General features: G+C 33.5%; 5 protein-coding genes across 15 annotated transcripts; 2 read left to right on the plus strand and 3 right to left on the minus strand.

Annotated features, from left to right (window-relative positions):
• Nucleotides 1–28706: 28706 nt before the first annotated feature.
• On the minus strand, nucleotides 28707–35403 carry LOC110637834 (uncharacterized). Of its 2 annotated transcripts, none has more exons than XM_021788176.2 (15): nucleotides 35171–35403; nucleotides 34391–34699; nucleotides 34107–34186; nucleotides 33624–33724; nucleotides 33382–33504; nucleotides 33163–33232; nucleotides 32647–32733; nucleotides 32471–32536; nucleotides 32263–32355; nucleotides 32089–32145; nucleotides 31869–31997; nucleotides 31695–31785; nucleotides 31158–31246; nucleotides 30132–30325; nucleotides 28707–29162 (listed from the first exon to the last, which is right to left on the minus strand). In XM_021788176.2, the coding sequence occupies exons 2-15, from the start codon at nucleotides 34617–34619 to the stop codon at nucleotides 29057–29059; spliced, it is 1515 nt and encodes a 504-aa protein (XP_021643868.2). In that variant the 5' UTR covers nucleotides 34620–34699; nucleotides 35171–35403; the 3' UTR covers nucleotides 28707–29056. The 2 variants fall into 2 exon arrangements, with proteins under 2 accessions (XP_021643868.2, XP_021643869.2); XM_021788177.2 differs by having other exon boundaries at nucleotides 29140–29278.
• An 11276-nt stretch (nucleotides 35404–46679) lies between these two features.
• Nucleotides 46680–60539, plus strand: LOC110637825 (bystin). Of its 2 annotated transcripts, none has more exons than XM_021788160.2 (13): nucleotides 46680–46952; nucleotides 48828–48966; nucleotides 49049–49252; nucleotides 50389–50515; nucleotides 50654–50705; nucleotides 50906–51233; nucleotides 52445–52524; nucleotides 55169–55216; nucleotides 56236–56382; nucleotides 59280–59352; nucleotides 59440–59512; nucleotides 60009–60126; nucleotides 60304–60539. In XM_021788160.2, the coding sequence occupies exons 2-12, from the start codon at nucleotides 48847–48849 to the stop codon at nucleotides 60086–60088; spliced, it is 1332 nt and encodes a 443-aa protein (XP_021643852.2). In that variant the 5' UTR covers nucleotides 46680–46952; nucleotides 48828–48846; the 3' UTR covers nucleotides 60089–60126; nucleotides 60304–60539. The 2 variants fall into 2 exon arrangements, with proteins under 2 accessions (XP_021643852.2, XP_021643853.2); XM_021788161.2 differs by having other exon boundaries at nucleotides 46687–46952; nucleotides 48831–48966.
• A 3631-nt stretch (nucleotides 60540–64170) lies between these two features.
• On the minus strand, nucleotides 64171–68537 carry LOC110637819 (probable splicing factor 3A subunit 1). Of its 4 annotated transcripts, none has more exons than XM_021788150.2 (4): nucleotides 68349–68536; nucleotides 65344–67608; nucleotides 64967–65266; nucleotides 64171–64427 (listed from the first exon to the last, which is right to left on the minus strand). In XM_021788150.2, exons 2-3 carry the CDS (start codon nucleotides 67495–67497, stop codon nucleotides 64994–64996), a joined length of 2427 nt encoding a protein of 808 aa, XP_021643842.2. In that variant the 5' UTR covers nucleotides 67498–67608; nucleotides 68349–68536; the 3' UTR covers nucleotides 64171–64427; nucleotides 64967–64993. The 4 variants fall into 4 exon arrangements, with proteins under 4 accessions (XP_021643842.2, XP_021643841.2, XP_021643845.2 ...); XM_021788149.2 differs by having other exon boundaries at nucleotides 64171–64430; XM_021788153.2 differs by lacking the exon at nucleotides 64171–64427 and having other exon boundaries at nucleotides 64734–65263; nucleotides 68349–68537.
• Nucleotides 68538–70600: 2063 nt separating this feature from the next.
• Nucleotides 70601–86538, minus strand: LOC110637826 (serine--tRNA ligase). Its single transcript, XM_021788162.2, has 10 exons — nucleotides 86341–86538; nucleotides 85713–85873; nucleotides 85539–85609; nucleotides 85291–85452; nucleotides 85082–85187; nucleotides 84546–84739; nucleotides 84146–84249; nucleotides 83877–84060; nucleotides 83308–83487; nucleotides 70601–70974 (listed from the first exon to the last, which is right to left on the minus strand). The coding sequence occupies exons 2-10, from the start codon at nucleotides 85843–85845 to the stop codon at nucleotides 70765–70767; spliced, it is 1344 nt and encodes a 447-aa protein (XP_021643854.2). The 5' UTR covers nucleotides 85846–85873; nucleotides 86341–86538; the 3' UTR covers nucleotides 70601–70764.
• Nucleotides 86539–97859: 11321 nt separating this feature from the next.
• Nucleotides 97860–103555, plus strand: LOC110637829 (probable splicing factor 3A subunit 1). Of its 6 annotated transcripts, none has more exons than XM_021788169.2 (4): nucleotides 97860–98136; nucleotides 99759–102172; nucleotides 102253–102549; nucleotides 103058–103555. In XM_021788169.2, the coding sequence occupies exons 2-3, from the start codon at nucleotides 100028–100030 to the stop codon at nucleotides 102520–102522; spliced, it is 2415 nt and encodes an 804-aa protein (XP_021643861.2). In that variant the 5' UTR covers nucleotides 97860–98136; nucleotides 99759–100027; the 3' UTR covers nucleotides 102523–102549; nucleotides 103058–103555. The 6 variants fall into 6 exon arrangements, with proteins under 6 accessions (XP_021643861.2, XP_021643857.2, XP_021643860.2 ...); XM_021788165.2 differs by having other exon boundaries at nucleotides 97866–98136; nucleotides 102741–103555; XM_021788168.2 differs by having other exon boundaries at nucleotides 97866–98136; nucleotides 103055–103555.
• The last annotated feature ends 40624 nt before the right edge of the window (nucleotides 103556–144179 follow it).

Below are 144179 nucleotides of genomic sequence, written 5' to 3' on the forward strand. Positions count from 1 at the left end.
TATTATGAAATTTGTTGTTCAAATGCATGTTATTTTCATGCTTGCATATTATCTTTTTATGGATGAGTTTAGCACCACTAAGCATAAGCTTAGCGCGCTAGATTTCCCCCACGTGCAGGTAGCAGAGAGCAGCCAACAGTAGAGGGGCCATAGTAGTTTGCAACAGCTACGAAGCATATCAGACATCTTATAATTTTCTTTTGAATTGAACCTTGGAAAAAGTTATAAAATGTTGGCATGTACATTAGAAATAGTTGATGTAGTCAAGTAAATCATTTTGTATCAAACTTCTTATCTTTTATGTAATTTATAATGATTATTGCAAACTTTATCTTTTTAATGATTTTATCTTTATTATGGATGGATTTAAAATGATGTTAAATATGGTTTGTTCTATTATTTAAAAATGTTTTAAATAAAATATTATGCATTTCAACACAGTTTGTGGCATTCCCAACTCAGCTTATTATTGATTGGGTAGGGGGTGTTACATGTTGTGTTTTTTTTTTTTTTTAATAAAAATTTTATTCAACATCCAAGCACATTTATTATCGTTCACCAAAAACTTCAAATTCAAAAGGTAAGAAAGTGATTAAAGGGACAATCCCTTTCGAATCATAAAAATTCCAACAAAAAATAGATTTTAAATAGAAAAAAGTAATTAAAGAGATAGCTCCCTTCGAATCACCAGAATCATAAAGTGATTTTTAAAATTAGAAGTGATTAAAGGGGCCAACCTATTTTGAGCCACTAAAGTTATATAAAAAGTTGATATTTAATAGAATGGAATTCATTAAAGAGCCAAGGGCCTTTTAAATCACAGGAATTACAAAGTGATTTGTAAAAAGTATAAGTGATTAAGGGATAGCACCTTTTGAATCACGCAATTACAAAAATTATTTAAAAGATAGAAGTGATTAAAAGGACAACCCCTTCGAATCACTAAAATTTCATTTTTTTTTTTAAATAAATAGTTTTTAACATAAGGAAATGATTAAAGGGCAATCTCATTTGAATCACTAAGGATTACATTTAGAAAAATGATTTAAAGATAGAGGTGATTAAGGCAGCCCCCTTTATATCACAAAAATTGAACTTAAAATAAATAATAATAATAATAATAATAATAATAATAATAATAATAATAATAATAATAATAATAATATAAAAGAAATCAAAGTGATTAAAGGACAACATCTTTTAATTTTTTTTTTCTTTTTATTAAATGATTTTGGTGGCAAATATGGACAACCTTAGAATAATCCCTCAAGTTAAACCTAGCCATGGGTTGAAACTATTGGTCTGGTTAACCTCATAGTTCAAATCAAATCCGATTCAAAATGGTTCTGATTTGCAAAGGTTCTAGTTCAAAAGAGTTTTGGTTCAAAATGGTTTTGATTTAATATGGTTTTTGTAATAACCCTCACCTAAACTAACCAAAATCTGTGCCCAGAGACAGAACGTTCTCCGAAGTCTCAAAAGGAAAAAGGGATCTAAAGAAGCAGGGATGTTGAGAGAGAAAACAAGAAAAAAAGAGATTAAATTGTAAAAAGTCAGTTCAAGCATCTTTAGTTGTCAAAGATAACAACTTCAATCGCCAAAATTGCTCAGACCTAAGTATAAAACCCAAAGGTTAGAGGCTATAACGTCCTAAGAATTTCGAGCTCTGAATAGTACTATTTTCGATCCGTGAATAGTATTATTCAAAGCCAGCTCGAGGGCTAAAAATGAGATAAAAATTAATTAAGATAAGCAGAATAAAAATAGAAGTGACCATCGGGTTATAAACTTAATCGGTATTATTGAAAAAGATGGATTATAACCTGATGAATGGCATTTTGATCAATTCACTTAAAGAGTTGACTTTTGATCAAAATGTTAATTAAATTAAGTGATATTGATGTATCAGAATAGGATTTAATTAACGGAAAGGAATACGGAAAATTAATGAGGATTTAGATAGAATGGTTGTATTGTAATAAGTAGAATTAAAATTATAATTATAATTTATTTAGATATTCAGGTAACAAGTAAGACGAAACTATTAATTAAGGTAATCCCTCATTTAAACACCTCATCATCACCATCACCTCATCTTCATCATCTTCTTCTTCCATCTCTTTGCTGCCCTATTTCTCTCTCTATCCCTTCATTAAAGCTTCATTTCCAAGCTCTAAACACATAAATTCCTTCATAATTTTTATAGAAAATTAAGAGAAAACCTTGTATCAAGCTTTGATTTGAAGAAATCAAGCAAGGATTCTAAGAAATTTGAAAGATTAGTGAAGAAGAATTGTTGACAATTGAGGTAAGTTATGATTTAAGCTTAGTTAGTTGTGAATTAATGAAATTCAAGTTTGATTATGGAGATTTCTATGAATATTGATTGAAATTATAGATACTATTGAAGGAAGGGATTTCAATTTGGGGGAGAACAAAAAGGAGAGTCAAGGTTTTGGTGAATTGAAGGTTGATTGAGGTTAATAAGGACTTATAATCAAGGTTATTGCTAAGAAATTTTATGAATTTTGAAAGTTATTACTAATTATGTTAAGGTTTTATACAATAAGGACTTTCATTATATGAAACCTATTTAATGCTATTATGCTTGTACTATGATTATTTGATGTGTATTTATTGAGAAACATTAATGATATGGTGCAGAAATTAAATGAATTGGTATTGTGCATTAAGTGTGAAATCTGGACAACTTGAGTCCAGTGGGATTAAATGCTTATAACTTGAGCTACATAATTTCAATTGATGTGAAACCAAAAGCAAATTAAAGATAAGACAATATAATAAAATTTTCATAAGAATCCTTGACCTGAAATGACTAGAAGATACCTGAATTATGGCTGGAATCTGACAATGCAAAACTAAAATCCTGAAAAGTAACCAAATGAATAGTATACACTAAATTGAGCTAACTCACTCTATAAAACTCCAAATTAAGTAATTCTTAAACCTGTGTAATCTTGAGACATAGGGGAACAATTTATATAGAGACCATGATGTTAAATTATGACTGTAACCTATCCAAATTTACTTGATAAAGTGAGTCTAGAAATCTGCATGGATTCTGAAAGTGACCTGAAATTTTGAGATTTGGTCACTGGAATAGTTTTGGAAAAATGGCTATAACTCAAGCTACACAAATATAAATTGAATGATTCCAAAGCCAAAATAAACATAAGACATAGATCTACAATTCTCTTGAAGAAGGTATGGCCTAATTCCTGTTGTACCTTAGCCTAATTTATTAAGAAAGTTGAGGTACCAAATCTGGAATTTATGAAATATAAGCATAATTGTTTAAAATGTGAATTGTGATTCATGCCAATGGCATGTTAAGCATAAATGGCATGTGAAATTGTGTCTGAGACTTATGTTCTCGTGATGAATGAGATGATGACGGAATGATGAAAGAATGATAACGAAATGATGAAATAATGAGAATATTAAATTACTAATGATAATAAATTAGCCCAAGTATGCCTAGATAGTAGTGCAAGGGTTGGATAGATTAGCAAGCCAATAAGGGACTAGATTAGTAGTACTACCCATAGCTTCTATGCCTGGATACCATTGGCAGGCACCGAGTGTTCGATATGGTTATCCCTTATTCATGATTTCTTTGAATAATTATTGACAGGCACCGAGTGTCCGATATGATTATTTTCATGGCTTTTATGTCCAATTATATTGCATACCCTGTAGGCACCGTTGTGTCCAACAGTATGACATTATGTTTGGGAAAATAGATTCAAGCTTTAGGGCTTTGTTTTTCTCACCTCCATGCTCCAAGAAAATAGGTAAGATTCTTTTCTTCTTGATCTAATAGGTAGATCTAAGAAAGTTAATAAGGAATTAGGTTTCTATAACTTCAATTTCATGTAAAGTCGTTTTCAAGGTGAGTTTTAGGAAGTTTATGTGTGTTAGGGTTAGGATTTTGGGATTTATGTTGAAATTTCATGTTTTATTGTCAAATTAGTTATGTTTAAGGTTATGGGCCTTAAAATGGCTAGTTTCCCTTGATGGATTTGAAGAAATCCATAAATATGCTATGTTGAGTCTGAAAAAAACCTAGGATTTGAGTTTTTGATTTATGTATGTGGGTATTAAGTATGATTTCAAGTTGCTTTAGGCCCTAAAAATTTGCTTATATGGTTGGGTTGAGTTTTGAAACTTTGGAGTGAGTTTAGATGTTGATGGGAGAAGGATTCAGCAAGTTTTTGACTTGGGAATTCTAGAAATTCTCGGGTTTAGTTGTCGAAAACTAAAGATTCGACAGTCGAAGCATGCAATTTTTTGAAAAATATGGAAATTTTCTAGGTTTGGTAGCCGAAGTCCCAAACTTTAGTAGCCACAGTGGCTACTGCCCAAAATGGGTATCCGATGTTTCAAGGTTCGATAGCCGAAGCTTAAGACTCCAGCAGCCGAACTTGGTTCTGCCCATTTTATTTCTCTTTCGATTTCAAGGTTCCAAAACCTAATTTCACATAAAATGTTTATTATATGTATAAAGTTTTAGAGTCCGATTCTTATGAGCCTTTGCATAAGCCAAGCACATTGGATTTGAGGAGTTACTAGTGACAAGTGCATCCTATGTGAAATGAATGATATAATTAATGTTGGTTAATTTACTCGTTGAGCTTGTGTAAACGTATCCCTTTCCCCTAACCCCAGGTGTAGGCCTACAAAATTAGAAGAATGCTTTCGAGAGAGAGCAACAAGAGTAGCTTTAACGCTCTTTTTTATGTATGATGCATAGATAGATGGACATGTAAAATGTAAATGGATAGTACTGTACTAGTAATTATAAAAAAATGGAGTTATGTAACTTTTTAAGTATGGACAATAATGTTTATGATTATGTTAACTCTTTTGGGAGTGTATATATTAAACTATTATGCTTTAGTGTTTACATATGTTAATGTTCAATTTATGAACCGATTTAATTTATGAACTACTTTTATATTAAAATTGTTTATGCATGGATGAAAAAAACTAAAGTGTAATGGTTTGTTATATGTTTGAGTGTTGATAGTACAAATGTTAAAGGTATGTTCATAGGCTTTAGATTTGCTACAGGTTTCGGTAGCCTTAAACTGACCCAATCCCTAGCACTGGTAACGACCCCTAGCTTGGGTCGTTACAGAGCAGGGTCAATTTACCCCACTCAATTTTTAAAATAAAAAAGCTCATATATATATATATATATATATATATATATATATATATCATATAATCATTAAAATAATTTTATCCTATCAAAATATTTAAAATATTATTATATTTAATAAATTTAGACTCATTATCTTGACAATTATTGTACTTGTTATATAATAATTAGTATTTAAATTAATAATAATTATACTTATTGTTTTGATAATTGACATGTAATATATAAAAAATCTAGTATATTCATTAGTTTATTAGCTTGTGAAATTGGCGTTAATATTATTTATGCAACTGCAAGTGTTAAAGAGTACTTTTTGCAATGAGAATTATAAAGATTCAATTTCAAAATCAAGTGAAAGATCAATTATTGAATAATTATTTAATTACATATATTAAAAAAAACTTATTGAAGATTATTGTAAATTTAAAATTATAGCAAAATTTATTATTTTATGAAAATTTTTTTACTCGATCTTACATTATTATATTTTTTTTCCAATGGATAGTATATCATTGTATACAATATTTTCTTTCCTCTAAATTAGGCAAAAAAAAAAAATTTTTGACCCCATTGACTCAATTTGCTAGTTCTGCCCCTTGAATATATTATTTCATAGGATTGAATTATGACCCACTCAAAATGCCAATGTTATGATTTGAATAAAAAATTTTGTGAAGTATGTAGTTGTAGCAAAGAGTTGGAGAGCACGAGCCAAACCAATATTTAAGAGTGAATGTTAATAATTGAATTCACTAAATTTAAAATTGCATTAGCTAACTTATTTTTAATTTGAAAGCATTTAAAAGCTAATCATAATTGTTATTGTTGTGTTTTTTTTTTCTTTTCAAAATGTGAGAGTGAGGCTGCCACGATCGAAAATTCTGAACCGTGACCGGCCCATAATTTAAGTATTCTTAAATCATATAAGCCTTATTAGAGTATCTTGAATAAATATATTGTCACTTACTAATCCCAAAAATAAATAAAATCCAAATAAACAAAATACTGAATAAATATCATAAATATCCCATAAGTAAACTACGGAGTCTCTATAGATTTCAAATAAAAACTTATACTGTTCAATAAACTAAACTAATTATTAGCCCGAGGAAACATGAATTCAGGCATATCATGAGAACAAATCAAATATTATCCCTCTCCAGAAAATGGACTGAATACTTGAATCAGCTGCAGAATTCTACTGATCTAAAACAGATAACAGATAGAGAAAACGTAAATTGACTTAATGCTCAGTGAATGATAATTATAACATACAACGGAATAGGAACAGGCAGACGCTTGATTAATTTTATAATAAATTTTCTATTTAATAAAAACATGCTCATGCTATCAAAATCATTAATAAAATAATTTCATAAAACATATATGTAAAAGAAATTCACTCAATAAAAATTTTATGGTACAGTACATCAGAGTGATGATACCCCACATCACCAAATATCAGATGGTAAGCGCGCTACCAGATATTAGATACCTCCCACCTCCTTCACAGATATCAATACATATGATACTAATGCAAACCATAAATTGCAATGATGCATGACTCAATAATGCAACCTAATACGATGATAGTCCATACAGATACTAGGTATAGGTACCAATTTAAAACAAAAAATCAATTTCCAAAAATCAATCAAAATCAACCCAAAGATTTCAGATAATGAACAATAACTGACAGTGTAATTCCAACAGTTTATTTCAACAATTTTATGGAGTCAACAAGATCAAATCAATCTCAAATCAATTCCGCGTAACATATCTGTAAATTCCATAATTAGATATCAATCAATATAAAAGACATTAAAGGCCTGTTCCCGGAATCCTAATGGCTCTAATGCAGAGATAATTGACAAAACCAATAATTTAATTAAAATCGAAATAAAATTCAATAATAAAATAAAACTCTAGAAAATAACATGTAAAATAATTATTAAAATATTGATTTAAAATTTCATTTAATAACAATTTAAATACTAAGAAATTTTAAAAGGGATCAAAACGGTGTCATGTACTATAATTACCACTCACCTGGAACCTCTAAGATAATGGTTATTTTCAATGGAAGAGAGACAATTTTAACTGATAGATTGAATATTTGACTCTCCTACACACCCAAAATTTAAAAGAGAAATATCAAATAACAATAAAATAAAATAATTTTAATATATATATATATATATATATATGACGAAACCGGATTTCAATCCTAACAAAACCAGACGAAATTCTCTCTTATATAATCTAAATTCAATGTTATTATCTCACAGTAATCATGATCAACCCAATTCAATACCAATAATTAAAAAAAAATGAATTTCTAGAGTAGTTGTAATAAATCAATGAGAGAAAATAAAATCAAATTCACCTATTATTGAACAAAAAACGAGAATTTTTACCTTGAAAACAGAATCGAATGTGATAAATAGAGAAGTAAAAATTTAGGGATTCTCTGCGCACATTAGATTATAAATCATAAACTTATATATATATATATATATATATATATATATATATATATATATATATATATATATATATATATATATATATATAATAAATAAAAGATGATAAAAATATTGTTGAGAATATTTGATAGAAAAAAGAGGTGACAAACAGGTTTTGAGAGCAAAGTTTAGCAGAAGAGATAATTAGGGTATATATATTTCAAGAGTTCTATTAGGTGTAGAATGAGATAAAAGTTATTATTTAATTAGGTTGTTCAGATTACAAATATATATTTAATTTCGAAAATAATATATATATATATATATATATATATATATATATATATATATATATATATATATATATATATATATATATATATATAAATAGGCCATCCAATAAAATATTTTTTATTTTATTTTTTAATTTTTTTCTAGATAAATATTTTAAATTATTATTAGATAATTAAAATAATTAAATAGATAAATATTGGGTTTCCACATACTTCCCTCCTTAAAAGAAATTCGGTCCCCGAATTTAAACAGATAAAATTTTAACCTGAAGAATCAAATAAGTTGGGATATTTGGCTTGCATTTCAGATTATGCCTCCCATGTGGCCTCACTACTTGAGTGATTATGCCACAAGACTTTGACCAAAGCCACTTAATTAGACTAGAGTTTCCTAATTTTTCGATCTAAAATCTTTACTGATTGCTCCTCATATGACATATCATCCCTAAATTGTATGGTTTGATGTTGCAAAACATGAGATGGATCTGGTACATACTTTCTAAGCATAGAGATATGGAAAACTGGATCTACATGTGCAAAACCAGTTGGAAGGGCTAAACGGTAAGCAACTTCTCCAATTCTCTCCAAAATTTCAAATGGACTAATAAAACGAGAACTAAGCTTCCCTTTTTTCCCAAACCTCATGATTCCTTTCATAGGTGAAACTCTTAGAAATACATGATCAGCAACCATAAACTCTGTCTTTACGCTTAGGGTCAGCATAACTTCTCTGTCAACTTTGAGTAGTCAAAAGTTTATCACGAATTAGTCGAACCTTCTCTGAAGTTAATTGTATCAACTCTGGTCTAGTAAGCCTTCTTTCTCTAACTTCATCCCAACAAATCGGTGACCTACACTTTCGACCATATAATGCCTCATATGGAGCCATATCTGTACTTGCCTAATAATTGTTATTATAAGCAAACTCAACTAAAGGCAAATAATGATCCCAATAGCCACCAAAATCCATAATACATGCATGAAGCATGTCCTCCAATGTCTGCATGGTCCTTTCTGACTGTCCATCTGTCTGAGAGTGAAAAGCAGTACTAAAGTCTACTCGTGTTCCTAAAGCTTCTTGGAATTTCTTCCAAAATTGAGAAGTAAACTAAGTACCATTATCAAAGACAATGGAAATTGGAATACCATGAAGACTAACAATATTGTCTATAAGCAACTATGCAAGTTTAGCAAAGTCATATGTAGCCTTCACATGAAGAAAATGAGCAGATTTTGTCAATCTATCCACTATCACCCAGATTGCATTGTAACCACCTCATGTAGTAGGTAAACCCACAACAAAATTCATAGCAATGTGCTCCTACTTCCACTCGAGAATAGGCAACGGCTAAAGTAACACAAATGGTCTCTGATGTTCTACCTTAACCTATTGACAAGTCAAACATTTAGCAATAAGGTCTGCAACATCCCTCTTCATGCCACCCCACCAATAATGCTCCCTTAAATCACGACACATCTTAGTTGAACCTGGGTGTACTGTGTAAGCAAAATGGTGTGCCTCCACCATAATTTCTCTTCTCCACTCATCAACTTTGGGGACACAAAGTCTAGTGCCATAATGAAGAACTCCATCATCATTTAACATGAACCCTTGAGCTTGGCCTTGATGAATACTATTTATAATCTCACACAACTGAGAATTCCTCTTCTGAGCAGCCTTAATTCAATCAATCAAGATAGGCCTAACTCGAAAATGTGCTAAGAATGATCCAGCTATGATTTCAAACTCTACTCTCTAATCTAACAACTCATGTAATTCATCAATCAGAGGCCTCCTCTTGGTAGATATATGGGCTAAACTACCAGAAGACTTTCTGCTTAGAGCATCAGCCACCACATTAGCTTTTCCAGGGTGATACTGTATGGTGCAATCATAATCTTTTAGCAATTCTACCCATCTCCTTTGCCTAAGATTAAGATCGCGTTGGTCAAAGATGTATTTGAGACTTTTGTCGTCAGGGAAGAATTCACAAGTCTCACCATACAAATAGTGCCTCTAGATTTTCAAAGCAAAAATTACTGCAGCCATTTCCAAATCATGAGTTAGATAATTTTTCTCGTGCCTTTTCAACTGACAATAAGCATATGCAATAACCCGTCCATACTGCATCAAAACACATCGTAAACCAATCCTAGAAGCATCACAATACACTGCATAACCCCCTGATCCAAACGGAAGGGCTAACACTGGTGCTATAGTTAAATGAGTCTTAAGCTCCTGAGAACTTTTTCACAAGCCTCAGACTACTGAAATTTCACATTCTTCTATGTCAACTTAGTTAAAGGTGCTGCAATACGAGAGAAGTCTTGAACAAACCGTCTATAATACCCTGCTAAACTCAAGAAACTACGAATCTCTGACACAATTGTGGGTCTAGGCCAATGAAGCACTGCCTCAACTTTCTTCTTATCAATACACACCCCATCCTTAGATACTGTATGGCCAAGGAAAGCCACACTATCTAACCAGAACTCACATTTTGAGAACTTGGCATATAGCTTGTGTTCCCGTAAGGTCTCAAGGACAATTCTCAAATGCTGCTAATGCTCCTTTTTACTCTTTGAGTACACTAGAATGTCATCGATGAACACTATAAAAAATTGATCTAAGAAAGGCTTGAAAACTCTATTCATGAGATCCATAAAAGCGGCTGGAGCATTAGTAAGACCAAAAGACATTACAAGAAATTCATAATGTCCATACCTAGTCCTAAAGACCGTCTTGAGTATGTCTTCTTTCTTGACCCTCAATTGATGATACCCATATTGAAGATCAATCTTGAAAAAATACTTTGCATCTTGAAGTTGGTCAAACAGGTCATTTATTCGTGGAAGAGGATACTTATTATGCACAGTTACCTTATTTAATTGCCTATAATCAATGCACATTCTCAAAGACCCATTCTTTCTTCTGCATGAATAACACAGGAGCACCCCATGGAGAAACACTAGGGCGAATAAACCCCTTATCTAGTAGGTCCTGTAGCTACTCCTTCAACTCCTTAAGTTCTGGGGGTTCCATACGATAAGGTGGCATAAATATGGGCTCAGTTCCAGGAACTAAGTCTATACCAAACTCTACCTCTCGCTTCGAGGGTAAACCTGATAAATCTTCTGAAAACACATCAGAAAACTCCTTAACCACTGCAACATTCTCCAAACCTACACCTTCTACCTGAACATCTCTAACATAAGCTAGATACCCCTTACACCTCTTTCGCAATAATCGGCTAGCACTCACTACTGAGATAAGATTACTAGAGGCTATACTGCGATCTCCCTGAAATTGAAATTCTGCCTCCTTAGGAATTTTAAAGAGTACAACTTTATTATGACAATCCAATGAAACGTGATAAGTGGCTAACCAATCCATGCCTAAAATCACATCAAACTCAAACATATCCAAAGAAATAAGATCTGCAGCTAATTTCCTATCTCCAATGTGAACTATACATCCCCTATACACCATATCAGTGTCTATTGCGTTCCCCATAGGTGTTGATACAGATAAATGATACTCTAACAAAGTAGGTGGTGTATTAAATCTCATGGAAAAGTATGGAGAAATAAAGAAATGAGTGGAACTGGGATCAAACAGTACTCTAGCATCAAATGAACAAATAGAAAGTGTACCTATCACTATTGCATTAGATGCCTGAGCATCCTGCTAAGTCAAAGAAAAAACCCTAGCTTGACCTCTACCACCAGATGTTTGTCCCTAAGTTTGAGCAGATCCTCTACCACCCTGACCACGACCACCAGAACCCTAACTTCTACCACTATACTGTGAAATTGGCTGAACCTGAGAGGGAGTAGAATGTGCTGTCTGACCAGCACCCTAAGTTGTCCCACTAGTAGGACAGTCCTGTCTACGGTGTCCCAGTTGTCCACAACCAAAGCATGCTCCAGTGACCCAATGACAAGTGCTCTTATGTTACTTACCACAATGCTGACAAGGAGTTGAAACAAGCCCAGTGCTAATCTGACTATACCGAGCATTTCCTGCATAAGTCCTCTACTCACGTCCCTGACCAACTCTAAATTGATGTGCCCTATTACCAACTATAGAATAAGAACCCTGCTTATTACCTTAATAAGAGCCCTGATGACTCTGTCCTCTGTTAAACTAATTACCCTGACCATCTTTCTTAAACCGCTTATGCTGCTCACGAGCCCAACGTTCATCATCATACATCTCCATCTGTCTATCCCGATCAACCACCTCCTCATATTTAGGTAGTCGTAAAGGAGCTACACGATCAATTAGCTTGTCTCATAAGCCCCTTTCAAACCTACGAGCCTTCTTCTCCTCATTTGGAATCAAGTGTCTACCAAAGTGAGATAATTTGATAAACTTCATCTCATACTATGTAACTATCATGTTACCTTGCTTCAAGGTTTCAAACTCCAAAGCCTTAGCCTCTTGAACACTAGGAGGGAGAAATTGCTCTAAGAAGAGAGAGTGAAACTCAGGCCAGAGGATAGAACCTTCGAGTCGCCCATTCTTTTTAGAGATATACCACTCACAAGCAACTCCCTTAAGCTGATTTCCTGCCAACATCACCATCCTACCACTACTGTAACCCATAGTGTCATAACACCTCTCCATGTCATCTAGAAAATCTAAAGGATCAGCTAATACATCCTCTCTAGTGAACTCCTTTGGTTTTAGCTTGAGAAAGTCTGTAGAGTCAAGAAATCGAGCTCTATCCTGAGCTGGTGCTGAAATAAGGCCAACCACTGGTTGCTGTGGTTGAGTTGTAAGGTACTCAGTTATAGTATTAACAGTACGATTCACTGCATGCAATCCCACTGCCAGATCTGCCACAGTAACCTGACCAGCTCTAGGTGCTTGAGTTGCAGTAGCTAATTGGAATGGTTGTGCCCCAATCTTAGCCATAGGCGTCTGTTCAGATGTCTAATTAATAGTTTGAGGTGGTATCTCCCCTATTGGATTAAGGTTTGCACTATTAAAACCCTTGGCCCTAGTTCTCCTCTTACATCTAACAGACCCAGGCACCTATTCATTTTAATAAACAAGCATTAAATCTGAAAATGTGAGCTAAATTAAGATAAGTGAAAAAGTACGAAGGACGCAGATATCTAAAGCAATTATAAACTGAAAAGACGTTAAAGGATCCTATGCTCCGCAAGTTTACTAGACCTCAACCGGGCTCTAATACCAACTTTGTCACGACCGAAAATTCTGAGTCGTGACTGACACATAATTTAAGTATTCTTAAATCATGCAAGCTTTATCAGAATATCTTGAATAAATATATTGTCACTTACTAATCCCAAAAATAGATAAAATCCAAATAAATAAAATATTGAATAAACATCATAAGTATCACATACGTAAACTGCGGAGTCTCTACAGATTTTAAATAAAAACTTATACTATTCAATAAACTAAAATAATTATTAACCCCAGGAAAAATGAATTTGGGCATACCATGAGAACAAATCAAAGATTGTCCCTCTCCAGAAAATAAACTGAATATTTGGATCAGCTACAGAATTCTACTGATCTGAAACAGATAACAGATAGAGAAAACGTGATTTGAGCTAATACTCAGTGAATGATAATTATAGCAAACAACGGAATAGGAACAGACAGACGCTTGATTAATTTCACAATAAATTTTCTATTCAATAAAATCATGCTCATGCTATCAAAATCATTAATAAAATAATTTTATAAAATATATATGAAAAAGAAATCCACTCAATAAAAATTTTATAGTACAGTACACTAGGATAATGATACCCCACATCACCAAAGGCCATATGGTAAGCGTGCTATCAGATATTAGATACCTTCATCCTCCTTCACAGATATCAATGCATATGGTACTAATGCAAACCATAAATTACAATGATGCATGACTCAACAATGCAACCTAATACCGTGATAGTCCACACGGTGGGGCCAGATAGCAGATACAGATACTGGGTACAAATACCAATTCAAAACAAAAAATCAATTTCCAAAAATCAATCAAAATCAACCTAAAGATTTCAGATAATGAACAATAACTGACAATGTAATTCCAACAGTTTATTTCAACAATTTCAGAGAGTAAACAAGATCAAATCAATCTCAAATCAATTATGCGTAACACATCTGTAAATTCCACAATTAGATATCAATCAATATAAAAGACATTAAAGGTCTATTCCTGGAATCCTAATGGCTCTAATACAAAGATAATTGATAAAACCAATTATTTAATTAAAATCAGAATAAAATTCAATAATAAAATAAAACTCAAGAAAATCACATGTAAAATAATTATTAAAATATTGATTTAAAATTTTATTTAATAACAATTTTAATGCTAATAAATTTTAAAAGGGATCAAAACGGTGTCATGTACTATAATTACCACTCACCTAAAACCTCCAAGATAATGATTATTTTCAATGGAAGAGAGACAATTTCAACTGATAGATTGAACATTTGAATCTCCTACACACTCAAAATATAAAAGAGAAATGTCAAATAATAATAAAATAAAATAATTTTAATATATATATACACAAAAGAGTATAAATATTAAAATTATTTTATTTTATTATTATTTGATATTTCTCTTTTATATTATTTTCAATGGAAGAGAGACAATTTCAACTGATAGATTGAACATTTGAATCTCCTACACACTCAAAATATAAAAGAGAAATGTCAAATAATAATAAAATAAAATAATTTTAATATATATATACACAAAAGAGTATATATTTTGAGTGTGTAGGAGATTCAAATTGTAACACTCTCCCTATAGCAATTCCGTATATTCTACTGTTCCGGTGACCAGTGTCGGTTCGGACAACTAGAACGTCCGGAAAAATATTTAAACTAAAGTGAGGAACCATAATTAACTCAAATATTAATAAGAAAAATTTAGGAAAAATTTTAGAAATAAAATACAACCAAGTTAAATGAGCTGGTGCCCTAGCGATGGGTAACCTAGTGAGAAGTTGCGGTTCTTGCAACTAGGAGCCCTAGACCCGGGGGAAAAATTATAAAATAATTTTTGGGACTCCAGAGAAGGGTAATTGAGGTTCCCATGGCATTAGAATGCTAAGAAAATACCTAGAAAAATTTTTCAATCGGTACAGACGATTTTGACCCGTTAAGCCAAACGGAGGGCATTTTAGTCATTTCGCCTTCCGAGGTGATTTTTGGCCGACTTGTCCAGTTGAGTAAATAATTAATATAACGTAAAATATGAATAAACATTACTAGAAATTAAATTGAAAATGAGTAGTGGAGGAAAGAAAAGAAAATGAGGAAAAAAGGTATTTATGACATCATGGTGATGTCATTAAGAAAACAATGACCAATCAAAATTAAACTATTATTTGACTAACTATTAAAAGAGATAAGAGAAGACCAAATTGGAAAAAATTGCAGCAGCCATCCTCCCCAAAACAAACCAGCCGAAACACACTAGAACCCTCCTCCATTGATGTTCACTTCAAACCTTCAATTCCCTCCTTCATTTCACCCTAAAACCCTAGTTTCCTTTCACTAAAATTTGTCCTAGCACCTTGCATAATCTTTTGGCAGCCAAGAAGAAGAAAGAAAGTGAAGCTTTCTCAAGCTTGGATTGGCATACAATAAGGTTAGTGCATATATACACTTAAAACTTTTAATTTCTATGTTAAGGACTTGAAACCAACAAGTATTTGTGAATGAAATAAACCAAACTCATGTGTATGTCCAATATAGAATTCGGCAGCCCTATTGAAGGTATAGGAATAAGTGTTTTGTTGGTCTTAAAGTGGACTAAAAATGATGTTGAGGATATATATATATATAGGTGATGAATTGATATGCTAACTAAGGCACCTTGTAGAAATTATATTGTGAAGCTAGGGTTTTGGGAAGTAAAAATTAGTTTGGCTTATGAAATTGTTAAAGTACATCCTAATGGTCAATTAGTGACCATTTGAAGGAATTTGACCTTAATTGGGACTGGAATAAAGCATGGCAAAGGGAAGGTGTGTGCTGCCTAGAGGGTGCAGAATGGTAACTGAAAATTCAGTCCAATTACACAGCCATAACTTTGGCTGTGTTAGTCCAATTGGTGTTTGGCCAATTGGACATGAAACTAGGTTTATAATGGCACATTTTTGCTGAAGAAACCATTCCCAAAGGACCAAAGCAAGGGGACCAAAACTTGGCCCCAATCCGGAACCCTGAAACTGATTCTGCAGAATTAGCCAAATGAACAGTAACTATTCATTTGGCCATAACTCACTGTAGATTTGGTCAATTGACCTAAAATTTTTATAGAAACAAGTTAAGACATAGACAAACAACTTTCATGAAGTAACCTACCCCAAATTATGGCCAGAACCCATCCAACCAAGTAACTCTAGTTACTGTTCATGCACTGTAAATATGGTAATTTTCTGCAGAATGCACATTCGGCCAGCTTGGGTCTTTGGACCATATCTAGAGCTACAAAAATCCAAATGGAGTGATTCAAAAAAGGAAATTCAACTAGACAAAATAAGGAACAACTTTCATGTTTTACATTTCTTCAAATTCCTACAGTAACAGTGTCCAATGGAACAGTGAAGTTGACTCACCAAAACTGAAAATTCTGCTTGTGTTGAGTTACACTTTGGAATGGTATTAACACTTAATGCCAACAAGTTTTAAACACCAAATGTGGTATGTTGGGAGTGCCAAAGTCAATGTACATATTTTTATTCTAAAAGTCAATATTTTTGTTGACTAATGATGAATAGTGACACCAAAAATTTGAAATTCACAAATTGAAGAATTTAAAAGCTTCAAATGCCCTAGTATACCTAACAAGATTGGTTTGGATAGTTTGGCATGCCAATAGGGTTCAGTTAGCAGTACTGCACATGGCAAAAATGCCATTCTGCAATTTCATGGCTTTTAGCCATTCTGACTTTGCATTGAGACTTGGCCTTGTGCCTGAGATTATTTACACCGTAGTGCTCTGCACACCGGTGATGCATATGCATCGATGGTGTGGCCGAGGTACTAGATACCCAGTGCTAGTTTACCCGTTATCCAGTCCAGTCGTCTAGTGTAGGTTACTTGGGCAACCAAATGAATGAAAATGAGCAATGTAGAAGAAATAAATGAATGGATATACAAATACATGACAAACAAAACATGTACATGCAATACACATTTATATCTGTTATTTCTTGTTATTTTATTATTGCACCACTAAGCATTATTGCTTAGCGCGTTGCTTTTGCCACGCGTACGTTCTGGAGATCCTGACCGAGAGCCCGGTAGACCACAGACTGGGTGAGACCTCCTGCAACTCTGCATAGTGTCCGTGTCACCTCACTACCTGCAGTGCATTGGTAGGGCACTAGGTGTCATTTTGTCATTTTGATATTTTGTAGCAGATTTTTACTTTTTCATATGTATTTGAACTCATGTAATATATTTTGATGTCCATGTAAATAATGAAAGTTATGACTATGAATGCAAAAATTTGAGCATGTATTTATCATATGAGAAATAGATGTTTGTGAAATGAAAAGATTATTGAGAATTTGCTATTGAGAAATATTGTTGAGATTTTGGATATTGGAGTTTGAGATGATGGAATAAAAATATTGGAAGTGTTTTTAACAGGTTCCGAAGAACGGTTTTCTCCATTTTTAGCCGGTACTCCGCCGGATTTTCTATAAAATTTTCAGAACCTCAAATAAATTATAATTTCAATAAATGACTTAAATGAATTATATTTCACAAGTTATATTCAAAACTATGATAAAAATTAATTAAGGAAGAATAAAAATAATTAAGATAAAATGGAGTGTTCCGGTACACCGTGTGACATAGCTTACTCAGATATACTGTAGACGGGTAAGGGGTGTCACATTTAGTGGTATCAGAGCACGGTTTAGGCGTTTCTGGGCCTAGATTGAGTCCAAACCATGCATTGCATTTGTAAGAGTCGAGGTGACACTAACGCAGATCTGCTTATCTTTTTTTATTTTGAATAGGATATGGATCCTTCATCTCAGAGAGCCGTTGAGGAGGAAGTGGAGAGTCATGCTCCACCTGCAGCAGCTGAGGCTGGGGGCATGAGAGAATCTGCTCCACCAGCTCAGGCAGAGCCTGCTCAGCCTCCACAGGCCATGTTCCAACAAATGGCCGACTTCTTCAGACAAATGGCCGGGGTAATGCCAGCACCACCACCACCACCACCTCCACAGCAGAAATCACACCTAGAAAGACTAAGAAAATTTGGAGCAGTGGACTTCTTTGGCAAGAGAGAAGATGATTCTGTTGCAGCCGAAAATTGGTTGAACAGAACAGGCAGAGTTTTAAAACAACTCCACTGCACTCCAGAGCAAAATCTAGAAGCTGCTGTATCTCTGTTGCAAGATGATGCATATGAATGGTGGGATACGGTGTCCAGTGAAGTACAGCCAGAAGTAATAACTTGGGACTTCTTCCTCTCCGAATTTAAGAAGAAATATGTGGGTAGTGTATACCTGGAAGAGAGAAGAAGAGAGTTCATTAATCTGAGGCAGAGACAGCTGTCAGTGGCCGAGTATGAAAAGGAATTCGTCAGATTGAGCCGCTACGGAAGGGAGATAGTCCCTAATGAGGCCGAAAGGTGTAAGAGATTTGAAGAGGGATTAAATGACAACATAAAGATCATGATCACTGCCTTGGGAATCACCGACTTCACCAAGTTAGTGGAAGCTGCAATAAAAGTTGAAAAAGTAAGAATAAGTGAGCAGACCAGAAGAGAGAGACAGCAGAAGAGGGGCCCGGGTCAGTTTAGTTTATCTCCTGCATCTGGGAAGAAGTTCAAGGGTCCACCTGCACAGAGTTTAGGTCAATCACAAGGTCAGGGTCAGTCTCAGGGGCCCAGGCCACAGTTTACTCCTAAGAGAGGTCAGTCCACACCATCAGTGGGCAGCTCTCCAGGGATGGGGTTCAGGGGACCAGCCCCAGCATCTTCTGCATGTCCACATTGTCTGAAATGGCATAAGGGGGAGTGTTGGAGAGTGACTAGTGCCTGCTTAAGGTGTGGGTCGACAGAGCATCAGCTAAGGAACTGTCCACGCAGAACTACTACAGCTGCTCCAACACAAGCGCATGCACTGCTCCCCGCACTACGTAGAGGTAGAAAATCGCAAGTCCGAGGTCATTGGACCATCACAGAGGCCTGCATCTGAGCCAGCAGAGAGGCCTGACAGTAGACCACCAGCAAGGGCTTATGCCATGAGAGCTCAGGAGGAGCAAGATGCCCCGGACGTCATCAGGGGTACGTTCTCCCTCTACAATACATCTGTGCATGCATTGGTGGATCCAGGATCCACTCATTCATACATTTGCATCAACCTACCCGTAGAAAAGGGGATACTAGTAGGGGAGAGTGACCAAAACATTCTGGTCACTAATCCATTGGGCCACAGTGTAGTGGTGAACAAAGTGTACAAGGGTTGCCCGTTAAGGATTCAGGGGTATGAATTCTCGGCAGATCTAATTGAGTTGCCCTTCCACGAGTTTGACGTGATTTTGGGAATAGACTGGTTATCACGTCATCAGGCAATGGTTGATTGTAAATTGAAGAGGATTTCTTTGAAAACTCCTGGGGGTAATGAGATCACAGTTGTGGGAGAAAGGACAGATTTCTTGTCCAATATCATCTCAGCTACAGTTGCAAGAAGAATGATGAGAAAAGGCTGTGAAGCCTACCTAGCACATGTGGTGGATACTAGGCAGGCTAAGCCAGATCTGTGTGACATATCCACAGTAAAGGACTTCTCAGATGTGTTTCCTGAAGAATTACCTGGTTTGCCACCAGAAAGGGAAGTTGAATTTGCTATTGAGACACTGCCGGGTACAGCACCCATTTCCATTGCTCCTTATAGGATGGCACCCACTGAATTGAGGGAGTTGAAAACTCAGTTGCAAGAGTTGCTTGATAAGGGGTTTATACGCCCCAGTGTGTCACCATGGGGAGCTCCAGTGCTGTTTGTGAAAAAGAAGGATGGGACTTTGAGGTTATGCATCGATTACCGGCAGTTGAATAAAGTGACTGTGAAGAACAAATATCCGTTGCCTAGAATTGATGATTTGTTTGATCAGTTGAAGGGAGCAGGAGTATTTTCTAAGATTAATCTCATATCAGGGTATCATCAGTTGAGGGTGAAGGATGTAGATATGCCAAAGACTGCATTCAGGACCCGGTATGGGCATTATGAGTTTCTGGTGATGCCCTTTGGCCTAACAAATGCACCAGCAGCATTCATGGACCTTATGAACCGTATCTTCCATCCATACTTAGATCGGTTCGTAGTGGTCTTTATTGATGATATTTTGGTGTATTCCAAGACCAGGGAAGAACATGATGAGCATTTGAGGATTGTTCTGCAAACCGTGAAAGAAAAGAAGCTGTATGCTAAGTTGTCCAAATGTGACTTTTGGCTGAATGAGATTGCATTCCTTGGACACATAGTGTCAGCTGATGGGATTAGGGTGGATCCCAAGAAAATAGAAGCAGTGATGGAATGGAAGCCTCCCAGAAACACAACTGAGGTCAGAAGCTTCTTGGGGCTAGCTGGGTATTACAGAAGATTTGTGAAGGGATTTTCCCTAATAGCTGCTCCAATGACCAAGTTGTTACACAAGAACTTCATATTTGACTGGAATGACAAGTGTCAGACCAGTTTTGAGAAGTTAAAGGCTATGTTGACAGAGGCACCAGTGTTAACACAGCCAGTGTCGGGAAAGGACTTTGTGGTCTACAGTGATACCTCTCATAATGGGTTAGGGTGTGTATTGATGCAAGAGGGGAAGGTGGTCGCTTATGCCTCCAGGCAGTTGAGGCCACATGAACAAAACTACCCTACCCATGATCTAGAGCTTGCAGCAATTATCTTCGCACTGAAGATATGGAGGCATTACTTGTATGGTGAAAAGTGCTACATTTACACAGACCACAAGAGTCTAAAATATTTGCCAACTCAGAGGGAGCTCAACCTTAGACAGAGGCGATGGATTGAGTTCCTAAAGGATTATGATTGTGTAATTGACTACCATCCTGGCAAGGCAAATGTAGTTGCTGATGCTTTGAGCAGAAAATCCATAACAGCTTTGAGATCATTGAATGCCCGTCTATCTTTGGTTCGAGATGGAGCTATTTTGGCTGAGTTGCAAGTGAGGCCAAACCTGCTACAATAGATTTTAGATGGGCAAAAGGTAGATGAAAAGTTAATGGCTATTATGAGCCAAATCTCAGGGGGAAAAATGGCGATTATGAGGTAAAAGCAGATGGGTGTCTGTACTACAAAGGAAGAGTATGTGTACCAGATAATGGGGAATTAAAAGCCAGTATTCTGAAAGAGGCACATGCCAGTGTTTATGCTATGCACCCAGGAAGTACAAAGATGTATCATGATCTGAAGCTTCAGTATTGGTGGCCTGGTATGAAAAAGGATATAGCTGACTATGTGACTAAATGCTTGACATGTCAGCAAGTCAAGGCAGAACATCAAGTTCCATCAGGTTTGCTACAGCCTATACGCATACCTGAATGGAAATGGGATCGGGTCACCATGGATTTTGTAAGTGGTCTACCTCTCACCCGGAAGAGACATGATGCAGTATGGGTGATAGTTGATAGATTGACAAAGTCAGCACACTTTCTCGCCGATTAGGACCGACTACTCATGGAGAAGTTAGCGGTGTATATCGATGAGATAGTTAGATGCATGGAATTCCACTTTCCATCATATCTGATCGAGACCCAAGGTTTACATCGAGATTTTGGAAGAAGTTGCATGAATCCTTGGGTACACAACTCCATTTCAGCACAGCTTTCCATCCTCAGACGGATGGGCAATCTGAAAGAGTAATCCAGGTAAATAATTGAAACCAATGAAATTGATACAAATATTAAACTGAAATGATAATAATAACATGAAATATATGTCAGGTCCTTGAGGATATGCTGAGGAGTTGTGTCATTGAGTTTGAGGGAAGTTGGGATAGATACCTCCCACTGGCAGAGTTTGCATACAACAATAGCTACCAAGCTAGCATTCAAATGGCCCCGTATGAAGCACTGTATGGGAGGAAATGTAGAACTCCAGTGTGCTGGACTGAATTGGGCGAAGATAAGCTGGTAGGGCCAGAATTGGTGAAACAGACTGAGGAGAAAGTGAAACTAATCAAAGCAAATCTGAAGGTTGCCTCGCATGCATGTAAATCTTATGCCGACCTGAAGAGAAAAGAAATAGAATATACGGTTGGCGACAAAGTGTTCCTCAAGGTGTCACCGTGGAAGAAGGTATTGAGGTTTGGAAGAAAAGGTAAGTTAAGCCCTAGGTTCATTGGCCCATATGAAGTCATTGAACGTGTGGGTCCAGTGGCCTATAGGCTAGCTTTACCACCAGAGCTGGACAAGATCCACAATGTGTTCCACGTGTCTATGCTAAGAAGATATCGCTCAGATCCTTCACATGTCATCTCCATGGGAGAAATTGAGGTACAACCGGATTTGACATATGAAGAAGAACCCATAAGGATCCTGGCTCGGGAAGTGAAAGAGTTGAGGAATAAGCAGATTTCACTAGTGAAAGTACTTTGGAGGCACCACAATACCGAAGAGGCAACATGGGAAAATGAAGAGATGATGAGGCAACAGTTCTCTCAACTGTTTGCATCAGGTAAATTTCGAGGAAGAAATTTAATTAGAGGGGAAGAGTTGTAACACCCTCCCTGTAGCAATTCCGTATATTCTACTGTTCCGATGACCAGTGTCGGTTCGGACAACTAGAACATCCAGAAAAATATTTAAACTAAAGTGAGGAACCATAATTAACTCAAATATTAATAAGAAAAATTTAGGAAAAATTTTAGAAATAAAATACAACCAAGTTAAATGAGCTGGTGCCCTAGCGATGGGTAACCTAGTGAGAAGTTGCGGTTCTCGCAACTAGGAGCCCTAGACCCGGGGAAAAATTATAAAATAATTATTGGGACTCCAGAGAAGGGTAATTGAGGTTCCCATGGCATTAGAATGCCAAGAAAATACCTAGAAAAATTTTTCAATCGGTACAGACGATTTTGACCCGTTAAGCCAAACGGAGGGCATTTTGGTCATTTCGCCTTCCGAGGTGATTTTTGGCCGACTTGTCCAGTTGAGTAAATAATTAATATAACGTAAAATATGAATAAACATTACTAGAAATTAAATTGAAAATGAGTAGTGGAGGAAAGAAAAGAAAATGAGGAAAAAAGGTATTTATGACATCATGGTGATGTCATTAAGAAAACAATGACCAATCAAAATTAAACTATTATTTGACTAACTATTAAAAGAGATAAGAGAAGACCAAATTGGCAAAAATTGCAGCAGCCATCCTCCCCAAAACAAACCAGCCGAAACACACTAGAACCCTCCTCCATTGATGTTCACTTCAAACCTTCAATTCCCTCCTTCATTTCACCCTAAAACCCTAGTTTCCTTTCACTAAAATTTATCCTAGCACCTTGCATAATCTTTTGGCAGCCAAGAAGAAGAAAGAAAGTGAAGCTTTCTCAAGCTTGGATTGGCATACAACAAGGTTAGTGTATATATACACTTAAAACTTTTAATTTCTATGTTAAGGACTTGAAACCAACAAGTATTTGTGAATGAAATGAACCAAACTCATGTGTATGTCCAATATAGAATTCGGCAGCCCTATTGAAGGTATAGGAATAAGTGTTTTGTTGGTCTTAAAGTGGACTAAAAATGATGTTGAGGATATATATATATATATATATATAGGTGATGAATTGATATGCTAACTAAGGCACCTTGTAGAAATTATATTGTGAAGCTAGGGTTTTGGGAAGTAAAAATTAGTTTGGCTTATGAAATTGTTAAAGTACATCCTAATGGTCAATTAGTGACCATTTGAAGGAATTTGACCTTAATTGGGACTGGAATAAAGCATGGCAAAGGGAAGGTGTGTGCTGCCTAGAGGGTGCAGAATGGTGACTGAAAATTCAGTCCAATTACACAGCCATAACTTTGGCTGTGTTAGTCCAATTGGTGTTTGGCCAATTGGACATGAAACTAGGTTTATAATGGCACATTTTTGCTGAAGAAACCATGCCCAAAGGACCAAAGCAAGGGGACCAAAACTTGGCCCCAATCCGGAACCCTGAAACTGATTCTGCATAACTCACTGTAGATTTGGTCAATTGACCTGAAATTTTTATAGAAACAAGTTAAGACATAGACAAACAACTTTCATGAAGTAACCTACCCCAAATTATGGCCAGAACCCATCCAACCAAGTGACTCTAGTTACTGTTCATGCACTGTAAATATGGTAATTTTCTGCAGAATGCACATTCGGCCAGCTTGGGTCTTTGGACCATATCTAGAGCTACAAAAATCCAAATGGAGTGATTCAAAAAAGGAAATTCAACTAGACAAAATAAGGAACAACTTTCATGTTTTACATTTCTTCAAATTCCTACAGTAACAGTGTCCAATGGAACAGTGAAGTTGACTCACCAAAACTGAAAATTCTGCTTGTGTTGAGTTACACTTTGGAATGGTATTAACACTTAATGCCAACAAGTTTTAAACACCAAATGTGGTATGTTGGGAGTGCCAAAGTCAATGTACATATTTTTATTCTAAAAGTCAATATTTTTGTTGACTAATGATGAATAATGACACCAAAAATTTGAAATTCACAAATTGAAGAATTTAAAAGCTTCAAATGCCCTAGTATACCTAACAAGATTGGTTTGGATAGTTTGGCATGCCAATAGGGTTCAGTTAGCAGTACTGCACATGGCAAAAATGCCATTCTGTAATTTCATGGCTTTTAGCCATTCTGACTTTGCATTGAGACTTGGCCTTGTGCACGAGATTATTCTGACACTGGTAGTTACTGCCGGGTGATGCATATGCGACCGATGGTGTGACGGCCCGAGGTACTAGATACCCAGTGCCAGTTTACCCGTTATCCAGTCCAGTCGTCTAGTGTAGGTTACTTGGGCAACCAAATGAATGAAAATGAGCAATGTAGAAGAAATAAATGAATGGATATACAAATACATGACAAACAAAACATGTACATGCAATACACATTTATATTTGTTATTTCTTGTTATTTTATTATTGCACCACTAAGCATTATTGCTTAGCGCGTTGCTTTTGCCACGCGTACGTTCTGGAGATCCTGACCGAGAGCCCGGTAAACCACAGACTGGGTGAGACCTCCTGCAACTCTGCATAGTGTCCGTGTCACCTCACTACCTGCAGTGCATTGGTAGGGCACTAGGTGTCATTTTGTCATTTTGATATTTTGTAGCAGATTTTTACTTTTTCATATGTATTTGAACTCATGTAATATATTTTGATGTCCATGTAAATAATGAAAGTTATGACTATGAATGCAAAAATTTGAGCATGTATTTATCATATGAGAAATGGATGTTTGTGAAATGAAAAGATTATTGAGAATTTGCTATTGAGAAATATTGTTGAGATTTTGGATATTGGAGTTTGAGATGATGGAATAAAAATATTGGAAGTGTTTTTAACAGGTTCCGAAGAACGGTTTTCTCCATTTTTAGCCGGTACTCCGCCGGATTTTCTATAAAATTTTCAGAACCTCAAATAAATTATAATTTCAATAAATGACTTAAATGAATTATATTTCACAAGTTATATTCAAAACTATGATAAAAATTAATTAAGGAAGAATAAAAATAATTAAGATAAAATGGAGTGTTCCGGTACACCGTGTGACATAGCTTACTCAGATATATTGTAGACGGGTAAGGGGTGTCACACAAATGTTCAATCTATCAATTGAAATTTTCTCTCTTCCATTAAAAATAACCATTATCTTGGAGGTTCCAGGTAGGGCTGAGCAGAATTCGGTTCAAACCAAAAAATCGAACCGAACCGAGTCGATTCGATTTAATCGATTCGGTTTTAAAATTAAATCAGTTCGGTTCGATTTTGAATTATAAAAATTTCGATTATTTCAGTTCGGTTTGGTTTTGAAGAGAAAAAAATCGGTTAAACCGAACCGAACCGAATAGTAATTTATATAGTCAAATCAAATTAAATCGAACCGAATCGATTTTTGAATTGATTTATTTTTAGGAAAAATTTATGAATTATATTTAATTTTATATATATTAATTATTTAATTTCATTAATTAATGATTATTAGGTTCAAATCAAAGTTAAAATTAGACCAAATAACTTAAAAATCAAATCTAAATTCAAAAAACCGATCGGTTTAAACCGAACCGAAATAGAACGGTTTGGTTCGATTCGATTTTTCACCCATTTTGGTTCGGTTCGATTTTTATAATTTAATTCGGTTCGGTTCGGTTCGGTTTGAACCGAATGCTCACCCCTAGTTTCAGGTTAGTGGTAATTATAGTACATGACACCGTTTTGATTTTCGGAGGACGCAGGGACGGACCCAAAATGAAATCTTCTCTTTTACATATATATATATATGACGAAACAGCTCGACGACCCAGACAAACCTCTTATATATATATATATATGACGAAACCGGATTTCAATCTTGACGAAACCAAACGAAATTCTCTCTTATATATAATCTAAATTCAATGTTATTATCTCACAGTAATCATGATCAACCCAATTCTATATATATATATATATATATATGACGAAACCGGATTTTAATCCTGACGAAACCAAACGAAATTCTCTCTTATATATAATCTAAATTCAATGTTATTATCTCACAGTAATCATGATCAACTCAATTCAATATCAATAAAAAAAAATTTCTAGAGTAGTTGTAACAAATCAATGAGAGAAAATAAAATCAAATTAACCTATCATTGAACAAAGAATGAGAATTTTTATCTTGAAAACAAAATCGAAGGTGATAAATAAAGAAGTAAAAATTTAGGAATTCTCTGCGCACATCAGATTATAAATCATAAACTTTCATATATATATATATATATATATATATATATAAAACAATAAATAAAAGATGATGAAAATATCTATTGAGTGTATTTGATAGAAAAAAGATGTGACAAACAGATTTTGAAAACAAAATTTAGCAGAAGAAATGATTATGGTATATATATTTCAAAACTTCTATTAGGTATAGAATGGGATAAGAGTTATTATTTAATTGCGTTATTCAGATTATAGATATATATTTAATTTTATATATATATATATAAACAGACCATCCAATAAAATATTCTTTATTTTATTTTATTATTTTTTAGATAAATATTTTAAATTATTATTAGATAATTAAAATAAATAAATAAATAAATAGATAAATATTGAGTTTCCACAGAGACTTTACTCTATGTTATGTTTATTTATTTGCTGTTATTTTATAATTTTGATGAAAATATTATGACTTATTATTCATATTTAGTGTTATATTATATTTTTATATAAGAATTATTAGTTTGATTTTAATATTTCTCTTGAATAAGTCATTATATCTATGTTTATTGATATTTTATTTTGATATTCATATTGTTTTAATATTACTATTATTATTTTTATTGATATTTTTACATTAGAAATATATAGTTATTTTTAATTTTTAAAAAGAATACAATAATGCCTATAATTTTAAATGTAGAAATTAAAAACTGAATTGAATCGAATCAGAACTAAGATAAGAATTGAAACTAAAACTGAACCACAGCCGATAACACATAGAACCGAATCAGAATCAAAATATAATTCTAATTGGTTCTATAAAATGAAAGAAACAAAATTTGATTCCTATTCTAATTCTTACAAATAACCGATCCGAAACTAAAACCGCTAGTACAATGCATAATCATACATATACCGTTTGAAGTTAGAATTTATTTATAATTTATAAATATTCTTAAAAATCACATTTTATATTAAATTTCAATTGAAATTAATTGTTTTAAAAAGTATATTATTGTCTATTTAATTTTCTTATAAAATATGTAATTATTTAAATATAAAATATATAGTTATTTAAATATAAAATTAAGATAAGGAAACTATTTTATTAATAAAATAAAATTGTAAGCACTAAATTATTTAAAATTGAAAAGCAATTAATGGTAGAAATTAATTTATTAATGAATTTAAATTTGGGATTCCCTTCAACTATTAAACCCCAAAACAAACTATTAGATTAAAGTTAAATATCAATTACAATTATTTTTATACTTTCATATAATTAATTAAAATTAAAAAAAAAAATTGAACAAAACACACGACATGAGTGAATGAGTTATGACAAATATTAAAATCATTATTGAGATTACTTTTCCCAATAATGATGTATTGATTAGTTCTTCATGTAATTAGTGAATGCTAACGCTACTGATGCAATAAATCTTGGAAACGAATGACACTAATCTGCCTTTTCTTCTCATTGAACAAAATGAGAATTTTTCGTCCAAGCCAAAGAAATTTATGTTTCCATTTCGAGCAAAAAAGTGGATAATTTTTTCTCTTTGACCAGAGGTGCATATGGTTATCTCATTATGGACCAAAAGCTTTTGCAAAGAATATGCCCAACAGAAAATAATTGCCACTTTGCCACCCTGGAACGAAAAGTGGGTTGGGGTGGGGACCCTCATGTCATCAATGAAAAATTTTACTAGACGTGATCTATCATGATCAAAGCATAAATATGAGAATTTCATTATAAATATTATATCTTAAATTCACGAGGGACTAATTTTAAGCAAAAATTTCCCTGTCATTAACTCCAGTAATCTGGTTACATAATTGTTACATTGGGGTAAAGTTCTGGTCTGTAATAATTGCTAACATTTAAATTGAACAGCATGACTGAGAAAAAGAAAGACCTATCTGACAGAGTATGATTTTGATTGCATTCAAGCTGGCTTTATATTTTAAAGATGATGAATTACATTTTATTCACTAGCTGACTTAAGATTTTAATGAAACCTATACTGAATTTGGCAGGAAAACTGTGATCAGGTTAGCGAACATAAAATGGCATAACCAGTGACCGCAGTTTATTGGGTTAAGATAATGATACTGGATACCTTCCATTCTGTCTCACACTAGCACAGCGTTTCCAATAACATCTTCCTGTAAGAGCTGTTTCTCAACTAACATGGCAGCATGGTGCTCTAAATATTCTTTGCTGTTCATCTCTGTCAATCTGCAGTGATTAGTAGGTTTCACAACCCACAGTTAGAATAGAAAGAAATATTTGCTCTTATAGGAGAAAAAGAAACTCTTCACAGCTGCCAAGAAAAACAAGTTTCTTTTCACAACCTATATAAGAAGAAGAAGAAAGATACCAAGATAAAGTCAATCTCAAATTGAAGAAAGAAAGAAACATGCCTCATAAAAACATAAAGGAGAAACAGAAAAAGTTTACCGTAAGAAACAACATCAAAAGTAGTAAAGCCATTTGAAGTTAACCTCAAATACAATTCTACTGCAAACTTGGGGAAATAGAATTTTTTTTTTTTTTATATACCTTCATTTACATTTTCCCCCTTTCTTCTCCTCCATTTTATAATCCATAAATTCGAATTGGGTTCTGTCCAATTCTATCAAATCCTTCAACCATATCAGCAAAGACAAAGGAGGATTGATGGTCCTGTTAAGATGCTACTTCGACTAAGTTATGACACCGGAATACAGTTACTATTTTTACGGGTAATTTTTGGAGCTAATTTTCATAACGCTAATATTTTAGGGAATGAAATGCACTGGCGTTTTCAATCACATTCAATTAAGTTCACCAACTTCATATAAAAAAATAATCATAAAAGAAACTGAAAAAATCTAAATGAGTAATAGTGAATACAAGCTGTTTTGTCATTTTTTTTTTTTTAGGATCACAGCAAAAGCATACATTATTTCATGCATCCAATTCCAAATTAAGTGAAGTAATTTAACTAAAATCTAGACAGTTTAACTCAGAGAAACTATTTTCTGATAAAATTATTGTTGATTGTGTCTCACATAAGTAATGTATGCATCCATCCATAGTGCGTAATGAAAGCAGCACAAGAAGTAGAAAATAGTTTTGAACATGGAATACCTTGATTGAAAACATTAATGTTCAGTCATAATGTGCATAATAGAAATAAAATTGCATCATAATAAGCAGATTTACCTGCTAATAGTACGGTCTTTTGCAAATCCCAGTTCATTGTCTACACAGATCTCAGAATCATCATTTCTCCTTGATCTCGTAGAGGTTCTAGGTGCCATTTGCTGGGCATCCGCCACTGTAACTACCCTTCTAAAAAGTTCTAGAGGACTCCCCTCTGCTGTACACAATAGCCTGGCCCTGTTCTCATACATCACCTGTAACCATAACAGCAAAAACATTTAGGGAAAAAAACTATATGAGATTCTTAAGAATACAAAGCACAAGGCTTATAAAACAAGTTTTTATATTTCATTGTCAGGTTATGGCCTTTCAAGTGCTAGATAATTTGGTGAAGAATTTATACAGTTCTCTACAGCATTTCTTCAGGAAAAATCAATTTCTTCATCCTTGTTAGACTGCAGGAAATCATAACGTAAAAACATTATCATATTGGTCATAAATATGTGTCAATATCTCCTAAATTTTATGTGGGATCATTATGCAGCGGCAGCAACAACAACTTCCAAATTAACATTACACATTTGAGATCCAAATAAACCTGCAACAATGTTCTGTAGAACCTTACTCTCTTCTAATTTGTGGATAGTTTTCACATGGGACATTTGGATTCATGCATCATGATACTCCTGGTACAAACTCAGTAAAAATAACTTCACAAACTGTTGGATCAATCTTTGATTGTCAGATGACCAAATCAACTTCTACTTTAGATTCATTTTTTAATTTTTTGTTGAACTGAGCAGAAGAATGATAGGTTTTACCCCTAATCATTAAGTCTCAAAATTATATGCGATAAGGAGACTATATTTGACTGGATCCAAAAGAAAAGGAGATTATTTTTTCAATCCAGAGGCAACAAGAAGCCAATTCCTAAAAGGCAAATCATTGTGAAATTTAGTGAGGACAAACCAAAGTGCAGCTTAAGGATGACCATGTAGATACAAGTTAATCTTGGCTCCAAATGTAAAACCAAAACTTAGCAGTTTATGTTCAAGACAGGAACCAATTGGGAATCAATGGACATACATCAACTAAAGTGACAAACCGATATGCTGCTGTCCTATTGTGAAGTCCAAAGATCGGGACACCATCCAGTGCCAGGCTATGGAAGTTCTCTGTACAGAATAAAACAAAAGAAAATATACTGCTGTAAGAATTCCCCCCAGATACAACTGCATGACAATTTGAGATATGTACCAAAGACAACATTTTAGACATGAGCCACTAGAGATGAAATAAACCCATCATTTGGGTAGTACTAATTATGACAGTAAAAAGAAAAATGAGATCTTCAAAGGGGAAAAGAAGATCAATGTGCAAGAGGAAAAAAAATCATTTATGTTCAAGAAAAAAAAAAGAAAAGAAAAGAATCATGTATGATCTATTGCTTCTTTTTAGCAGGAACACAGTCAACTCTACTGTCAAAATCATGTTCAATCCATTTTCCTTATCTGAATGTCAAACTCAACTCAATTAGACAATGCCATCCTCCAGCTATTGAATGCCTACATGAATAATGTGCATGTCAAAGTCCATTTAGCTGGGTATCACTAAGACACTCACTGAATAAGCCAAAATAATCTGCAGCTCCAAGTGGTTTGTCACACAATTCCTCAAAGGAAAAATATGCACACCCATTAGCACCCAGTGGAACCTAACGAAATTTAGAGTAAGAATTTTAAAACAAAATTAGTAGACTGTTTTACACACTTAAGCAGAATACAAAACAGCACACACCTGCAATGTCCTTCCCATTACTACTTCCACCTTTTGAGGAACAGCCGTTTGCTTCCCAATCAATTCTTGAAACTTTTGCTTAAGCAGGCCTGATAAATCTTTACCAACAAAGTAGAAACCTTGCTCAGCCTGCAGACCAAGTTTACTCATTGATGTCAAAGAAATTATGATACATGTAAGAGAACTTTTTGGTAATCTACACAGATTATCAAAACTTTACCGAAGTCATTTTCCGATAGTCGACTAATGAACCAATTTCATGAACCACACACCTTTCCTGCAACAATACAGTTCAAATATTAAATTTATTTGCCTATATCAGAAAAGCATACCAACTCTTACAACAGCATAATCCTGTCTAACAACCAAAGTAAGACTATATGTATACAACTACCTTCAAAGTTGCAATAAATGGTAGAAAAAGATCTCTCTGCAATCCACCTTCATACAGATTATCAGGAGCACGATTTGAGGTGGCCACAAGAATCTACACTTGCCTCCATCATGTGTATGTGAGTTACAAGTTCCTGGTTAATTTCTATCTGAAACCATAGATATGTAATCACAATGTGATAATTGTCTTGAACACCAAATAGACTTACAACGCCATTGCTGAATAGATGTCTGAATAAACGATTCAATATCAATGCATCAGCAACATCAGTCACCTGTAAAAGGTCAGTCAACATACATGAGCATGTTGCCACAAAAAATGTACAACACATTTGTTTTAAAAAAAAAAAAAAATCATAAGGATCTAGTGCTGTAACTAGTATACCATGAATTCATCTAGACATAATAATATTGCCTCATCAGATATTTCTCCTGCAACAACTTCCAGTGGATCTGCCACACCCTTGTGCTTCTGCAAGAATTCAATATTTAACACAAACTTAGTTTAGTTTCTGTATAAGACCAATTTTCAATTAAAAGCAACATTAACAGGATAATATTGTGCAACAATGAGAGTGAAATTCACAGCCTATTCCTAACAGACAGGCTTTTCTTTTCTTTTTTTTTCCTCTCGTGTGCTAATTCACAACATACATGTTGTGCATGTGAAACTATTGATGCAAGAAATGAAAGAAGACTGAATAGCTGAGAAGAAAACTTTGAACTCTAATCTGCAGCCTTACGTATATGAATATTTGCCAAGAACGCCTATGAATATTGTCTAGTGAAAAGAATAAGACCACAATTACTTTTCCAAAATCAAGCCTAACTTGAAAATAAACCTTTACTTCTTGACAATATAGTTTGAAGAAATACAAAGTAAGCTAGCAATATATGTTACCTGCAAGCGGCTATGGACATTCAACATGAAATCATGAAAATGAATCCTCTTTTTCCTCCAGTTCCACGGCCTGAGAAAAAAATGTCAGTTGATAAAACCAGCTGTATGTGATGAAACTATTCTATTCTTACCGTACTGATGTTCTATTTTATGTTTGCTTCTTTTGATTCTCAATAAAGCCAGAGTCTGTAACAAATGAAAACTACATGACAAGCTTACAATTGGTCAAAGAATAAGTCCATCAACATAGTCTTCCCAGTGCCTACTCCTCCATAAAGATATAGTCCTTCAACCGGCGAATGTGAAGATTGTGGCATGAAACGAGACCACAACCACCTACTCCTGAAGATGAAATTCAAAGACAAGTTTCGCAAGATAAGTAACAAGAGTTTGATCCCCCTTACAATAATGTAATTTGGAAATGGAAATACAAAAACATGTGGAAAAAACGGAATATTTACCTTCCAGATTTGTCAGAAGCAGAATAGCGATCCAACTTACAGGCATCAGCTGACTTAACAAGCTCATCATAGAGTCTTTGAAGTTCCCTTAAGGTGCCTACCTGCAGAAATCATGGTCAGTATACCCTAAAGCAAGGGAAGTTAATTGTCCTGAAAACTAAAGTACAGAAAACTCCCTTAAATAAGACACTAGTTTCCAAATTTTCTTCATCAAAATAATAGGCAACTTTCCATTCAGGTCACAACAAATACATGTTTAGTTCACATAATACAAATACCCATCTTATCACTCTATTAATATGCCGTTGTTTCACATTATTTTTGTTCCACAACAGAAAGGAAAATACTCAAAGAAGCTCTAGTTTCATTACATTTAAAAAATCCTTTCATTCACAATTTCCACAGAATAAAAAGGAATAAATAATCATCCAGAATAAATTTATATGAAACTATCAATATAGTTTTACATCTAGACTATCATACCTGACAGCTATCACCATCCACAAGCTCACTAGCAGCGATTCTTCTTTCATACTCTACAAGCGGACCTGCTCTGTTCGCATCTGCAATTGAACACCGATACCAGAAACAATCAGAAATGCTTCAAAACTTCTTCTCTACTAAAGTTTCACTAGTCCTCAGCACAAACATCTCTCTCTCTCTCTCTCTCTCTCTCTCTCGCTCTAACTTCCCCCCACCCCACACGCACACAAAATAAAAAAAATAAAAAAAAAAAGAGAGAGAAAAGGAAAGGAAAGGGATGCAACCTTGTTTAGAAAATTTAGCAGCTTCTGTTGACAGAGCTCTTGAGATGAGAAGTTTGGGGCATAGAAATCTCTCATTATCAGCAGAACTGATAGGTCTACAAACAGAAGTGGTGCAATTAGCATCTATCAAAAGGGGTTGTTGCCTTCTCACCAAATTAACAGAGCAATTGTTTTCTTGATACTGAAAAGCTGATAGAAGTTGGCATGCAGATATAACTCTTCTTCTCATTTTTGAATTCAGAAGCAGCTACTTCCACATAAAAGTCAGAGCCTTTACGAGCTCCTCAGGCTCTCACGAAAAGCAGAGTCCTAAAATTCACCCAAAAGAAGAATTAAAAAAAAAAAAATCGATACCATTTAATTAAAACTTAAAATAATTCAAACTGAAAAATTACTGAACGCATAATTAGCATTTTCACTATAATATTTTTAACTTTAGACGGAATCAGAATATTCAAAAATTAATCAAAATTTATATTAAAAAAGAACTTAAGCCAAGAAATAGAGTTCATCTTAACGGTGACAAGTCAAAGGTAGCAACATTAAATAAAATTCAAATTCCATTAATACAACCATTAATTACTTCTTTCAACACCCAACAATAACACAAATCCAATCCTAATTACAAAGAAAATACACATAATTTTCGCTGCCAATCCTCATTAAAAAAAATAATGGCATGAAAAGTTGTAAAAATATATTGATCAAATCTGAAAACATGCAAAACAAATAAGAGGAAATAATAAAAAAAATAGAAACTAGACTGGTTGAAGAAATCACCACTTGAGTTTCAAAGGGTGATGATGATGGTGATGGTGGTGAGAATTCTAATAGTTGAGAGATGATCGTGTGGAAGATGAATGTAAGTAGAATAAATTCTCTTATGGCAGTTGCATGGTAAACAAAAATGACGTCGGACTTTGAGGAGGAAGTCCTCGGGCTCAGAGAGAGAGAGAGAGAGAATGGCCTGTGAGACAGCTCCAATTTGTTTTGAGGTTGATCTTTGCGGTGGCTTTTCCACGTCGGTTGTGTGCTGTTTGTATTTTATTCGCAATTAAAAAACAGACAATTTGTGGGCCCACCACACCGGAACCTACCCTACAAACTGATCGCCACAAAAGTAATAGTATTTTTGGAGTAATTTTTAATATTAATCCCTCAACCTTATCTTATCTTATCTTATATTTTATTTTTATCTTTTAATTTTAATTTATTATTAAAAAATTTTTAAAACTTTAATTTTATTTTAAAAAATTCTTTTAATTTATAATAATAAATTTTCAAAAAATAAATTACTATAATAAAATTAATATGTTAGGCATTGATTTAAATAGTATTTAAAATAATTAATATTATTTTAATATAAGTGAAAAAAAAATAAAAAAATAATTTTATTATTCTTTTCACCTAGTAATTTATTATAATAAATTAAAGAAATTTTTATAAAATAAAATTAAAATTTAAAGATTTTATAAAAATAAATTAAAATTAAGGGAGGTAAATAAAATAATAGGCAAAGTTCAGGGACGTTACCCATCTTTTGTTTTTGTATGTGGACCCATTATAATTTACCCTGGGAGGTTTATTTCTCGTGTGGTCGACTTCAAGTGGTTGCACTGCCCACATTCAATAAAAATATTTGTCATAATGATTATTAAAGACTCAAAATTTTCAGTGATCTTCTTTAACAATAAAATTAAAATAAAGAACTTTTTAATATTAGAGTAAATTCCGAGGTACTGATACACATATAAGTTAGTTGTTGATTTGTTTTTAGTTCTATACATTTAAATTTATATTTAAAAATTATATATTTTATAAAATATTAAATATACTTTTATATTTATAATAAATTTATAAATATTTTTAAAAATTACATTTGAAATTAATTTTTCATTGAAATTAATTATTTGAAAAGCATATTATTATCTGTATATATTTTATAAAATATATATTTATTTAAACATAAAACAAATATTTACTTTAGATATAAAATTTAAGTATAGAAATTATTTTATTAATAAAATAAAATTTTAAAAATTAAATTATTTTAAATTAAAAAACAACCGATGCTAAGGATTAATTTATTAATAGAATTTAAATTTAAGAATCAAATTATTACTTAAAAACAAACCAAAAACTTATTTATAATAATTTTTTAAGCGATTTAATTATAATTTTTTAATATTATTTATTTGATTGAAATTTAAATTTGAGATTTTATTGGTTTGCACAAGATTTTAATATTATTAAACTAAATTTTATTAACAATATAAAGATTCTTTTATTAAATCATCATATTAATTTTCTAAAATTAAAAAATAGTTATTAAATATTTTTTTAGTAAACTACGAGTATCTCCTAATCCATTGAAGTAAGTCTAATCTTACTTGCTCTAGTAAAAAAGATTGTTAATAAAATTTAATTTAATAATATTAAAATCATTATATTAATTTTCTAAAATTAAAAAATAGTTATTAAATATTTTTTTAGTAAACTACAAGTATCTCTTAATCCATTGAAGTAAGTCTAATCTTACTTGCTCTGGTAAAAAAGATTCATTATGAGATAAAGCGTTTTCAACAGAGATTTTTTTTTATTCATAAAAATTAAATATTTGATCTTATTTAAAAAAATACAAAATCCTTTACCTCTGGTACTAACCCTCATTGGTCATAGACATTAACCCTTTTCTATAAAATTATAATTACTATTTTTAAGTTTCATTCAAATAATTTAATTTCAACAGTAAAATTTATGTTTAGATATAGAAATAATAAAGTATAAATAAAAATAATTAAATAAAGGAGAAAATATATTTTTATTATCACTTTAGATAATGTTAATTTTATTATCAAGTAATAATAGTCTTACTAATTTATAAATTGAAATTAAATAAATTTTTATCTCAAAAAATATAATTTAATAATTTTATTAATTTGAAATATAAGCAAAAGTTCTAATCACTATTCAATTAATTGGGTTGGTGGAGAGGGATTTACACGGTGAATGGACGCTGCAGGTGCAGGTGCAGGTGCCATACCATGCTGCAACATGCATGTGAACATTTGGCCAATTGCCGGGGTATTTTTTCCGCTCGCCTCCAAAAAGGCAAGCACTATTAAAGAGAGAGTGCTGTTTTCGATGTGAACCTGTGACCAAGCAAATTAGACCAGACCACTCTGTCACTGACCAATACATCAGCATTACCAAATGGTTAAATTAAGATCAACTACACGTAGTTTATTAAAATTAATTATTTGATGTCTTTTTTTTTTAATTAAATTAAAAACTCTAATATTCTTTCTATCATTTTTATTAGAATTCTATTTTATTATAATCCAATCATTATTGTTTTTTTTATTAATAAATAAATCTTTTTACTTATATAATTTAGATTTTTCATATTTCTTGAAAAAGTAATTAAATTGATGAAATTTGATATGATATTTATTATTTAAATTAACTATATATAATTTATCAAAATTAATTATTTAATGTCTTTTTTTAAATTAAATTAAAATACTCTTATATTCTTTCCATTATTTTAATTTATTATTTAATATTTTCACAACAATTAAAAAAATAATTAAGTTACTTAGATTATAATATAAAAACCTTATTAATTTAATTAAATTACACCTTATCTTACTTGATTAAGAGAAAAATGAGAAAGTGATAAAATGTGTTTTAAAAAATTATACAAATAATTATTGTTTTCAATAGATATAAAGGTATAATTGAAAAAGTTAATGCTATTTATTCTTCTCAAAACATAAATAATTATGGATAAAATAATTTGTAATAAACGATAGATAAAAATGGATAAAGGAAATATTTTATAAAAAACCAAAATTTTCAATCTTTTTATCAAATAAAATGTTAATAAACTTGTTTTAATCTTAAATATTTATATTATTTAATCGTTGTAATTTTAATTATTCATACTGTTTAATCCTTGTAATTTTAATCATTCATATTAATTAGTTCTTTCTGTTCAAAGTTAAAACAAATTAACTGACATTTTCTTTGACGTAAATCTAACAAAATGACTAAAGAGTTTAATTTTAAAAATAATTGATATTTTAATTGAGTTAAAAAAAAGACTAATTAATTAATTTTAAAATTTCATTTTAGTTTACCTTCTCTCTCTCACTCTCTCTCTCTCTATATATATATATATAATAACATTAGTAAAGGTAAAATAATAAATGTTAATTATAATTAAATAAAATTAATATTATAATTTTAAAACTACATAATTTTAATTAAACTACGTAGTATTGCATCGGAAGAACAAGTAGTTAAAAGTTCCAACTCTTTCGCTTTTAAAATCTCACTTAGGGACGATAGGTGGGTGGGTTTTTCGCAAGTATCAGACCCTAATGGGAGAATTCGAGTCCTTTTTATTTGGATTTGAATAGGTTTAGAAAAAAAAAATACCTGTCATGGATTCGAGCAACAAGTATAGGGTAAGACTGAGCATTCATTTCAAACTGAACTGAATCGAATCGAACCAAATTATTAAAATCGAATTACCATATTTTAAAAATCAAATCGAACCAAAATGAATAAAAAATCAAATCGAATCGACTTACACTATTTTAGTTCGATTCGATTTAAACAGATTGATTTTTGATTTTTAATATTTTTTTAATTTAGACTTAATTTTTAAGTTAATTGATCTGATTTTGACCTTGGTTTGAACCTAATAACCATTAATCAATGAAATTAAATAATTTATATATACAAAGTTACGTATAATTCATAAATTTCCTGTAAAAATAAATCAATTTAAAAATCAATAAAGTAATTCAGTTCGATTTAGTTCAATCGGTTTTTTTCTCCAAAACCAAACCAAACCAAACCAAATCGAAATAATCAAAATTTTTAAAATGCAAAATCGAATCGAATTATCTCAAAAACCAAATCGAATTATCGAATTAAGGCGATTCGATTTGGTTTATTCAGTTCAAACTAAATAATGCTCGCCCCTAGTATAGAGTACCTAATTTACTACTCGTGAAAAAGGAAAATCCTATGAGTGCTTTTAGTGGAACTTGAACCTTAGACCTCCAAAAGTGTAAAGAACATAGTCTATCACTAGGTTACATTTCACATTTGTTACTTTTATGTGTGTGTGTGTGTGTATAACTACATATTTTTTATATAAAAATTATATTGTACATATATTTTTTAAACTTGTAAATTTTATATCTTCAGAGTTTAATATAGAAAATTATATATTTTGTAACACCACAATTTTTGAAGAAATATTAAATATGATTATTATTTGAATGGAAATATAATTTATAAAGTTTTCGGGAGAAAATTTTAATTTAATTTTGGACCTAAAAGTAAAATTTTAGAAGTTTTGGGGTGAAAATATAATTTTTATAGAATTCAAGGACCAAAATGAAATTTATTTAAAAAGAGGTACAGCTGGCAGCCTCATCTTCAGAATTATAAAAAAAATAAAAAAATAAAAAAAGAAATGGAGAGTAGGAGAATCAGGAAAGAAAAAAGGAAAGGAAAATGAGAGAAAGAGAGAAGGAGAAGAAGAAGAAGAAGAAGGGAAAGAGGGAGATGGTGGTTGGATTTTTGAGATTGCTTCGGTAAAGATGGATGCCGATAAGGAAAAAGAGAGAGAGTGGTCTTAAAACTAAGAAATTAGAAATTGAAAGGAAGGAAAGATAATGAATAAGAGCAGAAACAGGGGTTGAGCAGGGGTAACAACTTTGTCTTCCGTCTAGGTGATCTAAATCAATAATTTTCTTCTTCTCAGCATAACCAATAAGTATTGAGTTACACTATAAGTTTGACATTGATTTTATTTGTAATTTCAATATTATTAATTTATATTCAAGGCATGCTCATACATTCACTTATATGTATATATATCATTAGTTAAATGCTAGGCACGCTCCTTTGCTACATATGTTATTAAATTTGTTTGTGGATGTCACCTTAAGATGACTTGAAGCTCTGTGTGTGTGTGTGTGTGTGTGTGTGTGTGTGTGTGTGTGTGTTGGTGTGAGTATGGTGTAGATATGGATATGAGTAGAACGGATAGTCGCTGTTAGAGCTTGACTTGCTGGGACGCGATCCTTATATATGGATAAGTCGGGATGAGTACGGCTTTAAATTGATATTGCTAGCTTCCGTACTTGGATTATTAAGCGAAAGTGGCTTGAGTTAATCTTGTTGATAGGTATTAGATTAAGAAAGTTATATAAGGGATCAGCTCCCATATATGTATTGATGTGACAGATGGGTGCATGCGTGCTCCAAGTTATCTTTGTGTGGATATTGGTTGAATTGTTTAAACTATGTGAATGTATTGTATTTCATATATAGGAATGCATTAGATTTAGATAGTTGTAGAAATTATATTTAAAATCAATATCTTACTCTCTGAGTTGAACGCTCACTCCTGGTCAACTATTTTTTCTCTAGTGACGGGTGGCTTTATTTGTGATTAACCTACTTTCTTTCCCTGCAGGTTTAAACAGAAAATATTTTAATTTGCTTTTATTGTCTTTTATTTAAATCTAGAACTCTACATAGATTAATAGTTGTATTTTTATTTGGGTTATAATAACTTAGTTCTGGAGTTACAAAACTAATTATGTGAGATTGCATGGATGTATGAGATGTTTATAATTGATGATGGAGAGAACTGAGCTCCCAAATATTGATATTATTTATTTACAGGTCAGCTGAGTTAATGCTCCCCATTGGATAGTCCAATTTATGGTCGGACTCTATCCGTTTGTTTTCTTGAAATTTGGCCACCTTAATGGGTTTTATGAATAAATTAGAAATAAGGCTTACTAAGGGCTTTGATGGCCTTATGCTGACTCAAGTCCTAATGTCGATTCGACCTAAAAATCGAGTTGTGACAATTATGGTATCAGAGCTTAAGCTTTAGATTCATGAGAAAGTGTGCACCTAGAGTTATCACATGTAGAGTATAGGATCTTGTTTTTAGATTTTGCGTTTTTTTTTTTCTTGGATAGTGTAAGAGTACTCCAATTTAGTGTTTCGATTTTCTAGAATACATGGTCATGTGAATTTGAGCTAGTAAACTAATTGCGATCTACCTTAAGGATACGTACTCTAAGAAATGTTTTATTTCTATTAGTATGGGGCTAAGTGGTGTGTCTATCTAGCACAAGATATGAGTACATAAAGGTGAGTTATAGCAATATAGTTGTCCCATATGAGACTAAGGATACCACTACTGGTAGTCATTAGCAGATAGCCCAATCAGTGTAAATTTATGGTATTAGTGGGTTAAAGAGAGATAAGAGATTGGAAAACCTGGTCTGTTGTGACGTACTGTAGTGACCTATGCAATGTTCTTAATATCTGTTCTGTAAGCTACAGATTACAGTACTGAGATGGGATTATTGTGTAACGTTGCATGCATCCCCATGGTGTTCCATGATGAGGGTGTTTGTAGACAGTCTCTATTTTGATACAGTTATGCCAGGACAAAGTTATATATCTATAAAGGAGTTTGGAAATCCTAGTTAGGGGTTTAAACGCTTGAGCTAAAATATCAAAGATCACAGTTGGATGGTAACTAGAGTCTGTGACTCTTTTAACCCTACATAAGCTAGAGTTATAGCATGAGTTGTCATGGGATTAGAGGTTTAGTATGGTTGTAGTGTAAGGATGACACCTGCTAAGTGAGATATATTGACCTTCGATATGGGATCTTGGACAGCTTTGGCATTACGATGGATGTTTTGCCTAAAGTTAAGTGAGAATGGTACATCCTTTGTGTGACAATGAGGTGCAGGGTACAACTTTTCTCCCTAAAACTGATAAGAGGCTATGAGCTGTGAAATGACATTTTAAGGAGATTGCAGTGGATAAGAGATAGATAGCCTTGCATAGTTGTGGCAATGTGGTAGATATAGTATCTCTCTTATAATCAGTTGTGTTATGGAGTATGACAATGCCTTTTTAGGAGAGATAGAAGAGTATTACCAATGTTGGTGACCTATTGAATGATGGGATTATAGGGTGACAGAGAGGTGTTGGCTTAGGTACACTAGGGAGCATACGAATTCCACTATAGGAGTCATAAGTGATTAATTCATAACAAGTGTGGTTCTTTTGAGTTAGTGACAAGATTAGGTGCCCAGTACCTTAAGTTTTGGATAATTGAGTGGCAATGAGAAAAGAAAATCTACTTAGATCCACTCTTCGAGAAGTAAAAAGCTATTTGTAGTCTAATAGATAGGAATAGAGATCATGCAATAAATGCATGGCTACTGTCTCTAAGTTCTTTCTCATTTTCTTATTGCCCAAGTTAAGAGTATACTCGAAGTAAAGAAAAGGATAAAGGTAGTAAGTCAATAGAGACAAGTCATAGAATATCAATAAATAGAAGAAGTATAGAAATAATAGTTAGGATAGTTAGGTCCAGATGCAATAAGAGAGATAAGTTGAGTGCCAATGGAAGTGCTAGCCATAGGGGTCTGAGGACCAATTCTAAGTAGCTCGGAGGTGTAGATGATTTGGTAGAGACGCAAAAAGATATAGTCCTTTGGTATAACTGTTAAGTTAGAAAGAAGAATATAGCTAAGGAATTAGAGTAATTAAAGTTTTGGTTATGGGTAAGCAAGATTAGAGAGCCATAATAGGACCACATTAGTGAGTACAGTTGTCAAGATATAAAACCCAGAAATACAAAACCTATAGCAGGTAATAGTACGGGCAGTGATAGGAGTTAAAACAAAGAGCTTCAAGTTATAGGATTGGATCAAACTCTATCTATTCCCTGTTCCTAAGGTGAAATGGGTAGCAATAGGACAATATTCCTTTAATCTATTGACAGTAAAAGTGGAGTTAGGTGAGGAATGCAACCTCAGCAAATAGTTGCTAGACATGTACAATGGTGTCGTGAACTATCTTATCAAATTGAGGAAATAAATTGTTAAATAGTAACTTGATTGAAGTCGATGTAATGGTTTAAATAGGTATGATGATGAAAAATAATAATTGATGATGTACAGAGACTTTAGGTTAAATAGTATAGATGGTGGAGTGGTAGTCTGGATTATTATAAGGAATCAGACAGATATGTTCAGTGTGACTAATAAAGTCATTTATGTGGAAGCTCAATGACAGAGTAACAGTAGAGGAAAAGAAATTCAAAAGAGATAGATATAGATAATACTCACAAGTTGCAAGTATAAGAATCAAAGTAATGGCAGTAGGCATGAATAGAGTTGGTTCTTGAAGAATCTATAAGTGAGAGGTATTTTCTAGAAAATAACAAAAGATAGGAATATCAAAAAAATGATAATAAGCATAGAGGACAAATGATGCATGAGAAAAGTTAATAAATTATAAGATGATTTGTCAGGTGAGACTGTGGTAGGTGTACTGTTGACTGTGGAAGAAGATTTCTCCTTCTTATCAAGTTTAGCATATGCTTTCGATTCTAGAAGGTTGTATTAGGAAGGGATACTATGTCGAGGTGATCCAATTATTTGAGATTTTGAAAGGCATAAGTTCGTATACAATCTTCTGAGGTAGAAATGACGATAAATGCACATCTAATGCTAATGATGAAGGAATGATCAAGGTAGAGACATGAGTTAGAATTAGTTTACAGTTTTAGGCGTTGGGTGAAATCAAATAGAGAAAGACATTAGGATTTATCTTGCTTTACTAGGTTCTAAAGTGAACTCTAGTAATAGGAGCATCAGGTTTTGTTTTGTTTTACTTGGTTCTGAAGTGATTAGTGTATGATAGTTGTTTTGATTATATGGAAAAAAAAAAGAGTTTAATTTCAGTGAAAGTATGATAGTTTTGAATTAGACTTTATGGTTCTTAAGTTATAGAATTTCGAGGACAAAATTTATTTTAGAGTGAGAGAATTGTAACACCCTAATTTTTGAAAAAATATTAAATATTGTTATTATTTGAATGGAAATAAAATTTATAAAGTTTTGGGAAGAAAAAGTTAAGTTAATTTTGGACCTAAAAGTAAAGTTTTAGAAGTTTTTGGGTGAAAAATATGATTTTTGTAGAATTCAATGACCAAATAAAATTTATTTTAAAAAAGGAACAACTGGTAGTCCCTTCTCCATAATTATAAAAAAAATAATAAAAAAAAATGGAGAGTAGAAAAATCGGGAAAAAAAAAGGAAAGGAAAAAGAGAGAAAGAGAAGAAGAAGAACAAGGGAAGGAAGGAGATGGTGGCTGGATTTTTAAGATTTCTCCAGCAAAGATGGATGCCGACAAGGGAAAAAGAGGGAGAGTGGTCTGCAAACCAATAAATTAGAGAGAGAAAGAGAGGAAGATGATGAATAAGAGCAGAAACAAAGGTTGAATAAGGGCAGCAACTTTGTCTTCCATATCAAAATCAATAATTTTCTTCTTTTCAATAGAACCAATAAGCATTGGGTTGCACTGTGAATTTGATATTAATTTTATTTGTAATTTAAATATTATTAATTTATATTCAAGGCATGCTCATGTATTTACTTATATGTATGTGTATAATTAATTAAATGCTAAGTACGCTTCTTTACTGCATATGTTATTGAATTTGTTTATGAATATCGCCTTAAGATAACTTGGAGCTCTGTTTGTGTGTGTTGGCGTGAGTGTGGTGTGAATATAGATATGAGTAGCACGGGCAGTCTCAGTTGGAGTTTGACTCGCTGGGACCCGATTTTTATATATGGATAAGTAGGGGTAAACACTGCTTTGAATTGATCTTGCTGGCCCCCGCACTTGGATTATTAAGCGAAAGTCCGGCTTGAGTTGACCTCGCTGATAGGTATTAGATTAAAAAAGTTGTACAGGGGATCAACTCCCATATATGTATTGATGTGACCCATGGGTGCATGCGTGCTCTAAGTTATCTTTTGTATGAATATTGGTTGAATTGTTTAAACTATGTAAATGTATTGCATTTTATACATAGGAATGCATTAGATTTAAATAGTTATGAAAATTATATTTAAAATTAATATTTTACTCTTTGAGTTGAATGCTCACTCTTGTTCAAATATTTTTCCTCTAGTGACAGGTGACTTTATTTGTAATTAACCTGCTTTCTTTTCTCATAAATTTAAATAGAAAATATTTTGATTTATTTTTATTGTCTTTTATTTAAATCTAAAACTCCGCATATAATAACTTAGTTCCAGAGTTATAAAATTAATTATGTGAGATTACATGGATGTTTGAGATGTTTATTATTAATGATGGAGGGAGCTGAGCTCTCAAATATTGATATTATTTATTTACAGATCGGGTGAGTTGATACTTCCCGTTAGATAATCTAATTTATGGTTAGACTCTATCCGTTTGTTTTATTGAAATTGGGCTATCTTAACGGGTTCTGTGAATAGATTAGAAATAGTTCGGCTTACTATGGATTTCAAAAGCCTTATACTGGCCTAAGTTCTAGTGTCGGTCTGGCTTAAAAATTGGGTCGTGACATATTTTTACATATTAATGATATTTTTTAATATAATTTGAACATTGATAAATTAAAGTGAATGAATAAAATTTTGTTGTTACTCTCCATATATCCCTCGTCTCTCTTTCTCTCTCTCTCATATTACTTATACTACCAGTCTCTTTACCTTAATATATAATTAATTTTTATATGCATTCTCTCTCGTTTTCCTCCTATTATTATATATTTATTTCATTACATGTATTATTAATCTCTATTTGTATAATCATCTCTCTCTCAATATATCATTACTTGATATGTGTATCTACCCTCCTATCATTATATATCTATTTCATTCCATATATTATCATTCCCTCTATTACTACATTTAAAACTCTCTTATAATTCTCCCTCTATCTCTCACTGCATAATTACTTTCTATATATATCTATCCCTCTGTTTTTATATATCAATTTCATTCCATATGTGCTATATTTAAAATTCTCTCATAATTATTCAAATCCTTTCAATGATATATTAAATTATTATAGATAAATAATATGTTAAATTATAATGTGATCTTTGTTAATAATTTTTGTTTAATTAAAAATAATTTAAAATTTAATTTTTTAAATAATTAAGATAAATTAAATATATTAATGTAGAAACTCTTTATATTATAAACCTAAGTTTTATAAGTTTTAATATTATGATTTAAAAATTTTTTTTCTTTTATTATGATTATCTTTACTAAATTTTAATATTGTGATTATCTTTACTAAATTTTAATATTGTGATTTTAGAAAGTTTTTTATTATAAAAATAGCTTTTAGTATCTATTTTACCTAAGCGTCGTTTAGAGAAGCTAGATCACAAATAAACGTAACCCATTGTCCGCTTTTTCTTTTTCCTTCGGCCCGTTGCCCTCGATTTGTCTGAACCAGCAACCTTTAAAGTCTCATCCTACGCCGCCGCCCAACCCACAAGCCCTCCCCCTCTGCCATCGCCAGCCTTGTCTCAATCTCATCTCGGTTTTTTAGTATCTCCTTCAACCTCTCTCTCATCTCAGTCTCGGCTTTCGCCTCTACACAAACGACCTTCAACCTCAAGCTCGCCGCTCTTCACTGGTTAGTTACCTTGGTGCTTTTATTATTTGGAATTCTGAGATTAGGGTGTTTGGTGTTTTTATTATTTGGAATTCTGAGATTAAGGTGTTTGGTGCTTTTACTGTAAATTTTAAATAAGACTATGAAATCCAATTACTCTATGATATTGTGATTTGGAGACTTTAGATCTCTTTATAATTAGTTTATTGTAAATTTTTTTAAATAACCTATCTAAAATACAGTAGCAATTGGTACAAGCATCTGCATGTGCATAGATTCATTGTCTGAGTTCTCAGATGCATTTTACGCTGAGTTAATTGGATTTGATAGTCATAAATTATGGTAATTTAGTTAGTGCATGCATTTTTGTGTATGGGTTCTCAGATTCTTTTTGCATCTAAAGTTATTAGATTTGATAATTTTCATGATATTGTAGTCTTTTTGTTTCAAGGGTGAGCAATAGATGTTCAATTTTATAATCTATATAAATACATTAAAGCTGAATCTCCTTATGAACAGCATAAACACTATTGATTTTGGATTGCAGCAATTACAATTTTGGGATAATTAAGGCCAATTAGCTTTCTTTATGTTTATAGTGTCTGAGAATCTGAGAGAATTAGATTTTGTGTTGATTTATATTATGATGATTGGCTTATTAGGAGACATTACTAGTTTTAATTTAGCTGTAGTCGTGTCTTGCGTCTTATGTGCCTGTACTTGTTCATTTATTTTGTTATTCATTGGGTGTTCAACCCTTGCAATTATACTATTCCTTGGAGATGTAATTGATGAAACAGTAGCCCTCAATGCAATTCATTTTGTCTATTTTAGTGCTTTGACCTTAACACTTCATTCAAAGTGGAAAGATCAAAGATGTAATCTTGCTTTGATATTTTATGTTTAGAAAGAAGTTAATCAGGGAAGTTGGAATATTAGTTTTAATAGTTGAAAGTGAAGTGTATTTATGATACCAAAGCAAACCAAAGTTAAACAGGGTGGGCTTAATTAATTTTACAAAGGTTACAGAATATGATTCATTTTGTTGGTGTACCTGAGTTAGTTGAAGGCATGTGCAATTGCATTAACTCCTCCTAAAAGGTTATTGTGATTTTATCATTTCATTTTTACATAATTAGTATGTGAAAATTTTCTAATGGGTTGTCAAACAACTCAAACTCAAATGCGATTGAATTAACTACTCCTATTGATCAAGCGCCTTCGTGTTCTTGCTGTGATATTTTATTTTGATATTTCTAGTATTGATGATTTGATGTGGTAAATCTTGAAGGTTGCATGGATGCAAAAATCCGGCTTGTTTTCCTCACTTCAAATTTCAAGCTTTAAGCAAGAGCTATCCAATAATTTTAGTGATTTAATCCTAGAATTTGTTATTGTATTGAACTATTCAACTTTATTTGAATTATGGTGTTGTTGTAATTTTTGTTATTTTAAAATTAGTTGTAATATGTTGTAAACTGCTTTTTTTTTTTCCTTGTTATTTTGTATTATTAATGATTATGGACTCATATGATAATGTATTCTGAAAATAACTGTGATTTAAAGCAAGTATTATAAAACTCGTGCTATAGTTTATTGAGCTCACTTTTGAGCTCGTTTTAATGAACTTATCGAGCTTGACACGATCCGAGCTTGAGGTTGGCTTGTTAATATACTAAATGGACATAAAATGAGCCGAGTTTGAATCGAACTTGAATTTAACATATTTCAAATGAGCTTGAGCTCGAGCTTGAAACATTACGTACAAGCTGAGCCTAAGCAAGCCAAAGCTCGGCTCGGTTCGTTTACACCTCTACTTACAAGCTTCCATTCTTGCATCCTAACAGCCTGGGTTTTTGTGCTTTGTAACTAACTGCATAACCACATCACCTGCAGCAGTCTTTTAGGCGTCTAAATGGACAAGAAGCGAGGTAGACACCAAAACCCCAAGCCCTTTATCCCAGAAGATAATGACTCCATTGCCTCTACTAGGAAACGATCCAAAGCAGCAAAACACCACCAAAAGCAAGAAACGGTATCTCTCTTATCTCAAATATATCATTCGGATTGATAATTTCATTTTATAGTGGTTCTTGTTATTCTTACATCATTTATAGATGATATCTTCGGGGATAAGCTCGAAAATTTTGAAAGAGGCGCTGATTCAGCAAAAGGAGATTCAAGAGGAGGCTGAGCAGGCTAATCCTACTACCAATGCCTTTGTTGTGGCAGAGGAAGAAGCTGCTAGGCATCAACAAGAAGAGGAGGATGATGTTGATGATTTTAGTGGATTCTCTGAGACTCAAACCCAGTTTGGTGACGTGAGTTCTCTTTATAGTTGTGTTTGGTTTGGACTCCTTTTTGTTTGATTAAGAGATAAAGAGGAACAAATAGTTTAGATTAAAAAAAATCCTTTTGTGGGGCTGAAATTGCATTGCCTTTGGTGCCAAATTAGTATGTTAGAACCAGGTGAATGTATATAGACTGGATCCAAAAACTTTGTTGTTTTTATAATAAGTGAAGATGATTCTTATGCTGTACACATGTTAAATGCTTGATGCATCAGTGTAGGTAGCATATTTGATATGTTCACAGATAGCTTGATTCCTTTAGTTCCCTATGCTGATGTAATTTTGTGAATTATGCATCTCTACTTGTTTGGTATGTTAATCTTATATAATTAAATTATAAATTTTCTGTGTAGAGATTAAAGCTTTTCTTTCATTTAGACCCTCTAGTTTGAGAGAGAGAGAGAGGAACTTTCCATCATGGTAATGGCTTACTGGTCACGCTCATGTATCTTTTATAGATACATGAGCTGGTTAATATAATCACTTAGAAATTGAAAATTTAGGTGACATTGTCTTGGATGCTTGTTTATCTGAAGTGTTAGGGCATGGATACCTGGTAAATTTTTAGATTAATGAGTACTAAATCTACTTGTAATAGTTTTTCCCCTGGCAAAATATCTTATAAACATCCAAGTCAAAACAATATCATAAACAATTTTACGTGGACCCTGTCATATTTGCTGGTTGTAATTATTTCCCTCTGCTTTTTTTTTTGCCCCTTCGGTTTCTGATGTTCATATACCATGTTTCTTTTTACTTTTGTTTGATGATGACTATGCTAAATTATCATTAAGCTAGGTTGTAAGAGATTCTAATGTATGTTGCAATAAAGTACCTTAATTCGCTTTTTGTTTGCACAGTTGTTCTGTTTCAAAACTGAATTGGTAAAACAATTGGTTTTTTTATCTTCAAAATTTAATTACTAGGAGAAGGAAGCATACATAAGAGTTTTTCCTGCAAAAGTTGAATATTCTATCATGGCAACCTCTTTGCTCGAGAAATTTATGCTAAATTTACAGTGTGCCATGGACAGTGATTATTTTTAAATTCTGTATTATTATTTTAATAATTATTCTTCTTTTCTATATTCATTTTGGGTGTGGTAGGAGGAGATTGATGAGGATGAGGAGAAATTACTGGAGGCTTTCTTATCAAAGGAAGCTGGTCCTCAGCGTACACTTGCAGACCTCATCATTGAAAAAATTAAACAGGAGAATGCTAATATTTCTTCAGGTTAATCATTTTTTCCTAAATTTATGTTATGAGTTTTAGCTATGTCTTCAACTACTGGAGGTTTTGATTATCCTCTTTAACATGTAATTAGTGTTCTTTACTTATCTGTTTATGGAGAATTGGTTTGGTTGATTGCAGAAACACAACCCATGCCAAAATTGGATGCATCTCTCATAGATTTGTACAAGGGGTAAATTTTCTATCTTCCTTCTATTGCTATGCAACATAATTTGCAGTACTCTCAATTTCAAATATTGAGGATATTATGTTTCTCTTTCACTTGTTGAGCTTGCTTTGAAAAGGTGTACTGATTTTTCTTTTAGCAAAACTGTTCAAGATGCTAATTGTGAAGTATCTTTGAATATGATGGTTTATTTTTAATAATTACAGGCTTGGCGAGTTTCTAAGTAGATATACAGCTGGAAAAATGCCTAAAGCATTTAAGCATATCCCTTCAATGCAACTTTGGGAGGATGTTTTGTACTTGACTAAACCTGAGAGTTGGTCACCAAATGCAATGTATCAAGCAACAAGGATCTTTGCTTCCAATTTGGGTGTGAAGAAGGCAGAGAATTTCTATAGGCTTGTATTGCTTCCTCGAATCAGAGACGATATTAAACAGAACAAGAGGCTGCATTTTGCTCTGTATCAAGCTTTGAAAAAATCTCTTTACAAACCTGCTGCATTCAACAAGGGAATATTGTTTCCACTATGTAAGGTATAGAAAAGCATGAGAATCATCTATTATGGTACTTTATTTGAAATTTTTAGCTGCTAACATATTCTCCATTCTGTGACCATTATGGAAACACCTTCATTCCAATCAAGAGGGTTGTCATGTGCTAGACAATTTTTTCTTGGAGAAAATTTTCATTACAAGAATGAAACCCATCTTGCCTAATGTCACCTTTAATATTTGGTATTTACTCAGTGACCTGAGCTAGTACCAAAAGCATACCACAGCTAATGAAATAATTGAACCAACTGCTACTTTGTGATATACAAACTAAGTGCCATACCCAATCATTCTGCCCACATCAAGACCTGAAAGGCACTGCAGGTGGAACGCTTTCATGGCTTGTGAATTTTAAGGGTTTTAACTTGGGGTGAATTAAGATTTGGATTTCAGTTCAAAATTCAAATAGAGGGCTTGAGGGATAACTTTCTAGATAGGTTGAATGCTGAGATCTGTTGGGAATCCAGATCTGAAAATGATGAGAAGTCTAGGCAGTCTTACCAAAGTTTCTTAAGCAATTACACTACTCTAGGAAGTAGGATCTATAAAGCAACTATTACCTCTAAAAAAGCCTGATGGCTACTCCAAAACACCATGTTTTTCTGACATAATGGAAGCTTGCTTTCCCCTAGCAATTCTTAATTAGCCTTCTAATTAAAATATGAATAGGAATCTTAAATAGATTAGGAAAACTTATGGCATTAGAAGAGATCAAATGAAAACTACATAAGGAAGACCATTAAACTCAACTTAACCTAAAGAAAACTCTTTTAAATTAATGGTCCTGAATGTTTGAACTAGAACATAGAAGAAAACTAATTAACGGCCATCATATTTAAAGAGACCTAAGAGTAAATGATTGAAAATGGGCTACAAAAAGGCACTAGAAGGCATGGAGTAGGCTCCAAATTGAACATGGTCAGCAATTTTTAACTCTTATGTTTGCTTGTCTTACCTTTTCCTTCAACTCTTTATTTACCAAATTGATTAGTGCATGCATAATTTCTCTTACTTACTTTTACATGGATGGAATTGTATTAAGTTTACCTTTGTCTGCTTTCATTTTTATAATTATGTAAGCATTTTACGTAGTCTTTCCTTCTCAATATTCTAACAGAAATTGTCTACATTTTTATTCTATCTTTATTGTCTTAACCAATTTCTGACATGCTTATGTTCCCTTTGACTTGCAGTCAGGGACATGCAATCTTCGGGAGGCCGTTATTGTTGGAAGTATTATTCAAAAGGTTTCCATTCCCATGCTTCATTCAAGGTATGCTAGTTTTTTATGGTATAATCTTGTGTCTTCAGGCATAAATCTTAACTTGCAGGCTAAATGATTTACTTTGTAATTGTATCAACTTCTTGTTAACAATTTGAAAAACTCCTTTTAAATAGAACTAGCTGGATAATTCTATTGTTGATCTAGGATCACAAACTTCCCATCTGTGTTTTGTCATTTGTCTGGTCTGATGGTTAGTTTTTAATCTGCTGTGTTCTACAACTATTCTGTTTCGGTGGGTGTGAACTGTTCTTTATATCAATATATGAACCTGTAAGAATTTAGAATTTGCAGCACGAGCAAATAAAGAAGAAACCAGCTTTTTGGATTGTGGTGGGTTGGGTTTAATGGGTTGGTTAGTTCTGTTATTCTGCCAGCACAGGCCTATTTAGGGTGATATTTATGCCTTTTATCTTTTGTAGCAGAAATAAGCCATAAATCAGTTGTTATCCTTTTTCCCTCTCTCCCACCTGCACCCATTTCCCACAAATCCGGTATGAAAGATACCGAATTAGGGCACTTCAAGGAGCTGGTTTGAGAATCTAAGGCTGTAGGGTCTCCATAAGAGCCAAAAAAGAAAAATATTTGTGGCGTGAGTTTGGAAAATTACTTTCAAGTGACATAGAAAGGCCAATTCACTTGTTATGGTATAAGGAAAAAAGAGAAAAAATGGCAAAGGCATGCACTTGTTTGAGAGCAGCATGGCTATATTGTTGAGAAAACTGTTGGGACTGCAATAAATTAAAATATTAATGGGACTGTCAGATAACCTAGGATTGCACTGGGCTTTTTGATGAGGAGAATATTCTTGGGTATCATACCAATGGATTTGGTGACACAACATGTGCAGTCTCTCCATTCTCCTGGCTGAGTAAATGGCCAAGTATGCTGAAGGCTGAACCGGGTATCTTACTCATTAAAGAAGCTGTTGCCAGGGTTTCAAATTTTGTTCATTACATATAAAATCAGATGATGCATAATGGAATTTTAGTCACTAAATTCGTTGGACTCCACCACCTCCCCCCCCCCCCCTTCCAAAAAAAAAAAAACCCACAAAAGAAAAAAAAAAACTGCAATCCAGTTCACGAGAGGAATAAACATTGGCAGTATAATATCTCTGGCTTTTTACCCAAATGACAAATGTGATATGGGTTTAGTAAGATTTAGGCCTTAATATAAGACCTGTTAAAACAATTCATAAAACACAAAGTTAAATGGCCTATTAAATTGTTAAATTTTGGTTAGAAGTTCATTATATTTGAGATATTTTTTAAATTTAATTGATGATTAATAATATATTAAAAATAGATTTTTTAGAGTTTCTTTTTATTAATATTATTATTAATCTTACAAAATATGTATAAATTATAAAAAAATATTAAAATATAAAAAAAATTATTTTTTGATTTGGTGTTTATAAACTTGGGGATTATACTAATTGAGTATAATTCACATACCATGAACCGAATTGATATGATTCACGTACCGCATTCTAAATTTCCATATCAACCAAGTTCAACCTTTGCGTATCCTATATCTAGCTAAGTGGCGTACTGTGTGCCTGTACCACAACCCAGTACATACCACATTCCAAGTAACTGTGGGTGTAGCGGCTGTAGGGGCCATTACATCCAATCCTGGTAGTATTGAAACAACCTAAATGGCTTGGAAGAGTAGTAGTAGAAGGAAGGGGATCCCAGATTTTTTTTTTTTTTTTTTGGGAAGGAGTATCTTGGTGGTTATAGAAGCTGCTGGTGGAAGAATTTTTGACCATTTAAAGTCTTTAAGGTCTATTTTTCTTTATTAAGACTAGTGGCTAATGGGTTTTTTCTTTGTTTAAATTGAACCCTAGTTTCTGTTGTGCTTCCTTTTATGCATTTATTTGATTTAATACTATCAGCCCATTTATAAAACAAGATGACCTAATATATTGCATATTTAATTTAATTAATTTTTTCCCTTCAATTGATTTGAGCCATTTATTGGAATTGCTTGAAAATATTCACCGTAGCGATGGCTCATTCAGTGCAATTCAGGCCAATTCCAGAACACTGTTTTCAATTCTATTGATCCCACCTTGTACTCAATCACAAAGTTGCCCCTTGTATCAAAAAGCAATAATGCCTCTTGTATTAGTAAACAATAAATAAAGTCCTTGAGCTTAATGGATCCAATTATTACTAGTCATGCTTCCAAGTTTTGTCTTCTTGGAATTAAACTAGAGTTCTTGAATCTGGCTTTTCATGAACCATTGTGGATCTTCACCAGCATCACCTGTTTGCGTGGTCAAATCATTTCGGTGAAATTGATTAGTCTTGTAGGCTTTTCTTACTGAGAACAATAAGAAATTGTTCTTTGGATACAATTTTCAGAGGTTGCATTGTTGCTCATTTCAATTCAGTGCACCTGGACTTCAAAATATTTGTAATAATGCTGGTTCTTCACTTCTTTGTGCATGAATTATGAACCTTCTCATTTTAAGTTTCAGCTTGTGGATATGATGTTGCTTGTGCTGCTGGAGTTGCATCTCACATAATTTTTTTAATGCATGAGGGCTGCTGGAGTTGCATCTCACTTATAATTTTTTAAATGCATAAGGAAGATGCCTAACTCAAAAGTTTGAATGGTATTGCAGTGCTGCACTATTGAAGCTTGCGGAGATGGAGTATTGTGGCACAACAAGGTATGTTTAGCATATATAAAGAGGTTTAACACGTAACAATTTAATGGTTTATCTGAATAATGTTTCCACATTAGTTTGCTTTCTTTTGCATGTGAAAATTGTGTAGAAAGTTTTGAACCTTGATGTGTTTCATTTTAGGAAGCTAAATAATGATGATTTGCTTATGATGGAGATACGCCAATTCCAGCACTGTGAATGTTAATATATAGTCATTTGTATGCTGTGTAGATTCCTTTATTATTTTTTTTTTTCGTCTTTAATGGGGTTATAATTCAGCAACAAAGCCTCAACTAAAAGTACAAAAAGTTATCACTTGTGTTACTGATTTTGCTACTCCTGATAAGATATTAAAGATGGCATTATTTTATTGGATAGTGATTTTAGTTGCTTCAAATTAGATGTATGGAAGTTATAATGCTGATGTAGATGTAGACTACATATAAAATTCTGGTACCACTAAATGGGTTTTTTTGGAAACAAATGCATCATGAACACTATTAAAGGTAAATTGACTAGAAATTTGTAGGCTATGTTGTTTTATTTGTTATAAAAGTAACTAAAAACAATTATTTCCTAGAGGTTTATGTTGAGCAATGTCATGATTTGAATGGTAATTGATGATTACTAATAAAGCAAGATATATCATATGCATAAGGCAGTATGCTAAAAGTTGAAATATTGTGCTTTCAAAGTTAAGAATTATAAGAGGAGACAACTTCATTAATGTTGTTCCATGTAGTGGATGTCCTGGTCCATGCGTGCTGTTGGACTCTACTTTCCCTTTTTCTAATCTGATGTTGATCCATGGGATTACAGGTTATAATCTACGCACTTAAGAAAGAGATACTCTAAGGAAGATCAATATTAAAATTTTGATAAAAACAAGAAAAAAAATTATTTATGTATGAATTTTAAAACTCTTCTGAATCCCAAAACACTTTAACCTGTACTTGTGAATCCACTTTTAGTTACTAAGTGATAAAAATTACTTGACAGTGTTGCTATGTAAACAATTGCAGTTATTTTATCAAGCTTCTTTTGGAAAAGAAATATGCCTTGCCATATCGTGTACTTGATGCTGTTGTTTCTCATTTTATGAGATTTCTCGAAGACACAAGAATAATGCCTGTAATATGGCACCAATCACTTCTTGCCTTCGTGCAAAGGTAAGTGGATTTCCTCGTTTCTTTTCTTGTCTCCTGTTTTATCAGATATAAGTTTTGAATATCTTCACATTGATGTATCATGCAGACATGCACACACATGGAACATGTGGTCATTGACTTATAGCACAAAAGATGGAGTCTTGTGCTGTATGATCATGACCATATCTAGTTAGTGACTTAGCATTTAATTGGAGGGGAAGGAGATTTATCTAGTGTGGCTTATCTTGTTTTTCTTCCTGAATCTTCTACCCTATCCAAAGAAACTTAAGAATCAACACTTAAGATTTTATGTTCTTCCAGTTACTGTGCACTCATGCCTTGTATTCTTTCTGGCACTTATCTTCCCATGTAAATTACCTAGACCTTGGGTTGCTTTGGTATGTGGAATGAAAACAGGAACATAAAATGTCTTTGTCTAGAAATGTGTTTCCTTCAAATTGCTGAGTGGGAACAAAATATATTGAAATAAGAATTACCTGAAAAATTTTCTACAAAATCCTATAAAAAAATTACTCAATTAAAAATTCATAAAAAATTACTCTAAATTAAAATTTCTATCTTAACTAATTCAATGCCATACAATATATGAAATCCCAAAATTTACAGCATAATAATGATCACACCAACATTGTCTGAGATTTGTGTGACTCAGATTGTTTGATTCTCTAATAATAGTTGTTTGCATTTTGGGAACCTAATTTTAATGTTCCAAATCTATAATGATCCATAATCTGGATCGCACATTCCAGAATGCAAATCATTAGGGAGTGCAGTGTTTTCTGGTAGCACAGATCCCAACTTGCAAATAAAGGACTATTGTGGGAGAAGAAAGGAACATATAAAATTTGTGTGTTTGCCTATCGAGAGTTGTTAAGAGCTATTTTGTATCCATGTTTTTGGTTTTTAGTTGCCCATCCAGTACTAAGAAATTGCATCTTGAAAAATGAGTTGATGAAACAAGTTAGTACCATTTTGTGGTTTATCCTTGTAGCAACCTTTCCTTTTTCTTATAAAGACAACAAGTAATAAAAACAAAAATGTTCTAATATAAAATTTTTTGAATGTCGGAGTCGGACAAAAAAAACCAAAAACATGATGGATAACAAAGAAGTCCTATATAATTAGATGAATGTTTTTCTTTTAGACGTTAAATTCTCTTCTTGAAAATTAAGAAATAGTGATAAAATTTAAGAAAGTTCATTTCAAGTAGTCCAAGGTCACAGCCCAATGTAGCATTTATTTTAGCTAAAGTAATCAAATACAACTCTATATTGCTAACTAACCATAATTAAGGCTCATGTTGATTGATACATGGTGCATTCTGCAAAGTGATGAATTTTTTGGCATTTACATTAATTTCCATCTGTCATTGTTCTTTGAAGGCCAATGGCTGTGGAGGCAAGTTTGAGATATTTCATTGAATCTATCTTGTTTGTACCTTTTTCTGAATTTTCATTTTCCTCGTCTCTCAGAAAATTGGAATTTTCTTATTCCATTCAGCATTTCTCCATGTGTGGCTCTATGCAATCAGTGCATGGATATCTTCCTGAGATAGCTCTTGCCCTTTTAATCTTTCTTAGTTGTATGCTATTTAGGCTTCATTTGACCCGTGGGAAATATTTTCCCATATAACATCTTTTCTTTTTCTAATTTTTGTCATATGCATGTGATTTAGTCGATAGAAACTCCATCCTAGGCAAAGAAAACCTAAGCCATTTTTCAAGAAATTCACAAGAGACACTTTGCATGCACGCATCACTTGGTACAACGCAGTACTGTGCTGTTCATGTCCAATTGCATTGGACGTTGCCACCTACCCTGTTTTCTCAGTTCCTTGTGTAGCATTCTTTACTATTCAAGTAGATAAAAAACTAAGGGGGAAAGTACGAAAAAACACTTGAGTTTGTGCTTTGACACTTCTAAGGCATGTGGTTCAATTTTTAACAAAATGATATTTTAATCTTTATATCCTTGGAACTTTAAGGACACGTGTTATCTCATCGTGCAATCAATAAAATGATTTTTTTTTTATTTTATTTAAAAAATTGTTAATTCAAAATTTTATTTTTTTAAAAATTTCATATTATCTGTGGGATCCAAGCATATTAAAGAATATTTTTTTATTAGACTCGCAGCACCACATCAGCATGATTGATGACGAAATAGCATGTCCTTATTGTGCTAGCAGAGTAAAGCATAGAATATTGTTTTGTCAAAAATTGAATCATAGGTCTCCAACTGTTGTGCTTTTTTTGTACATTGTCCTAAATCTAAGATTCCAAACGTAGAGTTTTCATAGATTCAAAAGTTCAAGGTCTTCCACATCTAGGAAATTACATTTTTTCCAGTGCAATCCAAATGCCACAGACTAAATTCCAATTAATTTTAGTGTTACAAACAAAAAATGAAAAGTAGTTTAATATTTTTGATGCTTTCAAAGATAAGTTGTTATTTTTGAAACAAAAGGAGCTTAAATGTAAAGTTTTTTTTCCCCTTTAGATGAATCATCTCTAGTTTAGAAGCCAAACAGCTCAACTGTTTTCTCTTTTATAAATTTAAAGAAAACGTTACATTTTCAAGATTTCATAAAGAACTCTTAACCGTATTTTATTAATTTGTCTTACCAGCCATGGAGAATCATAATTTAATTTTTATCATGCTTGCATTATTTAAAAAAAATATGTTAATTTCGTTTATTACAGTAAAGAAAAGATCAACATATCAGCCCCTGCATGATGTAATTTAGTGGAGTAGAATTAGAAAATATCCTTAATATTTACCCTGACCCAACCTCCCTTCGTTTCTGCCATTTCCTTTTTTTCCTTTCCAAAAAAAAAAAGAAAAAAAATAAAAATTGCCCAGCTGCATATAATGTAGTTGCTGTGTTGTACTTGCAGGTACAAGAATGAATTGAAGAAAGAAGATAAACAGAATCTTAGAATGCTAGTTGGAAAGCAAAAACATAAATTAGTAAGATCATCATCCCAAGTTGTAAACGGATTATTATTGGATTTTACTTTTTACAACATTTAATCCTTATGCCTCTTTTGGTTATAGGTAACTCCTGAAATTATCCGAGAGTTAGATGGCAGCCGTAATCGCGGTGAGAAAGATGATCCTATGTCAATGAATATCCTTTGCAAAAAGATTAATATTTCAGTGTGCATGAGCATTTTGTCCAAGATATTTAGAAGACTGACCATTTATTTTTGTTATTTTATTTTTTTAACTAGAAATAAAAGAAGAAAGCTATTTTCTCTGGAGGACATGGGTCATGCCCTGTAGCCTGCCCTCTTTTAATCAATACACTAAAGCTCCCTTTTTGGTAAAATCTATGTTTTTTGCATCTTTGATCCAAAAATGTATTCAGACAAATCATTCATTTAGTTCTTGGATATTGATAGCGTGATGAACTTAAAACAACATAATTTGAATTTGGTGCTGCATTTCAAACTTTGTTAAGTTTTCAGTCGCAAATAGCCAAATACACTGTTTGTACTCTATTGAAATTGCAGGAAATTATTTATGATGGTGTAGTTTCTATTTCATTGGCATCCCTTCTTCCTGTTGTATTTACTTTTTGGTCAGTTACCAGATAAGGTCATGATTCCTTGACTTCCAATTACCATCTCCTATTTCTGTAATAAATAAAGTGATAGAGGAAGACAGGTTTGATATTCCGCAAGTGCCTATGGAGGAGGATTGAATGTTTGGCCACGGAGGAGGATATTCCACAAGTGATCGGTATGTTACTAATCAGGTTCCTTTTCAGTTTATTTTCACCTTAATCTTTTTTTGGTCATGAGCATGGCATCCGAATGGCGTAGTTAGATCTTTTCCTTGCATTTTTCAAAGCCACCATATGGGATTAGATGATGTTGAAATTGATTTGTGCTAATTGAGGTGTGAATTCCATTGCAGATTTCAGAGATGGTGCATGTTTTTGTGTTGGCAAAATTTTGAGAGCAAGCGGATTCAACTATGGAGCGTTTGAATAGATAGTCATTTCAAATGAATGGTTTGAAGTCAACGGCATAGCTTGTGTTGATAATATTATATGTTTTCTTCGGTTAGGTAGATTCATTGAAAAGAGACTAAATTCATTGATGTTCATTTTTACTTTATATAATTATGAATTTGAATTATATTATGTGAAACTCAGGGCATGGATCGTTAGAGCAATTAAAAAAAGTAATTGTGAGTAAATTAAATTGAACGCATATCAATTAATCAAAGGGGGTTTCAAAGTTTGGTGATGAAATCTCAGCAAAGACCTCCTCGGTGCTGAGAAAAATCCTCAGATCATGCTGGTGTAACTACCTATTTCTCTAAAAATTTCTACATTTTGCTCTTTTCTTCCATGGCAAGTTTGGCTTCTAAATTAGCAAATTTCTCTTCCGTGATATTTTCAAGACTTGAAATCAACCTATTAGAGCGAGAAAATCACCAACTAAAGTGAAAACACAAATAAAAGTATATAAAATAGCTTCTAAGATGAGCAAAATGGATTAAAAAAAAAAAAAAACCTAAATGTCTATAAAATATGAATATATTAAATTACTTATTATAAGGTATAAACAAGGTTTAAAGTCTTGTTTGAAGGTCTTTCATTTTTTCTAGGAATTATATTGGATATGTATTTTTTCTGTACCATCTCTCTTCTTGGCTTTCATGTCTCTTTTAGGTCCTATTTTCCCCTCATTGGATAGTGTGCTACCGTTCTATTAGTCAGGGAGTATTCTCCTATTAGTATGGATTCAGGTTGCTTTACGTCTTCCTTTGTATATATTTTAGCTCATATCATTAGGTTGTAGGTAAGTTTGGTACAATGTTAGCCAAAGATAATTATTATTCTTATAATTTTTAATCTCTCGTTAATTTTATTTGCATATTTGAAAAAAATTAAATTAACTTTTCACTTTATTAATATTTATGTTTTTCTAAGATAAATGTTAATCAAGCTTAAATTAATAATTATTTTTCTTTAAGATTAAAACTTAAAAGGATAATATTTAACTCTTTATTTTTTTTATTTTTTACCAAACACATTTAGTTAAATAGCTAAAAGCAGGGAATGAGTCGGATTGAGTTTGGATTCAAGTTTCTTCTTGTGTGGTCTTCTTTTAGATATAATGGTCTGTTATTGATCCTCAGAAGCACCCCCCATTCAAATCATCAATATTACTCTTGCTATCATTTTCCAAGACAATTTCTTCAACTCAACATCTTATCAACATTTCTTGATGGCACTGGCTTCTGCATGAAGAGGAGAACACAGGAAGGAGAAAAGTTTTCCCTGCAGTTAGAAGGACTTGGCCTCTTGCATTGTGAACCACAAGATCTGCTGCTATAAACTTGCCATCGCTTTGGGCTATAACCATGCTGTCACCACTTTGGAGATGTGATAGACCAGCTAACCCATGCTGTTACCACTTTCTTGCATGAATGATGAATATGTTGTCTTCCTCACCTTTCTATATATATATATATATATATGCCATTGGCATTCTCATTTACTTTGGCTTAGCTAGCCCTGTCACTGGTGGTGGTGAAACCAACTTCCATGCCTTTGATTCCAAAGCCAAAATAACTAGTTATCCTTTTGGGGTCCTCGGCTCATGGAGAATAACACCATCCATTACCATAATTTTAAATAATGGCAATTAATTGCATACTGGCCTTTATTTAAAAGAAAATTAGCCAATCATTATCGTTGTAGCTAATAAATAACGAACTTTAAAATTGAGTGTATAACACTTGTTATTGTTGTAACAGCTATTATTCATGTAAGACAGAAATTCGGGCTTTCTTGGACAACAATCTCGTGAAGACTTAAGCATGGGACTTTCTTTGGGCAGAAGGCTCTGTTGACTTTTCTCGGGACAATGGACCTTGATTGACATTAGAACTTGTATCGACATAAGCCTAACCCATAATAAGTATGGTCCATAAACAAGCGTTCTAAAACCCAACATGTAATAAAACATAGAATAAAGAGGCCCAACTCACCCTCAAAAAACTGTACATGAGCGAGCCGATTTGTAATTTGTTATCCTCTTGCTTAGCAGATAAAGATTTATCTCTGTAGAAAGAATGATTCATTCGGATTGAGAGTAGTTTTTTGCTTCACACATGGTCATTATATATATATATATATATATATATATATATATATATATATATATATATATATATATATATATATATAAAGGAGTGTAATTCTTAGTTTAAATTGAAAAATTGAATTGAACTAAATTAGTTAATTGATTCGATATTTAAGTCTAAATGATTCGGTTTAATTATAAATTTTAAGATTTTTCAATTTAGTTAGAATTGAAAAAAGAAATTATCAGCCAACCAAAATTTTAAACTTTTTTTTGCTATATATATATATATATATATATATATATATATATATATATATATAGGCATTTAAGAGTGTAGTTTTTAGTTTAAATTGAAAAAATGAATTGAACTAATTAGTTAATTGATTGAATGTTTAGGTCCAAATGATTTGGTTCAATTATGTATTTTAAGATTTTTCAATTTGGTTAAGATTAAAAAAAATATATATCAAACGGACCAAAATTTAAACTTTTTTTGCTACCCTCTCTCACACACACTAGTATAAATAGAGAATTGACTTGTAATATTGGATTATCAATCAAATAATACAAGAATCTATTTTTCTCCCTAAATTCTCTCTTTCTTCTTCTCCTCTTCCTATTTCTTCTATCTCTTCCCCTTCTCCTCTGTTCTTCTATGGTTGTGGTCAGTCCATAACAATTTGGTATCAGAGCAGTACAATCCTAGGGATTGCTTCTGCATTATCGCTTCCTTTCTATTCTCTCCGTGTTTCTTTTCTTCTCTCTTTCCTCTCTCCTCTCTACTCATCTCTTTCCCTCTGTTTCTTTTCTCTCTCCCTTTCTCTTTTATAATCTGTTCTTCACTTCTCTCCTAAATTCTATTTTTAATCTGCAACAAGCAGCCATGGATGATGAAATAACATACATGATTCTTGAGAATCAACTCAAAAGAATTACAACATTTGTTTCAATCCTTCAAGATGGGGTCCAACAAATTTTTGAAGGTAATTGCAAGATGCTTGAGGTAGTTCATGAAGAAAATCTATGGAGAATGGAAATGAAACCAAGATGTCAACAAAGATTTGATAATCGAATCCAAGAAATTGTTCCTTCCATGGACAAGAATATTCAGCGAGAGTGCAACCAATTTTGAAGCCTTTGGAATGTTCCAAATCAAGAGAAGAAGAGCAGGGCCATGAACTTGTTATGAAAATTTTCAAATTTCATATATGGTAATGGTGATCAAGACCTTGCCAGTTATATCAATTCTTGCATTGAAGAAGAGTATTGTGAAGAAAATACAAGGAAGAAAATGCCATTACTGAACATGAAGAAAAAGATCAAGAATTGAGAGCTACATACCAAGATGGTAATATTAACTTGTTATTCATAACCTGGAAATTACATGCAATATCATTGGGTTTGCTTTCTTTGATAAAAATTTTGGAAAGGACAAAGAAAGAGTTGCTGGAGAAAGAACATACATGTATTATACTGATTGTTTTGAGTTTAATTCGAGGGGTTATGATTTTGATTTGGGATCCTCTGAGGTTATAATCTTAAAAGAAAATGATCAAGCGAAGGAGATTCAGGATGAAATTGATTTCATCATTAGAGTGGGAAGATGCACCATAGGTGTTTGAAAAAATGCCTCACCAATTGATTAAACTGATCATGTACCATTTCAAGTGCAGATTGGACCTTCACATTCAAAATGCTGCTAGGATGATCTTTCTACTATCCATTATCGAGACAATAATGGTTTCAAAGGGGAGGGTAACGTTATAATTGTCATACATGTACTAGTAAATAGAAAATTGAATTGTAATCTTTAGATATCAATCAGGTAATACAAGAATACTTTCTTCCTAAATTCTCTCTTCCCCTTAATTCTCCTCCTCCTCCTCCTACCATTTGTTCCATTTCTTCCCCCTTTTCCCATTGCATACACCCCCGCTTCTACTGTCCAGGAATAAAGCATTAGCAAAACACCTCTCAAATCATTAAATTGATGAAGAAAAGAACTTGCAGCAACAAAAGTAAAATGGAGCAGAAAAAATGAATTCAAAACATATGCAAGGCTCTAGAGAAAGAACATTTATAGGAAAAATCAAAACCAAAAGTATGACCATGGAGCACATATTTTCCAGAGAATTAACTGCAAATTCAATAGAAGGTAATAGTTAGTGATATGAACCAATGGCTTCCACTGCCTTAGCAAATGGAACTCATCTACTTCCCTGTTGCCCTTAAAGAGAAACTTGCTAAGACACAGAATCCGTGTTAGATATCAAATTACCAATCAAACCATCAGTTCAGATATAACAATTCAGGACTAACAGTGATGTCATATTGTTACCCTTAAAATACATAGTATAATCTCCAGTATAATATTAAAATAAAGTAAAATAACAAAGTCCCCAAAACAATATATGCGGGGGAAAAAGAAGAGGAGGGAGAAGAAGGGAAGAGGATGTTGGGGGGGATAGAAAAACCACCTTAAATGGCTGTGTCAAGTAAAACCTTCATCTCTTTCTACCACCACGCTCTCTCAAAGAAAGAGACAGTGCCTCTCCTGCTCCAATGTTGTAGTAGGCAAGTGACATATTATCCTTCAAGAAACCAGCTTTTCCACTCAATTTCTGTTTGTTTGCAGGAAGTTGGATCTCTCCAGCAATTTTCTCTTTCAGGCTGCCAACAGTTTCAGATAAGGACTGCATTGTGATCTCCAGAACTTGCCCTTTCAGATTTCCTTCATCAACATTCGGAACAGAAACAGTGATGCATACAGGTCCCTGCTGCAGAGAAAAAGTACAAATTAAGTCCAGTAAGATCAAAACTAAAGTACAACTTGACCAAATAAATTTTTCCATACCGGATGTTGTGCAAGAAACTGATCTTCTGGAATAAGCATAGAATCAAGCTTCTGTCTCTTGGGCTCTGGTTCATCTGGAAGTGGTGGAGGAGCATCCTCAGGTGGAGGTGGTGGAGGCACTCCTTGAGGCAAAGGTGGTGGTGGTGGCATCATACCAATTGCTGATGAAGGGACAGGAAGAGGGACAAAAGGTCGAGGAATTGGCACAGGAGTAAACTGAGACCCAGGTGGAGGCGGAACTGGCATGCTCGGTGGATTTCCAGATATAGATGGAGGCATTGAAAGTGGCCGATTCACCATAATGGTCTGCTGTCCAGGTGCTAATGGCACTGGAGCCTGAATAGGGCGAATTGATGGAATCATTGGCATACCTGGTGGCCTTGGTGGAGGTACAGGAAATGCACCACTAGTTGGAGCAGAGTATTGGATGGTATTTGGAGGCATGCGAGGTAGATTCAATGCTAGTCCTGGTGGTGGAGGTAAGGGACGAACTGAAGGCACACCAGGTCGAGGAGGAGGAGCTGCAGGACCAGGAAGGCTCCTTGCATCATCGATACCAGCTTCACTTTGATCCTCCCCATTAACAATTTGAGACATAGCTTGGTTTGCTGTACGGCCAATGCTTCCTGTGTGACCATCCCATATGACCTGCTTTGGTTGCTCATCTTTCTTCTTCTCAATCTCTGCCTTAACTGCATTAGAAACTTCTTCTTCGGTTGTACCAAAGATATCAGGACGAGTCCGTGCAAGTCCGACAATGTTTCTAGAGATTTCATCATCCTGAGCAAGAGTTGTTTCCCGGATTTTTGCAAACATCCTTTCCTTTTGTTCCTTGTACTTGGGATCGATTAGAGAAATCCTCATATGCTCAGACATCTCATTAATGGGAATTAGCTCACCGGTGATAGGGGAAACCCCAACCTTTGTTGGGTCCCTTTCAACAGGGATCCTTTCCTCAGGCCTCTTCCAGTTCTTCACAATTCTCATTGGTTCTTCTGGTTCCTCATTAGCCTTGGTGAATTTCTTCTCACTATCATTCTCTTCAAGACTCGTTGCCCTCATTCCTTCCTCAACAAGTTGCACCTCTTCTTCATCCATTTCCATTTCCACCTCCTTTCCAGGCTCAATGATTTCATCTTCAACCATGGCAGATACCTTGCTCCTCCTTATAACCTCCTCAAGGGTCATAGGAGGGGGCAAGTCCTCATCCTCATCATCTGCAAAGTCTATTGTCTCGACTGCTACAAAATCATGCCAATCAATCATGGCCATTTGAATCCTCTCTTGCTCAATCTCATCCTCAGCTTTCTGCCTTGCCTGCTCCTGCGAGTGTTCCCACTCCAAGCGATGCAAGCACCGTTCAAGCACAGTGGTCATATCAGCAGCACTTTTTGTCAGCTTCTCAGTCAACCCCTTAGGAGGCATCAACACTTTTGAGTATGCATCAGCCAGTCCGGTAAAAAATGTGAACATGCTGTGAGTTGGCTTCAAAAAGTGGAACTGAGGATTGTTCATCTCCCTATTTGTCAGACCAGTCAAGAAAGCTTGGCCATTTCGAGCCACAAACTGGGCTGTGAGCTTAATAATATCAAGTTCCTCTCCAGTGATCCCCTCAGGAAGCCGAATGGTATACTGCTCAGCTTCTGGGGGTTCAAGAACTTTACGAGGAGGTGGTCTAAACTGGGCTGTGGGGTCAGGCCTTGGAGCAGTGTCAGTGGCATCAGTAACAGGAGCAGACGGGGTTGACTCAGTGGCATCAGAATCTGAAGGTTGTGAAGGAGGCTGCTGAGCAGAAGATTGATTCAGTGCACGAAATTCAGATAAATGATGTTGATAGTATGCATGGTATGGATCTGAGGGATTCAAAAAATTGAACTTGGCATTGTTAGCATTATTGGCAATGATCCTTTTTTCAAACTCAGGTCCATTTTTTGCAACAAACTGTGCAGTTTTGTCTACAATATTCCTAATATCCGGAGGAGGATGAATGATTCCAATAGTTCTTGTGTGGGTTGCAACCGGGGCTTTGTTCTGGTCATCACTTGCTGTTTTATCTTCCTTAGATGACTGCTGTTCTAACACTTGAGAAGGGGAAGCAGAGCTGTCTCCGCTAGGAGGAGGTGCTGGAAGAGGCAAGATTGCTGTGCCAGGCATTTTTTCCCACCAGAACTTCAGCAAGGATAGGGAAAGGAAATCAATGCCAAAAGAACAAGAAATTCGTCAGATTCCTACCATTGTAGTTCTCTGACCGAAAAAAAGAAAACCCTGCAGATAACAACACATTAAATCACAAATTATAAAAACAACTTCTAAGTACAACAATAATCTTCTAAAAGAGTTCATAGGAACATAATCTTGGAACTCCAAAATCCTAACAAACACTGTTGGATCCAAATAACAAACACTAAAGATACCATCAAGGTAATTTTTGGATAGAGTATATCAACTGAATAAGTTGCTTCAGGAAATGAAAATAATAATAAAAATTATTTGCCAAAGAGTAAAAATTGAAATCAGAATCGACTTAAATTTAAAACAAAAAAATTGGAGACATCAACACTTATCAGCTGAAGAAACCTGCTCTAAAACAGGGTTTCCATAATGGAATCGCTAATCAGTAATCACTCTATTATTAAAGCAAAAGCTGCCATAAATAACATACCCAGATTCCCCGAAAAGAATAAAAAAGCAATGAAAAGAGTTGTGAAAAATTATAGCTTGATATAGAATATAGCTGTCGTGCTAGTTCATTTGAGCCATAGATTCATCGAATTCTTTACCAAAGAGAAGACAAACAAACATATTTTTCCAAATTTCCTTGGCAACCAATCATTCTAACACAGAAAATAAACAGACAAATTGTGATTAACCCATCAAAAACATCAAAAAGTACATCGAAAAACAATAACCCAAACACGAAAACAGATGTTACGAAAACAAAATAACATCTGTGCAAGAAAAATAACAACATGAAATAACATCTATGAAATTGAAGATCCACTCACTGTGCGGGAAGGATGATTATGTGAGCTCCAATCGTAATGCGTCCTATGCTGCAGCGAGCGTGGCGACCTGAGCTGAGAGGTGATGACAGTGAAGGAATCGGGGGCTTGAGCTGAGAAGAATGGGTGGTTGAGTGGTACCTGCGTGAATTGAGAAAAAAAGGGCGAGTTCGCGAGTGAGATGGGCCGCAGTCCATAAAAGAGATAAGAGAGCTGATGCTTAAGATTTGGAAAGACTCTTTTTTTTATAGAAACGACGTAGTTTTAGATTATGGTTTAGAAATTTTAACATAATTTTATTTACACTAATATATTTTTTTAATAAATAAATAATAATAAAAAATATTATAACATGATTTTCAAAAAATATTATATAAAAAAATTTATTTTTATATGATCTAATATATTTTATTTTAGCAATACATAATATAATTTATTTATAATTTTTAAATATTCTAAAAATTACATTTTAAATTAAATTTTCATTTAAATTAATTATTTTAAAAAATATATAATTATCTGTTTAATATTTTATAAAAACATAAAATATTTAAATATAAAATAAATAATTACTTAAATATAAAATTTTTAAATATAGAAACCATTTGTTAATAAAATAAAATTTTAAGAATTAAATTATTTTAAATTAAAAAGCAATTAACGCCAGAAACCAAATTATTAGCGGAATATAAATTAGGACTAAATTATTAGTTAAAAGAGTCGGGGCTAATTTTTAGGTTTTCCTATACCTTAAGAACTTAATAGTAAATTATTATTAGCAAATTAATATTTGCAAATTAAATTTAGACTTCTCAAATTTGTAAATTTAAATTTATAATATATATATATAATTAATAAAAATAAATTTAAATAAATTTAAGAAAAAGAGATGGACAATAATAGAAGAAAAAAAAAAGATAGAGAGTGTTAAAGAATGACAACACTTGCTTTAATATAAAATTGATGATTTCAATTGCTTTATTTAGGAAAATTATTTTTTAATAAATTACATTTCAATATGTGTTATGACATTTTTCATAACATTATAATAAACAAAATAATAATTAACTTATAACAAGTCTTGCCTTACTGTTGTCATAGATAGATTGTTATTATTGTAGTGAGATTGTTAAAAATAGAAGAGAGAGAGAGAGAGAGAGAGAGAGAGAGAGAGAGAGAGAGAGAGAGAGAGAGAGAGAGAGAGAGAGAGAGATAATGCAATGAAAGTTTTAGAAAGAAAGAGAATAGCAATATATAGAACAAAGAGACATAGATCGTGAAAGGAAAATAATAGTACAGTGTCAAATCAGGATGCCATTTTTATTTTTATCTCAATTTAATAAATAATTAAAAAAATAATATATATTATTTTCCTTCATTTGCATAAACCAATTTATCATCCAAAAGATATCAACCAACACCTTCAAAACAATGTTAGTATATGGAACACCTAAAAATACAACACATTCTTCAAGAATTGCACATAAGACTAGCTCTATTCAAAATCCTGCTAATCTATATAAATATAATGAAGGCTGATCTCAAAATAAATTTCACTAAAAAGTAATAAATAATGCTCCATTAGATTTTTTTTTTTTATATTTGTTTATTTTACTTTTATTTTTTTAATAATTTTATATCGATTAATGATAAACCTATAAGATATTTAATAATAATAATTTATAATAATAATTATAATTTAATTAATATTTAGAAAAGTAATAGTTATAATTATAAATTATATAAAATAAATATATCTTTTCATTGTCAACCATAATCATAAAATTATGTATTTAATTTTTTTATAATAAAAAATTTATGACAATAATTATAATTTAATTAATACTAAAAAAATTAAAAATCATAATTATAAATTATATAAATTAATATCACAAATCAAACATCAAATTAATCATCTTATATAATGTCCGATCAAAATTTTCTCTAAAACTTGTCAAATGATTTTGTAATAATCAAGACATTAGAAGAGATGAAAAATAATATACACAAATATCACTAAGATAATTTTTATCTTATTAATATTTATTTATATACGTTTTATTAGTATTCTGTTACTTATTCTTTATATATATATATATATATATATATATATATATATATATATATATATAATTTTTTTTTTTTGAAAAAGTTATACATCTATATTTTTATTCAATTAAATAATATAACAAAAATCATTAAACCCACGTGACCAAAAGCTTAGTACAAGAATTTTTTTAAAAATTAAAAAAAAATTCAAATCAGAAGCATCCTTTCATAAAGCTCTGTTACGTGTACGTTTCCAGTCATAAAGAGAAAACAATGACAATGACCAAATTTTAGGCATCCAGTAAGGAGAACAAGCAATATGCAATCCAAATTCTCAAATTCTAATATGCAGAAGTCTATAATAAGATGACTAAGCTTTAGATTTCTTCCCCTTGCCTTCTGTAGAAGGGTTGTTTTGGAAAGGGAGGAAAGCTTTTCCACCCATATACACTCGCAAAGGTTCTGGGATCTCTACACCGTTTTCCTTCTGGTAGTTCTCAAGGATGCAGCAAATGGTCCTCTCCGTTGCAGTGAGCGTAGAGTTCAACAAATGAACGTATTGTTTTGCTTGCTCATTGCTCTGCAATCAAGCACAAAAACACCAACAAATTATGAGATACTTACCAAGGATTTGATATTAATGAAGCCATTGAAAAGAAATTTAAAAAAAAAAAAAAAAAAAGAACTCCAGTGCAATTTTATGCAGTTTCAGTTTTTTTTAACTTAAAAGAGATTTACATGAGATAAAATAACTTAAAAGAGATTTACATAAGATCCCTGTCCATCAACATAAACAAGAAAGTGTGCAGTCTTGCAAGTCAACTTAATAGTAATCCACGGTTCAATGAGGTAACAGATAAAAGAATTATGCACATTTTGATTAGAAAGGAAAAATTACTATTTAGTATCTATATTTTAACGAAACTAACTACTTGATCCCTGTATTTTGAAAAAAATACCATTTAGTCCTTATATTTAACAAAACAAACAATTTGGTCCTTATATTTTAAAAATATACCATTTAATCCCTACATTTTACTTCTGTTCAATTATTTAGTCTCTCTGTCAATTTTTTCATTAGTTAAAGGTCTAATGCCAGTCAAACTACTATTTAGTTCCTCTATTTTAGTGAAACTAATTAGTTGTTCCCTATATTTTAAAAAACGCATTAGTTAGTTTCAGTAATTTGATTCTGTTAACTCTTTAGTCCTTCCTATTATTTTTTTACCCTGACCCTCTCTCCCTTATTTCTCTCCTTATATTTCCTTCCCCTGCACCCATACCCTTCTCTCCTTTATTCTCTCTATTTTTTCATCTCTTGATAAAAATGGGTACAAGCTATACACATAAAAAGATTAATCAATTCCTCTACATCTCCAAGTACTCAAAAAGATAATCTAGGAAAACAGTTTTTCAATAGAGCAAACATAAAAATAATGCACAGATAATCAAATGCAAATACTTGAACAATTTTAAAAAATGTAAATTCAAATTTAGTCTCCACACAATAAAATTTTCATTTTTATCTAGGAATATGATTTTCAAAATACAAGAACTAACTAATTAGTATCACTAAAATAAAGAAAATAAATAGTAGTATTTTTTAAAATACAGAAACTAACTAATTAATTTCACTAAAATAAAGAGATAAACAATAATTTGATATGCATTGACTAACAGAAAATTCAACAGAGAGCCTTAATAGTTTAACAGAAGCAAAATACAGGGATCAAATAGTTAGTTTTGTTAAAACGCAGGGACTAAAAAGTAATTTTTCCTTGGAAATATCATCCTAAGGAATCTGTGCCAATACTGTTTTCAGTTCCTCTCTTCTTTAATCTGAATGCCTTTCTTCTCTAAATTCCGCACTTTTATTCCACAGAAAAAAACAAAAAAAAAAAAAGAAAGAATAAACAAAAATAAATATTTGTACTTAGATTTCTACACCCTTGTAATCTGTGATTCTTGTTAGAGGTGCAAATGACTTAAGCTACTTGAACTCAACTAGTAAAATAATTTGAATTCAAATTTATTTTTATCAAGTCGAAGTCGAGCTCGAGCTCAAGCCATTCAACTAATATGTTGTGCCAAGTTAATACTCAACTCAAGTAGCTTGCAATCTTAATCGATGTGTGTGTATATGCGCGCGCATATATATATATATATATATATATATATATATATATATATATATATATATATATATATATATATATATATATATATATATATCATTTTACATTAAATATATTACAGAAATGTCAATTCAAGCTTGAACTTGAGCTTACTCGAGGATATTCAAGTTTTAATTTGAAATTAACAAAATTATAAATTTAAAGTGATAATTAAATCAGGTCGAGCCATGTTAAATTATCTTATAAATGTAATCAAGTCAAGTTAGATTTTAAGCCTCGAGTTTTTTAGTTGATTTGAGCTCAAGCCTTACATTATTGAATTGACCCTGCTCGATTACAACCCCTAACTAAGATGTTTAATGCAGGTCTGGTTCAGTTCAGTATTACTGTAATAGCGTGTGAGCAATAGGATAAATTTCTTAATTATCATTTGATAGCGTGTACTACAATCTACTATTCTTTCAACCAAAAATGCTCCTAATATTTAAGCCCAAATCATCATAAAAAAAATGAAATTAGTTTTCCTGTTTCCCAAATTGATCCTATGTCAATTATTTAGCTGGTCATATGCAGTATCAAACCACGAAAACCCTATAAAACAATTCAAACTCAAGCTAATGAGCAAGCCTAGGTGAAGCATGACCAGAATTGACTAAATTACTATTAAAAACTGTCCAGTACTCCAGTGCATTAAAAATGCCTCATCCTTGTAGTATTAACCAGCAAGCTAAACATTGCAACAGCAATTATCTATCTACAATGTATTTACTATGTTCCTCCAACACTGGGAAGAAAAATGCTTCATTGCAATAAGGTTCAACTGATCCGAGCTTTAAATCCAACCAACAACTTTAGTTATGACATTATAATCATTTTAACAAAAGCCATTGGTTGGCTTTAAAATGAATAGAATGCATAACTTTTTCGAAAATTTCAACTACAGTCATTGGTTGGCTTTAAAAGTTTGGAACAGTTAGAGCCTACATGAGCCAAGAACAGCAATGAAGATCATAGTTGGCAAAGCAGCTTTGTCCTCATTTTAAGTTGGTTAAGGAAATGTATAAATGAAATGTGCTCTTTGTGGTAAGATTTTATGGACTAGGTCAAGGTGGTTTATTTCATGGGTGGGCCCATCAATGTTACACACATGGCCACGAGAAACAGGGAGCAGCTTGATTGGAGCACTTACATTCATTTTTTTCTTTCCTAAGTTCAAATTTACTTGTGCATAACTTCCATGTGTAGGTATAGACATGTAACCAGTTCAGTGTTGTTAAAAGCGAGCAAGGAGCTGAGGCGAGCAACACTTAACATTCATTTTTTTTCTTTCCTAAGTTCAATTTTACTTGTGCATTACTTCCATGTGTAGCTATAAACATGGAACCAGTACCAGTTTCATTTGTTCATGAGGTGGTTATTTAGTTCTAGTTATCAGTTGTATTTAAACATAGAAAGGCAGAATTTCCTTCAAGGTCTGAGCTCCTGGAATTTAGAGAATATAGAGTTCTCTAAACATGCTCTTATTAGTAGATATTAAATATAGGTCACAATAGTAAAAAAATCACAAAAACACAAACTTTCAATTAATCCTTTCTTCAAATTCACATACCTGGGACCACAACATGGAAGCTACTTAGTGAGTAGTGAACTCAAATTTCTTCATCTCAAGGTTAAAAAAATTGAAGAATTGGGAATAGATTAAAGGTTATTGGCAATGTCATTTAAAACCATACTAGTGATCAAACTGGTTGAGTGACTGGTTTACAGTTTGACCAGTTTGATTTCCTTTTTCTCATAGAACCCTTGGCATGCTTGGAAGAGGAGATTTTTTTTCACAGTTCACACGTTTCCATGAGCTTACAAGTTTTGGTCTGCTTGACAAAATATCAGTGCATAAATCCTCATTTCCAAAACAATAAAAGAAATCAAAGGGGAAATAAAAAAAAAAAAAAAAAAAAACAAAGCACCTAAACTCCCTGGAGATTCAAAGAACAGCCATGATGTCGCTAGAGAATGAAGGAGCTTAAAGGACACCAGCTACAGAACAAGGAACCCAATGAAATTTTGTTGATCTATCATTTGTGAGGGACCAAATTGATTTGCAACTAAGATTCAATGTTGTCCAACCATCATGTCATAGCCATTGTGAAAACTGATCAGTGAAGGACTGGGAAAGAAGAGCTGGACTAGGAAAAGACGAAAGAGGGAAAAGAATTAGAGTTAAAGAATTGAGAACTTTGGAATTAGAAAATTTGCCTTCTGTGGACTAGAGATGGAATCCCTCAAACACCACCTCATAGTGGAACCAGTTCAGCGGGGTTTGGTGAGTCAATCTGGTTTTGACTGGTTTTTAGTTAAGTCAACAAATTACATTAAACTGGACTGGATTGCTGGCCAGTTCCAGGCTTAACAGGTCAGACTAGTTGGTCCTGTCCAGTTTTCAAAAGACCAGTTATCAGACATGATGGGTGGAAAAACTAGTGGATCAGACTCGTTTCATTAGAATAATTAAAGCTGTAACGGATAGTGTCTAAAATTGTATCCTAGGTCCAGTAGCATGGGCTGGTCAATTAAGATAAATATTGTAAGCAATTCAGCTTGATGGAGAGCAAACTCCAATGCTAAATGGTACTAATTATAACAATTCAAGTTCTAAGAATGGGTATACTAACACCACAACAATTAATGATAATTAATATGCGAGACAGTTCTGACCCACAGACTCCATTGAGAACTTAGGCCTCGAGATTTCTAGTCCATCTGATCCACAGGGTAAATTTTACTCAATAAATGAAATATAGTAAATAAAAAAAGAATAATAATAAAAAAGAACGTTGAAAGAGAACCGCCTGAAGTATGCGAACTGTTTAAATTATAGGAAATACAAAAGCGTAGGAATAAGAGTGAAAAAATCATCTCCTGACAACCATTAGGGATATGCTTGAAGGGACTTCAGAGGAGTATCTCCTAGTGTTATGATGCAAACATGCAGTATTACCAGAGGGAGCTAATCTCTTTTTAGCCTTATTTTAAGTTATGTTTTCATTCTAAAAGCCCATTCATATATGTACATATATCTTAGACCTAGGGAGAAACAATGGTTGTAAAAAAATTCTAAGGCCTTTTTTAGTTGTGAGAAACAAGTTTTGTTTAACCGAAAATTATTTTCAAAAAATTGAAAGATAGAGTTAAATTTCATTCAATTTTTTATAATGAAATGAAATACATATTAACAATTTTGAAATTTAAGATATTAGACAAGCAGAAATTTCTTTAAAATAAAAATCTTTTTTTTTTTCAAAATTAACAACTTGCTTACCAATATATAAAATGATTGTGAGTTCCATTCTTGTGAGTTTCTAATTTCCATAGAGGATAAATGGGAGATATCAAGGGCTGAAGAAGAAATTAATTCTGAAGAAAGTTGCATCTTTAATTCTTAAAGAAGATGTATTTGAAAGATGGAGGAGGCAAAGGAAGAAAAGCAACTATGATGAAGGAAACTGATTTGCATTCTAGTGCTGGTATATTTGAGTGGAGTCTAAATTATGCTGCTGCAACAGAAGTCTTTCCTGAAATCACTCAAAAGGAAACCCAAAATGTTGGAATACATTGACATCTCTTGATTCTTTACGGTTATTTTTCTTGCATCTGAATATTGCTGCTAATTTTCTGGATAAGGAGGCAACAGTTACAGTGTAACATTGCGGTTTCCCTTATTCATTCTTGAGGACAAGAATGATTTCAAGAAGTGAAGAATGTTATGACTACTAGTAAGAAGAATAAGGGGCTTATTGTATTGTGAAGAGCGTAGAACAAGAAGATGTAGTGAGATAAACTAGATGAGGTAGTTAGAGTAGTCAATAGCTGTTATAGCAGTTGTTATAGTTGTTGTAATAGCTGTTATAATTGGTAGGAACAATTAGCTAGTTGAAGAGATGTTGTATAAATAACCAAAGGAGTTGTATCAGAGGACTATCCAAGAAATATCAAGATTTCAATCTATTATTCTCTCTAATTCTCTTCTAAGTTCTATTTCTCTCTACATTTCTTTTCTTCTATTTCCCTTCCCTGTTTTTCTATATTTCTCTCTAGTTTCTACTCTGTTTTGGAATTGAGAATCCTGCTCTATGACACTTTTAGACTTAGTTTTGTAATAAATGTCAAGATAATATTTAGTTAGTTTTGTAATAAATGTCAAGATAACCTTTAGGATTGAAATATATCTTTGGATTTAAATACTGTATATCAAGTGATTAGTGATAGAAGCAGTACAAGTTCAATGGATAAGGGCAACGGGCTGAAACCTTTAAGGGTCTACTACAAAAAGAAGTTGAGGAAGAAGAATGAGCTGGCAGAAATAAAGGGTCTAGTGCTGTGCTGACGTATGGATTAATTGCAGGTGAATTTGTTAGAGGAATTTTCGGAAGGAGAATCTCATGGGGCCAAGAGTTGCGGAAAAGTCATTTTTTTGTATCAGTAATGAGAACCCATGGAGTAGGGGTATTGGGATTTTTTTACTTGTTTACCATTCCGCTAAGGGCTAGCTTAAGCCAGTTTGGAAGATTACTCCTGGTTTTCTTTTATTCTCTCTTTGAATTGGATTGAGCTTTAGTATTTGCTTGTACTGATTGTAATGGCTTTTGCCTATTAGTTATTAAAAGCTCTTCTGCTTTTTCTAATATTATAAATTTGTTCTTTACTCTAACGGTCCGACCTACCATTTCTTTTATCCTGTGACCAAAACCAAGATGGAAGAACGAGTTGAGGGACGTGTTCATCAAGTAGAGAACATGATGAACTTGGAAGAAATTTTGTCAGCTATAAGCTCGAGCAGGAGCAAAGGATGACTTCTTTTCAAGTTGAATAGGACCAAAGATTTTCTCGTTTAGAAGCAATGATTTCCACTATGGCACGGGGCAAATTAGTTATGCAGGAAGGTGAGGGTACTTCTTCCACACCTCGACCATTAGCTGATCAAGTGGCATCAAATGATTCCTCTTTAACCGTCAAGAAAGTGGAACTTCCAAATTTTGACGGGTAGATCCAATAGGCTGGTCAGCTAGAGCAGACCAGTATTTTGCAATCAATCAAACTCCAGAGGCTTTGAAAGTCCAGCTTGATTTAGTGTGTATGCAAGGACCAACACTCCATTAGTTACGTTGGCTTCGACTACGTTCTCCTGACCTTTCTTGGGCGCACCTGATCTTGGAGTTACTTCATCAGTATGGAGGTGATATGAGAGCAGACCCATATGAGCGTTTGTCCACTCTTCAACAAGATAAGTCAGTAGATGAATATATTGATGTTTTTGTTGCCCTTGGATCTCAAATTGAAGGTCTCACCGACCAGTCGAATTTGGGTTTTTTCTGAGTGGCTTAAGGAAGGAAGTTAGGGTGTGCATTCGTTCTCATGATTCAACAGATATATTTCGCATCATGAATCTAGCCCGAGAAATAGAGTTGGAAATTCAATTCTTGAGTCAACACAAAATGCAGCCATGGTATATAGGTGACAGTAGGTCTCAATGGTTTCCACCACAGGGGCCTAACATCGAAAGGCAGCTTTCTAGGTCCTCTTTTATTTCTAAAGTTCAGCCCATATCCAGTTCTTCTGAACTTCCAAAACTTCCAAGCCCGAAACCTGTGGATCGTGCCCCTTCTGGTCCACCTAAATTTCTTCAAGGCAATAACTCTCCTTCAGCAACCAAATTTTCCCAAGCTTCTTCTCATTCCAGAGGCACTCGTCACTTCACCCACCAAGAATTTCTGGATATGCGAACAAATGGCCATTGTTACTGATGCAAGCAATCTCTCCACCCGATGCATGAGTGTCCTAATAAAACACTTAGAGTGTTGATTATTGGTGAAGATGAAGAGAAGCCGCGAAATGAGTTGGGATTCACAAGTATCGACCCGCCTCCTGTAGAAGAATCTTCTGATGCTCATTTTTCTAATATGGAGTTACCTTTTTCATTTGTTGGTGGTATTTATTTTCCCAAAACTATGAAGCAACAAGGGTGGATTGCTAGTACTTCTATTACTATTCTCATTGACAGTTTCTTCTCAGTTACAAGTTGAACTAACTCCTTTTGGAATATGTTTGGGTGATGGTCATAGGGTGGAATCAAAAGGTGTTTGTCGAAATGTGAAAACCGATTTGGGCAAATTGGAAGTGCAAGCCGATTGTTATTTATTTCCTCTAGGTGGTGTTGATATCATTTTCAGCGTGGCTTGGTTGGAGACATAGGCGAAGTATGGATGAATTGGGCTACAAAGCAGATATCTTTTTTAGCTCAAGGATAACCAATTACTCTTACGGGCAATCCATCATTTAGTCAAGCTTCGGCATTTGTTTCTCAACTTCATAAACTTGTTAATGTTGAATATTACGCATTAATGTGGCAATTAAATGAGTTGGATGCCAGCTAAATCATTTGAAAATGACATGAGGGAAAGTCAGCAGATTGAATAATAATCTATCCTTAGTCGATATCAAGAAATTTTTGGAGATCTCACAACTCTTCCTCTGCATAGGCCACATGACCATGTTATTCCTCTTGTTCCTGAACTACGATGATTAATGTTAAGCCTTATCGGTATGGTTATATTTAGAAAGATGAAATAAAAAAGCTAGTGAGTGAAATGCTTGCTGCTGAGATTATACGTCCAAGTTCCAATCTTTTTTCCAATTGTATTCTTCTAGTAAGGAAGAAAAATGGCAGCTGGAAGTTTTGTGTTGATTATCGAGCTTTGAACAAGGCAACTATACCAGACCAATATCCAATTCTTTTTATCAATGAAATGTTGAATGGTGCCAAATATTTTTCTAAATTGGATCTTAAGTCTGGTTACCATCAAATTCGGTTAGCAGATGAACATATTCCAAAGATGGCTTTTCGCACTCACTTAGGGCATTTTGAATTTGTAGTAATGCTGTTTGGTTTAACTACTGCACCAACTACTTTCCAAGCTATCATGAATGATATGTTTAGACTATACCTCCAAAAGGTTATTCTGGTACTCTTTAATGATATTTTAATCTATAGCAATTCATGAGAAGATCATCTAAGCCACTTGAACATGGTGCTCCAATTATTGCTTCAACATCAATTTCAGGTGAATCAAAAGAAGAGTTCGTATGGGAGACCAATAGTGGAGCATTTGGGACATGTAATTTCTGCTCATGGGGTAGCTATGGATCCTACCAAGGTTTCAAGTGTGATTAATTGGCCACAACCACAATCACTAAAGGTTGTCCGAGTATTTCTCGACTTGACAGGCTATTACCAACTTTTATAAAAGGCTATGGGTTAATTGCTTAACCCTTAATTATTAAAGAAGATAAGTCAAGGAATGTTTCACTGGACACAATAAGCTCAAGATGCTTTTATTAAATTGAAGGAAGCTTTGTAGTCATCTCCTGTATTAGCCACTCCGGATTTCTCTAAAACATTTGTTCTTGAACGTGACGCGTCGAGCTCTGAGTTGGGAGTTGTCTTAATGCAAGAGTGGCAGCCTATTGCGTTTTTCAAAAAGGCTCTTTCTCCTTGAAATTTTTCTAAGTCTGCATATGAACGAGAAATGATAGCCTTTGTCCTTGCTATGCAACATTGACGGCCTTATTTATTTAGAGGAAAAATTCTGGTTTAAACTGATCAAAGTAGCTTGCATCACTTGCTAGAACAACAAATCCATACTCCTGCACAACAATTTTGAGGAGCAAAGTTATTGGGGTATGTTTTCAAAATTATTTATAAGTCGGGTTCTTCAAATACAGTTGCTGATGCGCTTTCTAGGCGTGATGGAGACATTGAATTTCAGATCATTTCTATTCCACAATGGCTAGATTGGAATCAACTAGAGAATGAAATTGTTCTCAACCCTCATCTTCAAAAAAATGTGCAAGATCTGCAATTTGATCCTAATTCTCACAAGCACTATTCTCTCTTTCAGAAGCTCTTGTTCTATAAAGGACGTAATGTAAATGAAGAACAAGCATAGAAGAATAAAGAACTAGGAGAAATCAAGGAGTAATTCTTGAATGGAGAACTAATTCTCAAAATATTATTGATCTCATAAAATTGCCATAACAAAGCTCATCTAGTAACAATAGAAACCCTAGTTCTTATTTATAGAATTAGGAATCCCAATCACATTAAGATTTTAGAACCTTAATCCAATCCTAATTAGGAATACTAAATTAAACCAAAATAAACTAATAAATAATAAAATTCCTAAATAATAGACCTAATAAGAATAAAATTCCTAAAGAATAAAACTTTTAAATTTCCTAATTTTATATGTAATATAATTCCTAAATCGTATTAGGGATATCATCTTCCTATTCTTTAATTGTTCTCTCTGCTAGTTCTAAATGGATTCCCAAATTTTTGGCTGAATTCCTAGCTTCACCAATTAGGGGTCATTCAAGTGCTTTTAGAACTTACAAGCGCCTTGCTTCCAATCTTTATTGGTCTGGGATGATGAAGAGCGTTAAGAATTTTGCGGCTGTTTAGTGTGTCAAAAAACACAAGTATGAAGCTTCCTCACCTGCTGGTTTAATCCAACCCTTGCCTATTCCATATCGAGTATGGGAAGATATTTCATTAGATTTCATAATAGGCCTGCCTCATTCATTTGGGATTGATGCCATTTTGGTGGTCGTGGACTGTTTCTCCAAATACAGTAATTTTATTGGTCTTCAACATCCTTACTCTGCAAGAACTATAGTAGAAGTACTTGCCAAGGAAATTGTTAGACTTCATGGGATGCCGAGATCATTTTTAGTGATCAAGATCCAATTTTCCTTAGTCTTTCTGGTCTGGGCTTTTTTGTCTTCAGGGCAATTGTGAATGAGTACCGCCTACCACCCTGAAACAGATGGGCAAACGGAAGTTCTAAATAGAGGATTGGAAACTTATCTTCATTGCTTCACCTCGAAACAAAGCAAGTGGCTACTTTGGGCGGAATATTGGTATAATACCAGTTACCATCCCGTTCTTACTCAATTTTTACCTTGTGAAACAAAAGTTGAATCAATGGCTCAAGATTTATCTACACAAGATCAGTAACTTCACCAATTAACTTACAACTTGACTAGAGCTCAGCAGCAGATGGTAAGGGCAGCAAATACACACTGCAGAGAGGTGGAATATAATATCAAAGGTGTTTTTCTGAAGATTAGATCCCATTGTCAGTCATCTCTTTCAAGGGTTATCGATTCAAAATTAGCAGCCCGCTATTTTGGCCCTTTCACTATACCACAACGAATTGGCAATGTGGCTTACAAGTTGCAACTCCCAGAAAATGTAAAAATTCATCCAGTGTTTCGTGTATCGCAACTCAAGAAAGTGGTGGGAGATCATCAAGTGGCTACTGAGTTATCAAAAGGTTTGTAAATAGAAGAAACACTGTTGGAACCTGAAGCTTTATTACAAAAAATGCAAGCTGTAACCAATGGCACCATAATTTTGCAAGTATTGGTTAAATGGAAGGGTAAACCTCAAGAAGAGGCCACATCGATGTCTTATATTGATTTTGTTAACCAATTTCCTACTACTAGCCTGTGGACAAGTCTGTCTTCTAAGAGAGAAGTATTAATAGAAGCAGTCCTACAAGTTCAGTGGATATGGGCAATGGGATGAAGCCTTTAAGGGTATACTACAAAAAGAAGTTGAGTAAGAAGAATGAGCTGGCAGAAATAGAAGGGTCTAGCGCTGTGCTAACGTATGGGAATCAATTGCAAGTGAATTTGATAGAGGAATTTGCAGAAGGAGAATCTCATGGGGCCTAGAGTTGCGGAAGAGTCATTTTTTTGTATAAATAATAAGAACCTGTGGGGTAGGGGGTATTGGGATTTTTTCACTTGTTTAGCATTCTGCTGAAGGCTAGCTTAAGCTGATTCGGAAGATTACTCCTAGTTTTCATTTATTCCCTCTTTCAATTGGATTGAGCTTTTGTATTTGCTTGGACTGATTGTAATGGCTTTTGCCTTCTAAATATTATAAGCTCTTTTCCTTTTTCTATTATTATAAATATGTTCTTCACTCTATCAATTAGGCTCTGAGATTATTCGTACAATCACTTTCAAATAATTGTTATTTTCAATGAATAATTCTTATGTAATAAAAGAAACTAATAGAAGATCTTAAAAAGAAGAATATGGAAAAGTAGAAAATTAGACAAATGAACATGTTTTCTCGTTTTCCAATTTTCCATTTGAAAAACATAAACTTGGAAACTAAGAAATAGAGAAGAACTAGAAAGTAGGAACCAAAAACATCTTCCCCAACCAAACAAGACCTATGAATTTTCCATTTTTCTTTGGAATTGCATAGTGCGTAATGCAATTCTACAAGTGTGAAACCAAAGAGACTTTAAATTCTGGTGCCAAAAAAATTCAAGATGTGAAGCCTATTAAGTTATATTTTTATTTCATTGTACAAGATACTTCAGATTAAATTCAAGATAAATTTCTAAAGATCTCCTCTCAACAAACCAATTCTATCTTCCTTTGGATGTCCTATAGAAATGTCCAAAATGCATTGTCCATACTCCATTGTACCAAGATGTATTTAAAAGTTTTCACATGGCATCCTCTAAGAATAGCCACATGGCAAGCTCTTGGGAGACAACTTGGCTCACTTTATATATATGTATAGATTTTCATTAGTGTTGGAGGTATCAAATGGTAGACTCGAAAAATATCTCAACTGATACGTTGAAAGTATATGATACACATGCACTATAAGAGCAAAACAAGTGTAAAGAACTTACCTTTTTCTGCCCATATCGAATTTCCAACCTTCTTGACTGGTAGTCTGTACAATTGGAACAGGAGACCAACTCTCTGTATGTTTGTGAAGCAGGAAACCAAGCTTCCAAGTCATACTTCTTTGCAGCAGCATCATTCAAAGCACCAGAAACAATAGCTACAACTTGGTATGGAATGTTTAGCTGTTAGAGAAGAAGTGAACTGTTAGAACACACCTTAATTCTTAATTTTGTGTGATTGATGTGGGATAATTATTATTAAGAACCAATAAGGCCTTGCCTTCCATACCAGATCCACTTTGTTTTTTTTTTTATCACCAGAAATATCAAATGATGGTGTTGTGCATATAAAAATTTGCAGTCACCTCCTCTCAATGTTTAATTACAACCTTGCTTTTTTCCGGAAAAATTTTTTTGAGAGATCGGCGACACCAATTTCTAGATTCTTATGTAGTAGGTAAAGAGCAAGCATGTAAAGCAGGGAAACCATTAATTTTTTCCCCATAACCAAGAACTAGGAAAAAAACAAAAATAGAGAACAATTCTGACTTTCTAAAACACAGATATCATACCATCTTGTAGAAGTCCTCAGAGTTCTTGATCATTTCTTCATGCATGTCCCAAGAGTCATTACCATTTGGGCTGGTAATGCAGAATTGCTCCACTTTCTCAAATTGATGAACTCGGAAAATTCCCAAAGTATCACGACCATGTGAACCAGCTTCTTTACGAAAACAAGATGAGTATCCAGCATATCTGGCAAAAAAAAAAAGAAATTAATGAGATCATTACAATCATAGTTTTCTGCCATTGAGACCACAAGTCACTACAAAATTATAACCTGATTGGTAGCTGTGAAGGATGGATCCAATCATCTAAATGATAAGCACACAATGGTTGTTCAGCTGTAGCAATTAGATACTTGTCATCCCCTTCACCGGTCACCTATCAAAAACCAACTACAATGGTAATCCTTGCATTTCATCTAGAGAGAAATTCAAGTACAAAAGAAAAAGGAAATTACAAAGTTTTTAGGGACCTAAATTATCAAGCATCTTCATGATTTAGTACAAGTATTAATATAAGATGGGTTGTGGAGGATCAATCTGCTCTCTATCAGCTGTGACAATAAAAATGTCAAAACTCGCCTTGTAAACTCCTTCATCAAGTATCTAAACATTAATTACATAGCAGGAGACTTCTCCATATCTAAACATATTCTGATATTTTTCAAAACTCACCTTGTAAAGTTCTTCATCAAATTGTGCTAACTGAGCACATTTTGCCATAATGTCTTTTCTCATGAAAAAGGGAGTCTGCAAGGCTGTGCAACCCCTCTTCTCCAAGAAATCTAGTCCAAAATTAATCAATGCTTGATTAAGTCGTACACCATCACCTTTCAAATAAAAGCCTCTACCTCCAGCTACATTGGCACCTATGTATCAAGAACAATGGCACTAGCATAAGTATTACATAACCAAAAATCTATGAAGAGAACCCACTACCGTACAAGCTACTTACCTACAAATATTCGTACAAGAAATTTGATAGAGATGATTCACTATGGCTAGTGAAATGCCAACCAACTTTTAATAACAATGATAACAATGAACATATACTTAGATTACATAAATTTGGAAAACTCATATTTAAGTCATGATACAGAACTTAAACTTACAGAAAACTTCCACACTGTATTTCAGTCATCAAAATCCAGTAAAACCCCTTTTTCCTTCAAAAGCAACGCTCAAACTAAAGAAATATTACGTTGTAATACCTTTCTTAGTATCAGCAATTCCTAGAAGCTCAACAAGCTCAACATGGTTTTTCAATTTAGGATCAGAACGTTTCTCACCCCAAACTCGAATTACAGCATTATTTGCCTGCAGAACAAAAAGAAAGATTTTTTCTTTTTTTTTTTTTAAAAGAAGAAAAGTAATGAATAGCATAATAATTTTACCACTGGCAGGGAGTAGAGATGTGAACCTCATCATCGCTAACAGGCACTGAATCATGCACAAGATTCCCAACGGCTTCCAATCTCTTAATTAAAGCTAAAGAAGCCAGCTGCACCTCAGCTTCTTTATCAGCGCTCAGTTGCTTGTTATCATTGGTATTTTTAATCAATTCAGTTGCATCCTCACCTGCCTTATAAATTTACAAAACCAGAAAAAAAAAAATAAACAAAAAATTCATAATAAAAAAACAAAGCAATTAATTAAAAAAAAACTCACAATTTTGAGTTGAGCAATTTGTTTGTTTATCTTATTCAACTCTTTGCGTAGATTGTCAAGTTCAAATTGACCTAAAAAGAAGACCAAAAATAATAAAGATAATGTGATTGCAAAACCCACCCAGCCAACATCATTAATTGAACTAGAAAGTTAGGAAACGAATGAGATGATTACGCTGCCTCCACTCCCTGTCTAGAGAAATAATCTCATCAATAATATCAACATTGGCAAATCGGCGACGCTGAGATTCGCGGATGATTTCGGGGTTGTGGCCCTTTTCTTCCCTAAAGAGATTGATGTCCAACATTATCTCTTCTTCTTCTACTTCTTCTACACTGAAATAATTACAAGAGGGATATAAGATAACAAATATTATATAATAAAATCGAAATTTTAATAATTATAATAAAATAAAAATTAATTAATATATTAAATTTTATACAAGCTTTTAATGATTTTACAGATTCAACAAAAACCCTTGAAAACTGTCCAATGCTAAAAACACAGGAAAAACCATGGAGAGTATACAAAATATTCCACCATAACACTGTTTAAATCAGCAGTTATGTAGATTGAATGGTGAATTCATTGTTCATATCTCGTAGCAAGCAGCGGTACTGTTTGCTAAAAACCCAACAAGAAATTACAGGTCTGAGACGTGAATAATACTAAAATAGTATCCATCAAAGTAGTATCCAGGATAACTGATAAATTACAAGCAATACATAAATTTCATAGCAAAATTTCAGTATCCCACAAATTCAAACAGAAAAAGTAGATATATTAGCTAAGACGATATTACCAGGAGAGGATGAAGTGAGGAAATGACAGGCCCAGGAGCCAGGCAGCCAACAATTGCCGAAGGGAATAGGCGAGGATTCTTTGAAAAATAAAATAGAGAAACAGAAGGAGAACAGCGGGCTGCGGCTAGGGAAAGAGAGAGAGTGCCTACAGGTCCTGCTCAGGGTTCCTTACACCTTTTACTTGTGTGTGTCCATCTAAGTAAAAATTTTGACAACCGTGATAATCATAACATTAAAGTTTTTCGACTAAAAAATATTCCATAAAATTTCATCCAATTTTTAATTTTACATAATAAAATTATTCTAACGTCTAATTATTAATTTTTCTATTAGACGTTAATGTGAATAATTTTAACACAAAAATTAATTAATATATTTTTTTTTTAAATTATGTGTAAATTAATTAAGCTCTATATTAAAACTGTCTACATCAACGTCTAACTGAAAAATCGATAATTAGACAATATAAAAGTTAAAAGTTAAGATAATTTTATATTATATTTTAAAATTAAAAAATTATAGTATTATAATCATATAAATTTAAGGACAATTATTGAAATTTATCTGTCTATTTAAACCTACTTAATTTTGTGCTATAATGTTTTATTTCTTTTTTAACTTATAAGATAACAAAACTACCAATAAGTTTTTAAAATAAATTAATTTATTTTTAATAATAATTTTTAAATTTCTAACTAAAAATATAAATTAAGACATCAATTTTTTATTTTGTTATTCACAAGTCTATACTTACAAGTTAATTTGATTAATTATTTTACTATTTATATTTATTTAATTTTTAAAATTTTATCATAAATCTAATTTAATATTTTTTAATCATTTTAATAATAAATGTGCTTATAAAATATTTTTTACCAAATACATCAATTACAGTAATTATTTAAAATTTTAAATACTTATAAATTTAAATTTATTCAAATTTACTTATAAGTATAATATGCTTATAAACTAATTTTCATAAATTAAATCAAACATCCACTAGATTTATGTTCTTTTCTCATTTTTAATTCTTTTCATTACATTAATTAAGCTACAAACCTTAAGGTTACATAATTTTAATTTAACAATTTATTATAAATAAATAATCGTAACTTAATTTTGCATATATATATTAACTTAACCTCATTAAATTTAATCATAATTTAATTCGAATTTATTATTGAATTTTTATTAAATTTAAGTCATATCATAATTTATTAATGTGTAAAGTTTAATGTAATAATTGTATCATATATAATTTTATTTATGTAATAATCTTGGTTGTTATTTATGTTTCTTTGTGAAATTAATTTTATTCAATTTACATATGTTAAGAATACGTATGGTCTTGTTTTATATGTAAGAGTTAAATTGTGAGTGTGTCAAGAATGTGTACGATTTTAAAAATATTAAAATTAAATTATGGTATAAAGAATTTAACAATCTACAACAAGTTTTTCATTTCTTTTTTTCTTCACCTTCCCGAAATTCACTTATAATCAATTTGATCTTTGTATAAATTCAAAAACTCATGTCCTTAACTTCACTTCACTGTTTTTAAAAAAGGAAAAATAAAAATTTAAGACCGGTTCAAGTTAGTTTAAAATGGTAAAGCTATCTCGAATCTAAAGAAACACCAGGATGCAATGAATTGAAGGAGGAAGTACTTTGAAACTCAACCCATAATTTTAAAATATATAAAAATATATATATTATGACACTATTCAACATGTAACAACTCAATTATTGAAACCCCACACATCAAATTCTAAATCTAAAATTCATTGATGAAGTCATTGATGTAGAGGAATTGGAAGCCATAGTTAATGAGGAGGGTGTGACTGAAACTGAAATTCAGGAGGGTCAATTGTCTTTGTAGGCTATGTTGGAAACTAGTAGTAGTCAGCTCACGACGATAATCGGCATTAGTAGGAAAAAGAAATTACACATACCCATTAATGTGGGCAGTACACATGATTTTTTGAGTGAGAAATTGGTGAATAAGCTTTATTAATAGGTGGAAGTAGCAAATGGCCAATAGTTAAGATGCGAGTATGTGTGTAGAAATTTTCAGTGGAGTATGCAATAGTAAACCTTCAAGGTAGATGTGTATGTTTTACTACTTGAGTATTATGATTTGATATTGGGAGTGCAGTGATTGAGGACATTAAGAGATATAAAATGGATTTTTGCCGGTCTTACTATGACTTTCACATTACAAGGAAAGATTCATTCTTTGCAAGGAGAGCAATTCTCTACTTTTGCTCAAAGGATTATGCTATTAGTGTTAAACATAGATATTTGTCACTTTCACAATGGAGAGCATTCTCATTCTCAGCTATGTGTTATTCAAACTGAGAAAAGTACTTGGATGGAGTTGTGGGAATTATTGAATCAGTATGCATATAATTTTTAGGGATAAATTTCAATAACTACCTCTAAACTTATATAGTTATAACACTACAGTCCTTTAACTTTAAAATATAATATAAAACCACATAAACTTTCAAATTTTGTACAGTAAAACCCCTCTGACTTTTAATTACTGATTTTTCACTTAGAAACTGATGTGAATAGCTCCCATATGGTGCTTAGTTAACATTTCTCTCTCCAATCTTATGCAAAGTGTAAAATTATTCTCTTTATGCATGAAAAATTATTCTGCCTATAGAGAGAAGAAGGATTCAACTTACACATGACTTGAGAGAGAAAAGAGAAATACTAACTAAGTTTCATGCTGGAACTGTCCAGGTCAGCATCTAATTAAAAAATTGATAATTGGAGGTTAGAGGGATTTTACTGTGCAAAATTTAAAAGTTGATGGAGTTTTATATTACATTTTTAAGTTGAGAGACTATAATGTTATAACTAGATAAGTTCAGGGACAGTTGTCAAATTTTATCCTAATTTTTAGGAACCAAAAGGGCTACCACCACAGAGATCTCATGATCACAGAATCCCTCTTAAACCCGGATCGCATCCCATCAATACCAAGCCATACAGTATGCCTCTACTCAAAATATTGTAATTGAGGAAATGGTTAGATAAATGTTAAAATCTGGAGTTATACAAGATAGTCGTAGTCCATGTGCTTCACCAATTGTTTTAGTGAAGAAGAAAGATAATAGTTTAAGGATGTGCATAGACTATAGGGCCATCAATAATATCACAATTAAAGATAAAATTAGTCATATTGCCTGAAGGAGCGGAAGCATGAAAAACATAAGTTTAGATCATTGAATTCAAAATTTTCTTCTAAGGTCTCATGTATTATACAAGATTTATTATTTATCTATTTGATTTCAATGTTAAACAGCATATTAAAACTCTTTTAATATGTTTTTAGATCTACATTTGTCATTTAAGATTTTAGAATTAACAGATTAATTCATTAGAACCCTAGATTAAATTAAGAACAAGTGCACTAACCTTTTGATGCACTGTAGTTGTGTTTGGCACCTTTGGGATGCGCCTAGGACATCAAATATTGTCCCTCTAGCTTGTCCACACTAAGATCACCAATCGCAGCACCTTGAACAGCTTTTCAAGCCTTTCCAATCAATTAGAAATTAAGGTTTTGCCTTTAAAGATGTTACAGATGTATACAGGACATTGGAAACGATTTCTAGCAATTTTAATTCAAGAGAATATTGGCAATTCTCTTTGAATTGATGAGAGATGAAGAAGATGAGAGGAAGAGGTCTCCAAGGGTGGCGGCACATATGAAAGAAATAGTAGATTGTATTTTGTTCTTTCATCATTTCCCTTATATAACTAGGTCATCACTTAAAACCCTTGCCGCATGTCACCTTCTGATTGACTCTTAGTTTAATTGACCCAATCACATTGTGCCAAGTGTCAAACTTAGATTTAATATTGACTTTTGATCATCTTACATGATTAAAAGACAATTGGCAAGCTTATGTATAGTGTCATGTGTCACCATCTCATGGTGTCACATATCAACCTGTGAAATGACCAAAACACCCTTGTGTCTTAATTTTGAGTTCTCAACCCAAAATAATTATTTCTCTTCTTTTAATCAATTTATATCAAATATAAATTAATTAATTAATCTCTATTAATTAATTTTTCATAATTAAATTCATATTTAAACACTTTAAATATAAATTTAACTTATATTATACATTCAATAACCTAAATTTGGTTTCAAGCCATGCTAGGGACTTTGCAATCTAATTGCAAATCAAACCTATTTAATTAATTAATTAAACTCTTTAACTAATTAATTAAATTACATTTAATTTGGTGATTACTTGTGCATGTGTTTGACTCACTAGGCTCATCACTAATTGGCAATTAGATATGATATTAACTCTTAATATTATCAGAATTCTTTCTTACCATAAATGATTTCTCTAAATCATTTTATGCACCTTATAGACCATGGTTAACACCTAGTATAGCATGTCATGGCCACCCAATCAGTAATAAGGTTTATCTTCAATGAACCTATAATCATATGTTACCATGCACTAGAATCTCTCTGTTATAAAATCTCAATTCGAGTTGGAGTCATGGTTTATGTCAAACCCCATTTGCTATGAATATTATGTTCTCTTTTAATTCCAGTTGTTGATTAAAAAGATTTTCTCCTTAGAAACTCTTTTCTGATTAAATATATCTGTCCTGGCCAGGAACTTGAAACATCAAGAACAATTAAATGAACATAGGATTTTATCCTTATTTACTTAGGGTAACAGATTCCATCTTGATCAACACCTACCTCCATATATAACTAGTAGGAGCCAACACATGCCCATATACCCATAGACAGTACAAGTATGAAAGCAGTATCAAACTTAAACCACCTATATATAAGATAACTGTGCTATCTCAGGTATAAAGATTATATGCACTGATATGATTTATGACAATGCATTGACAAGAGTAAACTCCATGTGCTTGTCATAAATGTCACTGGTTCGGCCTACTTATCATGCATAAGTGTCTATCACGTTTGTTATATGGCATGAGACTCACCATTCCATCTTATTTATATCTCATATAAATACATTGGGAACAAACATGAATACAATCTTTCTGGATAAGTCATGTCCTGTGTTAAGTATCCTCGATTGTGAATCAATTCATGATACTTTGTGTTAGAAATGTTGTCACTCATATTCTTAACAACTTAATAATAGAATTTTTAACAAAATATCAATGGACATTTTCTATTACACATAAATATATTATATAAACGAAAAAGTGAAAATGCATTTTATTAATAAAACATGTACAAGATACATACTAAATGATATGCTCTAGGGTATACTACTAACATTGCCTCCATGCATTGCGTGAATTATTTTTTATTTTACTTTAATAACATGTTTTACTATTTATTTTTTATATTTTATATTTTTAAAATTATACTAAAATTTTGTTAAAATTAAAATTTTCAAATTAATTATGTTAAATACAAATTAAATTTTATTAAAATTTTGAACATCAATATCATTAGTTCGTCGTTGAATGACAAGGGACATAATGAAAACTGGTTCACGTGGAAACTTTTGTTGCCTTGGTCAAATATGTTTTTTTAATCTAATATCAATAATTATTGAAATAAAATTATTATGTCAAATATTATCTAATACTACTAATGAAATTTATAATTAAAAAACATAGTTAAAATGAAATTTTAGCTCAATTAGACCTTATCTGATAAAATTAATTTTACTTTTAAAATGAAAGTTTAAATATTTTATATTTTTAAATAAAATTATTAATTTTGTAATAATGTTAAGTGTTAATTTATGGTGGATGCAATTATGAAACATATATATGTGCGTGTGCGTGTGAGCGAGCATGCAAGGTTATGGGTGTTTACTAATTTGCAATTTCGTTCATTGTATTATAGGTCTATTAAATTAAAAAAAATTATAAATTTATCAATTATCTTTTAGCGTTAGAATTAATTTTATAATTTATTTTAAATCAAAACAATCAGAATTTCTCCACGATATTATTAAAATTCCTTTCGATTTTCTTTTGACTTAATTAATTATATTAAAAAAATAATAGATAGCCATAATGTTTATTTTATGCAGAATTCACATGTGCAATTATTGATACCCATGCAAAACTATGCATAACAAATTATGAATATGAAATTAAATATAAAGAAATATAAATATATATTATAAAACTCCTCCTTTAAAATATAAAAAAAATTATTGAAAATTAACTTAATTATGTAATATTATAGATCAAGATGGAAGAAGGTGTCGACTCCATAAAAAATTATGTATTCATTAAAGTATATATTCCAATCCCTTATTTTAATCTCATTAATCAAGTAATCTGCAGTAACATTAAACTTAGCTGGTGCATATATAGGGCCAAATAATAAGCAACTCCATACCTTCTGGAAAGAGATCCAAATTCAAAAAAATTTTTATGAACTATGGCTAGGGCTACATGATGATTGAGAGGCTATGGTTTTGGCTTTGGTTTTCAGATTTTTTTAGCAAGTATCTAAAAAAGCTGAGAAGATAGTGCAATTTTACAGAGGAAAAAAAGTAGAATAAAAGAGATAAAGAATGTAACCAAGTCATGATTAAATATATTTACCTATTCTCAAGAATTGTGTATGTATGACTTATCTTCTAAACTTCAATCCCCTCCAACTTCTAAAATTAGATTATAATTTTTATCTAATACTTTAAATTTAAACATTTTATATAACTAATAATTAAAAGAAAATATTTTTGAATGATTAGATAAATAAACAATCTATATTTTTAGGAAATATTTTTTATTTTTTAAATAAGTCAGGTAAAATAAAAATTTTAATATTTTAATACTATTTAAATTATAAATATCTTATATTTTTTAAATAAAATCAATTTAAGTATGTGATATTTTTTGCCGGGTGGTATTTTTTACCAAGTAGCATATATGTTAGCATATATTGATGACAACAACTATACTGAGAAAATGACAAATGACAAAATTTTAAGATACTTTCTTAAATATGTGGCATGATTTTGTGAGTTTATTTGTATGCTTTAACTTTATATATATATATATATATATATATATATAGAGAGAGAGAGAGAGAGAGAGAGAGAGAGAGAGAGAGATTCCCACTACCACTAATTGAAGACTTGCTTGAAGAGTTAGGAGGTGTAGTAGTTTTCTCCAAAATTGATTTTAGATCAAGGTATTGGCAAGTAAGGATGAAACTTGATGATATTCCTCAAACTACTTTTGAAACACATGCATGGCATTATGAGCTTTTGGTTATGCTTTTTGGCTTAACCAATGCCTCAACTACATTCTAATCTCTTATGAATTCAGTTTTTAAGCCATTTTTCAGAAAGTTTGTACTCATCTTCTTTGATGGTATTTTAATTTATAGCACTTCTAAGGAACTTTATTTACAACATTTGCAAATTGTATTGAAGGAGAACCAATTATATGCTAAACAAAGCAATTGTCATTTTGGTGAAGAGTATGCTGAATATGTAAGCCATATTATAGGCCCTGATGGAGTGCATATAGACTGAAAGAAAGTTCAGGCTATCAAAGATTGGCCTATTCCTCAGAATATTAAATAGTTAAGACGTTTCTTGGATTTGACTAAATATTATAGAAGATTTGTTATCGGGTATGGGAAGTTGGCTAGGCCCTTGAATGAATTACTTAAGCATGGGGTTTTTCAGTGGTCTGATGATGCTTAGAAGGCTTTCATGACACTTGAGCAAGCTATGGTTAGTGCACCAATCCTTTCTCTTTTGGATTTTAATAAAACCTTTGCAGTTGAGACAGATGCTTTAGGTGAAGGATTTGGGGCAGTATTGATGTAAGATGGGCATCCCTTAACCTATATCAACAAGGCACTCTCTATCAAAAATCAAGCTCTCTCCACTTACAAAAAGGACCTTTTGGTTATTCTATTTGTAATAAAGCATTGGTCACGCTACTTGCAACCCATACATTTTGGGGTAAATTTCATCCATGGTACATAAATTTTAGGTTTGATAACAGTGAGAGACATAAACTTTAATTTATAACTTAAAACACTCTAAACAATTATTAAAGTAACACTAAACCCTATATTACCCCCAATAACCGGTTTAAAGTTTTTGTTTTATGACGTGGCAAGCTCAGCTTGACTATTTACTTCATCTTTCTCTCTCATATCTCTTCCATCATTTTTATTATCACTTTTCCATGAACAGCGTTCTTCATCGCAAAGACATTCTCTGCAAATCTCTCCTCCCATTTTGATAGTTATCTCTTTTCCTCTCATTCTCTCTTACGATTTTTGTCTCTAAAGGCTTTGGTCCACAAAAGTAAAAGATAACACATGATAGTAGTTTTGGTAAGGGAATGAGAAATGGAAACTACACAGGAAGCAACAAAGGAAACTAAGGCACTAGCGTCACTTACCACCATGCAGACAGAAAAGTTCATCGGTGCTTGATGATGATACAAGTCACCTATCTAGATCAAAGCATTGATTTTATGGGAGAAAGGATTATAACAGTTTTTGAAGGGTAAAGGATTATAATAGTTTTTGAAGGGTTTCATGGCTACTACCAAATGAAAAAAAAAAATATTATTGCAAAATTGAAGGGTAAACAATTTATTTAAAAGTTAAGAGGACCTACCAGGTAAATATATTCTATATTCAGTACTGATAAAGTTTTGGGTGACTATCTTTCTGGCCCTATAGTGTTGTCAATGGAAAAATTAACATTTGGTGTTGGATTTTTGAGCATTTTATAAATTTCACATCTTCTATTCCAACTAAATATCATGTCAGTACTGTAGTCATATAAATGCTAAATACTAATGCTTTTAAATTAAGAGAATGTAAATGAAGGTTGTGTTTGATGATGATCCTAGAAACTTAGCTATCATGGTAAAAAATGATTATTTTTATTGGTCTGTTATTTTTATGTTAGAAAGTGACTTTGGAGCATTTTCATTATCGTCTTTAGATCCATAAAATTTTCTTAGATGGTCCAGTTGGTTGTTAACAGCCTATAACTACACTCATCGACCAATCATAGAAATGGATCGACCTGATATGAAGTGTTAATAGCATAAAGAATATTAAGAAGTATGCACTATTTCACAAACTTAGAAGTATACGACCGAAGAAATTAAGGACAAAAAGGATTTCAAGTTAGGACATATATCTCCTCCTCTACTATTGCTAGTTCTGCAAGAAGCCGTTGAATCTATAGACATATAATTCCTCTTTATAATCCCTCAAAAAAACTACTATCATATGCTATCTTCCACTTTCGTCAATAAAGGACCCAAGCCTTTAGATCTCAAGAGAGAACGAGAGGAAAAGAGATAACTGTGGAGATGGGATGAGAGATTTAATTTGCAGAGAATTTTTATAAGGAAGAAATGAACACTGTACTTAGAAGTGAGAGATAAAGAAAACAAAATTGAGAGAGTGAGAGAGAGGGGAATACACAGTGAAAGAAGGATGAGAGAGAAAAAAAAAAAAGAGAAAGCAAATTGTCAAGCTGGACTTGCAATGTCATTACAAAAACCTTTAAACCGGCTATCATAGGCAATATGGGGTCTACTATTACTTTAACTATTATTTAGAAGGTTTTAAGTTACAAATTTAAGTTTATATACCTTATTGTTACCAACTTCAAACTTCATGTACCATGGGTAAAATTCACCCAGACATTTTGTGATCAAAACTGATCACAAAAGTCTTAAATTCTTGTTGGATTAGAAGCTTAGTACTCAAGCACAACAAATTTGGCTCACTAATCTCCAAACTTTTGATTATGAAATTCAATACAAAAGAGGGCAGGAAAATATTGCAGTTGATGTCTTATCTAGGGTCCCATATGCTATGCTACTCTTTTTACTCTTGTTGCATAGCACATATCGAACTAGTTGATGGTAGCCATCATAAAAAGTTGGCATTCAAATCCAGTGTTGCAATAACTTATTCTTGAATTATAGCAAAATCCTAATTCACACTCTAAACATGCATGGAAAAATGACCAGGTAAGAAGAAATAGGAAATTGCTACTATTTCTTTACTTAAGAAACAATTATAAAGGGCTAATCATTGAATGAAAACATTGTAGATAAACATCAATAATCAATAAAATCAATCATGGGCTATACAATTTTTCAACAAATTTCTCATAATTAAAAACAAATTTTCTCATGTGCACTCAACACAAGCAAAAATTGATAATCAAACAAACAACCTCTACATTGACTAGATCCTACCAAGTACACCCAATATGAAAGCTTTGGACATTGCATGAACATATGCATTAGTTGGTGTGGCAAGAGTTATGGCTGTGCCCATACATGGAAGACAGGGATGATTGAGACTTGAGAGCCTCTATTGGAATGTGATCTAAATTAGAACATCAAAATGAGAGAGAAGCAAGATGAAGACTGGAGCGGTAGTGAAAGATTGAGAGTGTGAAGATAAAGGTAGTCTCTGTGGTTATGTTGTCAATGTGATCTATGAGGGAAGGTGAAGATAAAGATAAAGGAGAAATAGAGAAGAGGAACTATGACCTGTGATGGCATCATTGATTAAAAGCCTAGAAGAATTGAAAAAGAGGGGATTTGAAGGAGAAACTGAGATTTGCACAATATATTATATTATATTACATTATATTTTATATACGATATATAAAAAATTTAATAATTATAATTAAATACATTTAATTAAGGGACTAAAAGATTTGATATTGGATCAATATTTAAGGATCAATTTGTAAAGATATGTAAGTTTATTTGTAAATAACTATAATATTCAAGGATCACTTTATAAAAATATAGGAGCTTATTAATAAATAATTATAATATTTAAAAATTAATTTATAAAAATATAAAGACTTATTCGTAAATAATTATAATTTTTAAGGATTAATTTATAAACCTGTAAGGATGAATAGTAAAAAAAAGAAAGATTATTAGGTGCATTCGATGTTTATACGTTATTTTTCATAATCACATGAGATTTATTTTTTATATTATAAGAATGATTATTTTTTCATGAGAGAGGGAGCACAACTTTGTATATACTGATAATATTCTATAGTTTTCTTAAAAAAAAAAAATTTAAATCAAGTGATTTGATTAAAATTAACAAATAATTAAGAATAATTCTACCGATAGTAACTAATTTATTAAAATATAATTACCCAATAAGTAAAATTTAAACTTAGAAAAAAAAATAAATTTTAAAAATATATAAATTAAACAATAAATTTCACTAAATTTTATACATAAGATTGTGATTTACTCTTATATTAATTCAATATAATTGAATAAATAAATTAATATATTAATTATATAATTTAATTAATAATATAAAATTAATAGAATATAATAATAAATTATAATTATAACTTAAATTATTCTTAATAGTTAAATTAAATTAAATTGTGATTATAAAAATACACAGTTTCGAATTGAACTCAATCAAAACTATGTAGTTTTGTGTTTAACTAAATCAAAACCATGAATGAGAGTAACCAACGGAATACCTAATATCATCTTTCTCAACTTCCAGTTTGAGCAGACTGTTCTTTCTTCGCCCTAGCGACAGTCCCTTCCCTCACCTCGTTTGCTTCACCTTGTCCCTCTTCAGCCATCCTCACCGAGTCAGTTCCCCATCTCGCCTCTGCATAGAATCCCCACCCCTCAATCTCGCCGCAGCACAGGCGAAAGGAAAGCGTCGCTAGCCCCTTGACATAGCCGCTGCTTATCCTTCCCGCATCACTGAAGCAGCTCGTCGGCGCTTATCGCTGGTGAGTGCTCGGGTTTTCAATTTTCAGTTAACATATCTTTGGGTTTTCATCTCGCATATGACGGATCTTTAGGGTTTTATTTATTTAGTTTTTGTTTTCATGTAAAGCTCTGTTCCATGTGAATATACCAACTGAATTCAGATACATAATTTAGAACTGACTGATTAAAGTTTTACAGATTTAGAATTTGATGTGCGGGGTTTAAATAATTGCGTTGTTGCATGTGGACTAGTATCAGAATTTTTTTTTCTTTTGTAATTTTTGAATTATGGGTTGAGTTTCAAAGTGCTTCCTCCTTTAATTCATCGCTTCCCTTCTGTTTCTTCAGATCTGAGATGGCCTTACCATTTTAAGCTAACTTACCAGTCTTGAATTTTTGCTTTTTTTTTTTTTTAGAAACAGTAAAGTGATGTTAGGGACCTGGGTTTTGAATTTATGCAAAGATCAATTTGATTATAAGTGAATTAGGGAAAATGAAGGAGAAAAAGAAATGGAAAACTTGAAGTAGATTATGTGGGGCTTGTAGGGGTACAATGAGAATTTTTAGATGAGCATGGTGTGTGTTTGTCGATAAACATGAGAGGAAGTAGGCAGATTTTTGTGTCTAGAATTTTCCTTCAGTTGAAACTTTTTCATAATGTCTTGAGTGTCTCCATAAGATTAGGTATTTAATATATGCATCAATCAGTCCGTTGGATTCTGTAGTTTCTGTTTGAACAATTCCAGTTGTAATGATTTTTTTTATCATGCTAATGATGAACTTGAATGATTATGTTTGTTAATGTTATTTATATTTCATGATTATGCTTATGATGATAAACTTGAATGATTATGTTTCATTTTTGGTTATGCTAATGTTTGTTTCATTTATGGTTAACTTTATTTATAAATTTCTTTTATGATTTATTTAATAAAATTATTATGTGAAATGAAATTGTAGTATTATTTTTATTTAATTATTTTAAAATCTAAAATTTCGTTGCCAAGGTTTTTTTTAACATTTCGGTTCTGGTATCTGACCCGCACATCTCCTACGATTAAACTTTCAGTGAAAAAAAAAACAAAAAAGGTTTGGGTAGTATGCGGGTAGTGGTAAACGGGTTTGGGATTGTTATGGGTAGTAGAAGATAAATTCTAATCGGTTGGGGCGGGTTCGGATTTGGTCACCTTTATTTTCGTGGGTCCCTACCTGTTACCATACCCTACCAAAATACCAAATTGATATCTCTTTCTAGTCTCTACATAAAAATTCGATTGGGGAAGAGCAAAGACATTTCCGGCCTCACACATCCAAAAACCCTAATTCTACTTCTCTGCTGGTGAGTTCTTTCTAATCCGTTGATTTGCTCAATTAAATATAGATTTTTCTTGATGTTCCATTGTTCGAGTCCTTGATGAAGTTTCATTCTTTTTTTTTTTTTTATCAATTGATTGGAGTTTTTTGTGCTTACGGTTTATGGGTTTTATTTTATTTATTTATTTTTATTGATAACTTAATTAATTTAACCAATCAAATCAATACAATAGCATCTGTGGTTAACAAATTAGAAGAGGATAAATTGTTCTCTGTTAATGGATTTATCTGAAGGCAGAGATTTTGAGAATTTTGTTTTTCATTTCAGATTCAATATCCTCTTTGCTGGTTGATGCGATATTAAGCTAAGTTGTGCAGCAGAATGGGGGCTCCGTTTTAGGCCTGTGTGAACTGAAGTTTTATTTTATAGTCAGTTATTTTGCCTTGAACTAAATATTTTTTCTCTGGAAGTTGTTATCTGCAGGGTTTTTCTTATTTTGGGTCAGAGAACTCCAATGGTAGGAATCTGAAGAACTTATGGTTATTTTGGCATTGATTTCCTTTCCTTATACCTGCTGAAATTCTGGTGGAAAAAAAATGCCTGGCACAGCAATCTTGCCTCTTCCAGCACCTCCTTCTAGTGGAGACAGCTCTGTTCCGCCTTCTCAAGTGTTAGAACAGTCTTCTAAGGAAGATAAAACAGCAAATGAGGACCAGAACAAAGCCCCAGTCGCAACCCACACAAGAACTATTGGAATCATTCATCCCCCTCCGGATATTAGGAATATTGTAGACAAAACTGCACAGTTTGTTGCAAAAAATGGACCTGAGTTTGAAAAAAGGATCATTGCCAATAATGCTAACAATGCCAAATTCAATTTTTTGAATCCCTCAGATCCATACCATGCATATTATCAACATCATTTATCTGAATTTCGTGCTCTAAATCAATCTTCTGCTCAGCAACCTCCTTCACAGCCTGCAGATTCTGACGCCACTGAGTCAACCCAGTCTGCTCCTGCTACTGATGGCACTGACACTGCTCCAAAGCCTGACCCCACAGCTCAGTTTAGACCACCTCCTCGTAAAGTTCTTGAACCCCCAGAAGCTGAGCAGTATACTATTCGGCTTCCTGAGGGGATCACTGGAGAGGAACTTGATATTATTAAGCTCACAGCCCAGTTTGTGGCTCGAAATGGCCAAGCTTTTTTGACTGGTCTGACAAATAGGGAGATGAACAACGCTCAGTTCCACTTTTTGAAGCCAACTCACAGCATGTTCACATTTTTTACCGGACTGGCTGATGGATACTCAAAAGTGTTGATGCCTCCTAAGGGGTTGACTGGCAAGCTGACAAAAAGCGTTGCTGATATGACCACTGTGCTTGAGCGGTGCTTGCATCGCTTGGAGTGGGAACACTCGCAGGAGCAGGCGAGGCAGAAAGCTGAGGATGAGATTGAGCAAGAGAGGATCCAAATGGCCATGATTGATTGGCATGATTTTGTAGTGGTTGAGACGATAGACTTTGCAGATGATGAGGATGAGGACTTGCCCCCACCTATGACACTTGAGGAGGTTATAAGGAGGAGCAAGGTGTCTGCTATGGTTGAAGATGATATCATTGAGCCTGGAAAGGAGGTGGAAATGGAAATGGATGAAGAAGAAGTGCAACTTGTTGAGGAGGGGATGAGGGCAGCGAGTCTTGAAGAGAATGATAGTGAGAAGAAATTCACTAAGGCAAATGAGGAACCAGAAGAACCAATGAGAATTGTGAAGAACTGGAAGAGACCTGAGGAAAGGATCCCTGTTGAAAGGGACCCAACAAAGGTAGTGGTTTCCCCTATCACTGGTGAGCTAATTCCCATTAATGAGATGTCTGAGCATATGAGGATTTCTCTAATCGATCCCAAGTACAAGGAGCAAAAGGAAAGGATGTTCGCAAAAATCCGGGAAACAACTCTTGCTCAGGATGATGAAATCTCTAGAAACATTGTCGGACTTGCACGGACTCGTCCTGATATCTTTGGAACGACTGAAGAAGAAGTTTCTAATGCAGTTAAGGCAGAGATTGAGAAGAAAGATGAGCAACCAAAGCAGGTCATATGGGATGGTCACACCGGAAGCATTGGCCGTACAGCAAATCAAGCTATGTCTCAAAATGTTGGGGAGGATCAAAGTGAAGCTGGTAATGATGATGCAAGGAGCCTTCCTGGTCCTGCAGCTCCTCCTCCTCGACCTGGTGTGCCTTCAGTTCGTCCCCTACCTCCACCACCTGGACTAGCACTGAATCTGCTTCGCATGCCTCCAAATACCATCCAATACTCTGCTCCAACTAGCGGTGGATTTCCTGTACCTCCAACAAGGCCACCGGGTATGCCAATGATTCCATCAATTCGTCCGATTCAGGCTCCAGTGCCAATAGCACCTGGACAGCAGACCATTATGGTGAATCGGCCCCTTCCAATACCTCCATCTATATCTGGAAATCCATCAAGTATGCCAGTTCCGCCTCCACCTGGGTCTCAGTTTACTCTTGTGCCAATTCCTCGACCTTTTGTCCCTCTTCCTGTCGCTCCATCAGCAAATGGTATGATGCCTCCACCACCACCACCTTTGCCTCAAGGAGTGCCTCCACCACCTCCACCTGAGGATGCTCCTCCTCTTCCAGATGAACCAGAGCCAAAGAGACAGAAGCTTGATTCAATGCTTATTCCAGAAGATCAATTTCTGGCACAACATCCGGTATGAAAAAATTTATTTGGTCAATTTGTACTTTAGTTTTGATCTTACTGGACTTAATTTGTGCTTTTTCTCTGCGACAGGGACCTGTATGCGTCACTGTTTCTGTTCCGAATGTTGATGAAGGAAATCTCAAAGGGCAAGTTCTTGAGATTACAATGCAGTCCTTATCTGAAACTGTTGGCAGCTTGAAAGAGAAAATTGCTGGAGAAATCCAACTTCCTGCAAACAAGCAGAAATTAAGTGGAAAAGCTGGTTTCCTAAAGGATAATATGTCACTTGCCTACTACAACATTGGAGCAGGAGAGGCACTGTCTCTTTCTTTGAGAGAGCGTGGTGGTAGAAAGAGATGAAGGTGTTCCTTGACACAGCCATTTAAGGTGGTTTTTTTTTCTAGTTCCCCCCCTTTTTACCCAACATATTGTATTGGGGACTTTGTTATTTTACTCTCATTTATCTTATGCAAGAGATTATACTATGTATTTTTGGGGTAACAATATGACATCATTGTTAGTCCTGAATTGTTATATCTGAACTGATGGTTTGATTGGTAATTTGGTATCTAATACAGATTCTGTGTCTTGGCAAGTTTCTCCTTAAGGGCAACAGGAAAGTATACGAGTTCCATTTGCTTAGGCAGTGGAAGCCATTGGCTCATTTCACTAACTATTACCTCCTATTGAATTTGCAGTTAATTCTCTGGAAAATAAGTGCTCCATGGTCGTACTTTTAGTTTGATTTTTCCTATAAATGTTCTGTCTTGAGCCTTACATATGTTTTGATTACATTTTTTCTGCTCCTTTTTTACTTTTGTTGCTGCAAGTTCTTTTCTTTGCCAATGTAATGATTCGAGAGGTGTTCTGCTAATGCTTTATTCCTGGACAGTAGAAGCGTGGGTGTATGCAGATTGTGATAACCATCCTACTTCAATTTTGGTGTCTTGTGCTGGGTTTATGCCGCCTCCTTATCATTTTGCTGCCATGGTTGGTTTTGACCATTCAGTAGCAAGCATTGGGTTGGCCTTTTCTGATGTTCTTGTGCAGAAGCTATTTGTTTTGATGGATGGTGTTTGCACTGCTAGCTTAGGCAAGTTGATGATTTGTGCATCTTATTCATTGGCGTGTTTGTTATCGCTTGCAGAATCCCAATGGCAGTAACCCGAACTTGCCATTTTTTTTTATTGTAATTTTTTAGCGGTATTGACCAGTGTTAGTTGGCAGTGTATTTGTTGCTATTCTATACTTTCTGAAATCTGAAAATGGAATTATAAATTGTTACAGCAGCAACAATGGTCGCGTCTGGTTTTTGATAGCCTGTTTGTTACTAGTTTGTCAGTTGAGTTTGGATCCTTTAATCACAAAACATGACTTTGGTCACCCTATCATACTCTATTTGCAATTCGTTTCTATTATTGTACAATTTTTTCTCCTGTTGCTTTTTTTTTTTATTATTATTTCTTAAGTATTTCTAAATGCATATTATTTTGAGAACAATTTTTCAAGCTGCAAATTTATTTTCCTAATTAAAGCTAGCTCAGTAGATTTCTTTGGTTCTTTCTCCATCAGCCCCAAATCTCCCATCTAGGAATTTAAACCAATTAATCTTTTTTTTTTTTTTTCATTTTTCCTTGTATGAAGATCAGCTCAATTTTAGATATAAATTAATATTTTTCTGTTCAATTTATGTTGGATTTGTCGGTTTGAACCTTTCTATATGAAAAATTCAGATTGATGCAACATTTTTTCTTTGTTGGATTGGACCAAATATGCAAATCTAATTGCGAGAGAAAGAGTAATAAAAGGGAAAATTCTGCGTTCACAATGACTTAATTTATTTCAGTCAATTAGTGAAAGAATGTTTACTTCTTGAAAAGTATATCATAGTTTTTAAGGAAGTATAACACATTATAAATTCATTTTAAATTTATTTTTCAGAAAGTAATAATATCCATAATATAATTTAAACTGTATTAAATTAAAAGATAACAATATTATCCATGTCTCTCTTTCTATTCCTCTTTCTTCGAAGTTACCATTAAACAACTATCCAACCCTTGCTGTTATTATTATTTTTTCTTTCCCTTCTATTAATTTGTATGTAGATGATAAATTAAATATGAAATAACAAATAAGATTATTGCATAAATAAAATTATATATAATACAATTATTACATTATATATATATATATATATATATATATATATATATATATATATATATATTAAATCGTTAAATTAAAATTATGTAATTTTAAAGTTAGTATCTTAATCTAATTAAATTAAAAGAGATAAAAGGGGAAAGGAAACCTGGACTTAAAACTACATATTATACAAAATAATTAATTTTGTAATGATTATTATAATTGACTGAGATCGGTTATTATTAATAATTAATTTTACAATAGATTTATAATTTTGATTTTTTAATAAAATAATTAATTTAAAAAAATTAGCAATCCATTCAAGAATCGGTTGCTAAACCAATTATTATTAGCAACGAATTTATAATTAGTTACTAAATCGATTGCTAATCGATATTAGAAAAACCTTAAATATATAATTAGTAATCGATTTTAAAATTGATTGCTATTAGCAACTGATCAAGAAATCGATTACTAAAATCTGTTGCTAATAATAATCGATTTTAAAATTGGTTGCTAACAACAAACGATTTAAGTAATCGGTTGTTAAATTAAAAAATTATTTTAATTGATTATAGAGTTAGCAATTAATTTGCAATCGGTTATAAAAATTAATAATTGATTTGCAATGAGTTGCTAAAATCACTTGTTATTTGCAATCGATTCTTTATCGGTTGCCAATAGCAATCGATTTTTGTAACCAACAGTAAATCGGTTGCTAAATTTTTTTTTTCCCAAAAAATTTATGTCCATTTTTTTTATTTCTTTTTTTGATTTGCAACAGATTTGCAAATCGATTGCTAACAATAACAGATTTTTGCAATCAATTTTGTAACAAAAAATTCTTGCCCAATTTTTTTGTTCTATTTGTTTTTATTTATTTATTTATTTATAACAAATTTGTAAATTGGTTGCTAATAGCAATCAATTTTTATAGCCGATTTTGTAATCGTTTTTTTTTTTTTTAAATTCTTGCCCAATTTTTTATTTTCTTTTTTTATTTGTAACCAATTTGCGAATTGATCGCTAATAATAACTGATTAAAAAATTAATTGTTATTAACAACCGATTTTACAATTAATTTTTTTTCCCAAAAATTCTCACTCATTTTTTATTTTTTATTTTTTTTAATTTTCATTTGTAATCAATTTGTAAATTGGTTGTTGTTAGCAACCGATTTTTGTAATCAGTTGCTATTAGTAATCGATTGCTATTACTCACCCATTTTGAAACCCATTGCCAATTGGTTGCAAAAATTTTTCTCCAAAAATCTTCACCTAATTTCTAAAAGAAAAGAAATTAGTAACCAACAATTGGTTGCTAATTTTATATAAATTACTACTCAATTTCTTTCTCCACTACTCATTTTTTCTCTATTTCTTCTATTTTCTCTCATTTTCTTCATCTTTTTTTTATTTATCATATTTTCTTTTCTAACATATTTTCTTCATCATTTTTTTCTTTCTCATCTATTTTTTTTATCATTTTTTTTCTCATCTATTTTCTTTTTCATCTTTTTCTTTCTCATATATTTTCTTTTCAATCATCTTTTTGTTTCTCATTTATTTTCTTTTTCATCATTTTTTTTTCTTTCACATCTATTTTCTTTTTCATTATCTTTTTCTTTTTCATCTATTTTCTTCATTATCTTTTCATTTCTCATCTTTTTTCTTCTTCATCTTCTTTTTCTTTCTCTTTTTTTTTTATTTAATTTATTTTTCTTTTGCATTAAATAAAAATTTTTGTGCAACTATATTTTTTGTTAGTAAATTATTTATAGTATTAATTTTTTGTTATCATATATATATATATATAATTTTTTTAGTAATTTGTTTTATAAATATTATTTTATATCTATTTTTTTTTAATATTTTTTATAATAGTTATTATTATTAATTTTTTTATAATATTTTTATATTAATTTTAGTACTAATTTTCATTAATAATTTATTATTTCAGTAATTTTTGAAAATTTATTTATTTGAATTATTTATTTTTTATTTGAATTTTTTTTATGATTTTCCTAAAATTAGCGATTGACTTTTCAATTGCTAAATTAGTTGTAAATAGCAACCGATTTACAAAATAATTACAAAATTACAAAATTAAAGACATCAAATTTTTTGCAGCTGACTATTAGCAATCGATTTCGGTTGCTAAATCAGTTGCTACTAACATCTGATAGTTTTTTTGCCAAAAATTTTATTTTTTTTAGTTTAATTAATTTAGCAACCAATTTGGTTGTCGGTTACTATTTACAACCAATTTGATTATCAGTTACTATTTACAACTAGGCTCATTGCAACCGACTGAATAGGTTACTAAATCGATTAGCAATCGATTTTAAAAGATTAGCAACCGATTCGGTTGGTTGCTAATCCTATTATTATTATTATTATTATTATTATTATTATTATTATTATTATTGTTATTATTATTATTATATTTTTTGTAGTAACATAGTTTTTGCTTTTGTTTGTTTGAAGAAGTAAAATGGGTGACCTCCCACCGATAGGCACACTTTGGATCCATTTGGGGTTGTGGCAGGATGACCAAAAAGTAGGTTTATGTTCAAAAGTAGTTTCGTTGGCCATTTGTTTAAAGGGAAAAACACGATTTTTGCCCATCAAAATCTAAGTTATTGGAAAGCACCAAGAATGCTACTTTTTTAAGCATGTTATTTAACAAAAGACCAGACAATAGCTTTAACATTTCATCTTAGCAAAAACATTATTAAAAATATTATAATACTTTCATCAATCCAAAATTTTGTGTTTCTATCGATGAGGAGAGCCAAAGTAGATGCCCTAAAGTTCATACGACATCTTGAAAGCAGAAAATGGGTGACAAAGACTCTTTAAATAGATGCAAATGATGATTTAAGGAGGAAGAAAATGGATGGTGACCATGCTCCACTAGTGGTGGTGTCGAATCCATGTTCGGGACGATAATGAAGCACTTGTTGATGATAAGCTAAAGATGCAGAAAAATGGTTTGAGGAAATTATACTGTGCTTGAACTCTTTTTTGTTTCCCTTTCTTCATTTTTCTTCTTTTTATAGTTGGGTTTTTGGGCAATAGGAGAAAGATGCAGAACAATAGTTGGCTATTGATCTGTTAAGGGATTAATCATAGATAATAAATAGTAAATTGATGATGATTATTGTATCATTAACACTAGCAAAAAAAAAAAAAGGAAAGTGGATAAGATCCAAAGGATAGGTGAAAAGCTCAGTAGAGTTGGTTACAATGATGAGGATAAGAAGGAATAAGTACGCTAGGGACACACTAAGGGATGCTTAAAACAAATTATGGTGAAATGGTAAGATAAAGGAATAATGGAGCCTCGATTTAAGTACCAATATGTCAGGAAGCACGTCAGATAGTAAGAAATTTTAAGCAGAAGGCAAGTAACTTTCTTTTCAGAAAAGGATTAGGATATGATAAGTTGTTTTGGCTAGATGGCTTAGGAATACGTAGACTTTTGTTAGATTAGAGAAGAGGCCCAGCCCACTTTTTACTATTAATAGATAGAATATAAATGCTCAACACTTGGATAGAGCTCTACATAACTAGTTACATAAGATGGACCTGGGTTGATTTGAGGACCTTAGTAATGACACAAGTAAATTGGGAATTCTAAGTATCATCGGAAAGAGAAGATGCATAGGTGTTGACCAATGGGGCCATAGGACAAGTAAGGATATCGAACAAGATACCTATGATAGGTGCTACAGGAAAGCATCTCCAATGAAAGGAGTCATGAGGTTTGGGAAGGAAGGCAAGCTGCCACCTAGATACACAGGACCTTTTGAGGTCATTGATAGAGTTGGAACAGTTGCTGACCAGTTGGAGTTACCACCAAGCTTTTCTCATGTCCACCCAGTGTTCCACATTTTCATGCTTAGGAAGTACATACCTGATCTTTCTCATGTGTTACAACCCAATATAGTGGAGTTAAAGGAAAACCTAACCTTCGAGGAGCAGCCAATAGCCATAGTGGACTTTCAGATGAGGCAGCTATGATTAAAACAGATCCCTATGGTTAAGGTTTTGTGGAGGAGCCAATCGGTAGAAGAGTGTACTTGGGAGTTAGAGCAGGACATACGCAATAAGTACCCGTACTTGTCCACTATGTAATCTTGAAATTCTTTATTCAGCCTTGTGTAAAATTCAAGGATGAATTTTCTGTAGGGGGAGGGGAAGAATGTAACAGCCCTAATTTTTAAATAATTATTTTATATGTAAATATAAATATTTTAGTCTAACCCCTGGTGTTATAGGTTTTGCGTAGGTAATTTCGTTTCATGGCAATTCGGCCGTAGCCTGGATCTATAATTTCGGGCCGAGCAGATAATCTGCAGGAATTACTTCAGAACTGAGTCAAGATTATAGGCTACCCCACCATTTTCAAACGTCCCGGATACATATTCGATATCCGAATTGGCATAGGTAAGCCCGAACCCTAAGTTTCCTTAATTATTTAGTTTCGGGTTTAGATTAAAAATCTATAAAATATTCGTAGGTAGTTAGAAAATTATAATTCCTTTTGTATTAGCTTAGTAATATTGCTAAGGACTACAGGGAAAAGTTTAAGAATTTTTAGAGCTCAATTGGGCAGTTTTTGCAAAAGATTAGTTGTAGGGACTAAATTATAATTTTTCAAAATTATGGTTGTTGACTGTTTGGATGGGTCTAGGAGGGGCTATGTGATGTGATTGAGATATGGTTGTATGACTTATGGATACAGAAGTGTATTTTTGAGCCCTTTTGCAGGTTGGGTAGGTCCTAGGTATAGGAGGAATTGTGTCGAATTTTCGATACGACTTAGGATGTCTTTGGTTCTTTTTAAGCTTGTATTGAGTCAATTATATTAAATAATTATAATGAAATTATCAGGTGAGCTGGAACAGCCTTCCTCCTCTGCCCAGCCGCCACAGTGACCTCTGTTCATGTCTGTAAGTAAAATATTGATTTTAATTATAATTTCAAAATTATTATATGTTCAAGCATGCCCATGCATCACTTATAAATATATATCTATGTAGTTAAATACTAGGCACATTTCATAGTGCATTCTTAATTGATGATATGCTATGAATGTTGTTTTATGGTAACTTGGAGCAATGTGCGTGTGTTGGCGTGTGTGTGGTGTGTGGTATTGGATATGGACAGGATGGGTAGACGCGGCTGGAGCTTGACTTGCTAGGACTTGATCCTTTTATGGATAAGTCGGGGTAGGCATGGCTCGAGATGATCTCGCTGGCCCTCTCATTTGGTCTATTAAGCGAAAGTTCGGCTTGAGATGTACTCGCTGGCAGAGGTTAGATTAAGAGAGCTGTATAGGGGATCAACTCCCATATATGTACTGTTTGAATATTATGTGGGTGTGTGAGTGCTTCAAATTACCCTTTTGCTGTTATGATGTAATTTGTATGAAAATGATGAAGGTGTTGTATTTCATTTTTTAGGATGCACTAGCTTTAGATAGCTATAGAAATTTTGCTTAAAATTGGTATTTTACTCTCTGAGTCGAATGTAACACTCCAAATTTTTAAATTTATTATTTTGTGAGTAAATATTAATATTTTATTTTATTTAAATTTTAGGAAATTTTTTGAAATTTTTCGGATTTTAGAAATCGGATTCGATTTTTCGAAAATATAAAACTTTGATCTTTTTTAAAAAATTAATTTAAAGACCACGTGGTAAAACTAAAAATATATTTGGACTCTATAAATTTTTCTGAGTTTCCTAGAATTTTTTCAGAATTTTTGGGCCTCATTTTCGGTCCCAAGACAGAGTAAAAATTCAAAATTTTGTATCTTGAATCGGACCTGCCGAATCAAACCGGACCGGTCCAATCGAACCGGCCAGCTCTTTTTCTTCTTCCTCCGCGCACGTTCCTGACCCCTCTTCCTCTCTCTCCCGTTTTCTCTCTCCTCCCTCCCCACGCCGTGCAGCCGCCACCCCAGCCTCTCCACCTCGTCGACGCTCCGCCCCAGCCTTTCTCCACCGTCGGTCGGCTTTCCAGGCGGCCGGAATCGACGCGCAAAGCTCCCTCTATGCGCGCGCACCGTTTCGACTTCCAGGCCAAAATCCAGCTGATCCGGCCACCGTTTGGGCCGGGTCTTGTGTCAAAACATATTTACATCTCGAGAGCTTTCCATAGACATCGAGAATACCAAAATCCATCAAGCGGTTTGCCCAATTTTTGTTTGGGAAGTTTTAGTCCATTTCGAATTTTGGGCTAGATTTCTCGCAAACCGTGAACGCTACGAGAAAACCGAGAGTACCGGAGCGCTCCACTCGTCGAGAGCTTCGCGACAATATAAATTTCAAAATTTTTCGACATCGTTTTTTAGTGGGTCCCACGAAATTTCGTAGTATTTTTTCGAGTATTAAATGAGCTTAGAAAATTTCGTAAAAATTATGTACTAACCCCTGTGTTGTGGGTTTCGTGTAGGTACCTTCAATTCACTAAAATTCGACGGTTGCCTGGGTCTGTGAATTTTCGGCCAGACAGATAAGTTACCGAAAAAGTCTTAAAATTGGGTCGAGATTTTAGCTACCCCACTGTTGTCAGACGTCTCGAGCACGTCCCCAGGGTCGGAATCGGCATAGGTAAACCCGAACCTTACTTTTTCTTAATTGTTTAGTGCTTGAATTGGATTAGAAATCCGTAAAATATTCATGGTAGCTCAAAAAATTATGATTCCTTTTGCATTAGCTTAGTAATGTTGCTAAGGACCGCGGGGCAAAGTTTTAGAATTTTTAGAGCTCATTTGAGTAGTTTTTGCAAAAGGTTCAATTATAAGAACTAAACTATAATTTTACATATTGTGATTGATGACTGTTTGGATGGGCCTAGGAGGGGTTGTGTGATGCGATTGAGTTATGAGTGTATGATTTGTGGATATAGAAGTGTGTTTTGAGCCCTTTTGCAGGTTGGGTAGGTCATACGTATAGGGGAGATTCTGCCGGATTTTTAGCACGACTTAGGACATATTTGGTCTTTTCTTAGCTTGTATTGAGTCAAATGTACTAAATAATTGTAATAAAATTGTCAGGTGAGTTGGGATAGCCTTCCTCCTTCGCCCAGCCGCCACAGTGACTGCGGTTAAATCTGTGAGTAAAATATTAATTTTAATTGTAATTTCGATATTATTATATGTTCAAGCATGCCCATGCATCACTTATAAATATTTATCTATGTAATTAAACTCTAGAAACGTTTTATGTTGCATTCACAACTGTTAAAGTGCTATGGATATTGTTGTGGTAATTTAGAGCAGTGTGCGTGCGTTGGCGTGCTTGTGGTATGGTGTTGGATATGGACAGGACGGGTAGACACGTCTTGAGATCTTCACTGGGACCCGGTCATTCAGGGTAGACATGGCTTAAGTTCTTCGCTAGGACCCCGTATTTGGTTTATTAAGCGAAAGTTCGGCTTGAGATCTTCACTGGCAGAGGTTGGATTAAGAGGGCTGTATAGGGGATCAGCTCTCGTATATGTATTGTTTGACATTATCGGGTGTGTGAGTGCTCTAAATTGCCTTTTTGATGTGATTTGTATGAAATTTATGACGGTGTTGCATTTCACTCCACAGGGTGCATTAGCTTTAGATAGTTATAGAGATTATGGTTAAAATTGTTATTTTACTCTCTGAGTCGAACGCTCACTCCTGTTCATTATTTTTTCTAGGCTATAGGAGGATTATTGTTGTGGTTAACCTGCTTTTCTTCTTCGCAGGTCGTTTATTAATGTTTGTATAATTCTGTTAACTCCTAGAATTTTCACATGTGCTAGAAATATTTATTTGATTGGGTCTATAATATAATTGTCATGTTAGACTTGTAAACTTATTAAAAACATGTATGGTTGGATTTGATGAGGGAGCCGAGCTCCCATTTATTTTTATGACATTTGATTATATTGAGGGTGAGCTGAGCTCCCCAGATGATTATATATTGTGTTTACAGGTCGGGTGAGTCAAAAACTCCCCGTTAAATGATCCATTTTATGGCCGGACTCTATTCGATTGAATTCTTGAAATTGGGCCCAAATGGGCCTTAGAGTTGGGTTGAGGAATAGTTAGGCTTACTACAGGCCTCGGGGGCTTTAGGCCGGCCCAGGTCCTAGTACAGGTCCGGCCCATAGGTTGGGCCATGACAAATGTGGTATCAGAGCTTAGGCTCCAGATTCATAGGGAAAAACATGTCTAAAGCTTTAAGAAGAGTCCAATTAGGAGTTCGCATGCGGAGTATAGGATTCTGTTTACCTTTTTCTGTAATTCTTTGTTTCTAGATTCTGCGTTATACCTCGGGAAATATAAAAGTGCCTCAGTTTGTGTCTTGATTTTCTTGGAGCACATAGAAATGTGAAATAGAGTTAGCAAACATGTTGAGATTTGTCATGAGGATACGTACTCTAAGAAATGTTATGTTTCTGTCAGTATGGGTTTAAGTGTCGTACCTATATGGTGTAAGGCACGAGTACATAAAGGTGAGTCTTGAAAGTACAGTTGCCCTAGATAAGGATGAGGATACCACTGTTGGCAGTTATCAATGGATGACCCAGTCAGAGTAAGTTTATGATAATAGTAGATTCCAGAGAGATAAGAGATCAGGAGACCTAGTCTGTCAGAACAGATTGTAGTAACTATACAATGTTCTCGATGTCTACTCTGTAAGCTGCAAATTACAGTATCTATATGAGATTATTGTGTGGAGCTGCGTGCATCCCCGTGGTGCTCCATAATGAGGGTGTTTGCAGATGGCCTCTGTTTTGGTACAATTATGCCAGAACAGAGTCCTATATCTATAGAGGAGTTGGAAACTCCTGGTTAGGGATCTAAAGCTAGAATATCAAAAGGTCACAGTTGGGTGATAACTAGAGTCAGTGACTCGGTTACCCTAGCATGAGCTAGAGTTACATCAAGAGTTGCCATCAGACCAGAGGTTGCGGATTAGTTGCAAAGTGAAGGTGACATTTATAGAGTGAGACCATCTGGTCTTCGATATAGAATTTTGGATGGTTTTTGCAGTACGACAAACGTTTTGCTTAGAGCTTAGTAAGAATAGTATACCTTGTGTGTATCAGTAAGGTGTAAAGTACAACCCTACTACCTAGAGAAGGTCAAAACTATGAATTAATGATTTACAGAGCTATGATATGATAGGAGAGTCATTAATTTGACATGGTTTTGGCAAGGTGGTAAATGTAGTACCTTTATTGCAGTAAGTTAGGGTATAGTCCTATCTTTTTAGAAGGGATCGAAGTTTATTACTAATAATGGTGACCAACAAAATAGTGCCCCAGATGGGACTGTAGAGTGTGATAGAGAGTAGTTGGCTTGGGTATCCTGGAGAGGATACAAGTTCCATTATAGGAATCATATATAATCAGATCATGATGGATGTAAATCCTTTGAATTGGATGATGGGTTTGGGTGCTCGGTATCTTAAGTTTTGGCTAATTGAGTAAACATGAAAAATAATAATAATAATAATAATAATAATAATAATAATAACAAATAAATAAAATTGCTGTAGAATCAGTTCTTGAGGTAGTAAGGGTATTATGTAAGCTAAAGGATAAGAATAGAGATCATACAATAAAAGTGTGACTGCAATTTCCTGAGTTTCTTTCTAACTTCATATTGTTCAAAACAATAGTATAATCTAATTATAATAGTGTTAAGAGTAATAAATTAGCGAAGATAAATCACAGAAGACCAATGGATAGAGAAAGTGCAGAATGAAAGTTTGGACAATTGATTGCAGATGCAATGTAATCTAAATGCCAGTGGAAGTACAAGCTAGAGTGGTCAAAAGACCAAATCTGAGTAGCACAGACATGTGGTAACACGGTAGAGACTCTGAAAGATATAGTTAGCAAGTGCAGCTATCATGTTAGGAAGAAGAATGGAACCATGGATAGAATAGTCAAGTTCTATTTTGGGTAAGACAAAGGAAATAAATGAAAGGACAACCTGAAGGGCGCATAATAAAAGGAACAAAGTTAAGATATAGGGTAGGCTAAGTGTTATTCTTGGCAAGGTGAATGACAAGGATGGAGAACCCAAAATGGGACCACATTAGTGAGAATAGTGATGGAGGTATGGAATCTAGTAATGTGATACTCATAGCATGATGTAGTTGAGGTAGTGCCAGGGGTTAAAATATAGTGCTCGGAGTTGCATGATTGGATCATACTCTATCTATTCCCTATTCCTAAGTAAAGTGGATAGTAAAGGGGCAAGATTCATTTAACTTGTTAACAGTATCAAGAAGATTAGGCGAGGAATATAATAATAATGAGCAAAAGCTAGAAGTGTGCGATGGTATTGCGGACTATCTAATTGGGTAGAGAAAAAGAAGTTAGTAAGCAGTAAGTTGAATAAAAGTCAATCTAAGGGATCAAATAGGTATGATGAGAGGAAAAGAATGATAGATAATGACACATAGGCTTTAGGTTAGACTTTTGAGATAGTGAGAAGGTAGTTAGAGGTTCATTATGAATGTCAGGCAAACATTTTTAGTGTGATCAACAGAATCACTTTGCAGTTAAGCAATAATAACAGAACAATAGTAGGGGTAGAACGAAAAGTGACAAGTATGGGTGGTTATAAATCACTAGAAAGTTCAAGGATCAAATTAATGACCATAGATAAGGGTGGAATTAGTGCTGGAAGAATCTATTAGTGAGAGAAATCTTTCAGGATTCAACAAAAATTAAGAGCACAATATAAACGATGATAGATATAAATCATAGGTCGAGTATAAGTAAAGTTAATAAATTATAAAATATTATGTCATGAAGGACAATGGTATGGTAAAGGGTTCATGCAGATGATACCTTATAGGTAGAGCACAATTGTGCTAGGAGATCATGAAATTTGAAAAGAAAGACCAAGAAACATAGGTTAAACGTTATTATATGGACAAGCGGGTGTAGTTGAATATAAGAGGATATTTTTCTTTCTTTTCAAGTTTAGCTCGTGCTTTTGGTTCTAGAGGGTTATATAAGGAACAGAGACTGAGTCAAGGAGACCTAGTTATTTGAGAGTTTGGTAGGCACCAATTCATACACAATTTCCTGATATGAGAATGACAGTAAGTGCATACCTAGTGTTAATTATGAAAGTACGATCAGAGTAATGACAGGAGTTAAATTGAGTTAGCTACTAAGGCTTGTAACTGTCTTAAACTATGAACTGGGAGAAATACTAATTGTGGATGAGTTTCAATAGATCAAATTGTTGCTAATGGGAAAAGTTGAGGCTGAAGTTTGAAAAGCTATGGGTAGTATGTGTGATTATATTAAGGAAAATGAACACGTGAAGTATCTTATCTGGAATTAACGCATGGCACACATTCCCACAGCCGTGTTAGTTCAGATGGAACTTGTAGTTTCTGGGGCTCCTATCCATCTAGGATGAGCAATTTCCTACTAAGGCTGATAGAGAATGATAATGTTCTGATAGTTAAGTTATAAAAGGGGATACAAAAAGAATTTTTTATGGTTAATTACAAGTGTTACGTAATGTGAAGAATGTGCAGGTAGGAGTCAATCGTAAAGTTAGAATTCTCAAAGTAATGGAACTAGTAATCAATATAAGACTAAAAAAAAAAAAAGTTAAAGTTGATGATGGGATGGACATCCTTGAAGGAAAAGGTGTAAGGGTGAGATAGGACTAAGATTAAGGAATAAGTACAGCATGTTGAAAAGATATCAAAGATAGCAGAAATAGGAAAAGAAAGTGGATAAGATTCAAAGGACAGGAAGAAAGCTCAGTAGAGCTAGTAATAATGATGAGGATAAGAAGGAATAGGTAAGCTAGGAACACACTAAGAGATGTTTGAAACAAGTTATTATGAGATGATAGATTAAAGGAGTAGTAGGGCCTCGATCTGAGTGCCAATGTGTCAGAAGTAGGCCACATACTAAGAAGCTTTAGGAAGAAGTCTAGATATTTCCATTCCAGATAAGGAGTGGGAAACGATAAAGTTGCATTAACTAGGTTGTCAGTGAATACAAATACATTTGTCCTATAAGAGAAGAGACCCAGTTCACTTTCCACTATTGATAAGTGGTGTATGGTACGCTTGACACTTGGATGGAGCTCTACATAACTAGTTACCTTAGTAATGACACAAAAGACATTAAAAATTTGAAGTATCATGGGAGTGAGAAGATTTATAGATATTGACCACTGAGGTCATAAGAAGAGTGAAGATCTCGAATAAGATGTATATGATAGGTGCTACAGGAAAGCATTTCATAGGATACTATAGGGTAAGGAACATAAGTCATGTTTTTGGGGAACAGAGATTATTGAAACAAAGGAATGAGGACTGAAGTCACCAAGAGATACGTTAGGGCGTAATAAAAGTGACGTAAGCGGCAAAGTTGATTAAAGTTATCAAATATCAAGTTGAGAGTAGTGGAGATGAAAGAAGACCTGACGTTTGAGGAGCAACCTGTAGCCATAGTGGACTACAAGTGAGGCAGCTAAGATCAAAACAGATCCCTATGGTTAAAGTTTTGTGGAGGGGCCAGTCTGTGGAAGAGTGCACCTGGGAGTCAGAGCGGGACATGCGTAGCAAGTAGCCTTATCTATTCAATGTGTAATTCTGTACTTTATTCTGCCTTGTGTAAAATTCGAGGACGAATTTTCTGTAAGGGGGGAAGAATGTAACACCCTAAATTTTTAAATTTATTATTTTGTGAGTAAATATTAATATTTTATTTTATTTAAATTTTAAGAAATTATTTGAAATTTTTCGGATTTTAGAAATCGGGTTTGATTTTCTGAAAATATAAAACTTTGATGATTTTAAAAAAATTAATTTAAAGACCATGTGGCAAAACTAAAAATATATTTGGACTCTATAAATTTTTCTGAGTTTCCTAGAATTTTTTCAGAATTTTTGGACCTCGTTTTTGGTCCCAAGATAGAGTAAAAATTCAAAATTTTGTATCTTGAATTGGACCGACCTAATCGAATCAGACCAAATCGGACCGATCGAATCGAACTGGCCAGCTCCTTTTCTTCTTCCTCCACGCGCATTCCCAACCCCTCTTCCTCTCTCTCCTGTTTTCTCTCTCCTCCCTCCTCCCCACGCCGCGCCGCCGCCACCCCAGCCTCCCCACCTCGCCGGTGTGTCGCCCCAGCCTTTCCCCACCGCCGACCGGCCTTCTAGGCGGCCGAAAACGACGTGCGAAGCTCCCCCTGCGCTCGCGCGCTGTTTCAGCTTCCAGGCCAAAATCTGGCAGATCCGGCCACCGTTTGGGCCTGGTCTTGTGTCAAAACACATATACACCTCGAGAGCTTTCCATAGACACCTAGAACACCAAAATCCATCTAGCGGTTTACCCAATTTCTGTCCGGGAAGTTTTAGCCCATTTCGATTTTTGGGCTAGATTTCTCGCAAACCGTGAACCCCATGAGAAAACCGAGAGTACCGGAGCGCTCCACTCGTTGAGAGCTTCGCGGCAATATAAATTTCAAAATTTTCCGATATCGTTTTTTGGTGGGTCTCACGAAACTTCGTAGTGTTTTTCTGAGTATTAAATGAGCTTAGAAAATTCCGTAAAAATTATGTACTAACCCTAGTGTTGTGGGCTTCATGTAGGTACCTTCAATTTGCTGAAATTTGACGGTTGCCCAGGTCTGTGAATTTCTGGCCAGACAGATAGGCTACCGAAAAAGTCTTAGAATTGGGTCGAGATTTTGGCTACCCCATCATTGTCAGACGTCTCGAGCACGTCTCCGGGGTCAGAATCGGCATAGGTAAACCCGAACCTTACTTTTTCTTAATTGTTTAGTGCTTGAATTGGATTAGAAATTCGTAAAATATTCATGATAGCTCAAAAAATTATGATTCCTTTTGCATTAACTTTGTAATGTTGCTAACGACCGCGGGGCAAAGTTTTAGAATTTTTAGAGCTCATTTGAGTAGTTTTTGCAAAAGGGTCAATTATAAGGACTAAACTATAATTTTACATATTGTGATTGATGACTGTTTGGATGGGCCCAGGAGGGGTTGTGTGATGTGATTGAGTTGTGAGTGTATGATTTGTGGATATAAAAGTGTGTTTTGAGCCCTTTTGCAGGTTGGGTAGGTCATAGGTATAGGGGAGATTCTGCCGGATTTTGGGCACGACTTAAGACATCTTTGGTATTTTCTTAGCTTGTATTGAGTCAAATATACTAAATAATTGTAATAAAATTATCAGGTGAGTCGGGATAGCCTTCCTCCTCCCCCCAGCCACCACAGTGACTGCGGTTAAATCTGTGAGTAAAATATTAATTTTAATTGTAATTTCGATATTATTATATGTTCAAGCATGCCCATGCATCACTTGTAAATATGTATCTATGTAGTTAAACTCTAGGCACGTTTTATGTTGCATTCATAACTGTTAAAGTGCCATGGATGTTGTTGTGGTAATTTGGAGCAGCGTGCGTGCGTTAGCGTGCGTGTGGTATGGTGTTGGATATGGACAGGACGGGTAGACACGGCTTGAGATCTTCGCTGGGACTCGGTCCTTCGGGGTGGACACGGCTTGAGTTCTTCGCTGGGACCCCGTATTTGGTTTATTAAGAGAAATTCCGGCTTGAGATCTTCACTGGCAGAGGTTGGATTAAGAGGGCTGTATAGGGGATCAGCTCTCGTATATGTATTGTTTGACATTATCGGCTGTGTGAGTGCTCCAAATTGCCTTTTTGATGTGATTTGTATGAAATTTATGACGGTGTTGCATTTCACTCCACAGGGTGCATTAGCTTTAGATAGCTATAGAGATTATGGTTAAAATTGATATTTTACTCTCTGAGTCAAACGCTCACTCCTATTCATTATTTTTTCCAGGCTACAGGAGGATTATTGTTGTGGTTAACCTGCTTTTCTTCTTCGCAGGTCATTTATTAATGTTTGTATAATTCTGTTAACTCCTAGAATTTTCACATGTGTTAGAAATATTTATTTGATTGGGTCTGTAATATAATTGTCATGTTGGACCTATAAACTTATAAAAAGCATGTATGGTTAGATTTGATGAGGGAGCCGAGCTCCCATTTATTTTTATGACATTTGATTATGTTGAGGGTGAGCTGAGCTCCCCAGATGATTATATATTGTGTTTATAGGTCGGGTGAGTCAAAAACTCCCCGTTAAATGGTCTATTTTATGGCCGGACTCTGTCCGATTGAATTCTTGAAATTGGGCCCAAATGGGCCTTAGAATTGGTTTGAGGAATAGTTAGGCTTACTACGGGCCTCGGGGGCTTTAGGCCGACCCAAGTCCTAGTGCTGGTCTGGCCCATAGGTTGGGTCATGACAAACGCTCACTCCTGTTCACCTTATTTTTTCCAAGATACAGGAGATTTCTTATTGAGTTCTAACTTGGCTCTCTGCTTCGCAGGGTATCTATTAATATCTGTTAAGTTTGCATAATTTTACTAACTTTTAGAACTCTGCATGTGTTAGAAGAACTTTATTTGATTTGGGTCTGTATTATAATTGTCACGTTGGATTTGTAAACCTATTAAATGCTTGTATGATTGGATTGGATGAGGAAGCTGAGCTCCCATTTGATTTTATGACAATATGAGTATGTGGAGGGTGAGTTGAGCTCCCCAAGTTGGTATATATTATGTTTATAGGTCGGGTGACTCAAAAACTCTCCGTTGGGTGATCCCAGTTATGGCCAGACTTTGTCCGGTTGTTTTCTTGAAATTGGGCTCAATATGGGCCTTGGGATTGGGTTAAAAAATAGTTAGGCTTACTAAGGGTGTAAACACCATATTTTGGCCAACCCTCAAATGTAATGTTCTTTTAAAATTGAAATTTCATTATACGATCTCAACCGATGACCTAATCACAAGTTAGTTTTCCGAACTCAGCAATGGCTTGTCTTCGGAATAACTCGATCTCATGTTCAAGTTAGATTGCCTTCCGATCTCCTCGCTTTTATCCGATGTGTCCAGATCGATATTGGATCTCTGGACCATTCAACCTTACATGCTATTGTTTTCCGATCTCTCTATGTTCTAATGCCTCAAAATTCCAAATCTACATATAGTGTTGTGTTCAGGTATCTCGCTCGAATCATTCAAACATTCCTCAAACAAAGCTAAGGTTTTATCTGATCTCCAAATGATGATCCCGACCCTAATAAGCTCAAGTCATTTTCAAATCTTTACAATTCTATCAAATCACTCTTCAAATGTTTTAAGGGTTCAGTCGAAATTTAGTTACAGCACCGTCCGATCTCATGTTCACGTGTAATGGTTTTCCGATCTCTGGAAGTGGTTTGATATTTTATGATTAATAACCAATCTCAGGTTTAATGTTCAACTGTATTCAATTGATTAAGTACTCAGGCAATTTGGTTTGGATATTTTCTGATCTCATCAAGAAAATTGAGTAGGAAAAGACTTAGATTCATTTCAAAATATAAAAATGTAGAAGTCATTCGGCAGGAGGGTCTCCCCTAACCTGCTCTTCAGGTACATTATCAATTCCGTCATTCTCTCTCTCTCTCTCTCAGGCTCCTCCTCACTGTCTTCTTCAGCTCTTGGGACGAGAACCACCATCTAGGAGAATTCTTCCTTAGGATGGCGCTTCGCGAGCTCGGCTAGAAGTTCGACATGTGCATTCACATAAGCACCGGCCTCTCTCGCCAGAGCCTTTTCTTCTTTTGCCTTGATCTCTTTGGTAAGTCGAGCGACATCGGTAGATCGGCAGGCTCGAGCATCTTCAAGTTCCTACTTTAGTTCAGCTATCCTTTCCTCATAAGATTTCGTTCGACCTTCTATCTCGGCGATGTAGTCCTGGGTAGTGGAGAGTTAGGCCTTAGCGAAAGATGCATCCTGGACTGCCTTCAGAATCTCCTGTCTCAAGAGATGAGCCTTTTCTCTAATCAAATGTTGGTTTGAAATAGCCTCCAAACCTAGGCTCATCGTCTGAGCCAGGAGTTCGTTGATGCTATCCTGGGCCAATCTATTCCAATCTTCTTGAAAACAGACGGTGGCTCCCAGGACCTTGGCTAGGTCGGGATTACCCAGACAAAACGGTTCCTTTCCAGAGAATGGATAAGGACCTGAGCAGCTCGAGAAAGAGTCCTTACTGTCGGTCGGGAAGGGCCCCCTTTTGCACTTGAAGAGACTGGTAGAGGTGGAGGTTCGGCTTGTTGAGGTGGAGAAAGAACCACCTCTATCTTTGAGACTGGCTGCTCTGGAGGTCGGAATGGAGAGCTCGGTACTTCTGTCGAGTCCTGCCTTGGTGTCTGAGCAGCAGCAGCAGCAGCAACCTTCATCTCCCGCACTTTCTGGGCAAGCTCCCTCTTTCACTTGCAGCTCTCCTTTGAACTCTCGCCTCCCGCCATACCTGCACAAAGAATAAGTTAGTGAGATCACCAAAGTTAGGAGACTGAAGATTTAGATTATATCGATCTCGGGGCCGAGGTCAGAGAGTTGCAACTCATAGTCCTCATGGGCAATCACTTGCATCAGCCACCATTTCAGTTCGGCCATAACCGCGTCCAGACATGAGTACTTGTGAGTGGCCGCCTGATCCTTTAACTCCTTCACCATGGCATCCTCATCTTTATTTAGGGCAATATTCTTTGGAACTGAAGGAACCAAATACTGCCAACTACGCGGTATGCCCTCAAAACCATTGGGTCCTTGCTCCTCAATATGAAGAACTGATTTTTCCAGTTTTTCAACGAGGAAGGGAGATCGGTGAAGAGTTTACAGTTCGGCTTGGCTTGGAAAAACCAATATTCATCGTCCTTCCGTGTTTCGCTGGTTTTAACCTCGCAAGTGCACGGATCGCTAACAAGTAATAAAGTGATGAGTAAAGTATCATTTCTACGAGGAATTTGATTAGTAAGTGCCAATCTACACAGTAATTTTGACTGTTTAGGCTATCAAACAATGAGGTAATGAAAGTTGTTTATTTTAAAACACTAAAATGATAAACTTAATATGAAGCCATCTATTTTGAAACAATTTCGGAATTAAGATTTCACACTTGAATCTTACTATGAATGTTATCTTGTTTATTTACCAGATTGAGAATCGTTTGCTTTAATGGAAATCAGTCCTAAGGTATCCTAAGTCCTCTCTCAAGGCACCTAGGGTGTATTCTAATTAACTTAAACCCGACTTTCGTGGCGATCAAATTAATTAAAATCCTTTAAGGTCTTTGACTAATTTTGAAATTCCACAAAGGTATTAGCCTATGTTTAGGTCAGAATTCCTAGGTTCAAGATTTTGATTTTCTAATATTAATCTTCACCTTTCAGTCCTTCAATTAATATCTATAATCAATACTAAGTGAGTACCGGCACATAGCATGCATTAAGATCACAAGAAATTAAATCAAGGAACAAATCTCAAATCCAATAAATAAAACTTAATGTTTATCCATAACAATGATTACAAGCATTACTCTCCCAATTCCAGAATATGAAAACTACTCACTCATGAGTTCAACAAACATCATGATAAAAAGGTAAAGACAGTAAAAAGAAATCATATAGAAGAAATAAAATAATAAAAATCCATTTAAGGAGATGGAATAAAGGAATTGAAGAGAGTTTGCAGCTTTGATCTTATGGAACTTCAGCTGGAAAACTCCTCTTAATACTGATATTCTTCTCCTCAAGACGGTTGGAGAGAGTGCAGAATGCGAGTCTCTTTAAAACTCCTAAAAGGTGCTGTCAAAGGATCAATCTCCCCAATTTGATGTTTTCTGCTTCTATTTATAATAGCTGTTCTAGGGTTACGTCATTTTGAGTCCAAAAAGCCTTAGGAGTTTGATTTGAATGTGTAAACAAGAGCGGGAACTCGGGTTTAAAAACTGGCTGTCGCATGGTACATGGCCCGTGTGTCACTACATGGACCCAGGCCGTGTAACTTACTGGAGTGGAATTGCAGAGTTTTGCATTGGTACAGAGACTTACACAGGTCTGTGCTGGCTACACGGGTCGTGTACTTTTGTTCTCAGAAAGTTCTTCAAGCTTGTGCCTGGCAGAGAATTACACGGGTCCTTGCAAATTACACGGGTCCAATTACATGACCCATGTACTTGTGTTTCTCCATTAATTCTCTTGGCTTTCTTCTGGCAGAGAGTTACACGGGTCTGTGGCTTTGGTTACATGACCCGTGTACTTTGTATCAGCAGCAATTCTCAGTCTCTTGACCTCTCCAAGCTTTCCTTTGCACTCCTATACTCTGGGGCTTCTCCCAAACACCCGAAATGATGCAGAAAACATGGAATTAAGGGTTTGACAATAGAAATTACAAAAATTAATGAAATCAACTACTATGCATGAGATTACTTACCTAAATGCTATGAGATAGTATACAAATGTGTTTAAAAACATCTATACAATTCAAGTGTATCATTCCGCCGAGCGAGCCTATGCAACTCAGCAAAAACCTTCGCTGTAGGCTCAAGCTTTTTAGCTTAGCATAAACCTCTGAAAGCCACCAGAGTTCGCCAGGAGTTCGGATGCACCTGGGCTACACAGACATGATGGAACTTCAGAACGCCTCTATAGAATTCATTCAGGGGAAACTGAAGCTTGGCCCTCAATTGTTCTTCATATACCATGATCAGGTCGGTTTCTTCAAAGAAATGATCGGCTCGGAGATCACCATGACATATGATAAGTTCGAAGAAGTAAGTTGGAAGGTTGTACTCTTGGCTAATGGACTGGAGATCGGTCTCCTTGAGAACCGATGGCAACTCGTCCATGGGTAAGTTCTCTTTCCCTGAAGATGATGCTTGTTTTGATTTAGTTGCCTAATCATGGGCTGGGACAGTGGTTGTAGAAGGTTCGGGTCGCTCACTCGGTCTGGCCACCTCACCTTCATCCGATGTCCATGAGATGTGAACAGAAGGAGGACTAGCAGCTCTTTGACCATCGGTACCACTCATTTTCAGAGAATAAAAATGAAATTGATTGGAAAAAGATTAAAGCCCTTACCAGAGTATAAATCAGCGCCGGAAAACTCTAGAAAACAAGGGAGAGTGTCGAAGTCGCTAACAGAAAGTCTGAAAATGAAATAAGGGAGCAAATGGCTAACCCTTTTCCTATTTATACCCGCTTGAGCATTAAATGCTCATGAAGCCCCAAGGGACGCATCGGTTAGCTGGACTGGGCCATTTCAATGACACATCAAAAGAAGATTCCAAAAACTTAGTAAAAGGTCAGACAAATAAGATCGATTAACGAAGATCATCAGATAGAACAGGGTTCCGAACCAACAGATCAGCAAAATGGCGATTCGTCTAGGGATCAGATCGGGCACATTTATTAGAGATCAGAATAATAACCAATGCAATAATAAAAACAGAATAAGCAAATCCAAATTTCAATAATAGATTTCATTTTATTTCTAAAAGATCAAATTATATCATTTGGGCGATCTCTCAAGAGCATCAATTACAAATGTCCTTACACTATATTCTACCTAACTTGGACTACTCCCAAACCCAAAGCATCGCGCAATAGGCCTGTGTCAAAGCCTAGTCTTATGGCTAAATCAAAAGATGTGTTTGATCAGAAAGCCAGTAATAAATACTAGACAGATGTACAGCTCAGATGGGGTAACTATGACTCTCATGATATTGAGCGGTGACATTGTCGATGTCATCGACCAGAACCGAGCTGTGATCGAGACCATCGAGATGGTGAGGAGCCAAATGAACTTCAAGAAGCAGTCACCAATATTAAGATTGAAATTAGCGATCCTCTTGTCAGAGATCGGTCTGCAAGCCATACTGATGAGCCAATCCGAGATCGGCGCGGTAGTCAATTTCGACCTTGATCGGTCAATTAGTCCAGTTCCCTCACCGTTATCAGACAACGCCCTCATAAACCTCTAATCACCAGAATTGCTCATTTTCAGGAGATGAACAAAGAAAACATTCGATAAAAGATTAAAGTGGTTATCGTGAGAAGAATTCTTGCCAGAAAAGCCAAGAACTGGAAAATAAAACATTGAAGATTCACCGAAGAAAGAAAGTTGTGAGTATGCGAAGGAAAAATTCATCAGCATATATATAGGGCCTTGGCATTTATTGCATGCAGAACTTAAAGTGGCTCATCGACAATCAAAAAATTTATTACTTTGACCAACACAGAGAAGGGATAAGAAGGAGGTTGAAGAACAGAAAGAGATCGAGAAAGTAGAAAGGACTAGATGCAAAAGAAAATAGAGATCGGAATAATAATCCTAAGATCGATCAGTCACAGTGAGAAGATCGGAAAAGGGAAGGATGACCTATAGAGATTGGGGAACTTAGAGAGTTGAACATCTTCTAATCATGACCTTTAATTCATAAACACTAGCTCCCTCCACCGTCAGATCAGAGTCAGTTAAAGCATTGCAGGCATGATCCAATTTTCACCACACATCTCATTTGTAAGGATGCATTCCTAGCCTTCGGTTCTAAATGGTTAAAGCAGCCCAGTACATCTGGATTTACATCGTTGATTATAATTGTAAGATTTGAGGCCTTCGGATAAAAAATAAATGATAGATTCGGTGCTTTTTGTTCCCAGCCCTTGGATCCATTTTGTAAGGCAAGGCCCTTGACTGTTGGATTAAGGGGCGAGAAATTCCGAATGGAATCCCAACCCTCAATTTTGATTCTCTTTAATTCTAGGACGTTGGATTATGTCCTTTTAAATCTAAGCCTTTCGTTTCCTCCTGCTGGAATCCTGGCCTTCTGTTTTGAGTACCCATCTCCTATAAATACCTGCATGCAATGCTATAGAGGGAGCGGTGATTATTGAGGAAAAACCCTGAAATTTTGCTGTAGCTCTATTTTTAATCGAAAACTCTCAAGGTTCCTAGAGACTTTAGAAACAAGTTTTCTGAAGGATCTTACCACGGAAACTATAGAGCTTGCAATCCATACTTTGGATAACCTCGCACAGTCTTGGGAATTCAATCACCGTTTCTCAAGAAAATCTCACTTCAATTGTTCACAACTCCTTAAAACCACCTTACTGTCTCAGTGTTAGTGGCGCCGGATACACGAAGACATCGGTACCAGCTTACTCGTTGTTTCAGCCTTTTCTACAGGTAAGTGTTCGACTTATCATTCTCAAGTGTTCATGGCATAGTTTGTCGCAACAAATCTTCAGAATAAGTTTACATCGAAACTGGACTTATTTCACTATTTGTGACGTCCACGAGTTTTACCTTTTATTTTTACGTTGTCTTTAATTTCTTCACGTTATTTTGTGTAAAAAAGAGAATAATTTAGGATACTGACATTCTGTAAGTACCATAAGGAGTACGGATGGGAGAAAATAATGTGGAGATTCCCGATCAGGGTAAAAATGATTAGGAATAGTACGGATGAATTGGGAGTTTAGTTACTCAGTCTAGCTCTAAAAAAATGAGATCGGGATTCAGCATCAAGTTTGGACAGGGAACTTCCGAAATAAGTGTCTAGAAGGTTCAAAATGAGGAGTCATAATAAGTTGAGGAAAGTTCGATAAATAAATCATGAGATCGGAAACAAAAGCCTAGGATAATATGAAAAGTGGGAGGCAATATGAGCAACGTTCTCATATCTAATAGGGTCAAATGAGATCGGTCTCACGACCGTGACCTTTTAAAATTCATTTTGACAAATCAGAAAGGATCGGGAGAGAGTCCTTACTCGAGTCCTCTTAACAAAATTCTAATATATACATTTTAAGAGATTGGGAGAGAGTCCTTACCCGAACCCTCTTAACAAAATTTTAATATGTACATTTTAAGAGATCGGGAGAGTGTCCTTACCCGAGTCCTCTTAACAAAATTCTAATATATGCATTTTAAGAGATCGAGAGAAAGTCCTTACCCAAGTCCTCTTAACAAAATTCTAATATACACATTTTAAGAGATGGGGAGAGATTCTTTACTCGAGTCCTCTTAACAAAATTCTAATATACATATTTTAAGAGATCAGGAGAGAGTCTTTACCCGAGTCCTCTTAACAAAATTCTAATATACACATTTTAAGAGATTGGGAGAGAGTCCTTACCCGAGTCCTCTTAACAAAATTCTAATATGCACATTTTAAGAGATCTTCTAATATGCACATTTTAAGAGATCGAGAGAGAGTCCTTACCTGAGTCCTCTTAACAAAATTCTAATATATACATTTGAAGAGATCGGGAGAGAGTTCTTACCCGAGTTCTCTTAACATAATTCTAATATACACATTTTAAGAGATCGGGAGAGAGTCTTTACCCAAGTTCTCTTAATAAAATTCTAATATACACATTTTAAGAGATCGGGAGAGAGTCCTTACCCGAATCCTCTTAACAAAAATTCTAATATACACATTTTGAAAGGTCAGGAGAGAGTCCTTAACCGAATCCTCTTGGAAAAATTCTAATATGCACATTTTAAGAGATCGGGAGAGAGTCCTTACTCGACTTCTCTCAGCCAAAATTCTAATAAGAATATTTTAAGAAATTGGAAGAGAGTCCTTTTTCAAAATCTTTTCAATCAATATTTTAACATTTAAATACCAAGATACCTAACATGGGAGCCGAGAACCTTTCTCATTCGTCACGAATCTTGAGGGACTCAAATAACATCTCTTTAAAATTAAAATCCCAAATTCAAAGATGAAAAATTAAATAAGATATGTAACAAATCAAAAAAACAAAACACTAATTCACCGTGGGGACATCCCACGTACTCATGTTCTTGGGAAACTCAAAATGGTGAGATATTGAATGTTCCTTCTATCAATAAAAGGACTGACAACCAAAACCCCCAAATTATTAATCGTAAGTAATTAAGAGCACATCGTCAAATTTGTTGACCCTCGTTAAGAGATGAGGTGGGGTGCCTAACACCTTCTCCACCCGTGAACGGACTCTGAATTTAGATTCTCTGTTTCGGAAGTGGTTTTTGTTTTCAGTAATGGTTTCCTTTAATTTTTCTTAAAATTAAAGTGGTGACTCCTCACTTTTTCCACTTTGGTGAGAATCGTCTGGAGATCGCAAAGTTCTTGCGACAGCTTGGCGACTCTGCTGGGGACTAAGACCAAAATAACCCTAGTTTAGAAGTCCAAAGAGCAAATTTAACCCTGTGCTCTTATTGATAATTAAGGGAGTTGACTCACAGAATTAGAAGTTTTAATATTTTAATTATTACTATTCTCTCTAATCATTTTGTTTGTTTTGATTGTTTCCTTTATTGCAGTAATCTTCACCTAAATTTCCTTGAATAAGGAAGAGGTAAATATGTCCCTTCACACTGATCACCTACATGATGTCCTCACACACTTTGGTCCTATACCCAGGCTCTCTTACCCTGTAGGAAATAGGAGGGGGTCATGTAGCGGTACCCGTGGGTTTTTACCTCGTTAATATCCGTGAAGACTTCTGCTCAGATTGAAACTTGTTTCACCTATTGTGATAACCGTGGATTTTTCCCGTCATTATCATAATGGTGAAATGAGGCTCTACTATTTACAGTAGGGATGATTTAGGGACCTGTGGCTTTAGAAAATTAGACCTTGAGCTAAACCGTCACATTAGTCAGAGCCTATGATAAGCCATCCTTGAAGGTAGGACCATCCAATTAGATGGTACCTACCCGATGTCACGGTTACCCTATTTTAGGACAAAAGGGACATACTTGCTTTCACCTTACTCTGTTTATATTTTTAAACTTTTCTTAAATAACATGAGGGTAATTTTGAATCATATTGCCAGGATGATCTAAATACCTTCCTACTTTGATAGGTGTATAAATATTATCATGCAAGTAGTATAATTCAAAATTACCTGAATTTATTCTGTTGACTTATTTTCTTTGCAGATATTAAAATTGGTGTCTACCAAGGGTAGGGAAAACTTTAAAATGACATCTTCCAGTCAGTCAGCCGAAAAGGTTTCAAAATAGAAACGAGATGCTCAACAAAGATTCGAATCAGTCCATGACTCGGAATTCTTATAGACCGGTGAGATAGAAGCAGAAGCCCATCGGTTGCCTCCATTAGATCCTAGTAAAATTAAGATCAGAACAGTCAGTTTTGATGACTTATTAAATAGTTGGAAATCATTGCCCAATCATGCCCAGACACAGTTCGAGAAAAAATATGGGAAGATTGCCTCTTTGATATGGGTCAAAGCACAAGCTCCGGCACTAAAGGCCATGTTATCTACTTGGAATCCCAGTTATAGGGTATTTTCTTTCAATGATGTCAACAGAACACCTACGTTAAAGGAATATCAGACGTTGCTGGAGATCCCTTATGTAGCCCAGAATTGTATTTATCTTCACCTTGATCACAGATAGACATGGAAATGGTTCGCGCACATAATAGAAGTCCTAGCAGAAGAAGCTAGAGCAAAAGAAACTGTTAAGGGAAACTCGCATGGGTAGCCTTGGATTTACATTAAGAAGCATTTGGACCAGCATATTTAGGGTGAAAGATGGGATGAGGCTTTGTCAGTTTTAGCTCTGGGGATTTATGGATTGGTCTTATTCCCCAGACCTCTGGGAATTGTAACCTATAACATCAAGGAATTATTTTAGGCAGTGGAAAAACAAAATGTCAATCCAATACCTGCTATTCTTGCCGAGACCTTCTTGACCTTGATATATTATCAGCAATAGGGTAAGGGAGTCATTAAGTGTTGCATCCAGCTGCTGTATCTTTGGATCCTCAATCATATCTATCCTCTAGAAACTGAGGGTCTGACCTGGTACTCTGATCAACCCATTATTGAAAAGATGGTGAAGCTAGTAATAAGTTAAAGGGATGAACGACAATGGCAAGAGCAGATTCTGAATTTTAATAGTCATAATTACTGTTGGAGGAAGTTGTGGACTATGGGCCAACCCATCTTGATCAGTATAGGAGGTCATCATTTTGTACCATTGGTAAGGCTAACCGGATGCACAAGTTATATCCCAACTATGATAGTGAGGCAATTCGGCTCAACTCAATCCATTCCAAATATTAAAGGATTCTGTCAAACTCATTTATATCATGAACCCGGTAGAGAAGACGAACTGAAAGCTTTGCCTAAATCTTGGGAAAAGATGATCTTGATGGAACGGTCACCTAAAGAGCCAAGCACAACAGAGGAATATTCCTTATGGAGAAATGGGAGAGACAAGGAATATTGAATCTCCAAACTAACAGAGTCTAAGGAGAGTATATCTCACCAAAAAGTCTGTTTGGAAGGAGTTGATTCCGGATTGAGTAGTCCTCTTCAAGATTTGATTACTGAGAACCAGCAACTGAAAGAGCACATAAAAAGATTAGAAAGTAAAGAGCAAGCATTGGAAAAAGAAGCAAAGAGACTTAGAGAAGAGATGACTGTTGCTGAAATGGAACATGAGAGGCGAAAAACCCAGTAGGAGAAAGAGAAGGCTTCACTCCAAAGCACAGTAAAGGAGAAGGAGATACAAAATGGCAAATTACGAGAAATACTGGAATATCATGAGATATTAGTGGAAGAATAAAAGCAAGAAAACAAGAGGAGGAAGTATGAACTTAAAGATCAGACGCAATTAATCAATGATATCTCGAAGGAGTGTGCCAAAAAAAGAAAAGAAAAAAACAGACAAGTCACTCTTTATCGAGAATTGCGAGGGAATATCGACCGGTTAGAAAAGATGATAGCGCAAGGGAAACAAGAACTGCTGCCTGAATTCGAATATGCTTTGAAGACATTCAACCCTACGAGACAAGAAGCGAGATTGTATGAGTATCTCAAAAGATGCCATTGTATTTTAAGGAGCCTTCCTGAGCCTAGGCAATAGCAGCATACTATGTATGCTTCATAAATAATAAGACTGTGTTCTGGGACCTTGAAACTTATGAATGAATAGTGTAACTCCCGTGGGATTTATCCTCGTTAGAGCTATGCAAAAAAATGTATGCATTATATAAACATGTATCATAACCACGCATACGCTTCGTCATTCATTGTTGGACTATCGAATGATGCCATTGTAAAGGATAATGTAATCTACCCTCGGCAGACACTATTTCTGGCAATTGTTTGCCACAGTATCCTTTGACCAGCCAAAACTTTGGCTATAGTAAGTTTATTTGTAGAAATAAAACTGATAACACACTTATCTCTACAGGAAGCCAATATTGCTCCTAAAGCAAATCCGATCCAGCAATCAGTTGTACCAAGAAAAGTTTACTTAACAAGATCCCGAGCGAAGAAGATAATGGAAGAGCAAGAACAAGTGCAGAACCTACAGGGGCAAGTTTCAGAATTAAGGGAACAGATCTCAGAATTAATAAAGATGATGAGAGAAATGTCCCAAAAAAAGAAACCACCCGGCTAGCACCGGAACCAAATTTACCAGTGATTCCTCCAACAGTTGATACTCATGCCCAAAAGCTTCATGATCAAGCCTCAACTTCTTTCACCTTCCAAACTTCCATTCCTGACCCAACAATTACCTTCAATCTAACATTCCCTAGCAATAAATTTTCTGTGTCTTATCACCAAGCTGTCCCAAATGCAGAATTTCATCCTTCAGCACCAATCCCTTCAGTTTACCCTACAACCAATTTTCCAACTGGGGGAATAGCTCATGTAATAGGAGGAGAAAGTAGAGAAAAAGAAAATGAGAAGTTATTTTCTCTGGAAGAAAGGCTAAGAGCTATTGAAGGGTTAAATATGTATGGCTCAGTCGATGTATCTTCGCTGAGATTAGTGCCAGATGTAGTGGTACCGCCAAAGTTTAAAGTCCCAAAATTCGACAAATACAGTGGAAGCTCCGACCTGCGCATCCATTTGGCCACTTACATAACTAAGATGTCCGATCTCACAGAAGATGACAGACTCTTGGTACATTTCTTCGCTTTCCTCAAACAGTATAAGTTCAATTATGATGTTGCCCCCACAAGAAGAGACCTCTAAAACCTGGTGCTAAGAGAAAGGGAGAGCTTTAAGGAATATGCCGAGAGATGGAGAGAAAAGGCAGCTGAAGTTTATCCTCCAGTGACAGACGATGAACTCTGCTCTCTGTTCATTGAAACTCTGAAGGCCCCATATTTCAATTTAATGATTGGGAATACTTCCAATAGTTTTTTAGATATCATTCAGATGGGGGAAATGATTGAAGCGAATCTCCGATTGGGAAGGCGACAAGAAGTAGTAGGGGAGAGTTCTATGAAAAAGTCTACCAATTTTGAGAAAAAGAAGGAAGAGGATGTACACTCCATTTCAAAACAAACTCACCTACCGCCACTAAATAATTTTCGCCCGTACACCCCAGCCCAAAGTTTGTACCCTCCAGCCCAAAACCCAATGGTAGCAAATGTTCCTCCTCCATTCCCGAACTATCCTCGCCCATAATATCCTCCCCAAGCTGCCTACAATCCCAGACCATTTGACCAAAATACTCCTTTCAGACCACCTGCTCCTCAATCGGGTCCAAGACCATTAAGGAATTCTGATTCGTCATTACCATTCTTATTGTTGCATATTTATTTGTTGATAATTGCTTGTGTTTGCTACCCTGAGAAAAATTTAGAGCTCTGTGTGTGTGATCTAGTCTTGATGGAACTTGGTTCTTATGGATATGGAAAGTCAGGGTGAGGCACTTTGAGTTGATCTCGCTGGCCCCTGTACTTGGATTTAAGCAAAAGTCCGACTTGAGTTGAGTTCGCTAGTGGAATTTAGATTAAGAGAGTTGTATAGGAGATCAGCTCCCATATTTTATGCAGTGATGTGATACAATGGGTGTGTAATTAAGTAGCTCCAAATTATTATCTCGTACGAAAATTGGATGAATTAATTATTATATGTGATGGATGTACATTTCATGGTAGGTTTGCACTCGTTTTAGGTGGTTATAGAAATTGCATTTATAATCAATATCTAAACTCTTTGAGTTGAATGTTCATTCCTGTTCAAATATATTTCCCAGGTTGTAAGAGCAAGTTTATTTTCGAGTCTAACCTACATTTTTCTCAAAAGATTGTGGTGCTTATTAGTTAGTAGTTTTTATAGTTTTTATTTATTTATCTATTTGTTTAATTATTAGAACTCTACTGTGATACCATTGTATATATGCATTATATTAATTAATGGAAATTAAGTGGTTTGTGCATGCTGGGTATCAGTATTAAGCCGAGCTCCCCTAGTTTTAGTTTTCTGATAATTATCGGTTTGAGTTAGCCCAAATAAATTTATAATATTTTATTTTTATATTGTTTGCATGTTGAGCCTTGAATTTAGTCCTGGTTATGGGTTTGAGAATAGTGAGACTTACTATGGGTCTTGGGGTTTTATGTCGGCCCTGGTTCTAGTGCCAGTCAGCCCACAGAGTTGGATCATAACAAATTTTAACTAAACACATAATAAATAACTTTTTTTTTGTTAATAGTAGTTTTCTATTTTATTACCACACAGTAAACTACTTTTTCAAATCAGTAATTTTATGATCAACAGTTTTAAAACAACAATAGCATAATATAATGGCAATGCAAAGCAAATTATTTCTCTCTTTCCGTAGCCTCAGCCTGTTGATCTCCTTCGTTTGATTCTTTGTTTTCTAGGTTAATTTTACTTGTAGTCTCTCAATTTAGGTTGTTGTAACAGTATTGTCGCTCAACTTTAACTTGTATCATAAAAATCCTCAAACTTCAATTTGAATATCACTAAAATCCCTGTGATCTGTTATAACAGGTTTCTAGCTTAACTTGTGGCTAAGGTTCACTTATTCTCCCTTAACTTAAATAGGTTTATCATAATCATTCTTTAGCTTTATAGTCAGTTTAAAATTTTAAGTCTTCATTTATTTTCGATTTATTTAAAATAAAATCATACTTTTAGAAATATTTTAATTTTTTTATAAATATTTATAATTAATTAATTATTTAATTTATCATTTAAAAAATATTATTTTTACATATATTTTTTTAGTTTGATTTTTGGTTAATATCTAAAAGTTTTATGTTTAATTTATCTTAATTCCTTTGTTTTTTAATGTAAGAAAAATTATAACATATAATTATTTTTACTTTATTTTAAAAGTATTTAAACCCTAATTAAGTATGAATGATTTTTTTTTTTATATATAGGTTGATATTGTATATAGTTTTTTTTATTTCTTGAATTAGCAAAATAATATATCCAATTTTAATTATTATTTAGCACATTTTGTATTAAGATTATTTATTTATTAAATTAAAATTTAAAAAGTTTTGTGAAAAAAATTAAAATTGAGAGAAGTGAGTGGTATATTTATCGAAGTTGAGGGACGATAAGTAAAATTTAATCATAAGTTAACCTAGAAACATGTAATATTAGGTCACATGGATTTTATTGATACTCAAATTAAAGTTTAGAGATTTTTATGATACAAATTGAAGTTGATGAACATTACTCGTACAACTAACTAAGTTGAGGAACTATGAGTGAAATTAACTCCTATTTTCTTTTTCAAAGAATCCTCGCCTATTCCCTTCGGCAATAGTTGGCTGCCTGGCTCCTAGGTCTATCATTTCCTCACTTCTTTCGTGTCGTGGTAATATCGTCTTAGCTAAGATATCTATCTTTTTTTTTGTTTGAATTTGTTGGATACTGAAATTTTACTATGAAATTTCTGTATTGCTTTTAATTTCCCAGTTATACTTTGATGGATAATATGTAATACCCTCACACTAAGTAGTTCCGTACATCTTACTGTTTCGGTGACTAATGTCTATTCGGACAGCTAGAATATTTGGAACCATACTTAAATCACATAGAAAAGCTATAAATTAAACTAGTAAAGATCAAATGAGGTCGGAGGAAAATCAAAGAATGGAGTACAAATATGTTAAATGAGCCTAACTTCTCGGCGATGGGTGACTGATCCGGGAAGCGACTGTGAGTTCAGTTGCTACCCTAATTTCGAGAGAAACTTTATAGAGACCTTAATGAAGGATTAATTTAGAAATTATTGGGAATTTGAAAATCAAAAAAATAAAAAGAGAATAAGCACAATTAAGTGAATCAAAACCTAAGGACTCATCGGGTATTATGGAAAAAGATGGACTATAACTCGATGAGGGGCAATTTGGTCAATTCACTCATAGAGTTGACTTTTCACCTAAATGTCCATTTAAAATGAGTGAGATTTAAAACACTATAATGAAATTAAATTAAAAGGATATGTGTAGGAAATTTAATTAGGACACAAAAGGAATTAATAAAATTGTTATAATAATAATAATAATAATTATAATTATAATTAAAAATAATTAATATATATATATATATATATATATATATATATATATATATATATATATATATATATATATATATATATATATATATATATATATATATATATATATATATATAAGGGGAAGAAGACAAAATGCAATTATTTTAAACTCATCTTCTTCCTCTCCTCATCCATTTGGCCGGCCACCGGCCACCATCTTCCTCCCTCTTCCTCCATTTTCAACCTTCCAAGCTTTTAAAACCTTGATTTTCCTCCACAATTTCCATGTCTAAACACTAGAAAACTTTGAATTAGCTTATGATTGGAAGACTAGAAGCAAAAGGAACCAAGGAAATTGAAGGATTTTGAAGATTGGAAAATCACTATTGAGGTAAGTTATCTTCCATGCTTGATTAGTTACATATTCCTTGAAATTAAGTTTGAATATGTAGAAATTACATGAAAAATAATGAAAATCATGCATGGAAATTTAAGAGGAAATTCGGCTAGCTTGGGGAAATTAGGGCTTTGAGTGGTTTGATGAAATTGAACATGAACTCTAGCTTAGGTGAAGTGGTATATATGATTTGTATGTTGAGTTTGCATGAGCTTGTATGAATTGGGGGGGGATGTGAAATTAGGGTTTTGGAGAATTAGGGTTTCTTTGATATGAAGTGCAATTCATATTTTTGATGCTGTGTGATGGTCAATTGGTGTGAAATTGATGTGAAATGAAGTTGGTTGGTGAAAGGAATTAATGGAATGATAGTGTGGTTAATGTGCTAGAATCTGGATAGCTTGTGTCCAGTGTGCTTTAATGCTCATAAGTTGAGCTACACAATTTCAATTGGTGTGAAACTAATTGGAAATGAAACTTAAGAAATAATGCTCAAGCTTTCATGTCAGACACTTGCTCAGAAAATGACTATAGGATACCTCAAATTAAGCTTGAATCCGGAATTGCAATTATGGACCTGAGAAAAATGACCAAATGAACATTACCTAGTTAATTAAGCATAACTCGCTCTAGGAAACTCTAATTTGTGTAATTCTAGAACCTATGGAATCCTGAGACATAGGAGAACAACTCTTATGAAGATCATGAAGCCAAATTAGGATCCTAACTTAATCAAATTGCTAGACAAATTTAGTCCATCAAATCTGCCCTGATTCTGGACTGAACCTGGAAAATGAGTGTTATTAGTCATCCGACACAAAATGGCCATAACTGAAACTATATAGATGCGAATTAGGTGATTCCAAAGCCAAAATACTCATAAGATATAAAACTACAAATTTCATGTTTGGACCTAAACCCAGTTCTTAAGGCAAATTGGGGGAACTGTTAGAATAAATTAGAAATCTCAAATCTGGAAATCCTGCACTTCAACAAAATTGCCCTGTGACCTTCGAATGGTTATCAGGCCATAACTTCCTCTACAAAACTCCAATTTAGGTGATTCAAAATGATTTGGAAACCTAAAACAAAGGCCTAAAGCATTGTTTTGGGGACTTGATATAGATTTTTAGCATAAGTTGCTCGGATATAGAATGAAATTTTAAGATAAAAATCTGAAAAACCTGAAATTTCAGGATATGGCACATAGAACAGTGTCTAGTATTTTGACCATAACTAGAGATCCAAAACTCCAAATTGAGTAATTCAAAAAGGGAATTAAAAATAAGATATAAAGGAACAACTTTCATGGGGATTGCATTATCAAATTATGACTGGAACTAAGTTAAAATTGGGTTCTAAAGTCAAGTCTCAAACCTGCCCTGAACCCAAAAGTTATTAAATTGCATAGTTAACTTAGGAATTTATTTGATTAGCTATTGGTAAAGGTTAGAATTAAAATTAAGACTTTGAATTTATGAATTTTCAGTGGATAAGGAGACTTCCAAGGAAGGGAAGAACTAAGTTAAGAAAAGGAAATTGAAAGAAGGTTTGTGCACAACTAGTTTCCTCTTTTATTTTAAATTTTGTAATTGGATTGAATGAACTTCCTATGAGTCAATATTGCTTTTCTTTTGCATCTGAGAATTTTATACATTGTTTTGAGAACTTTGAATTGTGAAATGAGTTTATAATTGTGAAAAAGGCAGATATTGGCTAATTGATTCATTGTAGCAAGGAGGTGAGCCAGTTTGAATATGATTTGAAGTGTTTTGAGAATTTGATGTGTTGCCAACCTACATATGGATTTGTGACAATTGAATGTGATTATCTAATTTGTAAATGTGATTATTTGAATGGAAATTATTTTGAATTTGTTTTGAAACCGCAGTTGGCATGGCAATTTGATTTGTGTCCCTCATTATTTGAGGTGAGATTGATTATATGACTTCCCTCTCTGGCTTACCAGTTGAGGTTGAGATTGAATGAGTACTCATATTTGCTGACTAGCCTTTGTGTCCCCCTTTAGCCTAGGTTATTGGGGTGAGATTGTTTGTCATGGTGTACAACGCGGTATTGATCGTAAAATTTTGTGTCATGGCCCTAACTGTGTGATTGTTGGCAATACTATTGATCTGTGAATGCTTTGATAAAATGTGATTGAAACAAATAATTTGTATGATTGAAAATTGTAACATTGGTTTTATGATTTATGGAGCATTTGGATATTTCAAATTCTCTATTATAATTTGATAAATCATATTTTATATTGAGTTTAAAAATTATAGTTGTGCACCACTGAGTTCAACGCTCAAAGATAGCTTCTGTATGCTATCGCAGGTAGGGGCAAAAAGAAAGCTACAGAGTGAGAGACATTCGAGCAGTGTTTTGAGTTGGCTTCGGGTATATATTAGGTATACCCTTGTAAATTCGTTTTGATGTATTTATGGCTATATGTATATATGTAAAGACACTGAGCAGTTGTACATAAACCTTGTAATATTACTTTGAGACTTTCTTCAAATGTAAATATTATAATATTAAATTCTTTATTTTCAATGAATATAATGGTTAAATTCCTTTTGAATTGTGATTGAGAAAATAATTTATTAATGATTGAATTGATGAGATTGAAGTATACATTTTATTACAGGTTGTTTTTAACAGGTGTAAATTTTGGTTTTTATGAAATTACGGCTGTCACAACGCGAATTTTCTGAAAAATAAATAAAATAAATTCTCTGAGTTTTTCAGGATTTCATAATATTTTCTTATCTTCTTAGCAATAATTTAACTAAAAATGAAATTTGTATGTTTAAAATCCCTTGTAGTATATTTAATGGGTTATCGGTAGGCGGAGTTCAGTAATTCATTAGGTATACTATGGAGTTATGTTATATCTTATAGAGGGATAAGGTGTGACATAATATTTCAGTATTCCTCTCTCATAATATCTTGTTAGCTAGTGACATTTTTAGCAAACACATAACTATTGATTTAAAAAGTATCATGGTTGATTATTTTGTATACTACTCTCCATTGGGCTTTCCTGTGTTTTTAAGATTGTGAGCGTTTTCAAGGGTTCTTGTTAAATCTATAAAAGATTTGTTGCTAAAGGAATAACATATGATTTTTTTTTTTTTTTTTTTTTGTAGTCTCTTTCATCCTTTGCAATCGGCATAAAACAATTACTAGAAGAAGATGCATAAAACCAGCTCAAATGTGTAGATACTCTAAGAGTGTAAAAGAACAAGGTTTTCTTCTGGATGAGTATGACCATATGGTCCTTTTTCAGATTTCACTCCAGCCAAGCTCATTGAAATGAGCTTATCGAGCCTAAGATAATAAACGAGCTAAGCTCAAGTTAGGCTCGTTAATATTGTAAATAAGCTACTCGTCAACGTTATAAACAAATTTAAAAGAAGCTAAGCTTGAACTGAGCTTGAATTTAATAAATATTAAATGAGCGGAGCCTGTTCTCTAAATAATGCTAATAAGCCAAGTCTAAGCTACTCAAAGCACAGTTCGGCTCGGCTTAGCTTATTTACACACTTATTGCCATTCTTGCATCCAAACTAAGAACCAAGATACTTTTTGTGCTTTGCATGTGATTTAATAAAGACATATGCTTCATGGGAAATGAGTTAATACCATAGCATGTGATTCATACCACATGTGTGATTTGTGTCCATAAAGGAAATACAAGTTTGATATCTACTTCATATTGTGTGAGACCCTAAATATTATAAGTAATAATATCTACCTAGTACCCTCACGACTCTAATAAGTTACTCAAGACTTAGTTTAATGATTTCCATCTTAAGGTGTTGCCAAAGGACCATGTAAGATTCGGTCTAAAGGTGCAGTCCTAGAAGAGCAAGTTAAATTAAGGTTGAGAGTATCATGAAAAGAGAAAAGTCGTTAAAATGATCACATTAATCTGTATTCATAGGCCAGCTAATTATGTTTACTTTTGAGATAAAGGCATAATTATGAACTCAGGTTATGTGAATGAGATTGAAAGATTTGAATGTCTTAAATCATCTAGAGTGCTGCATACTACATCTAATAAAGAAGTTATATTACCCTAACAGGTACCTATGGGGCTTAAGAAATGATGGAAGGGAATAAAAAAAAGAAAAAAAAAAGAAAAAAGAGGGAAAATAATAAAAATAAATAAAAATGAATTAGAAGAACCTAAATTCTAAATGAACAAATTCAAACTTGAAAAAATAAATGAATAAATCTTTCTCGAAGAATGAGGGGGCAAAGGGATTACTCTAGAAAGATCTCTTGTTCTTATTGTAAGATCGTGATTAGATCCACATATGGTCACATGGTCTACTTGTGAAGTATAAAAATAGTAGAAATTAAAATAAGAGTTGAACCATCATGTGTGAATGAGAGATATTAGAAATATGGATCAGGTCACCCGGATCAACTTGGATTCATGTTCCTTGTTAAATTATCTATTTATTTAATAATTAAAGTAAAATAAAAAAAAAGAGAAGAAATTTTCCAAACGAGCTAACGGTTGCATGTAAAACTACATGCAGTTATATATGTTTTCACGAACATATATTTAGGGATGAAAAACTAATCTTCATATAAGAAGAATAGTGCACCGAAGGACAAAAAGTTTTTGAATTGATTTTCTTGTGAAGATTTCCTAAAGAAAAACTCTTATTCTAACAAGTTCTTTGGAACATTTATCTTCTGCTATTGCAAAATACATTTAGACTATGAATTATAGGTTTAATTTATTACTGTATAATGTGGTTAAATCTTAACTAGTGATACAAGTATGGTGTTAAAATCCATATATATTTTTGAATCTATGATCTTTAATTTTCTTCATTTTCTTGAATTCATATATATAGTAGTGAAATGCATGATGCTACAATTAAATATATAATTTATTTATATCAAATAAAGATGATATAGAAAATTAAATAATATCAATGCCATAAAACTTGTTTCATATTAATTATATTTTATGTGTCAATTAAAACGAAACTTATTTCAAATATTTTTTTTAACTGTTATGCATGTTATAAAATTAACTATAAAAACATTTTTAATGAGCTCAATCCATTAAATAGCTCATATTTGTCTTGATAGTGGTATAAGGTAAGCATATATACATATATTTTCTCTCTCTTAGGATAAGAAGTTTGAGTTAATAATGTATATTATTTTGTTATTTTTTTATATTATTTTTGTAACTCCCAAATTTTTGTATAGAGGTATTAAAATTTTGGAAATGCATTTGAAATTTTTCTAGAAGTTAATTTTGGAGTTTTGAATTTTTAATATATTTTATTTCAAGAATTTATTTTAAATAATTTAAAGATTATGTGGTGCATTTTAAGTGGTCTTCATACTTTAAATATTATTTCAGAACTCTATGAATTTTAATCCATTTTTTAGGATTTATTTTATATCCCAAGGTAGAGTAAAAAGATTAGTAGTGAGTAAAAAGAGTTGAGTTTTGAGGGGTCGAACTGTGAACTTAAAACCCACAGTTAAACAGCCACTTCCCACCCTAATGTGTTCCTCTTGCCTCTTTACTCCTCCCCTGCTTAGTAGAATTTGATTCAAACCGAAAAAACTAACTAAACCAATTTAATTTGCAAATTAAGTTTGGTTTTCTCCATAAATCAGTTGAATTCAGTATTTTATTTTAAGAAATTAAGTCTATTCGATTTGGTTTAGTTTGGTTTTTGGAGAAAAGATCAATAGAAATGAACAAAATATTTTTTTAATTAATTTTTATTAGGCTTCATATTAAAGTTAAAAATAGAAAATATATCTGAAATTGGTCCAAAATGAGCTCAAAAGAAGCCTAAAAAAATAAGCCAAAGGTGAAACCAAACTAGAAATCAAATAGAATTTAGTTTTCTTCCTAATTCAATTCATTTTGGTTTGTTATAAATTTCAATTTATTCAATTTTTCATATTGAACCTACCCGATCGATGCTCAACCCTACCGCTGCTCTCTCTATCTTTTCTTCTCTCAGCCCTTTCCTACTTGACCAGCCCCTCATCGCCATCAATTATTGCTCCCCCACTCTTGGTTGCCTCCAGCCACCTTTCCCTTGACATAAAAAAATGAAAAATCTAGCGAGAATAACCTGTTAGGCTCATTGTTTACCAAAACACCCTCCTCCGACCACCTCAAGTGGCATTCTTGGTGTTTATAATTTCATCTTGTAATGGACAAAAGGTAGAGATCAACCTTGCACATTGTCATTTCTTGCTTTGCAGGAATCTTGTTTTAGAAGATTCTGGCCTATGTACCATTTTAGCGAAATTCCACCTGAATCGCTAACCTAACCCAAAATCTAATACTATTGATGTGCTCCACGCATTGAGAGTTTCGAATAGAGACCAATTGAAATAATTTTCATAGCTGAAAATCTCAAAAACCCACTATCTTCACGGTGAGTTTTGGAGCCATTTGAATAATCTTTTTAATAAAATAAAAATAGATGTTAATTTACTCATGGCATTGTGGGCATTTTATAGTTACCTTCATTTTAGAGTTTCACCACCAACATCTGAGACCATAAATTTCTATTTAGACGCGTAGGTCCAAGACTTGTTTCAGAGGGTGCCTAATATTACAATAATTCTCAAAGTAATTTTGCTCTCTTTCTCATCTTTACAAGATCTCTAGTCCATATATATGCATAAGGACCATGTTCTCTTAATTTTTATAAAGCATGGAGTCTTATAACACCAAAAACACTAATTTTTGGAAAATTCATTGAATTCCTTATTATTAGGCCAAAGCATCATAGACTCTCATTTAACTCAATAATTTCAACATACATAAAATTTTATCCGTTATGAAAAACTTTTATCTACATTGGGTCTCACCATATATTTTATGTCTTAGGTCATGATGAATGAGATTTAGGTAAGAAACTCCATACTTTTTAATTTTTATATAAGTTGGTCATCAGCATATACCAAAAAGGAATGAATAAATTAATCTGATCATATATTTGTATTATTTTTTTTTTTGTTTTATTTAGTTCTGACTATGAATCAAATTCAAGATCTTGCATTTTTTAAAATGATTCTAATACTATTGAATTAAAATTCATCGATTATATTTTAGTATAGAAATATTACTCAACACTAAAAATAAATAAATTAACTATTTTTTACAAAGCGCTTATGGTATCATTATAAAAATTATTAATGTGTTTAAGTTAGATGTTATGGAATTGTTTCTAAAATTATAAGATTATGAGTTGCAATTCTTGTCAACCCAATTAATTAAAAATTAAAAAAAAAAAAAACAAATTATCTCCATTTGATGATGTTATTGGTAGTTACAAATATACATTAAACCAAATGCCACAAGTTGACATCAAAATATTCAAAAAAATGCTTTCATACTTAGAAAAATAATCATGATTAGTATATATAACACTTATTTAATTTTTTTTTTTCCTTAGTCAGCGGTACTAAGTGTGTGTAGAACGAAATTATATAGGAAAATCATAAAGGAGAAAAATACCAATCCCGTATGATTACAGTTGACTTAAATTTATTGCCATAATTAATTGTTATTTGTTAGTTGTCATATTATTATCACAAAGATGGAATCATAATTAGAAGTTGCTTGCATGTAATCCAAAAAAAAGAAAAAAAAAAAAAGAGTTGCTTGTGAATTTTTCTTGTATAGACTTCATATATTATAAATCTAAGACATAGGATCTATAGTGAAATTTATTTATTAAATATATGAGTTTCATATGTTTGTGTAATTAGGGTATATGCAAGAATTTAAAAATATTCAAAAATATTTTTATTAATAAGTCAGTCCATACATATTTAAAAACTCATTAAAATATCCCTAAACTTTTTTCTCGGTTAACAATTTAGTCATTCCATTCAAATTTCTTTAATTCTTTCGTTAAAAAAAGGTCAAAGGTGAGACACTTTTGAAAAACCAAAATTACTTTCTACCCCCAAAATTATGAAGACCGATCTATGTTTTCCTTCCAAGCAACCATAATGGCATTTCATCAAAAAGTTTGTGAGCATGTACCAAACAACCTGATATTGCTAGCAAAATTTGCATGTAGCTCAAATCATTTACAAACATCAGTTGATAAAGGGGAAAATCAAATCAATTTCATGCAATTTCATACAAACACCAACAAAAATAAATAAATAAATAAATAAACCTCCATGCATGATTTCACAGCAATTG

This window comes from Hevea brasiliensis, chromosome 17 (genome assembly GCF_030052815.1).
Source record: "Hevea brasiliensis isolate MT/VB/25A 57/8 chromosome 17, ASM3005281v1, whole genome shotgun sequence".
NCBI lineage: Eukaryota > Viridiplantae > Streptophyta > Magnoliopsida > Malpighiales > Euphorbiaceae > Hevea > Hevea brasiliensis.

What these genes read in the sequence shown, in the direction of transcription:
- LOC110637834 (XM_021788176.2), bottom strand. Translation starts at nt 34,619, where the DNA reads ATGAGAAGAAGAGTTATATCTGCATGCCAACTTCTATCAGCTTTTCAG. An exon ending in ATGTCCATAGCCGCTTGCAG is followed by an intron (nt 32,734 to 33,162) that starts GTAACATATATT and finishes GAATTCTTGCAG; the next exon opens with AAGCACAAGGGTGTGGCAGA. An exon ending in AAAGACCGTACTATTAGCAG is followed by an intron (nt 29,163 to 30,131) that starts GTAAATCTGCTT and finishes TAATCACTGCAG; the next exon opens with ATTGACAGAGATGAACAGCA.
- LOC110637819 (XM_021788150.2), bottom strand. Translation starts at nt 67,497, where the DNA reads ATGCCTGGCACAGCAATCTTGCCTCTTCCAGCACCTCCTCCTAGCGGA. An exon ending in AGTTTCTTGCACAACATCCG is followed by an intron (nt 65,267 to 65,343) that starts GTATGGAAAAAT and finishes TTTTCTCTGCAG; the next exon opens with CAGGGACCTGTATGCATCAC.
- LOC110637825 (XM_021788160.2), top strand. Translation starts at nt 48,847, where the DNA reads ATGGACAAGAAGCGAGGTAGACACCAAAACCCCAAGCCCTTTATCCCA. An exon ending in CTCAAACCCAGTTTGGTGAC is followed by an intron (nt 49,253 to 50,388) that starts GTGAGTTCTCTT and finishes TGGGTGTGGTAG; the next exon opens with GAGGAGATTGATGAGGATGA. An exon ending in TATTGTTTCCACTATGTAAG is followed by an intron (nt 51,234 to 52,444) that starts GTATAGAAAAGC and finishes TTTGACTTGCAG; the next exon opens with TCAGGGACATGCAATCTTCG.
- LOC110637829 (XM_021788169.2), top strand. Translation starts at nt 100,028, where the DNA reads ATGCCTGGCACAGCAATCTTGCCTCTTCCAGCACCTCCTTCTAGTGGA. An exon ending in AATTTCTGGCACAACATCCG is followed by an intron (nt 102,173 to 102,252) that starts GTATGAAAAAAT and finishes TCTCTGCGACAG; the next exon opens with GGACCTGTATGCGTCACTGT.
- LOC110637826 (XM_021788162.2), bottom strand. Translation starts at nt 85,845, where the DNA reads ATGTTGGACATCAATCTCTTTAGGGAAGAAAAGGGCCACAACCCCGAA. An exon ending in TGCCTGTTAGCGATGATGAG is followed by an intron (nt 85,188 to 85,290) that starts GTTCACATCTCT and finishes TTTGTTCTGCAG; the next exon opens with GCAAATAATGCTGTAATTCG. An exon ending in CTGAGGACTTCTACAAGATG is followed by an intron (nt 83,488 to 83,876) that starts GTATGATATCTG and finishes CTTCTCTAACAG; the next exon opens with CTAAACATTCCATACCAAGT.